Source organism: Harmonia axyridis, chromosome 1, assembly GCF_914767665.1.
Source record: "Harmonia axyridis chromosome 1, icHarAxyr1.1, whole genome shotgun sequence".
NCBI lineage: Eukaryota > Metazoa > Arthropoda > Insecta > Coleoptera > Coccinellidae > Harmonia > Harmonia axyridis.
In genome coordinates this window covers 51,028,425-51,150,320 of record NC_059501.1, presented here as the reverse complement: position 1 = coordinate 51,150,320, position 121,896 = coordinate 51,028,425, and the positions used below count along the sequence as shown (strand labels likewise).

The following is a 121,896-nucleotide window of genomic DNA, read 5'->3' as shown; positions in this document are numbered from 1 at the left end:
GTTTCTCTTTATATCATTTCTCCTCCAAGTATATATAAACAAGGTCCATGTATATCATTCTCTGAACCAAGTTTCTGGATCTCTTCAGTGAATCTCTTATTACATCTCTTTGGACTTATCTTCAGTCCATATAGGGCTTTCCGGAGTTTATATACATAAGATCATTTGATCTCATTGTCAATGTCTACTCCATCAAGAATCTCCATATAGATCTCCTCTATAGTGCCATTTAAAAAGGCAGGTTTTTACTTCTGATTGACAAGTATGTAAATCATACTTATTGATTATTGCAAATGTAGCTCTAATTACTGGAAGTCTGGTACATATGTCTCCTTTCAATGTCATAGATATTTTCGACCTTAAAGCCTTGTATGACTAATCTTACTTTGTATCGTATAAGACCATTTGCCTCTAATTTTCTCTCGAATACCATTTTGGGTCTATAATATTTGCCCGTTTTCCAGATATTTTAGGATACTTTTTATCTACCAATATCCAAACCTTATTTTGTATCATGGAATCAATTTCTTCTTTTATAGCTTTCCTCCATAAGTGGCCTTCTCTAGAATTTATAGCTTCCTCGAATTTTATCGGTTTTCTCATATTCACCTAAAATAATAATATTAATAGTTGATCTTTATTGATAACTAGTTATCCAAAGGCAATCGACCGAGGTCGTTCAGCATACTTTCTAAAATACTATTCTCTGAATAATTAAAAAACCTTGCATAGCTTACGTCCTCTACAGTTTTCTCTAAGTGTAGCAGGGTACTGGCCTTTTTATCGACAGTTCCCTTATTTTGGCTCTTTCGAGTTTTTCATCCAATCCCAGTCAATTTTATTTTCCTGGGTCTCTAATTTTTTCTAGTGTCATCAAGTTGTTTATTTCTATAAACATCTTTGTAGGCAAGTTTCTTGTTAAATCTCACATGTTGAGATTCAAGGGACTTTTTCCGAGCTTGAATGCTACGTCAAGTATCCACGGTATAACCCACTGGGACATCTTTCAGGGCACATTCTCCAAATTTCAAGCTGGATTTTGGAATCTTAATGTATGCGAACATCACAATACATAATAATACTTACAAGCTGGATTTTGGAATCTTAATGTATGCGAACATCACAATACATAATAATACTTACAAGCTGGATTTTGGAATCTTAATGTATGCGAACATCACAATACATAATAATACTTACAACAATACATTCAATACATCCACATCTCTCAATTTGATCAAAGTGGCATTTTGCATTTGGTGCAAACTTTGTCAATGGTGTTTGATATCTGATAGACTTGTGTGTTCTGTTGTACACATCTATGAATGCATCAACATCAATCTCCCACATACTCTTAGGTAGTCTGGAATCAAACATGTATGTACAAACCTTCTTTTGGATCGTTGAGTCAATCCTCTCCGCTCTCTCGTTCTCTATATTTTCTCTACTCAGTACTTCTGGGAATTTCCTTTCGGTAAATCTGTACCTTGATCTGACCTGATATAATATACCTTCTCATTTTTCTCCAACAAGTTTCTTGTTGATACTAAGAATTTCTTTAATGCTTCAGCCAACTCATCTTCTGTTTTAATGAATATGCTTTAGCAAGTCTCCAATAGTCTTCTATGTAGACATTAATTAATCTTTACTGACCTGGATGAGATGGTGGTTTAATAAGTCCCATCGTGTCAGTGTGTGTCAATTCGTTGTTTCTCAGCTCTCATTCTGTCTCTTTAAAGTGTAATTTTTCCATTGTCGATATGATACATACTTTACGTTCTAAGTTTTGGATTGATTCCAAGTTATCGATCTAAATTACCTCTCTATTGATATGACTGCAATCCCAATATTTTCTTGTTGCTCAGATTGTGTTTCATCTGTTTTGTCAGTTGAAACTTGTGAACTTTCTCTTTAGGTGAAAAGATGAGATCATACTCTTTCTCCCTCCCAATCGCAGATTCCGGTTCTCCCTCCGAACCTAATAACTCGTTATTGGACTGTGTCTGCGATTGCAAGCTCATCTCATCTTCTTCGCTTATCGTTGCTTGACTCTCTAACACAATCTCATTATTAACCTTATTGTAAACTCTTAGGATTTGGAATTGTCCTCATCGATTACAATGACTGCTATCTCGTTTTATTTGCTCTCTATCCTCATATTTTGACATCTCTCAAAGTTTCTCAAAATCGGACAACCATTTACGATATGGTCTGTTGCTCCAGAATCTGCAAAGAAGTTAATGATTGCATCAAGTTTACCTGTTTTAGTTTTTCTATGCTCTATACTTCCAACCCTTCTTGCCTTGGAGCGACCCTCTTTTTTGAATCTCTTACTCTCTCTCATTCTCCTCTGGTTTACATGGCTTCGTCTCTTAGTGTTGAAACTTGGCTTGTTCAACCTACCTCTACTCGATCCTTTAAATTTAACGTTTCGTTCGTGCCACCATTGTTAATGCAATCCTCTTACTTGATTGTCCCACAACCGAAGCAGAATCACTTACTTACTCTGTTGCCTCAAATTTCAATCAGTTGACCAGTGTCTTTCTTTGTTACAATGGAAGCATTTTAATTTATGTACCCGTTGAACTTTTGGAATCTCCTCTTCAATTTCAGACCTCTTCTCAACCTCCAATCTCTCTGGTCTCTCTCTCTCTCTGATGAAGGTCTTGATCTCGTCTAAATTACCTTCTTGGTTTGGGGTCTGTCTCCTGGTCAGATCTGCATCTCGTAACTTGGATATGACTGGTAATACAGCCTGATAAAGTGCAGATCTTATCTTTTGAGCAGTTAGCTCAATCACACCTCACATGCTCTTACCTGAAGTGTGTGTCGCATTTGACTTGCACTTCCTGGAGAACCTCAAACCTCTACTTACTTCGACAGGGTCTCGGATATTCAAAATTTTTCTTTCAATAGTTCTTCTCAATTCTGTTTATGATAATGTCTCATACTTAATTACTTCTCTTGGATTTGTTGGCCTCCGAAAAAGTTTGGTTACTCGTACTTGGCTCTATGACGTCCAACAAATCATTTGTCAAAAAGCTCTGATCATAGACTGTCCATCCAGATCTTAAATTTGAATTCTGTTCTGTAACATGGATTAATTTTAAATACCTGGGTTTTCTAAGCTCTAGAATTTAACCCCAGAAATTATTCTCTTAACTATAATCACCTCTGTAAAATGAATTAATTTTTGAATACCTGGGTTTTCTCAGCTCTAGAATTTAACCCCAGAAATTATTCTCATATCTCTAATGACCTCTGTGACATGAATAAATTTTAAATATAGCTGGGTTTTTCTCGTACTCCAAAATCTCTAAAATTCAACCTCAAAAATATTTTCATAACTCTAATTACCTAACATGGATTAATTTATATATACCTGGGTTTTCTCATACTCTAAAATTCTCTTCTCTACTCTCTCTATTGTACTCTCTCCATTGTCGACAATTTCTCCTCTCTCAGATCTCTAATTTCCCAAAAGGGGGTTTTGTGTAATGACTCTAAAATTTCTCTAGCATCTCTCATCTACGTATCACTCGTTGATACTTTTCTAGTCAGCTAAGATCAAGGAAATGGGCAATTATTAATTGCATGAAAAACTTACATTTGTTTTGACAATTCTCTCTTTCCTCGTAATGCATGAAACCTATATCTTCTGCACTTACGGAAATGGTGGAATCGCTATGATAATCCACCAACGGTTTTCCTTGATTTCCTTTGGCTGCCATCTATTTCAGGATTTATGAAACAAAATATTTATATTATGTATTTTAAGATTTTTGTGCATTATATGCTCTCTTAGTACATTTACTACCAGGTATAAGATATAAAATTTTGTTTCGTGCTTCTGAATTGCCTCAGATGCACAGCAATCTGATACAATTCGAAACATGGCTATTAAAGTTTTCGAGCATCACCACCACGTATATATACACCTTACTACAAAGCGGTATCACGCACTGCAATGAAAACCTGTTGAGTTAGGTATGGCCATTTGTACATTATACGGGATGAATACTTGAATCCTATAATATCCCTAGCTTACAAACGAACAACACAGCACAGCAAGCATTGTACGAAAGAAGCCCTGAAATATTGATTATCACTAATCTTACCATACTGCAGTTTTTGTAGTTTAGTGAAATAAATAATTCCCCAAATTTTTCATCAATATATATACTCTCAAAATATCTCAATCTCTGGATTATGTTTATGGAATATGAAACATCCAATTTTACATGCTCCAAGCAATGTATGTAGAATCTTTAAATCTACATGCTCCAATTCTCTAGGTGTGGTATGTAAATTCTCTAAAATTATCCAATCTAAAACAGAAAGTATGTTAGCAAAGTCTCTGAAATTTTCTCATCGATACCTCTCGAATGATGTATGTACATCTCTCAAATTATGACTCTGAAAAACTCTAAATTCACATAATATAATTTTCTCAAATGATGAATGAGAAATCTCTGAATTCATGAACATCTAAGTCAATTTGATACAACGAGTATGCAGAATCTCTACATCTGCATAATCAAAATCTATATGACATGTGTATAGTAAAATATGTCATTTCTCTTAACATCAACGTTCAATAACCGTTAAGAATCAGATTTGCAAGGTCTCTACACTTGAAATCAACTTCCTAGGTTGTGAACATGATTTAACTCTATCAAAACCTGTGTATAGTAAAATATCTCATTTCTTTAAACATCAACGTTCAATAACCGTTAAGAATCAGATTTGCAAGATCTCTACACTTGAAATCAACTTCCTAGGTTGTGAACATGATTTAACTCTAATAGATAGGTAAACACATTATTTCCAAATAGAATATACATATACTGTATAACAGGAATTCTCTATTTCAGCAATGAATATGAAATAAATCATTTCCATTCACTGAACTCAATAAAATATCTCCTCTAACCTCGTTAATTAAGTTGAAATTTCAACTTACCTCAATATTTTTCTCGTGTGAGATTTTCAGAATAATTGTTTACCTCGTCGCGCAGTTTGAAGCTTGCTGGTTCCATAACCTTTTGGATTTTTGGGGTTTTGAAATACAGAGTATTCACTAATACACAGATAATGGTTTTAATCATTTATTCTCAAAACACTCTCGTAAGTCTCACTTTTTCTCTAAGCAAGTTCTAGAAGGCTAAACGAAAGGGAACCCTAACTCAGAAGTGAGCTCGACCCAGTTCAGCTGTCTGAACGCAAGGGAGCCCAACCCAGAAGGGGGCTCGACCCAGTTCAGCTGTCTGAACGCAAGGGAGTTCAACTCAGAAGGGGCTCAACCCAGTTCAGCTGTCTGAACAGAAGACGTGACAGAAGAACTAAAACACACAGGTTATGTCACTGACGTTTGCTCTCGATCATCGAAGATCTATATTTGTTTTCTCTCTCGATGGCCCTCGATGGCCGCGCCACGTGCAGACTCGCAGCGCCACCTACGACGTTGAAGTAAAACTTCAAGTGTATGGTTGGTTGTCTCTCTCGAAACAAGTTCGGATGAAGTAATATTCTAACAAAAACCGCAAGGATAAGTGTTACCCTTTTAACTACAACAGCAATCATCACCAGAATTCTTTGTGTCCGTGATAGTTTGTCGAGCTCGATCACTCTGTTCATGGTCATCGGAGTCACCATCCAAGATCCAGCTCAACTTAACTTGCTGATAAAGGTAACATTAATATTCTTATCGTTGATTGGGTACATTTATCTATTCATTTGTGCTGGGAAATCATTCAAAATTTACAAAAATACAGTCCACTGTCTTTTTTATAATTTCAATTTTTTTTACTTTTTTCTATCAACCAAAATGTAATCTCTACCAAATTGAACCACATTTCAGAATTGAAATAACTGAATTCTACATTTCTACCTAACACAGGGTGCTGAAAATCGATTTTTTTGAAGTTTAGTTTCTCATTTTCTCATTGAACCTTTCCTTCACAAGATATATAACTTAAATTCGGCTCAGATATATATATATATATATATAGATATATATATATATATATATATATATATATATATATATATATATATATATATATATATACCAATTCAAAGATTTCATTACGTGATATGCTAATTTTCTTCAGTATTTTATTAGTCGATACATCGATGCTCATCGATGTAGCAATGCTAAATGACAATATTAGAGATCAATTCATATCTAAGAAAATATGGAAAAGAGATAGAATGCTACAGGAATAGCAGTTAGACATCGACGAATTCGAGCATCGAATTTCTTTAGCGTCGGCATATAGACCTAATAGATTCATTGGGATCTATTGGGATATTCATTTATAAAAGTTCAACTTACATTTTGAGAGTTGGGTTTACCTATTTTTATGAAATATAATGGTTATAACAAAGAAATTAGAAGATGAGGATGGCTTTTTGTGTTCAAAGAAGAATCATAACATCAAGGAAAAGCTTTTCTCCAAAAATCATTTTCTTCAATAGAAAACCATTTACAAGATATAGCCGAAAATTCATAATTTTTTTATCGATCGAAAAAATGATGAAGGAAAAAAGTGTTTCTTTTGACCTCAAGAATCTTCGATTGAAATATATGTTCAATCAAAGACTCACCCTGTATAGATATATTGATCAGAAAATACTTTCCTAAGATGCAGAAATGAAAGTACAATGGGCCTGCTTTCGAACGAATTTGCTAAGATGTCTGGTTCGGCAGCTATGGAAGCGCAATGCACTATACCCTGTATATGAATTCATTCAAAATAATATTTCTAATAATACATGTTATGTGCTTGAATCTGGAATAATCTCATAACTCATGATGTGGACTGAGGATATTTAAGTTGGATGGAATTAATTGTCCAAGGTGTATTCTTGAAAATAATATAAAAAAATATTGGAATCAGTTTAGATTGTTTATCCAATGCAAGATACATTCCTTTTTTAATTGTTGAAATTTCATTCAAAAACACTCTTGACATATATATTTATTTTTAGCAAGAAGCAGCTCCCTGTTCTCTGCAGTAGCATTCAAATTCATCCAAAACTTCTCTGAAGGGATGTTTAGAACCACCCTCGATTTTTTCCTGTACCATCTTATTCACTATGTCGAGATACCTCTGTTCTTCTTGTTCACTCATTTTCTGTTCTCTTTCAAGTTCTTTACCTTCCCTCTCCTGAAAATAATTACATAATATAACAATGAGTAAAAAAGTAAAAATTCTTGATTTTAGAATAATATAGTTTTGTATAAAAACTTTGATCTCAAAATGGTAATTACCTTCAGTATTCTATTGTATTCTATCTGTTTACATAAGTCATCCCGATATTGTAACACTTCTTCTTTTCTCATCTTTTCTGCTTCATGGTCTAAGTTGTGATTCATTTCTATCACTTTATTCATGAACTCAGCAACGCACCTTTCTTCTGCTTTCTCTTTTTCTTTGTTCTCCCTCTTTTCTTCGAGTTGTCTAGCTCTTATGGCGTAGACTTCCTGCAAAAAAATTAAAATACTGATTGACCCAAAACCTGCTCATGAAAAAAACTATTTTAAAAAAGTTAGTTCTTTTCATCGATAATGAATAAATGGCGAATAGGTAATTTTTTTGTTGTACTGGATTCAAATATACTTTTTTTATAGTATAACATTTTTTAATTTATAATTGAAAAGCTATTCATCTTTATCTATGTGACTGTAGATATCTATAAGATAATTACGGAATCTACAGCATAATCGTATAACATAGTTATTATTGTATTATATTTTATTCATTTTTCTTTCAGTGAAATTGTAAATCTATTTCTGAATTTCTGATTATATTAAATGGAATGTTTTCTGACTCCTACAATTACTGTGGATGAATGCTCTGTTATGCAAATGTAGCTTTGATAAATCAGAGATCTACAATTTTTTCGAGGTCGATTTTCTGATGTATACCTACTTTTAGAATAAAAAGAGCCCGGAAGCAGATAACTCATAATACATTAATGTTCTTCTCGATTTATCAATTGGATTCTTCATCCGAAATATAAAAGTCATCTGAAACATCAGATATAAAATGTCCAGAAGTTTTTCAGTTTGTTTGAAAATTAATTTGATTTTTAATGAAGTGATGTTGTCAGTCACACCAATGAAAATTCGAGTTCGATTGTATATCTGATTTCTCTAGAAATTTCCTGAATCAACTCTTCTGGGTTCCGAAAAAATTCACAATAGTGAAAAGTCATTCATTATGCTCGAGTTGGAAATTTAAGGTACTCGAAAAATAAACTGATAATTTCAGTGGGTACTATGAATGAATTGAATATACTCACTTTGCGAAGATTCTCTTTGGCAGCCTTAATCTTACATTTTGCTTCGTCCTGTTTTCCCAATATTTCATTTTGATCGGCAATCAATATTTCCTGAATTTGTCGCTCTTCTTCTTTTCTTGCTTGTTTGAGTTCTTCCAGGTATTTTTTGTATGTAAACATCTCTCGTCTAGCTTTTACTCTAGACTCAGTATCAGTTTGTTGTTCCTTTGCCAATTCGAGGTCATTCAGATGAGCGAAAGCCCTATTTAGTGCATCTAGTTCCTTCTGCCGTTGATCCAAAAATTTCGCCCTTAGTGCAATCTGCCGCGTCAGGTCCTTTTTACGAGTTTCTTTTTCATTATGTATTCGAATTTTTTCTGAAAAAAAATTGGAAGTTTATTAAACATTGTATTCAGAGGATCTGTCGGTCAATACTATCTGTGAACAACATCAAATTTGGTTGGGCCTACCAGATCATGTAGTCTGTAGGATGCTTCAGGAAACAGAAATACAGCGCGTCAACATAAATCGTAATCTGGATTTTCTTAAGGGCGCAAAATTCAGTAATGAATAAAGTATGTTATAGTATATTACATAACAAGAGTTGTAAGAAGCACGACTACAAAAATTCGTAATTGTTTTACAGCTCAAATAGTGTAGTATACTTTTTCTACTACATCATCATTTCCATAAAAGCTTAGGATTCCATTAAGAGAAAATGTTTTTGATCAATCATTTGAATACATATAAAAATATAATAAGTTACTTCAGTTGAATTTACTTTTGATTGCAATAATTATCATTTGTAACAGTGCAGTTATTAAAAATTGGTTTTTTGTATTTTCAAAAATGATACCCGTAAGGTTTTCTCTTATTGAAGCATTATTTTTAATGGTACATGTAATTTTCGATGAGTTGGCAGTCATGTTTTTCATAGAATTATCTGCATAAGTCTCGGCCAAAGCTGATGACCGCCAACCACCGCTAGTATATCGCCACCAGCATTGTGGCAGTAGAACACCTAAGTGTTCTCCTGCCAGAACAAAGGCCTGTGTATTGTTTCGGATTCGCTAAGCCCAGATATTCTGCCACTCGTTTTGTCAATCAGCTGATTCTGTTCATACCAACATATTGTTTGAAAATATGACAAATGAATTTCTCGGTTTTTCGATAATAATTCGAGAAAAAAAATTTCTATCAATTTTGAAATAATCAAGAAAACCCAAATTATTGAAAAGATCCAGTTAGTAAGCTGTGATGAATAAATTAATTATAATTTTCGGACGTTATTATAAGAAGTGACTACAAGAAACACCCCGTATTTCGAAAACAAAGCGTTTGCAGTTATAGAACTTTTTTTCTTAAAACTAACCAAGAATTCTCTCAATTTCTTCTGTAATTCCAACTAAGGAACAACCCGTATCGAAATTTTATTAAATATGGCCGCATTCTCTCTGATCCTAAGGAAGTTGCGGAGGCATTTGGAGAATATTTCACATCTGTATGTGCTCTAAGTTTAAAACAACTTTGATGATATATCACATCTAATTCCTGTATGAATCATCGATTATCTGAGAATACATTTTTTCTATCCTGTCTTATACAGAGAGGTTCTTAAAGTCATAAATGGTTTAAAGAACAACACTAGTCCGGGTCCTGGCTTCCTCTGTGTGAAAACTATGAAAGAAATTGCACCATTGATTTCAGTTCAGCACATCTACCCTATTTGATCAATTCATTTATGACATCATGAAAATTTCCCTCCGCATTGAAAATACCTACCCAAAGTAATTTCGGTATTCAAGAATAACGAGTCCACATCGAGGTCCACATGCATGTCAAATTATCGCGCTATTTCTTAGCTTAGCATCATCTCTAAAGTCTTGGAATAATAGTCTACGGCAGAATGGTGAATTATCTAGAAAGGTTCTTCATAATATGAAGCTCCCAGCATGGCTTCCGTAGGGGTAAATCTACGCAAACTGCCGTCTGTCACTTCTTGGATGGTGGTCTCTATGTTGTTGGTTTAGTTTTTATCTTTCACGAGCATTTGACTGTTTACAGTTCTCTTCCATTGAGGACAAGATGTTCAGTTAAGGAATGCGTGCAGTTGATTAAATTAATTTCCAATTAAGGGAATCTACCTATACCTGATGAGCCTTTTGTTATCAAATACAAAGACAGCCAACTTGAGTCAGTTGATAGCATTAAATTTCTGGATTTGCACGTTGCCAGCAGTTTAAGATGGCACTGCCATATTGATCATCTCAGCAAAAAATTGAATTGGTCTTTTTTTGTTTAAGTCACTTCAACAACTCGCTACCTCTGGAGGGTTTGCTTGCCGCTATTTACGCCCTAGTTTTGTCCCCTTGAAGTATAATGTTGTTCTATAGGGTAATTCAGGAGCGAATACCAAAATTTTATGACGCAAAAAAGGTGTATTCGACTAATATTTAACCTAATACCATGAGAATTATGCAGGCCGTGATTCTTACGGCATAGAATCCTTCTATTGCCTTGTATTCATATTCTGAACTGTCTGCTGTTTGTTCACAGTAAGTTGCCAGAGCTGGATACAACTTCTGGTTTTCATGACTACAACACACGGCATAATTTCACAATCTGCATTCCGATCCATAAGACATCTAGATTTGAATCTACAACATATGTGAGGATAAAGCTGTTCAACCATCTCCCCAACCGGATCCTTGAATACATCGAAATTTAAGAAAAAACGAAGTTACTCAAATAATGTTTCTTAATTGTTGTTAATATTTTTCAACTGAAATCAGTTAATTTTGTATCACATTGCATTTAGTATTGACATATCCTATACATTGATGTAATATCATGTATATGTACGATCATGCAAAGTCGTGAAACAAAACACGAAACATTTACTAGAATTAATTCCAATATTTGAAAAAGAGAGAGAGAGAGTTTATTGGTTCATTTCGAGAATTGTGGACACAGGTCATAACTATAATGAAAGAATAATAATGAAAGCCGGCACTATTGTAAAAGTTCACAGATGAGATGAAATGTCTTCAATTTATGTACTGTCAATTCAATTTAAACGATATTGCGATGAGAAATCTTCACTGAACTTTCAAAACATGTCGCAGCAAATTGGAAGACGAAATCAAATGACCCACAGTCAAAGAAATTGTTTGATTGAATTCACAAAAAAAAAACTCAGATCTTCAAACGGGTGAATCAATTCTGATACAAAGATGCACAAAAAAAAAAGGGAAGAAATTGATAAGATACTTACGGAGGGCCTCCTTTGGAAAGTGAATTATCAAAAATAGAAGAGGATGTAGTAAATATTGTTAAAATGATTTCCATTGAGGGACATAAAGAGACTTGTGAATCTGAAGTGAACTTCGATTTTGATAATTCACAGGGGGAACAAGAAATCGAAAATGAAGTTTCGAAAGATCCACCACGATATCACGACAGAAATTCAGAGCAAGTTTCAAAGGAAAAAACAATAAAACGGACTCTATATGCCGTTTCTTGTTTTAAAGACGGAATGGATGCTAAAATAGCATAAAAAAAGTATTATGATGAAAAAATAAAATTATTAAAAAGAATTGCTAGTGTCCAGGAAAAAAAGCAGAAGCGGCGGAAAGAGCTGCTTCAGCAAAAAAAAGAATTGCTAATGCGTTGGCAGCAATAGCTGAAGGCATATTATAATGATTTATAAATTTATATTTCTTTTGTTTTTTTTTTGAAGATTTCTATATTAATTTCACAACTAGGTATAATGTTATTAATGTTGGTGTTGTGATTTATTTCCTTTTCTTTGTTTAATATTGTTTTTATCAGCAGATATGTTTCATATTCTGCATTTCGAATAAATTTTTCATAAAAATATAATCATGTTAATCAACTCCAACTAAGCTGGTCCAAAACCAATTGAATTCATTAGTGACATGGACAAGGAAGTGGAAAATTAAGATAAACGAAGAGAAATCTAAACAAGTTGATTTCACTTTGAGAAGGGAATCCTGCCCATCAATCCACATCAATTATAAAATAATACCTAAGGAAAAATCAGTCAAATACCTAGGGTTTCATTCAGACACCCGTCTGACTTGGAGAGAGCATATCAAGAAGAAAATAAAACAAATCAATCTCAAAATTAGAGAAATACATTGGCTGTTGGGAAGAAGATCAAAACTTTCATTGAAAAATTAGATTTTGCTGTACAAAACTATTATCATACCAATATGGTCCTATGGAATAGAAATTTGGGGATGTGCTAGCAAATCGAACGTAGCTATTATACAAAGATCTCAATCAAAAGCTCTCCAAATGATGGCCAATGCACCTTGGTACGTAACAAATCAAACGTCCATACGTCCATGAAGTCATAAAAAACAAAAGCACAAAACATCACACAAGGTTGGAAGGGCACTCAAACATGCTTCTGCAATCACTTCTATCAGACAACCAGCCAAGAAGATTGAGAAGAGTATGGCCAGCTGACTTAATGAAGAACTAGAAGATCCTCTTAATGGAGTGGACTTGCCACGCTATTTTTTAATGTTAATAAATTAGCTCATAGAATGTATGTTCTGATTGCTGATGAAAATTAAATGAAAAAAAATGTTAATTGGGACAAACGAAATCGTAATAATTTATTCAGAAGATTCATGAGTAACATTTTACACCAAAAAATCCATAAATCATTAAATCATAGATTGATAAATTGCTTAAGAAATTTACAAATTACTCGCTTTGAAGATTGCGAATTATATAATCAATCTCCGACCTGCTGCCAATTCTGGATTTATCCTTTGTGTATTTTATTCTTCTCGATCCCTACTTTCGATGAGGTCATATATTTCCATATCAGCTTGTGATGTGTCATCGTTTTCTGGTTCAGGTACATTGTGTTCAATACAATGATTATGGAGCACTACACAAGCATTGACAATTATACGCCTCCGGAGTATAATGAAGTACCCTATGTTTGAGTAGACAGCGGAATTTCATCTTCAGAACCCCATTGCATCTTTCAATCAGGCTTCTGGTTTCTCTATGTTTCTTATTGTAAAAATATTCAGGAGTTCCTTCCAGTGGTTCATTTTCCAGAGGTATCATCATCTATGTTCTCTGAGGATATCCAGAATCTCCTGAAATAGAATAGAATTAAATCAATGTGAGGAAAAAAAAATAAACATAACCAATATCTTTGAGTACATAGGTAATAAATACCAGAATTTGGAGCATGATTGGTCATAATTGAATTTTAAAATAGAGTATGATGTATTGCCTACCTAATAAATAATAATAGTTTGTATTTCCTGCTTCATGTAATGTCCTCAGCATTGTTTGAACTTTTGAATTATTCCATATGAAAGAGTCATTTGTACTACCAGGAAACAAAGCATTCACATTCAATATTTTTTAATTGTAATCACAAATTAGTTGTACATTGATGGGGTGGTAGATTTTCCTATTTACAGAAATATTTTCCGGGTGTTTTTCATCGTGAACTTTAGGAGGAAAAATAGCTATATGGGTGCTGTCAATGCTACCAATTACCCCTGGAAAATTGTACCTTCTGTGAAATCTGCAATGCACAAGTGCAAGTACAAGAAATTAATCACTTAAATAAATTCATTTTAATATAATTTATCTTGCTCTTGTCTGATTCAATTGGTCAATATTGACAGGAAATTGAAAATGTTGAAAATTACATCTCAGTTCAGTAGTTCTACGATTTAATGCACACATCTTGAAACAGAGGACTGTGATACACAAAAATTTGGATCCTATGTCCATTTAGTAGCTTCCACTCGCAAAAAAATCGTAAAGATACCATCCATTATATGCATCAAATGATTGGTATTATTTTGGAAAACATAATGAATAGATACTTACCTTTGTTTAAATACCAAATCTTGACTCCTTTTTGCAGCTTTGATGTAATTGTTATTAATGGTATTAATATTGTATATTGTGCAACAAGTGGGGAAAGTCCAACTTTTCTCGCGAGTGTGGAAGTTTGTGGCAAGAGCCTGAAAGGCGAGAAAAGGACATTCTCCACATGTTGCACACTATACTATTCCTGCAACTGCACAAATTTCAATAATTCAAGTAAAAGACTTGGTTCAAATCAAAATGGTCTGCGTTGAGAGTATGCGCTAATTTATTGCGTTTCCATAGAAACCACTCAAAAGCCCAATTTCATTGGTCTACCAAGCGAGGTGTGGGCAAAGTGCCGTGAGAAATAATATTTCCCACAGTATGAGAAATACATAGTTTTGAAATTGAGTAAACTATGAAGAATACTGTACTTTTCATAGCAGTTGTAGGAAAAGGTATTTAACTGAGTTTTTAGACAGGCTAAATATTGGAACAAATTGTTTTCCAGTCGAATCATTGAATGGGTCTCCGCGCTGTCTATATCCGCCGATCTATTTGTTCAACATTATCCAAAAGATCAATCAATAATAATTGTTCTATTTCGTCTTCCATCATATCGAAGAATAAATATGACTTATGAATATATCTCTATGTCATTCAGATTGTCCAAGAATCAAAACGAATACCAAAAAGCGCTCGCTGTAAGCATTCGCAGTTCGCACCGAGAACGTGTACGTTATCAAGTTCACAAGTCAAGAATACCAAACGTGTGGCATTCGAAAAGTACGTATACGTTTTGGAAGATCACTTGTCGGGAATGGGGTCCCTGGATACCTTCGCATTCTTAATGAGTGCAAGGAGCTCCTGAATATGGTCACAGATAACCCACCACTAAAACTTTAGTTTCAGATAAATTTCAATACGACATTTCCTAGTCGTGAGCAACGGGCCTTGCGGTATTCACTACCGTTGGCTCAAAACCTGAAAATGGACGAGTAGAAGCCGCTATGCACGATCTTTTAAGCCAATTAGCCATACCAATGGGTTTCTGCCCTCGGTGTGTCAGGCAGAAACCCTTACCATAAGATATTGTGTTGCACTTTGTATAGAACGCAACTATCGAAGAACAAAAAGGTGTATATTATCCGAAGCAGAGCAGCCCTGCTAGCGCTTGACTCCCCGCTAGTTAAGTCAAAGTTAGTATGGGAATTTAAAAGGTCCTTCAACGTGCTTAGAGAAAGAAATCAGGTCAACCTTATTTGGGTGTCTGGCCACTCTACGATACCCGGCAATAAAACGGCAGACCGACTGGCCACGGAAAGGAGGTCAACCCTCTTCGAGGAGCCAGAGCCATTTTGTGTCTTTCCAGACAGTCATTAAACGATGACAGTTAAGGAATGGGAACAAAAGAGTAAGGTTGCGTTCTGGCGGACGATCCATGGTCAAAGACAGGCCAAGTCACTTCTCTCCTACTCGATGAGCTGGACTAAAAAAGTTCTCTCGCTTAGTAAACAGGAACTGAGGAAACTGACCGGCGTACACACGGGACAATATCCCGTGAGGTATCATCTGAAAAACACCTGAAGACTTATGTCGCTTCTGTCAAGAAGACACTCAGACAGCAAAACACTTGCTATGTGAATGTGAAGCTGTTCACCGGAAAAGGCTGCAACACCTTGGCTCTTGGTTTCTAAAATGTGATAAAGTTCATTGAGACTCTATTGCCTGACTGGTTAACAAGCAGGGGATGCACAATACATCTTGGGGTCAAGGTGCATGCGAGGTCGGATGATCTTTCGCCCCTCCTCTAATCTAATCAAATCATAATAATATAAGTAATAAACTTACCCTCTTGTATTTCTTCCTTCAATTGTTGCATATTTCTTTGTATTTCCTGGAAATCTTCCCGTTTGACATGCTCTATTTCTTCCATGAGCAGTTCCTGCAAATCAATTATTACATAATTCATTTCTTCTATTTTTCAGAAATTAAATTTTTATAATGTAAAAGCTTCAATGAATTTGACCTTTTTTCTCGTACCTAACCCAAACCCCAATCTTCTTTTTTCCTATTCTAATGAAGAAGGTTGAGTTTCACTCAACATGCTTAAGCAAAAAATTACATTTTCTTTTGATAACCTAAGAACTTTTCCTATGAGTGCTCTCATTTTGATATTGAAAGAAACGAGTATATTCTAAAAAGGAAGGAATGCCATTAACGACGGAAAACGATATCAGCAAAATGACCGTCACGGCTACGGTTGTAGAACCATATCCTTTTCATAAAATTTACATGACCAATTCACACAAATCCGGCTGTATGTCCTCTTATAACTTCACTTCCATAAGGTTTCCGATTTGGAGCATTGGCATAGACCTTATCTTTCACGTGACCCTAAAGGATAAAGTCTGAAGTTGTTAAATCACAAGATCTCGGTAAGTAATTGTGATACCCTCTTTCGATATATAACACGTCCAGGCAACTTTAAATGCATCATTGCTATTGTTTCGTTGCTTGTGTGACACGTAACGTCGTCCACATCAATATCTTCTAATTACAACCATAAGAAAATCATTAAACATAGCATTTTCCACCAATCCTGCACCAAACGGTGATACGTTGAGAATGGAGAGGCTTTTCAACGATCATTCTCGGATTTTCCGAGCTCTAAATGCAAAAATTCTGTTTTTTAACGCAGCCTCCGAAGAAAACATAGGTATCATCATTGGAGATGATTTTTCGATGTAAATCCGAATCATTTTGATACATTTCAAGGACCCCAACCAGCAAAAATACGACTTTGCTGGTGATAGACCGGCTTGAGTTCTTATGTCAGCTGAACTTCGAAAGCCTTCAGAAGTGAGAGCTGTCCAGATAGCGGGCTATTCAAAATTAAATCAGTTGTTGGAAAAAACCCTTTTTTCGACTAGTTATTCCTCTTTCGATACGAAACTTGCAATTAGTTATCAGTATTTAATTTTTACTTCAAGCATTATGTCATCATGGTATATCCTAGTCTATGATATATAATTCCTCAACCTTAATCAACCAATTTCGGATCATCGTATCGTCGGATATCGTGACTATGAACAGTAAGGTCAACTCATTTCATTCATTCATTTTTCAAAGGATCACAAAACGAAATCAATGAACTAAATATTAAACGGAGTTAAGAATTCAAAAACAATTTTGAAAGCACTTCTGAATTATGAACACATATAAATCAATTTACATTGGACTAGTTGGGTAGTTATTTAAAAATTCATTTACTCTTTAAAACTGACCACGACTAAAAACTGACAGCACAAGAGCTAAACGCCGATCAGATATTAATGTACAGGGTGGGCAAATAAGCGAGGTAAGCGGCTATATCTCAGGAACCACTCATCGTAGAGGCTTGCGGTAAAAAATTTTACCACTAAAGTAAACAAAAGAAAACACTGGAAATTTTTCTAAAGTTTAAACCTCCACCGCTAGGGGGCGTAATAGCTATCGTCGAGTAGAAAAATGCATTTTACTCGAAAAATTTTCATATTAAGTTGGAAAAAAAATATCATCACTATAAACCTTGGAAAATTCTCTATCTGTTTGAATTGTCACTTTCGACTTTGCGACATCAAATAAGGGTGGGGGAAAGATAGAAATCTGACTGATAGAAATGTCTGTAACTTCAGTTTGGCTCAACATTTTTGAGCAAATTAAATCTCATTTGAGAGACAACATCTTGTTGATTAAGGAAAAAATATACTCATGATGAATTTGATTCAGCTGCTTCCGATAGGGAGCGCTAAGTCAGAAGTTCATTGTTTTGTTCATTTTTCTCTGAAATTTCAAATGTAATGATAGGATTTTCTCAACAGAAACAAAAATTTCATCGAATTTGCATGAAAAAACCTGAAGGTGGCAAAGCGATAATTTCAGGCGTTCTGAAGTTATGGCCGAAAGAAGATATTCTTCTACTGATGCACTGCGAAAAACCAAATTGAGTCTTCAAGTTCTAACAGAAACAGAAATCCCATCAAATTTGTATGAAAAAACCAAAAGGTCGCAAAGCGATAGCTTCAGGCGTTCTGGAGTTATGGCCGAAAGAAGACACAATTTAGGTTTTCAGTGCATCAGTTAAAGAATATCTTTTTTCGTCCATAACTACAGAACCCCTGAAGCTATCGCTTTGCGACCTTCAGGATTTTTCATGCAAATTCAATTATATTTTTGTTTCTGTTAAGAAAATCCTATCATTACATTTGAAATTTCAGAGGAAAATGAACGAAACAATGAACTTCTGACTTAGCGCTCCCTATCGGAAGCAGCTGAATCAAATTCATCATGAGTATATTTTTTCCTTAATCAACAAGATGTTGTCTCTCAAATAAGATCTAATTTGCTCAAAAATGTTGAGCCGAACTGAAGTTACAGACATTTCAATCAGTCAGATTTCTATCTTTCCCCCACCCTTATTTGATGTCGCAAAATCGAAAGTGACAATTCAAACAGATAGAGAATTTTCCAAGGTTTACAGTGATGATATTTTTTTTTCCAACTTATTATGAAAATTTTTCGAGTAAAATGCATTTTTCTACTCGACGATAGCTATTACGCCCCCTAGCGGTGGAGGTATAAACTTCAAAACAATTTCCAGTGTTTCCTTTTGTTTACTTTAGTGGTAAAATTTTTTACCGCAAGTCTCTACGATGAGTGGATCCTGAGATATAGCCGCTTACCTCGCTTATTTGCCCACCCTGTACATACAGGGTAGGAAAATTTAGAGGTTTTAGCTCTAAAACATTTGAATCACAAGGGATAGACAAAATTTGATACCGTATTTCTGTTCTCTTTTTTTGAGAAAATAACAAGGGTAAAAGTCATTTTGGTCAACATCTTTTGTTTTCGAGTGAAAATTGGAAAAATGGCAATATCGAAAAAAAATTTATATCTCCGCTAATACTGATGATGGAGCATGCTCTTCGTTTGAGCAGGATGTTTAATTACGAATCTATGAACCAAAGTTATGTTTATGTAAATGGGAACACTAGACTTCTGTACCATTTTTGGAAAGCTAAATTTTTACTGATTTCAAAAATATACAACTTCGCGTGGTTTGCATCAATAAAAAAAATGTTAATGGTCAGGAAACTGCTCTTGTTATAGGAAGGTCTATTTTCCTGTGCTCATCGACTGTTGAAACCATAGCAATGTTGAGACTCTTAGATAAAAAAAGGTTTTTGACAATTTTCTTTTATTTATATTGATACAAAGCATACGATGTAGTATATTTTTGAAATCAGTGAACATTAAGCTGTTTAAAAATGGCATAGAAATTTAGTGTTCCCATTCAAAAATACATTAATTTGGGTTATAGCTTTGTAATAAAAAATCGTGCCAAAGACACGAATACGCGTCTACGTAAAAAAAGCCTGTATAATGTTTGAATTTCAGAGCTCTATCATCAGTATTAGTGAAGATATAAATGTTTTGATATCGCCATTATTCCAATTTCCGCTTATAAATCGAAAACAAAGAAGGTGGCCGAAAATGAATACTATTCTTGTTAGTTTCTCAGAAAAAAAAAACAAGAATGGGGTATCACTGGTATCAGATTTTGTTTGTCTTCTCTGGATTGAATGATGTAGTGCTAAAACATCGAAATTTGCCCACCCTGTACATAGGTTCATATGGGAAATATTATATATTTTCGGAATTATTTTCATTATGAAATTTTGTTGATAAAGGCAATTATTCCTTGGGTCTTCATTGTTATAAACAAAGATCGAGGGATAGATGGTTTGTCAGCAACGTACGAATACAAAAAGACCTGAAAATACCAATTCTAGACGATTATTAAAAAGACCTAAGTGTGAAGGCCTTCAACAAAGCGCAAATAAGGAAGGCTTGCTACTACAATGAAAAAGCCCAGAGAGAACATAAGAGACCGAAGATGGCACTTCCTTAGGAAGTGCGTGTTGAGCCAAATATCGACTGGCACAGAAACTGTGTAATTATTAGTTATACAAACATTTTATATTGACATATTGTCACCGGCTAAAGCAGAACTCATTACTTCACCAGAATACAAAAAAGGTGGGTCTGCTGTAAAAAATTCCGAACTTAATGAAACTTCTACAGGTTGTTTGGGGGTGTTGTGGAATGACTCTGTGAAGTTACCCTGTGGTAACATGAGGAGGGTCGAAGAACCCCACCATTTTCGGACTTTTTTCTGTTATATACAATCATTATTTTCAATTAATTGTTGGCTATTATTTATTGATTTTACCCAGTTGATCTTATTATTGAGGTTGAAAATAATTATTGGTTGATGGGAATTTACAGAAAGGTCATAACATGCCACGATAACATTGAAATATCTACTCTTCACATAAACATAGGTTTTTAGTCAAAGCTACCTTCCTCCTCCTTCCTATGTTTCATTATATCGATATTGATGAGTAATTACCATAAAACTGCTGGTAATTGTTAGTTACAGGGTCAATACCTTTGTTTCTTGGCAACTCTTGACATTTTGAGAAAATTCCTCTATTTTGATTGGCTGTATCTCAGTTGATATAAGGTTTAGAAAATAGTTTCTAAGAACAAAATCATGACGAATTCAATTATCTACAACTTTGTAAATGTTAGCACAGGGTCCTCGTGTTGGATAACTTGACAGAATCATCCCACAGCACCCCCAAACAACCTGTGGAAGTTTCATTGAGTTCGGAATTTTTTCCTGGAGACCCCACTTTTTTTTCTTTGTCTACTGGACTATTATTTTGATTGACTGTATCTCAATTGATATTGGGTTTAAGAAAAAGTCTGCGAATACAAAGTTGTAGAGAATTTAATGGTTACAACATTAAAAATTAACGTACTCTTAGAAAACTCATTTGGTTAGAAGTTATGAGCAAAAAACCAAAAAAATCTGAAAATGTTGAGGTTCTTCAGCCCTCCTCAAGTTAACACAGGCTCCTCGTGTTGGATAACTTGACAGAATCATCTCACAGCACCCCCAAACAACCTGTGGAAGTTTCATTGAGTTCGGAATTTTTTCCTGGAGACCCCACTTTTTTTGCTTTGTCTACTGGACTATTATTTTGATTGACTGTATCACAATTGATATTGGGTTTAAGAAAAAGTCTGTGATAGATAGATAGATAGATATATATTCATCTCAAGTATTTACAGATGCTGTCAAAATAAATGTATATAATAAATATAAATACATGTTCACACGTTACAAATTTCACAGTACGATATAATCAACGGTAAAATACACAATTTTTCATAGGAATGACTAGAATTTATGGGACAGAAACTCATCCATCGAGTAGAATACATTTTCTTTAAGCAAGCTCTTTATTTTTTTCTTGAAGGCATTATAATGTAGTGATGTCAGGCTATCCGGTAGTTTGTTATAGAGTTTTAGGCTGTTATATATGTGCATGTTTCTCGTTTTCTCCAGTCTATGTAAAGAAGGTACATATTTGTCCTTGAAACGCGTGTTGTGACCGTGAACGCTCAAGTGTTTCTGGAACCTGTTTCCGCTCCCATGCACATATAAGAGGCACTCCATGATGTAACAGCACGGAACAGTAAGTATACCATATTTATTAAAAAATGGTCTACAGCTTGTCATCTGACCTTCCCCTGCTACTATTCTGATAGCCTTTTTCTGTTTCAGGAATATCCTTCCCGCTTCCGAGGACGCCCCGCAAAGAATGATGCCATAGGTCATCCGTCCGTGGAATTGAGCATGGTACACAATCAGGGCTTCTTTTTCTGTGAGAAAGTTCTTTATATTTCTAATTGCGAAGAGTGCTGTCGAAAGTTTACCAGACAATTCGTTCACATGCTGATCCCAACCTAGGTTTCCGTTGATTGATAATCCAAGAAGGGATATACTATCTTTGTTCCATCGTTTGGTTGTAATTACGAGCTCCTTCGTTTTATCAGCCTTCACACTCATACTGTTTTTTATGAACCACCCAACAGCATCATCTATGGACTTTTTAGATTTCGCCTGAAGTGAACTTTCCACTTTATCTCTATTTAGAAAGGAGACATCATCCGCAAAGAGCACTACGTCATCCACCACAACATTATGCACCAAGTCATCGATGTAAAGGGCAAATAAAATTGGTCCAAGCACCGATCCCTGGGGAACTCCTTGGGTGACTCTGCATTTTGAAGATGTTTTTCCATCAAGGTCCACTATTTGGTAACGATCGTGCAAGTAGGATTTTATCAGACCAAGAGCTGGCCCTCGGACCCCAACATACTCCAACTTGGATAAGAGTTTTTGGTGTTCCACGAAATCGAATGCCTTACTCAAATCCATGCAGGTTAACATCACTTCATCTGTGCTGTCTAGTGCGTCCATAATGAACTCTGTCATCTGGATCATGGCCGTTATCGTAGATCTTCCCTTCCTAAAGCCATGTTGCTGACCTGAAAGCAACATGCTCCCCTCCAAGAACGAGAGCAATCTTGTTTTGATTAGGGACTCGAGAACCTTAGAAATGGCTGGCAGTATAGATATGGGCCTATAATTTTCATGTAGATTTTTTTCTCCCTTCTTATGCACAGGTAATACCCTTGCCAGTTTCCATTCATCCGGGAAATATCCTTGCTCAAGACAAGCATTCATCAGATGTGTGAGTGGGTCCACCAGATAGTCAATCGTCTCCTTGAGTAATCTCACCGAAAAGCCATAAATATCTTTTGAGGGTTTGTTCTTAAACTCCGAAACCGTTCTCATAACTTCATCTTTCGTTGTTGGCAACAGGAAACAGGATTTCATACTATTCACCTTTCTGTTCTTCAAAAGGGTTTCACAACTTCCTGGATCGGTTTTCTGTGTATTTAGTCTCTCTGCAATAGTGGCAAAATAGCAGTTAAATTTTTCCTCAGACAGACCAATGGTGTTTGGTAACCTGGTAGTGTTTTTTATTCTATTATTTATGACTTTCCATATAGCCCGACTCTTGTTTTCTGATTGGTTTAGGAATTCCATATCCCTGTTCTTGATGGTATCCGTTACTAGTTGCTTCAGCTTCAATTTCATTTCCTTGTAGAGTTTAAACGAATCTTCATCCCTTCTGACCTGAAATATCGTGTGGGTAGCATCTACCTTATTTTTCAGATCAATAATTTCATTATTTTCCCAAATTTTATTGCTGCGATCATTCTTCTTCTTTATAATTTTTTTTTCAGGAAAACACCGGTGGAATAAATTCAAAACAGTGTCGTGAAAACTCTTACACTGCCTACGAACACAGTTCCCATTCATAAAACTCCAATCAACATCTTTCAATCCTTCTCGAAACAGGTGAGTATTATCTGTATTTATAATGCGGATTGTCTTATATTCTCTTTTTTCAGAAGGATTTTCCGTGGGAATCTCCAACTTCTGTCCCTTATGGTCCGAAATGTGGTAGTCAATTGTTTGCGCTACATAACTCGCACTGTCCATATTAGTAAATATGTTGTCTATGCAATTCGCAGATGTAAGCGTTACACGGGATGGCTCGCTGAATATTATATGCAGACCATATGACAGTAGTATTTCTTGAATTTTTATTTTATCGCCTGTTTCCTCACAGAATCGCACATTAAAATCTCCCGCTATAATAATATTTCGATGAAACAGGCTTGAAATGTAACTGAGAGCTTCATCTAATTTTTGTAGAAATAAATCGAAATCGCCCCTTGGAGGTCTATACACTGAACACATTTCAACATGCTCTTCTATCGTCATTTGGTTTATTTCAGATATTTGGGTTGTCTCAGCATCATCTCTAGTTAGTATAAGAGTGCCACCATGTTGGACATTTTTTCGAGAGTAAGCACTCGCTACCTTATAATTTTTTATATTCAGAAATTTCAATTCATCGTCTGACATCCAGTGCTCAGTTATGCAAACTAGTTTGTAGTCCACAGAACATAGTACAAAATCCAATAAATCTAATTTGTTCCTAAGGCACTGAATGTTTAAGTTCAATATCGCGTCAGTTTTAAGCTTATTCTTCTTTTCTGTCTTCAGTACAACGTCGTCAGCAACTTCCACCATTTGTTTCCCGAAAAAACCTGAATCTCCTAATGACCACCCCTAGTGGCCAGTTTTCGGGCTTATAAATATCGTCCAGCAATGACAGATCCGCACCAATCTTGAAAGACACAGTATTAGCGGTAACACGCTTTGGGAGTTTCTCTATAACGAAACTTTTACTCGGAAACTTTTCTTTGAGGTGGTTTTCAATATGGGATTCTTCTACATTCACGCCTACATGCCCCACGTAAAGCCAGACTCGTTTCGGCACTGCAGAAAAAACTGATGAGTCCACGCACGTTCCAGTCACTCCTATATTTTTCTTTATCTGCCTATTTCTTTCTTTTCTCTCATTTGCACTTTGTGCTTTCATATTAGCTTTTACAGCTTCATGAACTATTTTAGTATTTTCTTCAACAGGGCAGGTTTCCGTCATTGTTGTAGTTTTCTCCTTGGTATGTTTGATTTCTTTATATTTTATGGCCGGTAATTTAGATTTCTTAGTAGATATATTTTCGCTCTCTGTAATACTTTCATGATCTGTTTCAGAGAAATGTTTGTTTTCCTTTACGATTAGAGATGGCGCCATCCGTTTGTTTTCATTCACATTTTCAATTAGAGTTATGTACTTTTTCAAAACAACTATTTTGTCATGCAGCTCCAAAATCATATTGGATTTTTCCTCAATTATGCGATTTAGATACTTCACCTCTTTTCTGTGATCATCTCTAACTGATGGAATCTCAGGATCTATCACAGGAATATCTTCGTTAGAGCACTCAGAAATATTTTCTGTTGTCTTCATTTCACTCATTGACTGTTCGAATAACACTCCATTCAAATCAGCAAGGCGTATTTTCAGTTTTTGTATTTCCAAATCTTTATCTTGGCATTGACATTTTTTTGAGGTAAGGTCTTCACAACAAACAATTTGTCCTTCCAGCCTCACATAAAGTCCACCAATTTTAAGTATACAGCTAGGGTGGTAAGATTTGCTGCATTTTGAGCAAGTGACAAATTTTTTTACCTCTTTATTACATTTATAACAAGTCGTTTCAGCAATGTTACCATTTATACGCGGTGCCATGTTTACTCATCCAATGGAAACGAGAAAACAAAACTCGAGTTAAAACTACACTGTTATTCTGGCAAATACTACTCAAACAAAAAACTAAAAAGCAAGTTCAAATTTGCGTAGCTAGCTTCGATATTTTTGTCGAGTGTGATAAAATGTTGAATTTGTGAATACAAAGTTGTAGAGAATTTAATGGTTACAACATTAAAAATTACCGTTCTCTTAGAAAACTCATTTGGTTAGAAGTTATGAGCAAAAAACCAAAAAAATCTGAAAATGTTGAGGTTCTTCAGCCCTCCTCAAATTAGCACAGGGTCCTCGTGTTGGATAACTCGATAGTGTCATCCCACAGCACCCCTAAAAATCCTGTAGAAGTTTCATTGAGTTCGGAATTTTTTCCAGGTAAAATGTACGTATCTAATGGAATATGAGATGAAACAGTAAAAGGCTAATGGCATAGTTGCAAAAGAGATAGAAGTTCAAAATTCAGGAATTCCGTCAGTCAAGTCAGTTCAATACCTCCAAATATCGACAGTATCTCACTTCAAGCTTTCAACGACATGTTGTACCTACATAGCTATATCCGACAACGAGAAGATCGAACCTTTCAACAACTGTACCTACCGAACCCAAGTACGGTCGAAAGAAATGACCAAATCTGGTAAACCCGTCGTTAAAAGAAAAGAAAAATTACAGCGACATACTCTCTGAGTTCAAATAAATTGTTTATTTGTATAGTTGTGTGTATCTATTTCTTTTATTTGGTTTGGCTGCGTACTACTCGTTAGGAACAGTTCAAGGAACCTAAGATGTTTTCGGTTTTTAATTTAAGTCCACGAGATAGATCCTTCACATAAGTGGACTATTGCTGATTAATTGCTAAACATCTTGTATATTTACTGATTGATTCATAAATACACCTGCAGCTCAGCTTGTAAGAACTAGGTACCCACGAAGAAGGTGATATACTGTGTAAAGGGGTGTTATTAAAATATATTATTCGATTAGAATGTGGTGCTATTATAGATATTATTATGCAATAAAGAGACCTGTCAAAAAAAAATGTCGCGACGAGACGATTGATATATTTTTTTCTGATAAGACTACATAGTGGTATTTTTGTTTGTATTGTGATTTCTTCTTCATTTTTGGCTTATATATTTAATTATAGACGATAATTTGAGCTTAAACTAAACAAAATAGCTTTGTAGTTATGTGTGAATATCATCATGGCAAAGAAGCAGGTTTTAGGTTCAACCAGGTTAACCCCCCCTTTTTATGAGGTACAAAACAAACAGAAAAATTCAAAATTCAGTTATGAACTTCCAAACTGCAATAACAGAAATGACAAATGACGATTAAAATCTATTATGTCAACCAATGTCAATATTCAATTATATGTACACAGACCCTGAATTTATCCTTCATGTAACCCTCTAGTCTAGGTAGCTTCAAGGATAACGGTTACAAAAACCAAACTTCCTGATAATTTTTGTTGCCAACTGTTCACTACCTTGCTATTTATTCATTCATAACATTTTGCGTTGAGTTTGCAGTAATTATTGAACATTTAATACCATACCTTTCCTCGAATCTGTTGGTCCCATGTGTTAACCATATTTCTTATATCGTTACCACGTTTTATGGAATCCTGTTCTTCTCTGGCTACCTAAAAGAAAGACACAAGTCAATAAATATTAGTTAAATTTTTATTGTGTTAATACATCACTCAATAAGTACCGGGCCCAAACGCACAGATGGCACCGCCAGTGATTTTCAAGAAAAAATGTTTGTTTACCGGTTAGGCCCATGATTTATTGAGTGGAGTGTTAATGTGTATTGCATTTTTTGCAACATACATCTATGAAGTAAAGGCGAATTGACACGTGTGAAGTAGCTAAAGCAGAGGTTACTCATCAAGTAATTAATTGGTGCGTCTATCTACACATATTTTTTAGTATTCTCGTTTAAAATTCATTGTAAAAATGGCAGCAATTTTGAGTTTCCCAAATTCGTTGTCTAGTGAGGGGATCTCAGAATCCGTTTCAGCTATAAAAAATGGCACATTTTCGGGCTAGGTTTTGGAGAGAATTAATTTGGTGATTGGAAAATGACGTGAATTGGGAAGTTCTCATAACTTCTTTATTGATAGTGCTACAAACATGAAAAGAAAACATCCCACAGACACTTTTTTCAGTAGAATGCATTGGTTTAATCATTTATTTTTTATTGCCATTAGTTTCGAAGTTATAATACAAATATCTGTTTTTTTTTCAATTTAAAGAAGATAATAATTTCATCACAAATAAAATCGCTATTTTTTCCTTTTCCCTTCTCAAAAATATATAACATTATATATAAATTTCTTATCGCATTATAAAAATCATCAAAAGTTTCACACTGTTACAGTTTTATATTCGTTCAATAGTTAGTGGGCTCTCAATAGTTCAAATATTTTTTCATTTTAGAGTTTCCATAGTTACAGTAAAATTGATCATTCTAAGTAAAACAGTTTTGTAAAAGTCAGAGCAGTAAAAGAGTTATTATTAGCCAAAAAAGAGTACTTATTAGCCGATTTATAGCGTACAATAACATTTGGTCCTTCGAGAAAAAGAAAAACTGCCTAGTCCGTAGAAAAATAGTCGATAAAGGATTCGGGAAATAATCATGTCTGTCAGAAGAAGCAATAGGAAAAATTTAGGAGTACCTCCAGTAAGATATGGGGATGATACCCAGCCCAAAGCAATATCCGAACCACATATTATTCATCGACGTTCAAATGAACCCGAAGAAATTCCAAAAGATCAAGAGGTTTTGAGTGAGAGAAATCAGTATCATCGAAAGCCTTATCGAAGATGACGAGAACCAGCACAATCGGAAGACGCCCAACGCCGGATCGTGCAATTGGAGAAGTCACTCATTCAGAAAAAAATCGAACTGAACAGAAAAATCTTGTTTTAAGTTCTAGGTCTGACAAAGATCCTGAACATATTCGTAGACAGATTGCAGTCAAGAAATCTTGGGATAAATTTCATTTCTATCCGAACTCATTTCCAATTTTATCCTATTTCCCAGATTCTAGAACTGCTAGATTGAAATCACGCAAACCTTTATGGACTAACACCTTCCTTGAATCCAATGAAAGCGACAAGGAAATTTGGCGTTCGGGATGGACTTCTTCTAACGTTTTCAACAAAAGTCTTATTATTGATCCCTCAGAAAAAGTTCTAGGTTTCAATCTTCCTAGGAAAATTTGGTGTATTTTAAATCGACTTAGAACTGGCCATGGTCGTTGTAATAGTACCCTCTTCAAATGGCATTCCATTGATAGCCCACTATGTGAGTGTGGTGTAGAAGAGACCATTGACCACTTGGTGAATGATTGTCCGATTTATAAATTTCATGATGGTTTCCAAGCTATCCATTTAGTTTCAGATTCTTTTTTAGAATGGGTAGTTAACTTCAAATCGATATAATGAAAACTAATAATTAGTACTCCTTTCTGCTTCTTTTTTTTTTTTTTGTTTTAGGATCCAATTGGAAATTATAGAGTCGTCAACCGAAGAGAGAGGATAAAGTAAATTTTGTTTTGGTTGAAGAGGAAGTCCTTCAATATAAATTATGTCAGCTTATTCTGTAAACGTTTACACAAACCAGTCACTACACCGATACGGGGAGACAGAGTTTTTGCTGAGGTTTTTATCTGTTCTCTTGTATCATACGTTGAAATGTATGATGCCCCGTTACATTTCCTCTGCTAATACTGAGATTCATCGACACATATGCTTGATTATTTGAAATTAATATTTTGTATTGCTCTTTCTCAAAAGAATATATATATATATATATCTTTTGGGTAGTGAGACAGGGACAGAAGACAGCGATGGAAAGAAGAAACTACATCAGAAGAATGAGGAGAAGAAGCAGAAGGTGAATTATGAAGAAAAAATTTAAGTAAAACAAGAAGCTCATAACATATGCAAGTTTTTATCGAGACAGTCCATTCCCAAAGAACTACCAATATTTACCGGAGATCCAACTGAATGGTTGCAGTTAGTAACAGCCTTCAGGGAAACCACTGAAATATGCGGCTTCAGTGATAGGGAAAATATTGCTAGGCTCCAGAAATGTTTAAGAGGAAAAGCTAAGATAAGTGTTCAAGCATTATTGAATTTCACCTGTGAAGTGGATAAAATAATAGAAACACTCGAAAAGAGGTATGGAAAGTCGGAGTTCATTATTAACGATTTGATAGCTTCTATCAGAAAGTTTCCGCAATTGCGCGATGATAAATTAGAACCTTTATTAGATCTCTCCACAGCAGTTCAGAATCTGTCAGTTACAGTGACAAGTCTCAACTGTCAACGAAATTTTTGCAATCCACACCTACTAACTGAACTAGTTTCAAAGTTGTCAACCCTTTGAAATTGGAATGGGGCAAAAAAGTGAATTGTCTAAATGTCAAAACTGAAAACATCAATATTTCAGATTTTTCTAATTGGTTCGCTGAGATAGCAAATGCTGCATGTGTGTTCTAAGTTATCCGGAAACTGAAAATGAAAGGAAGAAAAAATACGTATGTGCTGCCAGTGAGGAGAACTCTACCCGCAAATTCAATTGCCTGTTCTGCAAAATGAACAATCATTGGACATATATATATATACTTGCAGTAACTTCAAGCAACTGGATCCAGACAGAAGATGGGAATGGGTAAAGAAAAATAAAATTTGTTTCTGTTGTTTGCGTAACAATCATCAGATTAAGTTTTGCAGAAAGAAAAAAGTGTGCAACAAAGATGGTTGTGATAAATTCCATCACAGCTTACTCCATCCAAATTCTCCGAGAGAATATAATGCCACATCACCAATTTCTGAGACTGAAAATGTGTTATCATACAAAAGAAACAGAAAGGAAAGTTTTATTGCGCATAGCTCCTATAATTTTGAAAGGACCTGAAAACGAGGTTGATTCATATGCGTTATTCGATGAAGGGTCCACTATTACCATGACAGACAAAGAGTAAGCCTCATTTTTGGGAGAAACAGGTCCAACTGATCCTCTGAGAATGCGGTGGACAAATTCAACTGTTAATGAAGAGAACTATTCTCAGAGGATCAACTTAACTATCAAAGGCAAAAATGAAAATAAAGAATTTTTTATGACGAATGTAAGAACTGTCACCGATCTGAATTTACCAACTCAGACAATTAGTTACGAGATATTCATGAAAAAATGGAATTATTTGCCACCAATTAACATTCCAGACTTAATAGATGCGCAACCAAAAATATCAATCGGGCAAGACAATATTCATTTAATAATTACACGTGAGGTTATAGAGGCTGGAAAAAATTCACCAATATTGTCTCGTACTGAGCTTGGTTGGGTTGTTCATGGCAATAAAATGATCGTGGCCGTGTTGACAATGCATTCATTTAACATGTCGATAGGGATGAAGAATTGCATGAATTAGTTAAAATGTCTTTTAGAATTGATAGCCTTGGAGTGAAGATGGAAGAGAAAATATCAGTAGAAGAAGCTAAAACTATGAAAATAATGGAAGAAACAGCTAAGAGAGTCGGAAACAGATGGGAGATAGGCCTTCTATGGAATGAAGATGATGTTAAAATGCCCCAGTCGAGGTCAGCAGCAGAAAATCGTCTCAAAATGATGGAAAAGAAATAAGCTCGAAATCCAGTATTTTCCAAGGATTATTTAAACAAATTCAATGAATATGAAGGCAATGGGTTTGCAAGAACATCGATATGGAAATACAGGATGAAAAATCATGGTATTTACCTCATTTTGGAGTTGTGAATCCCAAAAAGCCTGGAAAGGTGAGATTAGTTCTTGATGCTGCCTCTAAGGTAAATGGTGTCAGTTTAAACGCAAAATTATTAAAAGGTCCTGATTTTTTAAATTCCTTACTGGGTGTACTCTTCAAGTTTAGTCAAAAGAAAATTACATTCACAGGAGGCATCAAAGACATGTTCCACAGAGTATATATCAGAGAAGAAGATAGAAAATTTCAAAGATTTTTGTGGTGGGGAGAAAATGGACAAACGACGGAATATGAAATGACAGTGATGATTTTCGGAGCAGCTTCTTCTCTAGCTTCTGCACAGTTCATAATAAGAAAAACGCGAAAGAGTTTGAAGAAGAATTTCCTGAAGCAGCAAGGGTAATTTTGGAACAGCATTATATGGATGATTATTTAGATGTTGATTCTGTAGAAGAAGCATTAGATTCAATAACCGGTGTCGAAGAGGTTCATAAGAGAGGTGGTTTCCAAATAAGAAATTGGACAAGTAACTCCAAAGAAGTTTTAAAGCTGATTCCGACAGAAAAAAGAACAAGGGAATTGAAAGATATAGAAATAGAGAAAGAACTTCCAACAGAACGTGTTCTAGGACTTCACTGGAATCCGAATGAAGATTGTTTTTTGTTCAAAGTCGAACCCAAGGAAATGATGGAAATTTTAGAAGATAAAGCAACAACTACCAAAAGAAAAATGTTGAAAATTGTAATGTCAGTTTTTGACCCTCTTGGGTTTCTATGTCACTTCACTTTCAAAGCAAGAATTTTGTTACAAGAAATTTTGAAAATGGGTTCTGGATGGCACGACAAATTAGAACATTCGGTAAATGAAAAATGGCTCAAATGGTTGCAAGATTCAAGAAAAATTGAAGGTGTGAAAGTTCCTAGATGCTATTTGGATGATAATTCGCAACGTAAAATACAATTGCATATGTTTTGTGATTCCAGTTCGAAAGACCATGCCGCAGTTTCGTTTCGAATTTTATCAAATCAAAAAATTTATTCCAAGATCGTTATGGCTAAATTAAGAGTAAGTCCTCTGAAAACCTTATCTATCCCTAGATCAGAACTTCAAGTGGCAGTACTGGGACCTCGTTTGGATAGAAAAATAAGAAAAAAACACAGTATTCCTATAAGTCGTCAGTATTTTTGGACGGATTCCCGGGCAGTAATCAGTTGGTTGAAATCAGACCCTCACAAACTTAAGCCATTTGTGGGTCATAGAGTTAATGAAATATTGGATATATCTGAAGAGAATTAATGGAATTGGATTTCAACAAAAGAGAATGTAGCAGATAAAGGAACCAGGGATAATATAAATTGTGAATGGTCGGAATTGAGTAGGTGGAACATTGGTCCATTCTTTCTTAGATGCGATGAAGACACGTAGTTCAGAGAAAACGAAATAGGGATAGACAAAGGAGAAAATGAAGAAATGAACGAATATTTCATGGAAATGAAAAAAGAATACGTTGCTCTGACAACGGAAGGAGACAATTTAATTGAGTCTATTCCAAAAATTGAAAGGTTTTCATCTTATCTTCGACTCATAAGGTCAACTGCCTGGTTGTTGAGAGCAATTCAAGTTTTCAGAGATACCATAAAATCGTTCTCTGAGTTATTACCAGATGAAGTAGACAAAGCTGAAAAATTATGGTTTAAACTTGTACAGGAAGCATGTTACAGGGAAGAAATTCAAAGTTTGAAGAATAAGAATCCTGTCGATAAAACGAGTAGACTTTATAAATTATCCCCCATGTTGGATAGTGAAGGAATTGTAAGGATAAACGGAAGAATAGGAGAATCAGAAGATATCTGTTATGAAACAAAATTTCCAATAATTCTTGATAGAAAGCATTATTTTACATCTTTTGATCCTTCCTTATCATAAGAGAGCCAGACATTAGGGACAAGAGTTGATTTTGAATGAGTTACGACAGAAGTTTTGAATTTTACAAGCTCGAGCTGCTGTCAGAAGTGCATGGAACTCTTGCTATAGGTGCAGGAATTTCAGAGCGAAACCCATAGTCCCAAAAATGTCTCCACTCCCAAAATGCAGGGTAAAAGTGTCTTTGTAAGACCTTTTACTTTTACAGGTATGGACTACTTTGGTCCAATTGGCCGTCGACACGAAAAACGTTACGGGGTTTTATTTACCTGTATTTGAGCCATCCACTTGGAGATTGCAAATTCTCTAACTACCGACTCCACCATTATGGCCATCAGAAGAATGATCGGATGAAGAGATTGTCCTAAGAAAATATTTGCTGATAATGGTACGAATCTGAAGGGAGCCGAGAGAGAAATGAAGAAGGCGTTGCAGGAAATGAACGAAAATCAGATTTTAGCCAAAATGACCACTAGGGGAATCGAGTGGGTAAGGATACCACCGCTTACACCACACATGGGAGGTTGCTGGGAGAGGACTGGCCCTACCAGTCACTCCCAAAGAGAGATCGCCAAAAGATGAAGTTTTATCCACCCTTCTCATCGAAGCTATAGTAATATGGTAAATAGTAGACCCTTAGTCCACGTTCCAATAGATGCCGCAGATGGAGAAGCTATGACGCCGAACCATTTTCTTATAGGGACTTGAAGTGCTTCTCCACTTCATTGCCTCTTTTGTGGGAAAGAGATCTAGTTACGAGAAAGCAGTGGAAGATATCCCAATATTTTTCAGACTCTTTCTGGAAACGTTGGATCAGGGAATCTCTTCCAACTCTCACAAGAAGGACGAAATGGCACAAGAAGACGAAAAAATTAGCCGTAGGAGACGTAGTAATGATAATCGATGGTGACTTGCCCAGGAAGTCACGAAAGGGGTGATCGAAGCTGTTTTTGTTGGAAAGGATGGACAAGTCAGAAGCGCCTACGTCAAAACAAGACTGAGAACATACCGAAGACCAGCTGTTAAATTATGTCCCCTAGATATTCAATGAAGTTGTTGTTTTATTTATTTTGGGGGGGGGGGGAGAATGTTACAGTTTTATATTCGTTCAATAGTTAGTGGGCTTTCAATCGTTCAAATATTTTTTTATGTTAAAGTTTCCATAGTTGAAGTAAAATTGGTCATTCTAAGTAAAGTCAGAGCAGGAAAAGAGTTATTATTAGCCAAAAAAGAATACTTATTAGCCGATTTATAGCGTACAATAACAGACACTGCATATCAGCCTAGTGCCTATCAACAATAATCGATAAAACTATGATAATCAAAATATTCGGTGACCACCAAGGTCTCCGGATTCAACATCGTAGAGAGGGTGACAAACATTTTAGTAGCTAATATGATTGGAAATCAAAAATAATTGTGTCGCCAAATAGAATTTTGAGCTGACTGATAAACCATATATCATTATCATATCACAAAGTTTGTTCTAGGACAAAAGAAGAAAAACACCTTTTAAAACTTCCAAGTAATTCGTAGCTATGAAAAAGAAATGAAGGATCATTCCTCCATTTGAAGAACGCCAATTCTACATTGAAGAACGTAAATCTGAATTTATACTTCAATTCAAGAAAGAATTGGAAATCTGGTTGAAAATCTCATCCAAAACAATGACAGCGCCACTCATTCGTATTTTATCAATTGGAACATTCTATCGAATGTTGTATTCGACACGTAAAACCCTTGTTTCCGTTATCTCATAATATCCATAGTTTTCGAATTGAAATTAGATAAAGCTACTGACAGGGGCGGATCCAGGCGATGTTTGAGGGGGTGGGGAGCATAGAAAGTCACGGTTCATATAGGTTTAGCAAAATAGCAGAAATTTTTGTTGGTACCTACTGGGTCAAGTGTTTTTTTATAAAAAGATGAATTTCAGTAAATCACTTTCCAAAATTTTTGTAGGACAAGAACAAGTTCAAGAAATTTCACATAATTCATAAATGTATGTAAATTGATTTCATAATAAAACTCAGGCGCAAGAAAGTATAAGGTGTAGTAAAAAGAAAACCATTATTTTCGCATGAAGAACAAGGCTTCAATAACCATAGTTAGAATGATCCAATTTGGGTCAAATATGCGCTGTTTCGTTTGATAACTACAGTTCCAAGTTAACAGTTGTGCCTTAGGGGAACTGCTCTTCGTAGATTATTCCTTGCCAATCTCACTAAACACACAGCGAATGCTCACCGCGTTTCGACCACGACCGTTTTCGCTTGAAGTTGTCATAAATGACCTACTTTTCATCACCAGTTACCAAGTGTTTCAAAAATGGGGCATTTTGTTGCGATTCTGCAGTGATTCGCAGTGGAAATTCGGTCCATGCGGTTTTTTGCGTTAACTCGTGTGGTATCCATATATCTACCATCTCCTTGAGATCAGCCTTATGCAAATAGTGCTCCAAACGGTTTATTGTGCACTCTTAAGCTCTTGAGCAATCGAAACAGAACTCGAAAATGTTCATGATTTTATCGATATTTTCGACAATTGGTGCATCTTTGACATCGAAATTACCGGAACGGAATCGACGAAACCAAAATTGCACGTGATTGGCTATTATAGTATCAGGTCCATAAACACTATTTACATTTTTAGCCGCCAGGCTTGTATTTTCGCCTTTATCTAAGAAAAACTATAAAATATAGCGTATTTTCTTTTTGCTAGTGTCCATCTTTGTGGCGCGCTCAAACTTAACTGAGTCAACTCATCACAAAACTGTCAGAATGTTTTTGTAGTGTGAAATCTCATCTTTCTAAAGCCATATAGTGAAACCCGATCGGACTTGTACAACGCGAGATACAGATAACTAAAGCCATCTTATGAAAAAATAATGGGTTCTTTTTTACTAAACCTATTGAATATTATCAAATAATAAAAAAAAATTCTAGTCTCCAATTTTTTTGACTAGCGTATCTTTCGATTATATTTTCAACATTCAAACTGTTGCAAATGGTCCTGTGTATATGAATTAATGCCAATACATTCAACCTGTCTTCAACCATTCTAGATTATATCCAATCTTTCACCCTCCTGAGTACCAAGCATATTTTTCGATTTTTCAGGATACATTTTTATATTTATAAGGAGGGGAGGAGAGGGTGGTGGTGGCATGGCCCCTATGCCCCCCCTGGATCCGCCCTTGGCTACTGATAAAATATAAATTTGTATAACACTCCCAAAATCAATTATTTGGTTAAAAAGTGGTAACATTGAGGATTTTTCGTCACACTCTACTCGGTCTATTTATTTGATTTTGCTGAAAACAAGTGTCTCCGATATATGTTCAAACTTTTTGAATAATTCTCTAAAGGAGAGTAAGAATCAGTAAAATATTTCTGATATGATGTAATATTTCCCTCTATCCCAAAGTATGATTTTGGATTTATCAATGCTGCTACTTCAGGGAGTTGTTGACTAAGTATTCAAGGCATATAAAAAATTTGTGTTACATTTTTCTATTGCTAAAAATGCCAAGGTGTAAAATATTTCACGTTAATGCAATATATACTTATTTTCAAATATCATTAATTTGTAGTATTTAACCCATCCGTAATGAAATTAAGTATTAGCAAAGTAACTCTGATGGTACCCTCAATTTTAAATCCTTTCTCTCCTCTTTCCAGACACAACTGTGAAATTCCACGATTATTTTCCGTAAGCGCCTTTCATTTTTCATTGATGACATCAGAATACCTAAATATTTTATCAGTTCATCCAATATAAATATTGATGTCGAATTGCCCAGCTATATTGATTCTAGATATTATATTTACCTTCCCTTCCACATCCCTCATCATCACTCTATGGAAGAACATATCGATTTCTCGTTCTGATTCGCGTTTAGCCTCGTTCTCTCTCATCTGTTGAAGATTCACCATTTTTGATTCGATGTTGTGCAGTTTTTCCAGAGCTGGTCGCAGCAACTCGTTCTGGTCTCTGTTGATATTGTAGTCAAAAATACAATCGACAGGATATAAATACCTAATTTACCTATACTGAAGGAAGCGTTTTTCTTCCACAACTTTCAACCGCTCAGCTTCCCGCTTAGCTTTTATTTTCTCCGCTCGTTCTTTCATCTCAGCGAGCTTGCTTTCTTTTCCTCTTTGGGCATTATCGACTGTTTCATAATAAAATTGCTTCTCCTCTATACTTAGCATCTCCAACAATCTGAACAGTTATAATAATGATTCAATTTAATTTTGAAATATTTGAGTGATTCCTTCTTCCTTATTAAAATTCATTCAACAATATAATGATTAACTTCAATTTCCATAATAATAAAAAAAAATTATTAGTTCGGCGAACTGCGCTTGCATTTCACATTCATTTGATAATCATTTGAAATGAATAATCTGATGAATGAAAATGTTTTTTTCGCTAAAATTATTGTGGAAATTGCAGATAATTATACTGGATGATTTTTTGGAGTTGAATCGGTTTAAAATCTCCAGAAGGGATCATCTTGAATGTTTCGAATAAAAAGGTTACAGTTTTGAGGTGGGTCCACTTGTTACAACCTCTTCCGTTTCCTTCAGGGTTCTTCGTCCCTCCTCAAGTTAGCACAGGGTCCTCGTGTTGGATAACTCGACAGAGTCATCCCACAACCTCCCGAACAATCTGTAGAAAGGACCCCGCACGTTTAGTACGGAAAATGGCTTTCCGTGAATTTGGCTGAATTTTTGATATGTTGTAGTTCTTGATGAACTGATCAGAAAAGTCCTTAGCCACAAAGCTCAAAAATGGACAGTTTTCGAGATATGGAGCTTTGAAAATGGATTTTTTGCAATTTTTGGGGTTTTTGCTCATCAATCGGGGAGCTCTCATTTCTGGTTCTGATGGAATTTGGATGTTCGGCGGCCAGAGCCCGACTGAGAAATGATCTACCTTGGTTATATTAGGCACCGCCATCGATAATTTTTTATACACTGCTCCACATTGGCTATGAAATGAGATATAAAATCCAAGATCTTCCATACATCTTTTCAAGCCACAAGATGACGCCAGAATAATTCACATGACCGAGAAACGACATATTGTGAGATTTTTTTTAAGACAGGCCATAATATCTGAATCCTCATATATCTAATGTCCAATAATATCAAATATGTTAGCCGAAATGTTCATAACCAGGCATCGCGAGCTGTAATGGGGGAAAATGGGAAAATCATAATCATATATCCTCAGGGATAACAATTGTGATCACTATTGATCTCATTTACATATGATATGTGATTTGTTTCTCACAAATCTCGATAATCTGACAATGGGGTGCCAAGACATTTTCCTTGGAATGTCTCGAAATTGATGATAGCATCTCACAGACAAACGAATCCGTGAAAATGTCTGCAGTTTTGATGCAATATAGTACTATACGGGTAGAATATAGAAGTCCAAGTGTTGGAAGCTAACTATGAATGGAACATCCGATATTAACCCACGAATTCTTGAAAATAATTTTTTTTTCTATGAACTTTTTGAACTTCACACATACGAATGAATACTATCTAATAATATGATCGTTGGCTAAATGAATGAGTAGATCAATCAAAAACAATATAATAATGAGAGTGACATTCATAATAATAATAACAATAATGATAATAAACAAAAAACAATTTGAAATTATATTAGCAATCGCAAGAAATCATTTAGAATATTATGAATCGAATCGAGGGCAAAATTATCATTATTGTTATTATTATTTTGAATGTTATTCTCATTATTATATTGTTTTTGATTGATCTACTCGTTCATTTAGCCAACGATCATATTATTAGATAATATTCATTCGTATGTGTGAAGTTCAAAAAGTTCATAGAAAAAAAAAATTATTTTCAAGAATTCGTGGGTTAATATCGGAAGTTCCATTCATAGTTAGCTTCCAACACTTGGACTTCTATATTCTACCCAGATAGTACTGTATTGTATCAAAACTGCAGACATTTTCACGGATTCGTTTGTCTGTGAGATGCTATCATCAATTTCGAGACATTCTGAGGAAAATGTCTTGGCACCCCATTGTCAGATTATCGAGATTTGTGAGAAACAAATCGCATATCATATGTAAATGAGATCAATAGTGATCACAATTGTTATCCCTGAGGATATATGATTATGATTTTCCCATTTTCCCCCATTACAGATAGCGGTGCCTGGTTATGAACATTTTGGCTAACATATTTGATATTATTGGACATCAGATATGTGAGGATTCAGTTATTATGGCCTGTCTTAAAAAAATCTCACAATATGTCGTTTCTCGGTCATGTGAATTATTCTGTGTGGCATGAAAAGATGTATGGAAGATCTTGGATTTTGTATCTCATTTCATAGCCAATGTGGAGCAGTGTATGAAAAATTATCGATGGCGGTGCCTAATATAACCAAGGTAGATCATTTCTCAGTCGGGTTCTGGCCGCCGAACATCCAAATTCCATCAAAACCAGAAATGAGAGCTTCCCAATTGATGAGCAAAAACCCCAAAAATTGCAAAAAATCCATTTTCAAAGCTCCATATCTCGAAAACTGTCCATTTTTGAGCTTTGTGGCTAAGGACTTTTCTGATCAGTTCATCAAGAACTACAACATATCAAAAATTCAGCCAAATTCACGGAAAGCCATTTTCCGTACTAAACGTGCGGGGTCCTTTCATTGAGTTCGGAATTTTTTCCAGCAGACCCCACTTTTTTTGCTTTGTCTACTGGACTATAATTTTCATCAACTGTATCTCAATTGATATCAGGTTTACGAAACAGTTTGTGAATACAAAATTGTAGAGAATTTAATGCTTTTCAACTTTAGAAATGAACGTTTTGCTCTAAAACTACTTGGTTCAGAGGTTATGAGCAAAAAACTAAAAAATGTCAGGAAATGTTGAGGTTCTTCGGCCCTCCTCAAGTAAGCACAGGGTCCTCGTGTTGGATAACTCGACAGTGTCATCCCACAAGACCACCTAACAATCTGTAGAAGTTTCATTGAGTTCGGACTTTTTTCCAGCAAACCCCACTTTTTTTGCTTTGTCTACTGGACTATAATTTTCATCGACTGTATCTCAGTTGATATCAGATTTACGAAAAAGTTTGTGGATAAAAAATTGTAGAGAATTTAATGCTCTACAACTTTCAAAATGAACGTTTTGGCCGAAAACCATTTAGTTCAGATATTATGAGCAAAAAACTAAAAAATGCCAGGAAATGTTGAGGTTCTTCGGCCCTCCTCAAGTTAGCACAGGGTCCTCGTGTTGGATAACTTGACAGTCATCTCACAACACCACTGAACAACCTGTACAAGTTTCATTAAGTTCGGTGGTTCTTTTTCCAGCAGACCCACCTTTTTTGTATTTGTCTACTGGGCAATTTGTATTCTACGGCAAAAATATATCCGTTCCATTAATCATTTACATAAAATTTGAGTTGTGAATTGTCCAACTACTCATTTGATCGATGGAAAACGTTTTGCTCATAATGATAGACGGATTGACGGGGATTTCTATTAGACTCCAAAAAAATTGATAAACGCTTTTCAATTAATCGTTATTTCGAACCAAAAATATCAATTACGAATAATTTCGCCCTTTTTAAATGATCAATGGCCGTATATAAACACCAGGACGTTAAGGACATTCTGATGGAAATATTAAATTTTATTACAGAGTGATCTGTGTCGAATGGTTAAAAATTCTTCGTACAAAACTTTTGTGTTTTTTGCCGTAGAATACCAATTTTCACTTGAAAATCCGGAGTTGACCCCCTTCCCCAAGGGTGAAAGAAATAAAAGAGGTTGTAGTATAAGTGGACCCAAAAACTATAAACGTTTCATTCGAAACATTTTTCCATAATGTTTTTTTTAGAGATTTTCAACTATTTCAGTTGAAAAAATCACCCAGTAATATCCCTGAATCGGGTGACCCAAATTCGTTGTTTAGTGTCTCACAATTCCTTCGTGCTAGAAAAAATGAATGGCACATTTGGGGCCCGATTTTTGTGAGAATTAATTTGGTGGAAACCGTAACCTTATAAATTCAATTGTTTTCAAGCGATAAGAGAAAATTGGAAAATGGGGGAAACTGAAACATTCGATAATTTCTATATGATTTGATAAGAAATTTATATATAATATATCTCTCATTTTATAAATATTTAGAAACAGAAAAATTTAGCATTTAATTTGTTATAGAAATTTTTTTTGCTCACATATCAGAGTAGGAAATATACACTGCGCAAAAGAATTAACGCACATTATGGAAATCTCGAATTTATTCTACAACCGAAGGTGTTCTCAATGATGATTATTTTTATCTGAATTATGCATGCATATGTTATCCACTTTCAACTTTTTTCTTCAATACAGATGTTTTTTCCCAGCAGGAATAAAAAAAGATGAGATTATCAGATTTTGATTGTATTGGCTCCATTCTGAAATCAGTTGTTCTCGATCAATTCTAGTGATCAAAGGTTTTTCTTTCCTTTGATCTTCTACACTCGATCGCTATGCAACGCGAAACAAGCAATTTGACCCAAGAGGAATGTGCCCAAGCGGTAGTTTTGCGAGAAGAAGGGTGGACATACACAAGAATTGCAGAAAGGTTTGGAGTTTCCCATACAAGTGTGTCTAGAATGTTGCAGCGATTCAGGGAGACAGGTATGAATGTCCGAAGACCAGGACAGGGTAGACCACGGGTAACAACTGCCATTCAAGAACGTTACTTGAGAGTTTCTCCGTTGAGACAACGGTTTGCAACCGCTCGCCTCCTTCAAAATCAGCTTGAGCAAACTCATGGGGTGCAAATTAGCACTCAGACAATAAGAAATCGCCTCAGAGAATATGATTTGAGGCCTTGTGTCGCGGCAAGAGGCCCAGCTCTTACCCCAGCCCATCGAAGGGCGCGTTTGGATTTTGCATAGAGAGAGAGCATATCCATTGGGAAGAGGCTGATTGGAAAAGAGTTCTCTTCACAGATGAGTCTAGATTCTGCCTCTACCATTGTGATCGACGTTCCCTTGTACAGACGTACACATGAAAGATATGCTCAGTGCACTCTTTCCCAATCAGCCTCTTCCCAATGGACATGCTCTCTCGCAAAATCCAAATGCGCCCTTCGATGGGCTGGGGTAAAAGCTGGGCCTCTTGCCGCGACACGAGGCCTCAAATCATATTCTCTGAGGCGATTTCTTATTGTCTGAGTGCTAATTGCTTGCGTGTTTCGCGTTGCATAGCGATCGAGTGCAGAAAATCAAAAGCAATAAAAACTATTGATCACTAGAATTTATCGAGAACAACTGATTTCAGAATGGAGCCAATACATTCAAAATCTGATAATCTCATCTTTTTTTATTTCTGCTGGGAAAAAACATCTGTATTGAAGAAAAACGTTGAAAGTGGATAACATAGCATGCATAATTTTGATAAAAATAATTATCATTGAGAACACCTTCAGTTGTAGAATAAATTAGAGATTTCCATAATGGGCGTCAATTCCTTTGCGCAGTGTAGATATGTCATTTTCAGTAAGAAAATTTTTTCCCCAATATAAACTATCAAATTTGACATGAAGCGCACGGAAATGAAAACATATTCGTAATACGATATTTCACTCAATTCGCACTTTTTTTATCCCATAGTGAATCAACGTTTCATATTAACTCAAAATATATTGAAATAAATACCTAAATATATCAGAAATTCAGAAAACAAATTTCAAGCTCGCCAAAAAACGTGAAACAACCGATGACATTAGGAGAGCAAAAGTTGCCAAACTTTGGATTTCAGCAGGTAGATACAGAAAACAATTTTCTGCTCATTATAAATTCGACAATTAGGAAAGATATCGGATTCCAAATATTCAAATTTGCATATTTAATCAAATAAATATATTTCATTCAATATACATTCATAACGATATTATCGTATTGAAATTATCGAATGTTAGTTTCCCTAATTTTCTAATTTTCTCTTATAGCTTGAAAACGGTTGAACTTATAAGGTTTTGATTTTCACCAAATTAATTCTCTCAAAAATGAAGCCAGAAAATGTACCATTCATTTCTTTCTAGCTTAAAGGCGGGACACCTGATACATCGAGTTTTCAAAACTTCAAAATTGTGAATTTGAACAAATCAAACATACTTCTGACGTCTCAATTCTAATGCGTCGTCTGCAGCTTTTAATTTAGCTTCCATCCTTAGTTTTATATCTCTCTGTAAGTCTTTCTTATTATAATGATTGAAATACTGAATGAAAATTTTATCAGCCATTGCCTGAGATTTGTACATCTTCGTCATTTTGTCTAGGGTTTCCTTCAACCGCTGTTTATAGTGTAGAAATCTAACACTATAATTCGAATTTGGTGGCCTTGCATTCTGTTGAAAAACATCTAATTAGAATTGGTTGTAAATATATTTTCAAGTCCCATGAAAACCATTTTTTTATAGTATATGCGGGCATAAATTTCTTGAATTCATATCAAGGTATACAGGGTGTTTCGAGAGTAACTGTACATACTCTCACCAGAGGTAGAGTAGGACTAGATGTGTACGGATTAACTGCAAAAAATTAGTTTCTGCCTTTCTCAAGAAATAATGAAACCAAACTTATCGGCGGAATTTATTGGAACTTGGGATGTAATTGACACATGCCGAAGTTGAGTCAGAATCATATTATTTTTTCAATACTCTAGGACCGGACTCATTATTCCATTTGAAGTTTTCAGGTTGAAAATATCACTTTGTATTTTAAATTTAAAATCATTGTTCATATTTTCAAAAAGTACATAAATTCAGCTTCAATACGCGGTATCACCCAAAGTTGTAACTTTTTTTTATTCTTTATTTCGAATTAACGTGTCTCGACATCGAGGTCATTGACACGGGGTACAGTACACATTAACTTATTCTAAATATAAATCTAAGTATTCGAAGCTTAAAGAACTCAAATTTGAGAATATACAAAAAAAAAAAATTCGTTTTTTATGAATTTTTCAAATTGGACAAAGTTCGAAAAATTTGATTTATTCAGGATCAGGAGTGAGAAATCTCGTGAAAGTCGTGAATGAATATAGAGAGTAAAAAGCTGAACGTTTAGTATATGCTAATAAATGAAATAATTCATCAGTGAAACAACATTAAGAAACAGAAAAAAATTATGCTCGAAGACAAAATATGAATTTTTCGAAACATTTCTTGTTGCCATTTTCTTTTCTGAAAACATGCTGACAACCGTGATTTGAGATGGTAATTACTTATTGGTTGTGTTCCATATTGTTATAAATTTTTGGAATTATCAAAGGATCAATTTGACAAATAGAGAATATGCTGATATTATGTTCTTGTATTTGTAATGCGTAAGGAAAATACACGAGGCTCAGTTCACCAAAGATTGTGTGTTTGATACTTAGATATCTGACAGTCGCTTGGCAAGTTCGGTTCATCTTGACTTCTTACAAATATTAAACCCGGCATGCTGCAAGACATTATTACAGGAATATATTTCCAACATGATAGGGTCGATCTTTTCGGTTTAGAATACCTTGATAATACTTATCCAAATAGATAGATATGTCAAAGAAGTCCCGTTTCATGGTCTTCTCAATCTCCACATCTCAACCAATTTGATTATTTCTTATGGGGAGAATTGAAGAATGTGGCTAATGCTGAACACTTTCAGTCAAGAGACTAGTTGAATAAAATAATTAACTGTTATGATATATTAAGAAATGAGTAAATGCATTACAATTCGAACAACTCTGCAAATAACTTTTTTCGAATTCCAATATGAAGATTCATTCGAAGAAATTCGATGTTTTTTATTTGTTGTTGTTGTTTCATCATCAAATGAGTTTTATGAAGCTCCTGACCTTCGAATTGATTTTTCAGGAAGAATTTCAAGTTTCATGTTCAATCACGAGATATCTCATTCCTCTTTATGAGAATAAATCAAATTTTCTGATCTTTGTCCAATTTCAAATCTGAACACTTCAAATGAGAAATAATGAGTCCGGTCCTGGAATATTGAAAAAATTTATATGTCTCCGACTCGACCTCGGCATATTCACATTTCAAGTTTCAATAAAATCCGCGGATAAGTTTGGTTCTGATGATGGTTTCATTATTTCCATGAATATACAAACTCACCCTGTAGCTTCCTTTGGAAGGGCAGAAATTAAATTTTTGCAGTCAATCTGTAAGTAATCACCTAATTCTACTCTACCTCTGTTGAGAGTATGTACAGTTACTCCCGGGACACCCTGTATACTTCATCTCAAACATAATGCCTATGTCATAGAACGCAGTTCTTCATCTTATTTTAGTGAACTGTCAACAAATTTCTGTTTTCAATTCAAAGCTGGGAATATGACAGTCAGGTATATTTTGAATTACATAGTTTTATGCTGGAAATTTCACCGGCAATGTATTCTCCATTTCATTTTCTGAATTTGAATCCTTTGCCGAACATGGGTTGAGAAAATTTTGGTTTATTGAAAAATTTTCTTCAAACAATACCAATACAATAAGTTATTATTTGGAATAATACATCGAAATGAGAATATTTTTAGGGAGAGAAATAAAGATTGAAGACAGGATTTGTGATTCATGACGTTCTGAAGGTGCATATATTGAGTTTTGATATGACTTACATGTCCAAATTTGTAAGGCTGCTGACAAGGCATATTGATATCGTGCAGTTTTTTCGGCCATGGTGGTGCTTTGGTTTTTTTCGGTAAGTCTAATGGGCCGCCAAACATTGTAACTCAAAGAATTCACTCAGATTATTTAGTGTTCATTCACTACAATTAAACGAAGAATATCAAACGTTTCCAAGGATACATAATATATATTTATGTTATGTCGATAAGAGACAGACATAGGAAGAACATCGAATCATGAAGTATTTATTGATTGATAGGTCATCCAATAACGATTCAGATATTCAGGAGTTTAAAAAATAAAGGTAATGACCATTTATCTATTCAGACGTAATTTGAGAAATATAACACCATATATTATACTCTTATATCCATTCAATGAGATGAAAGTCATATTTGGAATTATTTTGACAAAACGAAATACATCATTGTTTGTAACGTATTCTATGCATCTTATTTGTAACTAACTGGAAATATTTGCGTGTCACGGTCTGTCTTGAGCTTCTGATTAAAGCCAACAATAAAATGATTTTTATTGGTACATAATAAAATGTAGCACCCACGTTTATTGTCCAAATGGGATCACATAACATTATTGTGAATGAAAACAATTTTACCTTCTACTTACCTCTACATGTGGAATATTTGATCTTATGAATGCATGTTATTCATTCAGCAGCGACAATGCCACTCTTATCATATTAACAATGATTATCCTATTCTTTCCTTCATTTTATAACTAAATGATTATTCTGGTGTTTTATTATAAAATATAATAATTCTAGAAGACATGATTACTGGACGGAAAATAAAATGACAAATCTGGTTATCATATACAGTAGGTGTTCTATTCGATGAGAATTCATTCGTTAAAATAAAAGTTGGAGATTTGATATGTTCAATATTCGAAAGTATTACCGTGCCATCAGAATTTTAATTTTGTGACAATTTTTTTTCAATTATTGTTATTTCTTCAATTATCACCTTATAACATTTATACGATTCTACTCGATCCATGACCTTGATGGTGAAATGATAGTGTTGGTTGATAGGATGGATGTGTTCGACCACTCGGGAGAAAGAAGGAATGAAGATGCCAACATTGCCAACACACTTGCCAGAAAAAGAGCACAAATTCCTTTCATCGGCCCGGAACCTTTCTGTGGTGTACCTACAAGAAATAGTTTCAGGAAAAGGAGATAACCGAAAGAGAAAAACCCTGGCGTAATTTTCGTGGTTTGGATCACTCCAAAAGTTTCCTCGAAACTTTGACTCTACAAGATCCAAGAAGTATCTAGATCTTAGTAAGAATATGCTACACCTCCTCACTGGATTCCTCACAAGGCATTGTCGCCTCAGAAAACACCTCATGAGAAAGGGTCTAGTAGAAAATGATGAGTGCAGATTTTGAGGAGAGGAGGAACAAACTCCGGATCACCTGGTGACGTAATGCCTCGCCATCACTATCCAAAGATTCAATAAAAATCAGAAATTTTCAATATAGTAGGTACATACTTTTAAGTGCTTGAATGCAAAATAAGTGAAAGAATTTCTGATAACACAAGAAAATGCACCACAACCCTATGCTTGCACTTACTCTCGATATTAGATGTTCTCTGCTTGGGGATTCCCTCTTATCTGGAATTTCAACACTGACACCAATAGTCTTGTTGAATGAAACTTATTGTTTATATCATGAACACTGGAATTAATAGCGAAAAGGAAGAAAGATAAAAGCGATTCATACACACCGATAATAATCATTAATTGTAATATATTCAAAAGTACCACACCTCGCATGCGCACAGTGCCCTTCCAGAACAGTAGTGCATATGTGCCAAAAATATGAATAATATATGAAATGTTGCACTAACAGTATTTTTTACTTTGCTCATAAAATACTTCTGGATATTTCATGAGCCTCTCAATTAAGAATACCTAGATAATTGAACGGAATGATTTTGAAAAAATGCGTAAATTCTTTCGATATGAGTTTTGATGTCAACGTATATCAATGATTGCTTACACGCAAAATATCAAATAAGCAGTTCTCTGAAAAAAAACTTTTATAGCAATATATTAAAACAGAGATCTCATATCTACACAACAACGGCTTGCACTCAAATGAAAATTGAACTTTCGTTAACAATACATCAACGTCATTTCCCGGGAGAAACTAAAGTAATATTCATTCCACTTCAAATGGGACGAATTTTCTACGAAAAGCCACGTAGTTTTTATAATTATACCTCATGGTTCGTGACCTATATTCATCGAACGATTTCAGTGCCTTTCGTTATTCGCATAACATCAGACCTGCCACCCTTGTAAATTCACTCTAACGGAATTCTTGATAATAAACCTATTTTTGCAGCCAAATTCGTATTTAATTATTTTGCGCATGTTATTCGAGGACTAATGGAAATTCGTAGAAGTGTTGGGAAAATAATAATACAGTGTACAACTTACTTCTAGAATGAACTGTTCGTAGGAATATCGATCATGTCAAGTCTGATAGCAACCAAAGTAGTTGTAGCGGTATTGTTTGGGATCATCAGATTCATCTCCGGTATATTACCAATAAAAATTCATTGTTTTTTGAAAAAATGGGAGGGAGGTGAAGATGGTGTCAACTTCATAAACGACAGGCGACATGCTCAAGTTACTTGTGTAATGGCTTGCTGCCAATCTTTTGGTGGAGGCGTTTTATTCGCAACTTGCTTCTTACACATGATGCCAGAAGTGTACTATTCGGTAGAGCAATTGAAAAAATATGGACATTTGAATACACGGTATCCTATGAGTCAATTAACTATATCCTGTGGTTTCTTCCTGATATACTTTCTGGAGGAATTGTCTCACTGGTTTATCAGTAAAGTTCCAGCAGATTCCATAAAAAAATCAGAACTTTCCACGAATAGAGTGTCTCCAGTTGAGAATGGAATTACTAAAACAGCCTTTACGACTCTAGCAAAAGAAAACTATATCAATCAAAATCAAGCAGTTATTCCTTACAACGGCTCTAGTTTCATAGATCCAGACATTTCAAATAGAAATACAAGGGCATCATCCCCATCAATATCAGAAAAAAGTGTGCATTCAAGAATAAATCAGGATATAGATGATCTTAAGGAGGCGAAAGAACTGGAGACAATGTTGAATAATGTAGGACCTAAATCGCAGCAGCAAATCATTAGATGTATTCTCGTCGAACTGGCTCTTTCCCTTCATGCAATTTTTGAAGGTCTAGCTATTGGCTTACAAAGTTCTGTGGGAAATATATGGTATCTCTTCACAGCAGTTTCAATCCATTCAGCTACTATCCTTTTTTGTATCGGTGTTGAATTAGTCCTAGCTAAAACTAAGAAGAGTGTGATGATATTTCATTTCTTTATATTAGCCATTGCTAGTCCGTTTGGTGTGTTTGTTGGTCTACTGATTACTTTGAGATCTAATATGGATACAGAAATCAGATCTGCTGCTGTTATTCTACTGGAGGGATTATCAGCAGGTACAATTTTATATATAACTTTCTTTGAAGTTTTGAATAGAGAAAAAGAAAGACGAGTTTATAGATTTAGAAGAGCACTTTTTATTGTGGGAGGATTTATTTTAATGGCTTTATTGAAATGTGGGGAAACATATCTGTGATCGAAAAACTTTTTTCAACTGCATATCGGCTTATTAGTTCAATATCAAAGAGCTTTGAATATATAGTCTAGGAAAACTGATATGTTTCAGATAATTCAATATTTTCATTGAATATTATTTTTGGGATTGACCTATAGAAACGCCTTCTCATTATTATATTTTCATTTATCAGTACTATGGAAGGTCGTAGACGAAATTGTTGAACAATTATTTTTCTTCGATCTCAAAAAAAATATGGTTTTATCAATTTTCAATTATTAACATTATAGTAGTTTTTAAAAGTCAACCTTTGAAGACGATTTCAAAGAATGTCACTACAAATAGTGTATACCTACTTCAATTTATTTTCTTTTGTTATTTTACAATTAGAAAAATAATTATTTCATCAATATTTTGTAAATAATTAGGCATAGGTACAAGGCTCGCGCCATGAAGTGAGAATTTTATACCCGCATATGGGTGTAATATGCATTATTATGAAATGGCAATTGAACAATAAAATCACAGTAACAAACCATGAGATATTCGATTTAATGTTAATAATTTAATATACACATAGAATTGAATTATTAATAGATTTAATTTAGGATAGTTGGGGATATTGCTGACCCAGAATATACAGGGTGTCCACTTGGAAAAGTCAAAAACTTCAAGGCGAGATTCTACATGTGATTTTCAACAAAAAAGTAAAAGAACACATAGACGAAATATTGACGGTAATTTTTCAATTCAACATTTTGTGTTTTTACGAAATATATCAATTGTTTATATGAAATCAATCACAATTCAGCTGTCCTTGTAACCTCATCAAATTTGATTACATATCTCAAAAGAGCATGAAATTGGCTATACCACAAGAATTTTTTTGTGCCAAAAAATTCCTTACTGCGGGCGTGATAAGCAGATGAACGTAACTATCCTTAGGTGAACAATATCAATCATATTTTTCCAATATGTTTATCGATGATAAATGAGTTTTTGGACTAGATGCTTATTTTTGGCCTCAATATCATAGCTAACAAGATAGGTTACAATGAGTTATTCAAACCTGATTTTCTTTCATTTTTGAGCTTTAATGATTGAATCAGTTGTTTTCCTTTTCTCCGATCGAATGTTGGAGCTACTCTCACTAGAAGTGATAATTTATTTGTAGAGTGAAACGAATCGATTGAATTTTATTAAAACTAATGAAAAAAGTAATGAAAGAGTACAAAACACCCTTTGTAGTTCAGAACGTTTCTGACGTTTCTGACATTTTTTGTTGAAAATCACATTTAGAATCTCTCCTTGAAGTTTTGGACTTTTTAAAGTAGACACTTTTTATATTCGGGTTATATTAACAGTTTATAAGGATTCGCAAGTATGTATATATGGAATACCTAACTAGCCTTGAATATTAGCTTTTTCAATATCAATATCTCCATATATCCATTCATACAAAAATGTAATTTCTAGTAGCCAGAATACTACAAAACTTTATATTTACTGTAAGTTTTTTTATACCTAAGTCAAGATTATATTTATATGTGGTTACTCTGCATTTCATTGTCATTGGACAGAGGAGATCTAATCTCACCTAATTCATTCAAATCAGACGACTCGATACAATTCTTTATTAATACACTTCCATTTTCTGCGAGAACATAATACAGAATATAAAAAAATATTGCTCTATTCAAATATCTGCAGCTTGGAAACTAGGCTGCATCCAGATGTATCCTGTGCCAGTCATTGAACAAAATGCATTGTAATACCTTCCTGGTGCCCTACAAAAGAAGAACTCTGGACATTTACATTTGAAATGAATCTGAAATTCTTCCTTGCATACTTCGTTCCAAACACAAATTCTCTGAAAAAAAAATTAAGGTGATCAAAAGCGAATAAAAGATGTATAAATAATAATATATTAGATAATTGAAATGAGTTTACATAGATATAAGATTGCCAAATTCGTCTCAGTTAGTTGGTACTTTGAATGCAAAAATCGGAATTATTTCTACTGAATGGAAGTAGTTCATTAGTTTATTTTATTTAGCAATGCAGCTTAGGTTATTAGCGAAGGTTACGCAGGTAGTTACTACGTGGTGACGTTGGTTGTTGCCCGAAAACCCATTGGGTCTTCTTGACGAAACCACAAATGAGCGGCCGGCTTCTGTTGTTGACTCAGTTTGTTTGTTGTTTTTCATCAAGTCTTGTTCATTCAGACACTTTTTCACCGTACTAATAAGGGCCGGAAGCCAGAAATACGTGTCTACGGTTAGCACTTCTCCTTGAGATATGGGTATGTTCTTACTTATTACCAATACTTTTTTCGGTTAACCTTAGCCTCTTGATTATTTTTGGATTGACATCCTTGTCAATATCTCTAAAGTTCTTAGAGTTATTGATTGATCCTCTTTTGTGTTGTGAAAAACATAGCTTCAATTAAACATTCACTTCAGAACGCCTGAAGCTATCGCTTTGCGACCTCTTGGGTTTTTCATACAAATTTGATGAGATTTCTGTTTCTGTCAGAATTTAAAGACACAATTTGGTTTTTCGCCGTGCATCAGTTGAAGAATATCTTTTTTCGGCCATAACTTCAGAACGCCTGAAACTATCGCTTTGCGACCTGCAGGTTTTTTCATGCAAATTTGATGGAAGTTCTGTTTCTGTTGAAAGAATCCTATCATTACATTCAAAATAGTAAAATGAACAAAACCATGAACTTATGACTTAGCGCCCCCTATCGAAAGCTGCAAAAACAAATTTATCATGAGTATATTTTGTCCTCAATCAACAAGATATTCTTCAACTAATGCACTGAAAAACTAAATCGTGTCTTCTTTCGGCCATAACATCAGAACGCCTGAAACTACCGCTTTACGACCTTTTTTCATGCAAGTTTGATGGAACTTATGACTTAGCGCCTCCTATCGAAAGCAGCAAAAACAAATTTATCATGAGTATATTTTGCCCTCAATGAACCAGATATTATCTCTTAGAAAAGATCTAATTTGCTCAAAAATGTTGAGCCAAACTGAAGTTACAGGCATTTCAATTAGTCAGATTTCTCCCTTTCCCCTGCCCTTATTTGATGTCGTAAAATCGAAAGTGACAATTCAAAAAGATAGAGAATTTTCCAAGGATTACAGTGATGATTTTAGTTCTTCAACTTTATATAAAACATTTTCGAGTGAAATTCATTTTTCTATTCGACGATAGCTATTATGCCCCCGAGCGGTAGAGGTATGAACTCCAAAACAATTTCCAGTGTGTTTTCTTGTATACTTTAGTGGTAAAAAATTTTACCGCAAGTCTTTACGATGAGTGGATCCTGAGATATAGCCGCTTACCTCGCTTATTTGCCCACCCTGTACACAAATACATTGTTATATCACCATGATAAATGATTTAATAGTAGGCTGGAGCTAGAATTTTTAAATAACTCGGTTGGAGATCATCACTTGAGTTTTTTAAATTAGGTAGAACAATTTCTACAGACATTGCCAGTTGTGTGCTATGTAGAATGTTGGTATCAGCATGATTATGTAATTAATAGGACGTTACTTATCAAACAGGATTAGGGTTTTTACAAAAATTAAGTGATGGTTTCACATAACAAATATACGAAGTAACAAATTATCTGACAATTCTGACACCAGCCTACTTAAATAAAAAAATTAAAAGGAAGTTCAAATTTGCATAGCTTTAGACTCGACATTTTTGTAAAGTGTGATACATTATTGCATTCGTATTTCATAAGGAAAACCACTATGGCGTACATAACAGTGACAACTCCATTAGAATATTCATATTGAATAATGTCTACAAACCAAATTTCTTGGAGTTATCTCCAAAAACAAGTGACTTATACAGAAAAAAAAAATCTCGATTTTCAGTTTTTTCGAGATATCTCGAGAACCATTGGAGATATTTTGGATCTATTAACACCAACACACTGAATAAGGCAACTTTTTTCTAATTCAAGCCACCCTGTATCTCTAACGGTTTTCGATATCCCTGTAGTGCCCCTCTAAATAGTTCTAACCCTGCATAACAAATAGTTCATTGGGACAAATTTCATCACATATAAATGATACACGAGATATTGGTAATCCACAACCAAAATTTCAGCTTTCTAGGAATCAAAATACCGAATTGATGATGCGTAATTGAAGCTGCATAAAAAAGAAGTAAATCTATCAATTACTCGAAAAACCCTATAGATAGGGGTGAGGTAGTCAATCGATAAATAATCAAGAGGCTACGACAAACCGAATGAAGTAATAATATATAAGGTGTTCTATTTGAACTATTGAAGTTATAAGGACTTTTTTATTTAAGCGTTGAAAATATTTAAGATCGATAAAGTAATGATTCTCACCCAAGAAACAAAATTTCAATATAATCAAAATTGTACCTTCTATTCTCCGTAGAAGTTCACCCCGTGTAATCGAATAATATTATGTCGACGAGTTGGCCTAGTCACGAAAGCCGTAAGTATTATTTTCTTACAAGTGTTGAGGTCGAGACTATCGAACAGGGAAATATATTTTCTGGTTCCACCATTTGGCTTAAACAGTTAACATAAGGGGGAGTCTGGGAGACTTGCTCAGGTAGGAGATTCAATTCAAAATTCGTACTACCGGCAGCATAGATGCAACATACTCGTATAACTCGAAATTTCGCGTTCGAGAAGTGAGAAATTGAATAATTTTAATTTTTTACACTGTTCGAAAAGTTTAATAGGTGAATTCACTTAATTGCTTTTATTGGCTTGATATAGTTTTGCTGAAGCTTTTTGAACAATAGTTGAAAGAGTTTCAAGAAAATATCTAATGAATAAACTAAAACGAGGTGCGGAAGACTTGACCAACGTCAGGGTAGGGAGAAATGATCAGTGGTTCAACTCTTCTGCACTGTGCTCAGATAATAGTTTGGCTTCAATTAAGAATACGTTTTATTGTATTTTTGTATTTTTAAAGAATATCATACCATTTCAATAGAAGTCAAGTCAAGGGAGGGTTCTACCCGCAAAAACCGGATTTTATACAAGAAATGAAGGACATTGCATATATTTGGAAGAAAGCTAACAAATATGAAATTGATAGAAGCATATAATAATGATGAAATAAATGAACAAAAGTAGGTACAGGCTACATAATATATGAAAAAGGTAGACATTATAAAACTTCTCAGATTTTTATGAGAGATTTTTACGGAAGAGAAACTGTTAGTCCAATACCTCCGATAATGTCAAGTGATATAGAAAAACTTCAGTACTTCAATTTCTTCTTTAAATGAGCTTACAATGTTCGGTGGCACGTATAGCTGAGCTGAAAATAATTGATAATTTTAACAGTTATGTTCCCGAAGAATCAAGCTCCAATTCGAAAATATTATTGCTAAAATCGGACGATATTATACGTTGCCCTGATTCCACGGCAGATGCTGATAGCTTAGGGTTATGCCAGACCAGAATATCTAAATTTGAATTTTATAAGAGTGTCTTAGTCATTGTTCTGAGTGCCACAGTTACAAATGTTGGTGTTTTTTAGTGTTTTTCTGATTAAAAATTAGTGGCGGATAAGCATACCCAACATGAACCAAGATTTTCTCAAGGTGCGTATGGTATGCTCAGAAAAAAATAATGGTTTCAACTATTTAATTTTTTCAAATTTCGCCATCCAACTTTGAGCGTTTCTGCTATGAAATAATTATTTCAGACTCGGCACATTACACCAAAAGTTAGTCTTTTAACTAAAATTTTCGACAAAAAATACTTTTTGGCTTGACACGATGAGAACAAACAGATATTGATATTTTAATTTCTATATTTTCATTCGGAGAATTCATTGTAAATGTGTTATTATTGTTGAATTAAATGTTAGAATTGCTTGTCACTGGCTCGAACATCTATTCAAAATTGATCGCATCATTAGTCTTGCGCATTCGGTGGCATTTAGTTCTAGAAGAAATACCTTTGGCTTCAAGTGGTTTAATGTAGCTGCAAAATGATGACTCTCCAGCACACTATACACGCCAAGAAGTTATTTGAACGAAGATTATCCACAAGGATGGATTGGACGCCTTGGTTCCATTTTGTGGTCTCCTAGGTCACCAGATTTGAATCCATTAGATTTTTTTTCTGGGGTTTCACTGAGAAGAAGGTGTATTACAAACCGATTGATACTGAAATAGAACTCTGAGAAAGAATTAATGCTAGTTGAAAGATGCGGAAGACCAACATTTATGAAAATATGTTGTGCTTCCTTCCATTTAAGACATTTAATACTTCAATTCAACAATATCACCACATTGCTAATAATTTCTCTGGATGAAAATCCCAGAAATCTCTTTTCGTTAAAGTGTCATCTTTTTTCCTCATTGTATCAAGCAGAAAATGATATTTTATTGAAAATTTTACTTAAAAAGCTAACTTTAGGCGTAATCTGCCGAGTTAGTCAGATATAATTTTTTTCATAGCAGAAACGATCAAAGTTGGATGGCGAAATAGAAAAAAACAAAAAGGTGGATTCATTCATTTTTTCTGAGCATACTATACGCACCTTGGGAAAATCTTTGGTCATGTTGGGTAGGCTTATCCGCCTGTTATTTTAATCTGAAAAAGGATAACAAAATACCAATATTTGTTGCTGCAGCACTCAGAACAATGGCAAAGGTGTAGATTTTGACGATTTACATAAAATTGTCGAAATCTCTAAAAATAATACATTTAAAAAAAAACAAACTTGGATATTCTGTTCGGGCATGACCTCAGCTATCAACATGCGCCTGGTTGAGGTCGGTTCACGGAATAGCCTGTAAATAAAATGAACAAATACCATTTGACGTCAGTCTGGAGAATAACACTCCCAAATATCCTAGGGGCCGGTTTTTTCACATGCAAATAAATGGATTCATCTCTACAGCGTAGGTATTATATACGGATAAAACCTGCGTAAGTGAAAACATTTCATTATTCACATGTGAATAAACCGGCCGTAATAGACATTAAAGACTCCCACAAACCAACGCGCCAAATGTGAATATTCGTACCGCATCTGGACCTTGATCCTACTAATTTATTATCAATTGATAGTTTGATAATTGGTAGCATCGATAATCAAACTATCATTATATCATCTTTATACAGCCGACCAAAAAAAAAAAATTCAGTCAGTATTAAAAATAACAAATTGAAATGTCCTTTCGTAATTCATGAGGACCATTTAAATATCAATTCTACTGAGTATTCATGGTATATTCTCAAGAGATAGTGGAATTATTCATAAATTTTTTCATTTGCTAATTCATCCCTATTTCTGATGTCGGTTCAATTTGGCAAAAATTTGAATACTTATGAATCTACACTAATAAAGAAGTGGTTCTATTACATTTGAAAAATGAAAAATCATCGAATGAAAACACTCACCTCGGTCAAGTATCTAGTCACAGATTCGTCAGAAATGCTTCTCCTTGTTAACACTCTAGGACGACCCAATCTCAAACCAATTAACAGAATCAACAACAGGCCAAACTAAAATATAATACAGTAGATTTACACACAAATCTTACATTTACTTACCTTAATTTGATTGCCGAACATCCTATTTGGAGTGTTAACATGGAGACGATTATCGATTGCAATTCTGAAAAGCTAGTGACATCTAGTTGGGAGTGGTTCACCTCAGTTAGATTCCTGCCACAAAAAATTAGTAGAGCAGAATAATAATTGACCAGGTAACACACCGTTTATCCTTCGATTTAAATGTTTCACATTCATGGATTATTTCAAATCATAAAAAATTTTTAGAGTATTGATCGAAAATACACAATACAATGATGTGCATCTCACAGAGGCAATCGAGTTGCCTGCGTAATGTATGATAATGAATACAATATTTTCATCCGAAGATCATCTATTTCAATTACTTATCACTTACATTTATAACTTTCTCATTTGTGATAGGTACAAATTTCACAACTAGACATTTTTACCTTTGAAAAATTGAAGAGTGAAAACGAGACACTTCTAACGTATTTAAAAACGCCTATCTAACTCATAATCACTGCTGAACAAAAGCCTCTTTTAACTCTCTTTTTCGGTTTTGTGCCCTCTGAATTCAGTTTCCAGCTACTCTTTTTATATCGTCTGTCCAACGACTAGGATGCCGTCTTCTCTTTCTATATGCCTCATGTCTAGGTCTCCACTCCACAAGTAAGAAAATCCGTGGACCAAAATAATGGAAAACAGAAAAAGTATGGATGCCAAAAATGAAGAAGCTGAAAATGATATAGCTAAAGAGGATGGAAAAAAATTCGCAGAAAGCAAAGAGGAAAAGCAACCTAAAGAAGGGAAAAAATCAATTAAAAACGATGACAATCTAGCTGCCATTCTAGGAAGAAAGACTCTACAATTTTGCGCTACTAATGCGACAATGAAGCAAAAGATCGCCCTCTTAGAAGAGCAGGAAAAACTGATTAAGCTTTTCGAGAAGAAATGAAATACACAAATAATAAAAGTCTTACATTTGCGTTCTGGAACGCAAACTCAGTCTTCCAAAAAAGACAGGAATTACCTTTTCTTGGAAGAAAATAAAATTGATATTCTCTGGGGTGGAACCTATTTGAAGCCAACCAAACAATTCAAAATAAGAAATTATGAAGTATATAGAAAAGACAGAGAACAAGGTAGAGGGGGAGGTACAGCCGTCTTAGTGAAAAGAGGAATTGTACACCACGAACTACCAGAAGTTCAAACTGCAAATATCGAAGAAACAGGAATGAGTGTTAAAACGAAGGCAGGTGAAATAAACATTTACTCTGTGTACCGTTCCCCAAACAATGGATTAGAAGAAGCCGATATAAAGAACTTCTTCCGAACTAAAAAACCTACGATAATTGCGGGAGATTTAAATGCGAAACATCCTGATTGGAATAGCAGGAAGACAAATCCCCAAGGAACCAAACTGAGAGCCATAGCAGACAAATGCAATCTGTTAGTACTAGGGCCAGAAGATCCCACTCATATCCACGAAACCACAGGTACGATGGACGTACTTGATATACCACTAATGAAAAATGTATCAGCGAATTACGAAATAGAAACTAAGATGGATCTCTCATCGGATCACAGCCCAGTGATCTTGACATTAGAAATCGGACAGACAGATTACCCACAGACCGAAAATCAATCAATTGGGCAAAATTCAAAGAAATAATTCAAACAAAACGTGTTAATATAGAAAGCAAAGAACAGCTAGACGAAGCAATCGAGGATCTAGAAAAAAGAATAATCTTAGCTGAAGTACAGTCCACCAAGATTAAAAAAATACCGAAGAAGAGACCGCTACCTCTAGACGTGAGAATTTTGTTAGAGGAGAAGAAAAAGGCGAAGAAACAGTATAGACGCACATTAAACCCCAGTGACAAAACTATACTCAATAAACTAACGAACGTGTGAAAAACAGAGTCGGACAAATGTTCAACGAAGACTGGGATAAGAAGTTAGAAGAACTAGATACAGAAGACCAATCACTTTGGAAAATGACGACAGCACTAACTCGAAGGAAAACGAAAGCGAAGATTCCAGCACTCAAGAAGGGAAATCAAGTAGCTGTCACAAATAAAGAAAAGGCAGAAATGTTAGCGGAATCTCTGGAACATCAATTCAATCCGAATCCAAAAATCAACGATGACCAATTCAACCAATCAGTCGAATTACATGGAAATATAACAGATGAAGATCACAATGAATTAGAAGAAGATTCAACAGAAGTGACTAAAGAAGAAATTGAAGAAGTTATCAATACTTTGAAAAACAGAAAAGCACCCGGAATAGACGGAATACTCAATCAAGCAATTAAAAACTTACCAGGAGAAGCTCGGGATGAAATCGTTGAAATAGCCAGATTCATACTAAAAACAGGAAATTATCCAAACAAATGGAAAACAGCGGATTCAATATTAATTTGGAAGAAAGGTGTTGGATTTATGGGTTTTAAATTCAGAGTATTCACTAATACACAGATGATGATTTTAATCGTTTATTATAAAACTCTCTAGTAAGTCTCTCTCTAAGCAAGCTCAACGCAGAAGGAAGGAATCTCTAAGGTAATATCTCTGTCGTTTGCTCTCGATCATTGAAGATCTATATTCTTGTTCTTTCGCTCGATAGCCCTCGATGGCCTCGCCACGCGCAGACTCGCAGCGCCGCCGTGACGACATGAAGTAACAACGAGTGAAGGGTAATGTTGGTCGTCTCTATCGTAATTTGTTCGGATGAAGTAATATTCTAACAAAAGGAAAAGACAGGAAAAATCCAACGAATTATCGATCCATAAGTCTATTATCGGCAATCAGTAAAGTGGTAGAGAAATTAATACACAGAAGACTGACAGATTTCGTAGAAGAAAAGACAATAATTCCTGATCACCAGTTTGGATTTCGTAAAAATCATTCAACGATTCATCAACTGGTAAGAATAACGGAAAATATCAAGGAGCAAATGAACCTCTCAACAGATACCGGTGCCTTTTTCTTGGATATAGAAAAGGCATTTGATAAAATGTGGCATCAGGGTCTGATTTACAAAATGAAGTTAATGAAATTTCCAATCAAACTTACGAATTTGATGCAATCCTACCTGGCAAATAGAAAATTTAGGGTGAATATCGACAGTACCAGGTCAACGATTTGAGAAATAGAAGCCGGAGTTCCCCAAGGATCGGTGATAGGACCGCTGCTGTTTAACATATATATGGCAGACATGCCGAAAATGAATAGATGCAAGATAGCCCAGTTTGCAGATGACACTGCCATATGCTATCACAGTAGAATGCGGAAAACAATCACTAGGCAGCTACAGATAGACCTAGATACACTGATGGAATACTTCAAGAAATGGAGATTCAAAGTGAACACATCGAAAACAGTTGCAATCTACTTCGGAGGAACAACAGTAAAGAAAGAAAGAGCGGGAAACGTCAAAATAGATAACCAGACGATAGAATGGAAAAAGGAAGCAAAATATCTGGGAGTAATACTGGATGAAAGAATGAATTTCAACAAACAGATAGAAGGAAACAGAAAAAACACAAGGCAATTGCACGGCAGATTGTACCCATTGCTCAACCCTAGAAGTAAACTTTCTTTAGAAAACAAGCTGAAGATAATAAAAATAGTGCTAATACCAAGCATTACGTATGCAGGAGTCACCTGGTACAATACGAAGGACAATAATAATGATCAGTTGCAAGGTACACTACTTTCAGTAATAAGAACAGCGGTTGGCGCCCCATGGTATATAACTAAACAGCAAATCAGAGAAGAACTAAAAATTCAAACTATTGAAGAAATAGTCAATAAACAGAGAAAGAAGACAATAGAGACGCTGAAAGAGCACGAGAATAAGGAATTAAGACAAATTAAAGTGAGAAAGACTGATAAGAGGAAATACCTCTTTCAAAGAACTAGATAGAAGAAAAAAGTGACATGAAGTAGGGAGGAAAGCCTCGCGATTGGACAACAGCAGAAAATAGGAGAAATGAAATTAGAGGCGAAGGGAATGTAAATTCCGGACCTTAAACAAAAAGAAGATCTGAGCACTCCACAAGTTTCTTCGTCCACCTTTCATCACTCACTCTTGCCACATGTCCAGCCCATTTGAGCAGTAAGAGCCTCAACTGCGTCCCTTACTCTTACTAGGTATCCTATCTCTGAGGGTAACTCCCAACATTGACCTTTCCAATCTCCGTTGTAATGTGATAGCTTGTCCAAAAATATGAAGAAGAGTTTCTAAAAATTCACCCCCCAAAATGCACCATTTTCGAGAGGGTGTAGAAATAAAAAATCATAATAAGCTATGTTTTGTGCGGATTTTTTTCAAGTCTTAATTGGTGAAGGTTTTGAAGGGGTAGTAGGAGTTTTTCTCCCCAACTTCTACGCTAATGAAGAAAGTACGGTCCATTTAAACGGGCAATATCTTCTACACAAAAAAGGGCTCTTGATCATACCCTCTAAAGTCGACCGGTTTCGAGAAAAATCAACTTTTATGATGGAAAACATGATATTTACTAGACGGTGTGGAGAATTTTAAAAGCCAGGTTGACAGTAGAGACCATGTTTTTCAACATTTTTTTTTGGATTTAATTTCTTTGAAAACATTTGACCAATAGTACCTTTTTTGTGTAGAAAACATTGAAATGGGCGTCTCAAAAACCGTACTTTTTCCATTAGCGTAGAAGTTGGGGAGATAAAACTTCTCCAATTAAGGCTACTTTAAAAAAATTCCGCACAAAACATAGCTTATTTTGATTAGAAAATGCTCACGAAAGCCGTTTTCTGTACGATAAAAGATTCCGAAGATATTCGCAAAAAACTATTTTTTTTTCCAATTCAACATCAATTTCGAAAATGATGCACTTTCTATAGTGCATTATAGTTAATCTATAGAAACTTTTTTCCATATTTTTGGATGAGCTGTCATATTCTGAAGTCCTGCGAATCTATTATCAAACACCTTGTATATGCAGTAGAAAATACCTGGAAAATAAAGTTATAAAAATTGAAAACATGCTGATGAGGATTTCAATCATAACTTTGATCGGACTATCATAAAAAAATCTATTTTACAAATGAATAATTTCAAAAATAAAATAACGTCAGTTTCAAAACAGCTTGACAAAGCTAAGGTCCATAAATGCTTGAAAAATAGGCAAATCTTGTCATCTATAATAAAGGTAGATAGTATTTTTTTGTGGAACACAAGGAACGCTTTTGAAAGGTCAGAGAGATTTTGGTCCATTCGATATCAACTGGAAATGAGGGAAATTTCTTGGCGTTATTACCCAAGAGTTCTCTGGCGTAATAACGCATCTACCGGCATCTACCTATTCAGGTAGATGCCGGAGATGAGATTTTACGAAGGCACTTTACCAATTTAAAAAAAATTTGATACACTCATTAGTTGGACTATTCAAAATCTAATAGTTATTGAATGATCGAATTATTTACAAGAAATGTTGATGGAAAAAGTGAAACTAGCCATGTGTTATTTACGATAAAGGCGTCTAAGTAAAGGCGGTATGGAAATTTTTATAGCAGGGAATGTTGACAAACGCAGCAGTGCGGAACAACCCCAAATTATTTCCAAAAATCAAGGATGAAATATGAGAAGGCAGCCAGCAAACTGGGCCGAATTGCCGCCCCCTAAAATAGAGGTGCTGTTGCTTCTCTCTTTCACGCCTAACGCCGGCCCTGAGTCTAAGAATCATTGGTTTTCTTAACAAGACCGCTCTATCCGTTCGTCACATGTCTGTTACTTTCGAATAAGGAATGGCCTCGAACGATAAGGTCCTATATCCTCAAATTCAATTTAATCCGACAGTCCGTGAACCACGAATTGAAATCTAGAAACTTTTCAGGGTTGGTTCGGATCGCGTATGCCATGGATAACTTCTTTCAAAGAATCAAATCGGACTAATGATTCCTGATTCAACACTAAAGATTCGATCGCAATAATAATGATAAAGTTTATTCGCTTTCAACACAACATAATATAATATTCTATTAAATATTGCAAATAAACATGATGAACAGAGGCTCACTAGAGGTTCGCCTGTTAGTTCTAAAAAAAACAAAAATTCTCTTCCTTGAACGTCGTGACCAGAGTATGCGAAAAAAAAATAAAAATTTTTTCGTTTGGTATGAACAATAACACAAATGGAATCATATAAAATTTAGAAGTCTATTATCGTGTTGAAACTGTCAAAATCTGGTTCTTAATTTCTGTCCAATTCGGGGTAAAAATGTCTTAATCATGAGAAAATATTTATCACTATTCTTGAGGGCACTTAATAACTCTCTGTTTAGGCATGATAGATATGAATAATAAGGTAAGTAAATCCACACCAACACTCACTGAATTCCCAAATCATTGAATACCTTCGCATCTCCATTCAGTAGCCACAATTGTACTGATCTTTTATTGTTTAGTGTTCTATATTCCATAGGAAGAAAAGCGAACATTTTGGGTGCCACCAGCATCTCTGACCAACTTTTTGGGTACGTCTCGTCTTGAAATTCATGAGTTTATGTCTAGTAGGGTACTCGTGATCGATCGATTGTAGTCTTATCTTTCCCTTCTGAACAAGACTCGTCAATTTTAAAAAGTAAAGTTGTTGTATGTTCAGAACTCTTGATATTTTGTAAATTCCTACAAAGGGGAACAAATATGGTTTTCCAAACATCGTTTTGAGAATCATCAATCATCCTCTGAATGACGTGTAGTCTCTCCAAATGAACAGCGTGAGCAGTTCTCCAACCAACATTCCCATATGTTAAATGTGACTGCACTTAACCGTAATAAATAGTTGTGAGTTGTTCACCATTCATCTGCTTTCTCAGGTACCTAAATATGTGTAGCAGTCCACGAAGTTTCTTTGCCAAATATTCACAGTGATAGTCCCATTTCATATGTCTATCAATATATATACCAAGGTGCTTAATATGGCCTTCTGTACTTTCATGGATATATTCCTGGTCATCAATCTTCAAAGGTCCTAAATCCGGCTGACTGGATTCGTAAGATGTGAAAGGTAAGTTTTCTTTGCATTTAGGGTCAATCCGTTCTGTCTGAACCATCTTGAAAGAACACGAAGATCAAATTCTATGTTCTCCTTTAGTTCCTCCCATGTTCTCTCTTCAGCCATTATAACCACAGCATCTGCAAAGGCTATGATTTTTCCAAAGATTTTCATACTCAAAAAAGCGTTCACATAGATAAGAAAAAGTATCGGTCCCAATACTGTGCCTTGGGGGACCCCACATGTTATCAAATCCTTGATTGCATCTTTTGTCGACATTCCCTCTCTAAATCCATATTGACGGTCTGATATCACATTATTTTTCTTCAGGAATATTATTATTCTCGTCTTGATAAGCTTTTCAAATATTTTTTCCAAGTTGGAAATAATCGATATAGGTCAATAATTGGACATCTCTAGTCTGTTTCCTCCTTTGTAAACTAGATTAATAATTCCTTTTTTCAAACAATTCGGAAATATTCCATGGATGAAACATTCATTAAAGATGTGGGCTAGAGGTAGTGAGATTTTAGATTTGATTTCTTTCAATAATCTTGACTGCAACCTGTCAATACCTGGGGTCTTTCTCACTTTCAGATCTTCTATTTTATTTTCGACCTCTTTTTCATCAGTTGGAACAAAAGAAACTGTCTCTTACGGATAATTCACCCTCGTGTAGTGGTCTTTCAGGTTCTATAATTCTGTCGGAGTATTTTCTTCCCAGATTACTGAAAAACCGATTGAATTCACTAGCAATTTTAGATTTTTCACTTATAATATATCCTATATGGTCTTTGATCTTTTCGATACCTTTTTCAACTGTATTTTTTTTATTGTAGATTTTTTTTTATATCTTTCCATAAAACTTTTGTTTCTCCTTTACTGCGATTGATGCATTCATTCAAATATTGTTTTTTTGATATTAGTATAAGTTTGATCAGTTTAGTTTTATATTGAGTGTATTTATTTTTCAGGTTGCTGTCAAGTGGACTCTTTCGAAGTAATGCGTATAGTTTATTTTTCTCATTTATTGATTTCAGCAGAGCCCTTGTGATCCAAGGAATTTTTGACATGTTCTGCCGACTACTCACAACTAATTCAATATTATTTTATATATGTTTCTGTAATATTTTAATAAAGTTCTCCATCTTATGATTTACTTCATTTTCCCCATATACCTCTTTCCATTCCTCTTGTTCTAAGTCTATACTCAGTTCCTGACGTTCCCAGATCAAAATAATATCCGTCTTGCACAATACTTCCAGCTCTCTATTCAGCTTTTCTGTCCTTGTAACGGAATTTGGAGTATCTGGTGCACTCGAAGGATTCTTATTTGTACCTCTTATAGTGGTGTTTAATTCTCCAGCTGATCCTTCCCCCTGCTGATCTATGTCAATTCCATCACTCTGTACCTTAAGATCTTCATAAGTGAATCTTTCTCCATTTATAAACAGTAATTGGTTTTTTATGTAAGCATTGAAGTTCTTTCTTTTAGCTTCTCGCAAATGCTCTCTCAAGACTTTCTGTTTAGCTCTGTCCTCAGGACATAGATCGTCGTTTATGAATATTTCTTTTCCCCTCAACTTACTCCTATTTTCTATAACCTTTTTTTTGATAATATATGATACGAACTCGCAATGAATTATTGTATTATTATGTGAAAAATAAATTTCCAGCTCCATGCAAAATTTCATTTCAATCGCGTTATCAGAACGAGGAATATTCAAGAAAGACATTTAAAAAAATGTCTCACTCATTCCGTTACTTAATACACAACCAACGGAGTTCATATTCAAGCTGATATCAGGCATATCGCAGAACCATAAATATTCAAGGAGAATATTGCAAAAAAAAACATATTCAGATTCTGCGTATTTGAAAAAACAATTTCAAACTTCTTGCAAAATTTTTTTGTTAGCGTTTTCAGAACCATCGAAAATTCAAGCCAAATATCGTGGAAAACACTCTACCCTTGGATATACCTATATACAGATCTGTGGTCTCCAAAGGTTTTATTTCATTAAAATTCAAATCAAGAGTGCACCATAAAATAGGTAAGAACCTATATAACTACAAACATTAATTCGATTTGTGTGGTATAAACCTGGCTTTGATTACGAATTCCATTAGTGGAAATTCGTATACGGAAAACCCAACGACTGAGGAGGGGACCAACATGCCATCTAACTGCGATTCATGTAAGAACTGTATTGATCGTCCACAGAATGGGAGGAACTGAATGGATTTTCCATGCCGATAACAGAATCGCAGTTTTGAAGTTTGGATGGGAATCATGTCCAGTTTCTTCCATTTTCTAGTCTTTTTAGTGAGTTATGGGTTTTTCTCTGGAGCATGGTCGTCCAGACTCAATGTGGGAGAGCAGGAGCTTTACGATGAAGTGAAACAACTCTTGGCTTTGACAGTAAGTAACCACTGATTACTCATAAATGACGGCTTGATAGCATAAGTCAATTCAGTTGTAGTGTTGAATAAATATTAGTTTTCCTATCAATCTGGGATCTATACGGACAGGATTATACATTTGCTATGCACGCAACCAATGATACTTCCTCTCGTTTAGATGTTCAAGATTTCAAAATAAGCATAGCATTTGAGCTAAGATGAAAAGATTAGGTACTATTTACTGAAGATGTGTTATTTCAACATCAATTGAACTGAACGAATTTTCGTAGAATAATTATCTATTCAATACCATAATTGGCTTCTGTATGAGTTAATTCAACTCAAGAAAAAAGATTGAGTAATTCAAAATAAATCTTGTGATATGTAGTCCATCAAATAAATGAAATTTTTTGTCATGATGAAAAATAGTCATGAATTTGTTGATTTTCGTACCAAGCTTTAGATAATTCGGTAATCCTTTTGTGTATTCTGAGCTAGAACAAAAATAATAGTAATCATTAGTTATATTATCATATACTGTGCAGCAACAATAGCTGAAACAGTTTTGTGGGAAACTAAAAACTAGACGTCAGAAACCAACTCCGAAACAACAAAAAGGCTAGAAGACAAAAAGACAACAGAGCTTTAGTGAAAAAAGAGGTCTTTTACATTTTTACATAAAATGTACCATTTTGGAGATAATCGAGTACAAAGCAAAGACTATCCCTGAAATTCTACAAAATTAATTTTTTGAATTTTTCCATTATAATGATCAATGAGAGTACCAAAACTGCCGTTGTGTAAAATCACGCTTTCAAAAATCAGATGGCATTCAATTGAATTCAAAAAGAACATTTGTTGAACGCTCAAACAATAAAAAATATTCACAAAAATTTCTTATTGTCTGAGTGTCTGACAAATATCCGATTTTTAATTTTTTTTCCCAAACTTTAACACCCTGCCACCGCTGTCCCCCCCCAGAGGAGTCGTAGCTGACGTTCACGAGGCTATTACTATTATCTGATGCATTCTACTTATTACCGTTGGAAAGGAACTTGGTCGTGTAAATCTGTTACTGGCTCCCGGACTACGAGGATTATCCTTAATTATTATTTATACAAGAATTATGAACTTGTTGCGTTACTTGTTTGGCACGCTGTAGATACAAGACATACTTATATTTCAGTGACATAATACATCTTGTAATACCCACAATAGTTTTGAAATTCTCAGGGACTAAGTATTGCAAATTAAAAATGATAATGAACCAAAAAATAAAAAGAGAAAGTAAAACACAGATGCGATATATAAAAAAGTTTTAAGAGTTACTTGAACAACGGTTCGACAACAAAAAAAAATATTTTTTTTTCCAATCCACTGTTAAGTAGTTTATTAGTTGAAAAACTTAAAAGGGATTATCATCACGTGACTTTTCGCGTATCAGTCAAACATTAGGTACCCATTCTTTCGATTCTTTCGTCCTCTAGGGTTCCTGCGATGAGCAAACTTTGTACGGTGCAAGAAGTTGTACATCCACTTTATCTTCTTTCTCTTTACGAAGCAAACCTATGAGTAGAATGCAGCACTGTACGACGGTCGATTATTTCTTCACGAAATAGTAGTTTTACATCTTTTGTAATGCTTTTTGTAGGTTTTTTCTCACTTTTATATCAAAAATATAAGTGCTTTGTACATAGAGCATATAATCAATTCTTTTGCGGAAAACGATAAGTCACCAAATTTTTTTTTATTCGCTATTTAAAATTATTGTCATTCTACAATTTAGATTATTGCCTGAAGGAATTATGTGAAACCCCATTAAAATCTATAATTTCGTTTAGAAGTCACGTGGTGATATTCCCTTTCAAGTGTTTTTCGTCTAGAACAAGACATTTCTTGTTATTGTGAAAAATTAATACCTTAGCCCTCTTCATATAGGAGCTTCCCGTGCCTTTTGGAATAGTTGTATTTCATCTTTTCGCAGCACATCAGAAATAAAAAATTTAGATAGTTCAGTCGACTTTAATTGAAGAAGATTTCATCACTCCGCCACTGAGGAACAAATTTCCAAATAATGGCTTCTATTTGTTATCGTTTTTTCCCAAACGATAACGAGTGAATATTTCGGTTCGTTAGATATTTCAATTCATATTGTTGAAATTTTTCAACTCCTTTGTCACATCTACAGAATTATTATTCCCTAACATTCCTAACCAAAAGCTTTTAACTGTTATTGTTAGTGTATGGAAAGTTATTAAAGTTCTGTTCACTTTTCTGCAAATCGTAATCCATCATCTCATGTTGAAGTTACAATAAGTAAAAAATAGGTTTAATTAAAATGACTACATGTTTCGATCTCCTACAGATCATCTTCAGGCTCTACTAATTGAAAAGAACAATTTATTTGAGATTTTAAATCACTTTTGAATATTTCGTATTTCTTATAAGTAGGTATGTTGGTATGTATTTTAAAAGTAAGCGGAGCAGCGTTTCTACTACGAACGAAATATACCTACAATATGGCGAACCAAAAAATATATTCATATTAAATATACTTCCAAAATAAATTGCGACATTCACAAAAAAGTTTATAAGTACCACATGCGGTAGGCACATCTAAGAGAAAATCAGCTTATAGTAGAGAATTCATGAGAATTTTGATGATACTTCATAGATAATGATAAGTTTTTTGTATGACGGTTGACAGATGAATACAATAGTATTCCAACAGATGGTTTAATGAAGCGTTGCTTGAAATTTATCTGACGTAGTTACATTTTCTCAGTGGTCCCTGCCATACACACCTCAACAGCGATTCGTAGTGACTTGGTCGAAGGCCGGTTGGATTTAAGTCCCAAGCAACGATGTTTTGCCGATACTTTCGTAACGTAGGAGCCATTTTTCGAGTTAGCAAAGAGTCGCCACAGAAACAACGAATTGTTGCAGAATGAATTTCCTTACACTTTTTACCGAGAATTACAGTTCAGCAATATGATGCAACACTATCAAGAAATACATGGAGTACAGTCTAATAGAAGCTCTAGACAGTCTAGACTGATTTAGTTTCAATGTTTAACCTTGAAATCTTTCTAGGTGATATGTTTCTGCCAATCTTCCTCTACTGAAAATTTCATACGGTTTATAACTAGCGGAATCCAACATTTGAAAAAGAAAAATGCATTTGTCCGTCGACCGTCATACACTTTGAAAAAATTTGGATAAACATGTAGAATAGGTATTGACCTTGAGACCCTCGAATCAGCTACGCCAAAATGGCAGCTACGTTGCCAGATCGAAAAATTAATCACGTTATTGAAGTAGAGTAAAAATATTTCACTAATTCTCAGTTATAATAATATCTTTATGTCCAAATATTTATTCTGAGTCTGAATACGACTGTTAATGCTTCAAAAAATTCATCCTGCAGTCAAGATGTTCATGGAAATGCATTGGCCACGGACAGAATTCCAAATGGAGTGGTTAAAAACATATATCAACATGATTTTTGATTCACGTATATAATTTTCTAAGTCAAATGTAATTATGGATCTTTTTTTGTGAATTAGACGGATCACTTGTTGGCAGAGGTAAAGGTTTTCTTTGCTCAGTTCTTTTCTTCGTAAGCTCTACAAACAAAGTGATTGGTAGTACTTTATCATCATTACACAAGTCCTCTGCTGAGCTTACCCTAATAATAACGAATAAATAAATGCTTTTTTCAATCTGGCAACGTAGCTACCAATTTGATGTAGAAAATTGGACGTCTTTCGAGGGTCTCAAGGTCATATACGTATTCTACATGTTCACCAAAATTTGGGAAAATTGAAATAGGTTTATTATAATGGAAATTACAAAGTAAGGGGAAAACCAACATCGCAGTTAGATCACGGAAATGGATCATCTGTTGGAATCATATTATGTAACGAGATAGTAGTTATTGAATTTGGTCACCTCAAGATGAAAACAATTAATACCTATCTGTTATCATAAATCTTATTGATATTAGTTCCAAGGATGTAGGTACGAGAGTGTGTCTACGCCGCTGGTGTAGGTACTCATCAAAAACCGGACTGACGATTTCTAGTGTGGTCGTTAACCTCACCTGAAATTTGGCTTTTATAGTCCCTTTGTCTAATAATACAGAAGGAAATAGATCCACATAAAACACTGAGCTTTTCAAATATCTATTTATTCTGATTTTAAATCTATCAAAGCCACATTGAGCAAAAACACATTGCATTCGACGTTCATCCAATTTTTCAACCTGACAGCCTACGTTTATCCGACTATTGTTTGTCTCGTGTTTACCGGTATTTTCTCATCCGGTTACCAGTTCATTGGAAAGTGTTTTGAGCAACTCTCGGTTGATGCAGGCAGTGTAGTTTTGTTTAGGTTTTCTCGGTAACAACAAAATTGGTGAAATGTGCTATGGAAATGAAACATCCATTCGTGTTAGCGGCTATAGTCATATCGTTCGTAGTTATTGTTATCATTTTTTTGACCAGTTCCAACAATGAAAAGGTGAGTTTTCATTTTTTGGATTCTTGACATCAGCAATAGTAAATGTTGAATAGCATTCGCTGAATTTGAAAATTATTCATTAATTTATATAGTTTTCATTCCTGGATTAGTGTTTTAATTGTTTTCATATGTACGCTGAAATCAAGTTGTCAAGATGAGAAATTTGTCAAATGGATGAAGGAAAAATTGCACTCAATGATAAAATTGAATATGTATTTGAGTAGGATTTTTTCGTGTACTTGAAAGGTATTAAAATTTGCGTTCAATTATATTACACAATTCGAGGGAGGTTTATTGACTTGATGAACTACAAAAAGTAGAGAATTCCACAGAACGGCTTGTTCGATCAAAAGGTTGATTTTTTGTTTTTTTTCTGAAAAATGGTTTGAAAAATAATAATTATCCTTCTGTATAGGGTCTTCCTGTTCGATCTATGTATAGGGTGAAAAGTGACTTAAAATCCAAAAGTTTGTTCTAGTAGAATATCGCTATACTGATTCAAAGCAGAAAAATGTTTTTTCGACCTTTCGTTTTAGAGATATAATGTACCTATATTTGTTGAAATCGTAAAATTGCTACAACTTTCGCTGGGGCTCATGTGTTGGTTTTTGAGTAATAATAAAAAAAAAAGTAAAAACGCCAATTTCTATCAGTTTAATATTCCAGACATAAGCCTTTGGGGAAAAAAAAAATTGATTATTCGTTTTCAATATATTTTGAATTTACAGACACTTTTTGAGATTTATATTCACCTGTCGAAGTGCCAGCTGTTGTATTCAAACACGAATAATTCGAAGATTCGCCTGAATCAATTTTCTTTCGTTAGAAGTTTTCCAAAGAGGTTTGCTTACTCCTGAAAATTTTTGATTAGTTTTGAGATTATGCAATACACATCAAGAGTTAAAAACGAACTTTAATAGAGAATATAATAGAAAAATTTTATGTCTTCAAACTAATCAACGAATATACTAAACCTACTGACCTATCATTGTGAGTGAAAATGTTAAGGCAGTAACTAAACTTCAGTACTCCCGGTTTAATCAAAGGTTTTCGATTAAGCACTCAGGGAACGTCTTGTGAAATTTTTGGAGAGAAAATCACTACTGCATACAGACCAATACGGCTTCAGGCAGCATAAATCAACAATTACTGCAATGATAGACGTTCTCGAAACTGAGGAGGTAGAAATAGTGTCTGTGGCCTTAAGCAGGGCTTTTGATAATGTCTGTCTTGGAAAAACTTGACTTTTATTGAGGAATGACAAATCGGCTGTTTCACTCTTATCTAATGGAAATATATCAATCAGTAAACTGGAATAACTCTAGATCTGATCTAAAAAAAAAGAATGTAGGGTTCCTCAAGGATATATACTGGGCCCAATCCTCTACTCATTATATACTAATGACCTTTTCTATAATATAATATCTAGGAAGAATTGCAGCTATGCCGATGATACGATTATTCTCAATAAATCATAATCAAGAAGCAAACTCCATGAATTCATATATATATATATATATATATATATATATATATATATATATATATATATATATATATATATATATATATATCGTGAATCTATTAAGGGAAATTCGAAGGATTTCGGTTTTACTCTTTATTCATAAAGAGTAAAACCGAAATCCTTCTTATCAGTCGAATTCCCTTAATAGATTCACGATATTTATAGTACGACTGTTATCTGGAGACAATATATATAACGAAGCTGTAGTCGTTTCCCCAATGGTAGATGTGAAGAAGAAATCTGAATCTGAGTGGAATGTTGTCACCCGAAGGAAGATGAATAAAAAACCTAATAAAATACAGATCATTGGATGTAGTTCAATGGATTCTCTCGTTGAAGGAATTGAAAAATTCAGGCCATTCCATGTTTCTAATCTTAAACCCGAAATTACGGCCGATGATCTCCAAAGTTTTCTAAGTAAAAATTTCTCTAATGTCAAATGTGAGAAACTTGTTTCAAGATATCCTGAGAGTTACTCGTCGTTTAAAGTTCTTTTGCCTAGCTCAGATTATGAAAAAGCTATGAACGCATCCAATTGGCTAAAAAGGGCTAGTGTCCACCGTTTTTTTTCAGCCGAAACCTATGAAGAACCCTGTTTCATAAATAACACAACATCTGGTCTGCCTGCTGTTACTAAGGAAAAATTGAAAATCACACAACTGAATGTACAGTGCGTCTCAAATAAATTGGATGCACTTGAATTATTTTTAACTGATGAAAAACCTGATGTCTTAAGTCTTGCTGAGCACTGGTGTAATCCCTATAGTGTAAAAACTATGACTCTTCCTGGTTACATCCTAGCAGATTACTACTGCCGCCCCTCGAGAGCTCACGGAGGATCCATGGTCTACATTAGAGCTGGTTTATCTGTGAGGAATCTAAGTGTATCGCGTTTTTCCGAAGAAATGGAGTGTGAAATTAGTGGAATTCTAGTGGTTGCATGTGATGTTAAAATAGCCATCATAAGTGTTTATCGTCCTGGTTCTGGAGATTTCGAGATTTTTCTGGACAGGATTTCGGTTGCTCTCAATTATTGCATCACTTCAGCTGATGTAATTTTTGTGTGTGGAGATTTGAATGTCGATTTTTTGAAAATTGATTCCGCAAATCGTAAGTTGTTCGTTGATTTAATGAATTGTTTCAATATGAATGTTTCCTCAAATGATCCAACCAGGGTCTTTACGGATGTCACTGGCCACACATCAATCTCCAAAGTTGACTATGTTTTAACAAATGCAAATTTAGTTGATTGTAATGTTAAAGTTTACGAACCTCATATTAGTGATCATCGGGCTATTACACTCGAGTTTCAAATAAATTTGCCCCTAAAAAATCATGATGTATCGAAGTTAGTTAGAGACCTTTGTCCCCAAAATCTGAAGGATTTTGAATATTGTATTTCAAATTGTGATTTCCAGGAAATGTATAAATATCCACATGTTGATGAATGCTTTGAAGTGTTTGTTAATTTGATTCAAAGTTCTTTTGAAACTTGTTGTCCTATCAAAAGATATGTCAACAATGCCAATGTTCTCAAAAAATTCACTTCTCCAGAAATTATCTCGGCGAAACGAGACCTGAAAAATCTTCACTGGTTACATATCAATATCAGGAGTGAATCTACCTATTATTTGTATAAAACAGCCAAACATTCTTATAATAATCTGTTAAGAAATGCTAAATTAGATTTCCACCGTAATCTTATTGATAAATCTACTAATAAAAATAGAACAGTGTGGAATCTGGTCAATACTGTGACCGGACGAAAAAGCAATGATCAAAGAACCATAGAGCTTGTTGTTGAAGGTGTCTTGTTCGATGAGGCCAAAACTGTAGCTGAGATGTTTGCCAACCATTTTACAACGGTTGCGGAGATAAGCCTCAACCGTTACTATAATAATTCATTGTCCACTTCATGTACTACTTCATGTATGCTGAATAATAACTTTTTCTTTCATCCAGTTATGGATCATGAGGTAGCTGACGTATTGAAATCTCTTAAGAATGACTCAGGTGTTGATTTTGTTTCTGCGCGAATCTTGAAGTTGATAGGTCTTGATATCAGTCGACATTTTGCCTATTTGGTTAACATGTCGGTTACCACAGGAGTTTTTCCTGATCTCCTCAAAAAGGCCACTATTATTCCAGTTCATAAAAAAGGTGATGTATATGATATTAGTAATTATAGACCTATTTCTGTTCTCAGTTGTCTTTCCAAACTATTTGAACGATTAGTGTTCAATAGAATGATGAAATTCCTTGATAAGTTTCAACTTCTTACCTCTGCGCAGCACGGTTTCAGATCAGGTCGCTCAACTCAAACTGGAGTTTTGGAATTTGTTGAATTTGTATACGACTGCCTCGATAATGGCTCATATGTTGCCGGATTATTTTTTGATCTTTCTAAAGCATTTGATAGTATCTCCTTTCAATTCATATTAGACAAATGTTACAATCTTGGATTTAGGGGAGTATTTCATGACTGGATTCGAAGTTATCTTGAGGGCAGAGTTGCATCCGTCAGAGTTCAAGATTCTTCATCCAGTAAACATAATTTGAAGTTAGGTGTGCCTCAGGGCTCTGTCTTGGGACCGCTCTTGTTTTTGATATTTATCAACGATCTGCCTGAGAATTTGTTGAGATTGTTTATTAATAAGTCTAAAACTTGTCCAGATCTGATTAAGATACTAAGAGCAATCTTGTTTGCTGATGATTTTTCATTAGCCGTTACTGCGGATACTTTGGAGGAGCTACAGGGGTTGTGCGATTTATTGGTTCATTGCTTCGTTGAATGGTGCTATGTTAATGCTATCATGATAAATGTGAACAAGACTGAATGCGTTTACTTCTCGATTTCGAATAATGATAGTACCCTTGTAATTCTACATTCAGATTCTATTATTGCATCAAAGAACTGCACGAAGTTCCTAGGTATCTACATCGATAGGCACTTAAAGTGGAATTCACACGTTGATGAAGTATGTAAAAAGCTGTACAGTTCTTATTATGCTTTAAGTCGAGTCAGGTATCTACTTCCCTTGTGCTCACTTATGAATGTATATTATAGTTTAGTATTTAGTCACCTATCGTATAATATCATGGTATGGGGTAATTCAACAGAAACTGATAGAGTATTTATTATACAAAAAAGAATTTTACGTATGATATTCAACGTATCTCCACGATCCTCTTGTAGACCAGTTTTCTTAGAAAATAGGATATTGACACTGGCTTCCATTTTCATATTGAGATGTTTGGTTTTTGCGAAGGAAAATGAGGAAAGTTTTGTAAAATTGTCAAGCTTTCATTCCCATAACACTAGGAATAAGAAAATATTGTCAATTCCCAAACATAAGACATCAAAATTTGAAATGTCACCTAAGTACCAGTGTATTAAGTTATTTAACCATCTACCTAGTAACATTAAGTCGCTCAATTTGTTTAAATTTAAGAAAGTTGTTAAGTCTTTACTTCTCAAGAAGTGTTTTCATAGTGTTAATGAGTACTATAATGATAGCTTAGAAAATGTCTGAATTGTTATTATTTTTGCATTTGTGACTTGTCCTATACATACCTTGTTTGTCTAAAAGGATCAATAAACTATTATTATTATTATATATATATATATATATATATATATATATATATATATATATATATATGATTATTATTATCGGATGTATACAACCTATCCATATGTACAAAATGTCTTGGAACTCAACGTTAGTCATATATATATATATATATATATATATATATATATATATATATATATATATATATATATATATATATATATATATATATATATATATCATTTTGAAGGGAAAAGATAACAAATTCAACGAAGTAATGATATATAGGGTGTTCCATTGAAAAAAATATAGGTTTGTGTTGAATCTTCAAAACCATACCCCGAAAAAAAAAATTGAGTTCGCCACTGGATTCTATGCAGAATTCTGATTCAGACGCAGTTTTTACCTCAGCATCATTTCTAATAACTTCGGAGATAAAGGAGGGGTCCGAAAAGTATCAATTTCCAAAATCGCCCTGTATCTCTTGAACGGAAACAGTTATGCAAAATCTGATTAGACCAACTTGAGTTTCACGAAAAAGTAGGACAGGAACGTGAAAACCGCAAGGCTCTATCTTAAATAACAAGCGAGAAACCTGGCAGTCTCACCCAAAATGGGATGCACTGTACTTTTTGAGCGCTCGTTTCCTGAACAGATCGTAGCATCGTAGTTCGATTCATTGGTGACGAATTCGTGGTCAAATTCAATTTGAAAGTCTTCCTCCGACTCCCGAACGAAATGAATAAGAAACTTGAAATTTGCAGGGTTGTTTGGTTCTCAAATGCTGTTGTTAATTCATTACTGGGCATATGTCGACAAGGGAGATGAACATTTGGTTGTGAAATGTAAATGGACTGTTCAAAACCTTGGAAAATTCAAAAATAGTATAGAAAAATATCGATAATGTGGTGACTATAGAACCGATGTAGTTGAGCTTTTGGTTGTCGATATGAAATATTAGTTTTAATGACTGTAGAATTTCGAGCCGATCTTATAATCTGAAGCAATGAAAATTCAAGATGTATATTGAAAAATTAATAAATAATATTTCCGTCCAAAAATATCTGATCTGGGTGCAAAATTTTGTGTTGATAGGCTGATAGCCTGTTCAGAACTTTTGAATTCTCAAGCAGAATATCAAAAAAACCTCATATTTCTGTTACAGCAGATTCCACTGACTTGAAAATATGCAAGTAAATATAAAATAAGAATAACTAGTTTTATTGAAATTTCGTGTTGATAGGGTCAACAGAAAATTTAAGCAAAATATCAACAAAAAATGCAGAAAGCAAAAGAATTCTGCAGCTTTTGAGCGTTTGTCATTCAAGTGCTAATTTTGCCCTTAGAAACCATATACCTACCTATATACAGTTCTATGGTCTCCAAGAGTGCAATTGACGCATGAACCAACAAACGTTTAAAATCTCCTCGCTTCAACTCATTCCAAATGCTTTTTGTGATATGGATTCTAAGATAATTGTTTTTCATGAATAAGTCTTCAGAATCTTCATAAATCTCCATACAAAAATATAAGTCTCTTTTCCTACTGCTTGAACAACAATTTTTTCTGTAGATTTTGTGTTATTATGTAAGTAGGAGGCTATGATACATTGCTGCTAAAATTAAATATTGTTCGATATTCGTTTAGGAGTGTAAGACACTACCTTTTTCACCGGGTTCTTCAGGGCAGATTCATTTTGATTCTGTGCGAAAATGGCTCGATCGATTATTCCAATTTTTGGAAGAAACCTTGATATTGCACTTTAGAATAAACTCACTGTTTTATATCACTTTGAAATTTGAAAGGTTTAACAATCGTATCTCAATTATTCCAATGAAGAATTAAAAAATTCTTGAAATTCTTACATTCTGATGATGAAATAAAAAACAAGTCATTTAGAGTTCTTTAAAAGAAATATACATACTCGTGTTTTTCTATTTGAAAATTCAAAATATCAATGAACGGGAATATTATCACATAAGAAAGCGATAATTGACAATTAGATCAAAGGAGTGTTTCACAAAATTGATAATTCCATGATAGTGATAAAACGTTGAAATTCGTCGGTGAAATAAGTAATTGAGATACGATTGAAAAATTTCTCAATTTTCGAAATGATATAAAACAAATTCTATGAATTTTTTGAGAAAAAAACAGTGAGTCAACTATTTTACTGGTAACTGGTACCTACATGATAAGTATATTTTATGTTTTTCATTTCAGACTAGAGTTATAGATAATCGTCCAGATGTCCCGAGAGCAGTTAAAGGATGGCCACAAGAAGATTTGAAATTGGGTCAAGTGTCAGGAGTATCAGTTAATTCAGCGAATCAACCAGTTATTTTTCATAGGGTCGATAGGGTATTCGATCAATAGTGAGTAAAAGAGTTGAAATTATTTCCTAAATATATAGTATATAAACCATGGTTTTCAAACGACTTTTCGCACACAAGTTACATAATAAATAATAATATATCAATGAGCAAAATTGCTGTGAAAGTCATTCAACTTTGCAAACTTTTGACTTTCTTAGAAGAGAATGAAAAAAATCGCAGTGAATTACGAATCCAGCGTTCGTTCTCCAGGATGGCCTCTATTTGGTACTAGTAGTATGACACTTTTTCAAAATATAGATATTAGTTCTAATAGGACTGCCAATTCCTAATGAAGTACAAAGCCTATTACATCGTATCCCAAATTGATAGCTCGTTGAAAGCATCTAATATCTTTTTATATCGAAAAAATCGATATAATAAGATATCAGGTTGATCAAGTTGATCGTGAATATCTTGCTTCATTCTAGAGTTACGGAGCATTTCTGAAAAATGTTTCGAATATTTCGCTATAGGTACCTATATGTTCAAAATTTTCGGTTTCTATTGAAAATATTTGTTTTTTATGGCTCGATTTCATATCTGCTGTGTGCTAAATTCTATGATCTCAAATGTCAGCGCCTAACTGCTATATTATATGAATAAGTAGCTACTTATTGTATAACTTCAAAAAGATTGAATACAGTGAAAGAATGTAAAATGACTATTTTTCAGAAAATAATAATATTAGAAATAGAACTATGCAACGGAAAGCTCTCTCAGAAATTCATTGAAGTACCTAGTAGGAACCTGCTGTGAAATTCGGGATTAGAGGTAAAAGGTGGTAGCCAAAATGGCAACTTTGTTCGATCCAATTTGAAATTTCATTGGTGCATTCTGATTCTAATCCGTTAAATTTTTTAAGAAATAAAATGATTTTTCACGAATATTAATTTTCGAGTTTTTTTAATATACCTATATATTCTTCAGCACATTCAACTCCACATCTCATTTCCAACATATAAATGAAGGACCCATTCGAGAAGCCACAGTTCTTACACTGGACCCAAAATCTGGAAAAGTATTAGGACGATGGGGAGATAATCTGTTTTACATGCCACATGGTATAACTATAGATAAATATGATAATCTGTGGATCACTGATGTTGCCATGCATCAGGGATTTAAGGTTAGTTCAAAGCTAAACTAACGAAAAAGAAAGGTAGTTGAGGTCCAGTCAGATATCACAGTGTTCAGAATAAGTTAAATTGAAAAAATCTATCGATTGTGTAATACCCTTTCAAAAATAATGAAAAAGATAATTGATAAACTGGTAGAACTGACATGAGATATCCAACTGCAGGATAGACCAATTCAGCATTTTTAAAGAAATAAAAGTGTATATTAGAAGTGAATATTTCCCTCCTGTCGAAAATTCTATGCAAATGTAATGCAATTATCGAAAATTACAGCGAATATTTCCCTCCTGTCGAAAATTCTATGTAAATGGAATGCAATTATCGAAAATTACAGCGATAATTGCATTGTAGGAAGCGAAATAGCACTGCGATAATTGTTCTGTTCATAGATGCATAGTTTCTATGCATCTTACACAGTTCGAATCTATGGAATCTATGTCACTTTGACAAGTTAACAGTTTATTCGGGAAATATTCCCCCGATTTACACTCGTGCATCAAAATGACCGGATAATTTCGCATTTCAGCTTGTTTTCTTTGAAAAACTGCATTCGGTCATTTTCATTTTTGGAGAAAGAGCTTTCTCTAAAAATGAAAATGAACTCATGCAGTTTTCATGAAAACACGCTATCATGCAAATTATCGGTAATTTTGATGCACTTGGGCAATTACTTACGAAAATAGTCTAAGATGCAAAATTCATTCGAACTTGAGCACAGTTGGCACTATGGCCTCAGTATTGGATACTGGAGCTCTACAGAAATTAGAATATTATGGATTTCTAACATGGCCATACTGGTTATGGTACAACCTCGTTCAATTTGTCAAGTGGATAATAGCATTTTTTTGAATAACGTTATTACAATCGAATAAAGATAATGTAAGCATTCGATTTTCTGTGAAGCATGGCTATGTTTGAAGCGCCAGCTCATTCCTGCGGTGTATAGTCGATACTCGATGAAAAAAAGGGCAATACAAAAAAAAACCATCACCTCTTCATGCTTGCAGATTACTAAAACAAGGCACTTAAAATTTTCCACAATTGAATATCATTGTGGCAACAACTAAAACCTAAGCTAAACTGAACTAAAACTGAGATTTTGCTCATAGATAAGCCACACTATGGATTACCGTCTCGGTTTTACATGTCAATCTCTCATCGATAACTGACAAATTCATAATTCGTAACAATGCTCAGAGGTAAGCCTCACTATAGGGCTCCCGTCCGAGTCTTACGTGTCATTGTTAAGTTATCAATAAGTTATCATAAAATTGCTCAGAGGTATAGTATATCCAAAGTCACTTGGAGGAAGCTGAATATTTCGATTACACAAGGGTTGTCCAAGTTTCCAGAAATTCCTTTGGGGCCAGTGAATTTATTGCCTAACAATACTTTCAAATAAACCCCGGTATTTAGCGGATCGCGGTTTCCACATCAAAGGCACATCTAAGGCCAAGCGTTGTTATGGACAAGTTCAAGTGACTTTGGATATATTATACCTAAGCCTAACTATATTTCTAGTAATTTCTAGTAAAACTGATTATAGACTTTTAAGTGCCTTGGCAACATATCGATTGGAATGAACATAACATTACAATTATAACATAAAAAATAACAACCTCAATGAAACAAGGATAGAACGTAAAATCCAATAAACATGGGAAGCTTATTGTGGTACAATTTCATCATTTTCAATTGCTATTGATAAACAATACAATAGTAACTTGCTGGTTCAGTTCTTCTAGCCTGCCAGTGAACCATATCATCTTGAACTGAGAGCCGTTCCTCCTGAAGTTGTATATTCAATATCTCCCCACAGAACAGATCGCTCTTCTGTCAATCTTTTATTGACTGTAAGATACCTGGAAAATTACACAGAAACAGTATTTTGGTCTACTCAGATAATAAACAGCTCGTCAAATCCTGATCATATTATTTCTGGATCGGTGTTGATTGAGAAATTTTTCTGAAGGATTTCTCAGTGACGATTCGAAATCAAGGCAAAAGAACTGAATTTTGAACTATTAATGGCCATATGAGCTTTGAATCTAGTCGCTGCTTTTCCTTTTCAGAAAATTCAATCTCTAAATCTTCAGAAAATCCTGACCAAATTTTTGCTAAAGGTAAAATTTTATTGTACACCCTTTCAATGCATGACCGGCTTTTAAAACAACTACTTTTTCGGACATACCTGTTTCGATTATATTCGAATTATTTCGTCGTTCGTCTTGTTGCCAAGATTGGTCAAACTTCCATCATTTTGAGTTGTAATTAGTTGAGCCTGATTCTCCATCATCTGCAACATGGTGTATTATGTTGTTTGGACGGCGTCGCCTTCATCATTCTCCATTTTTTATCACTACAATTCACAATTTCGAAAAACAATTTCAAAGTTTATAACGTTATTGATAGAAAAATCTCGTTCCAAGTAATAATTAAAGTTGTGAAATATCGGTCTCAAGAACACAAAAAATGAACAAGTTTCACCCCATTCTTTCACAACGTTTCGGCCTTTAGTTGGCCTTCTTTATGTTTTAGAATAATTAAAATCTTGAATATTTTCATCTACAGAAAATAGACATTCAAAAATCAAAGAAAACGAGTTCCACTAAACCTAAGCATTGATGTTTGATTTTTCCGGGGCCACGACACATCGCACATAAAATAAGAAATATTCTTGTTTTATGTGCGATGTGTCATGATCCCGACAAAACCAACAAACATCAATGCTTATGTTCAGTGGGACTCGTTTTCTTTGATTTTTGAATGACTGTTTTCTGTAGATGAAAATATTCAAGTTTTTATTACTTATTTTATGTGCGATGTGTCATGACCCCGGAAAAAACAAAAATCAATGCTTAGGTTCAGTGGAACTCGTTTTCTTCGATGTTTGAATGAATATTTTCTGTAGATGAAAATATTCAAGTTTTTATTATTCTGACACCTGAAGAAGGCATACTAAAGGCCGAAACATTGTGAAAGAATGGAGTGAAACTTGTTCATTTTTTGTGTTCCTGAGACCGATATTTGAACTTTAATTCATAACGTTAGTTATCGGCTTCTTTAGTAATTGAAACGAAAAAATTCTCTTCTGAAGTAAGAATTAAAAATCGTTTAGGATGCGAGATTTATTTCAACTTGAACACATTTGAACTAATTTTTATTGCCATACAGTACCTACGCTGGTTATTACCGAATAGTAGTGAGAGAGGAGAAGAGAGCCCTCGTGCTCTAGTTCGAGCACAGATTCTTATGCGTATAGAATGTACTGCGCCTGGTTGATTCAGACAGCTCAAAATTGAAAAGAGAGGAAGAATATCAGCAGATATATAAAATCACTTTGAAATATATTTCTATTTCGAAGATTCAAACAAGAAAAGAATTATCTCCACCGAACCAGCAGCTCGCAAAGAAGATTGTATTTCGTGATAATATAATAAATTAGCCTTAGTATATTATAGAATTACTATGAAAATGAATTTATTCTGAGGAGTTTCTCAATGGTTGGGCTCTACTATCTCAACGGTAAAGCTAACTTCTGTTAGCTAGGATTTTTTTTAAAACGTAAATCAAGAAAGTTGGCAGTGTTTTCAAAAGTGTGCCTAAAATGTTATGGTGCAATCAGATTTTACATGTAAATTAGATCTGCATTAAGTACTGCTAGTTCGTGAAAAATCTAGTAGAAATCATGATATCTCGTTAAATTGAAGAGCAAACTATTTCGTAATAGAGTAATGAATTAGCCTGAATAGAGCCTAAAATTACTATGTACGTGAATTTATTGAGAGGAGTTTCTTTAGGGTTGAGTCGAGGGCATATATCTTTTTTTTTCTTGGAGGGGGGGTTAGGTTAGGTTAGGCTCCTGGGGAAAGTGGAGTGATTGAAAAACTTTTTATTTAAGACAACGTTTACAATTTTTTTTTGCAATATGAGAAAGGTTTTGATAACGAAGTTTAAACCAGAAATTACTCGAAATGATGGCATTTTTTGATTCGATTGTTCCGAAAATTCGGTTGTTTCTAAATTGGAGGTACGAAGAAAAATGAAAAATTCCTTGAATAATTTTAAGAATAAAATGTCCTATACTCCTATTCATGACATCAAACAAAAACACGAAGAAAATCTGAAAATTGATGAAGATAGATAGACCATAAACTTTAAATAAATCATATCCTAAATTTCATCATGCATTGTCTAAATGAAAAATATTGAAACACTTTTTTGTCCAATCAGTGAGTGGACCATATCCAATAATTGAAAAAAATATCTAAAAACAAATTTTTTCGTTCGTAACTTTAAATACGATTATATGTGAGAAACTATTGGAATTTTAATTACATAACTCAGGTTTCTATTGTAATAATCAGGCATAAATAAATAATTACAAAACATTTTTATACTTAATTTTTTTCAGTTTAAACCAGGAGAACTTCAACCTACGCTAGTATTTGGAGAAAAATTCACACCAGGTTCCGACGAAAATCACTTATGCATGCCAACATCATTTGCTATAGCCACCACAGGGGAAATTTTTTTGGCAGATGGATACTGCAATAGTAGAGTACTGAAATATAATGCTCTTGGAAAGTTATTGAAGATAATACCTAGTAGAGATGGTAAGATATATTTTATAATTTGGTAGTGTGAACTAATTATCAATTTTGAGTAAATTAGGAAAACGCTGTTGAATGAACGAGCTGTAGTAAAAGCTTCTTCGTGCTCTATATTCCACTGAAAATTGAAAATGTATGTTGCATAAATTCTATAATGGGGTCAAATTCATCGAATTGATAAAAGATTAATCGAGAGATTTTCTTTTCATATACTTAAGTAAACGAAGTAAAAAATTCAAAGCTACGGAACGTTGGAATTGTTCTACTAGCTTGAAAACATCACATACCTAGTTTGAATGATGATTATACATCCAGATGGTGAAAGCATTAGACAATATATATCAGAGAGACAGAGCATCTGATGGTACAGGCCTTCGAATTCTTCATCTTACAATGGTTGGGATCCAGTATCACTACGATCAATTTTGGCGCTTAAAGCTAACTTCACACCTAACTTCATTACAAATTTTTAATTGAAAAAAACATGACCAAGAAATTTACAAATCTCACAAAATTTTCCCAACTCCAACGCAAATCCTCAAAGTCTGCCAAAATTAAAACTTACAATTCAAAACTGAATTTCATCGGGCACCTACTATTGTTTGGCCAAAAAGTAAAGTCTCAACGTTCTCTTAAATACTCATATGCTATCCGTGTCCAAACTATTATAAAGAACAACCGCGTTTTATGAAGAACCCCGATTGAACAAGAAACTTTTTTCTCTTTACGAAACATATAAGTAGAGGGCAACACACTGTACGACGGTCTATTAGTTTTTTCACAATATTATAATTTTAGTAATGATTTTTGGTGGGTTTTTTTGACGAATATTTTGAAAACGTGTCAGAGCTTTGTAAATCGAACATCACTTATTTTGTATCAATTCTGCAATGTTAGATTCTAGTTTGAAGAAATTATGAAAACATCATAAAAGCAAGAGCTGTAAGAGGAAAAATCTATAACTTCGTTTTGAACTGAGCAGTCACGTGGTGGTAGGTATTCCCTCTTAAGTTAATGATTCAATTCTTCATTTGCGTTAGGCTGCCAAAGGATCTTTATCTTTTGTAGATCGCATTGATAGCTTATCTCACATTCATCTAGATAATTGTTCTCTTGATATCGATGATGGATTGTATGTTAGATAGTTTATTGGGCTGTTTCCATCATCTGTGCGGTTGGTTGTTTCCGACGTTTCGGCAAGCATTCGTCTGCGGTCTTCAGGGTGTTGGTCCTGAGAAGGACTGATTGTTTAGTTCTGAAAAGAACCTTTTGCCAAACTTGGTCTGTCTGGACTTGTAAGCACCATACTTTTTCAGAGTTTGTATGAATGTATCAGAGTTTGAACTTTAATCGTCTCGGTTGCAATCCCTTCACTCTCACCACTAGTCTACAGAAGTAGGTAGTAATACTTACGCATTAAGCTCAATATAAGTTACACCTTACTTCCGGAAACGCTTATATTGATTATGACCAGAAGTGAATTATTCTTCTTCGTGTGCTTTCTTCGTTTCGGAGGTTAGAAATCATCATGGTTATTGTGATGCTCCAAAGAATGAACATGGTTGTTCAGCTAGTGGGTCCAAAGATTAATCTTTCCAAAACAAAGATAAAAGCTTTAAAATTTTTAAACCTTGTAATCAGTCGTGGTGTATTTCTGGATGATACAGAAATTGAAGAGACGATGTGTGCAAATACCTAGGACATAAAGTACCGGGTTTTTCGCCATAATTTGACCTCCCCTTTAACTTTGTTACAAAACGAGATACAAAAAAATGTTTTCATCAAAAGTTTCACGAAATCGACTAGTGTTTTCTAAAACGATTTCAAAAAATGAAATATATATAGAGTGGGCAACATACTGATTGCAACTTCATTTTTTCAAATGGAATACTTTGTATATTTTTCTCAATTTGACTAGCTCTTGTTCCTCTGACTTCCAATATACATATAACATATGTTTGGTCTATCTTTCTTATTCTGAGTACCACAGAGTTTCAAATTTTAAGAACTACCTAGCATTCTTAGTAATAAGTTTTCAAGTGGTAGGCTGCGATAACACGAAATGGCCTTTTTGGAGTTCCAATTTATAGTGAAAAACTTATGTCATATATCGTTAAGAACGAGATAACTCAAAAAGGGGCATTTTGAATTATCGCAGCTTTCCACTTGAAAACTGATTGCTTGTCAGCTTGCCAGGTGGTTCTTAAAATTTGAAACTCTGTGGTACTCAGAATAAGAGAGATAGGCCAAACATATTTATATATTCGAAATCAGGGGGAAAAGAGCTAGTCAAATATAGAAAAATATACAGGGTGTTTCATTTGAAAAAATGAAGTTGCAATCAATATGTTGCTCACTCTGTATATATTTCATTTTTTGAAATCATTTTGAAAAATACTAGTCGATTTCGTGCAACTTTTGTAGGAAACATTTTTTTGTACCTCTTTCAGTAACAAAGTTAAAAGGGGGGTCAAATTATGGTGAAAAACCCGGTACATATTTCTCGAGATAAGATTTGGGAAAGTGAATTATATCTTCGAGTCAATACTATCAATATGTTTTGAAGGCTCCTCACCAGTTTAAACCTATGACACAGAAACTTCAACTCTAAAAAAGGCAAGCAAAAGAGGAATAACACATTAGGCCATGGAGAGATCGATGTTGAGACTATCATTGGAAAACAAGATACCGAACAAGGACATACGCAGCAGAACAAAGCTAGCAAACGCAGGCGATATATAACAGCTACACTCCAGTAAAACTGGTCAGGCCAAGTTGTCAGAATAACAAATGGACAAGCAAAATTCTCGAATGGAGACCACAACAGGATGCAAGATGAAATAGAGGCTGCTCTCTAACTACATCTTTTTCGATTGAAGTTCCGAAAATCAATGTTCAATTTCAGAAAGGGGAACGTGTATTACAGAATTGGAAAGTATAATTCAGAAAAGAAAAATTGGATTTGAGGATAGGTGATATAATTTAAGAAAAACGAAATTGAAATTCAGATTAGGAAGTAGGAATTCAGAAACATAAAGTTGTTATTCAGAAACAGCCTTATATTACAGAAAAGGAAAATTGTATTTCAGAAGTTATCAATTCAATTTCCAGTACCAGTACAATATACAACATTGGTATAACATAGATAAGGCTATTCTGAAGTATATGTAACCAATTCTGAATTACAATTTCGTATTCCAGAATACCTAATTAGCAAATCCGAATTCCAATGTAATTTTTCTTTCTGAATATAAAGTTTTTTTTTCCGAATTTCAAATTCACTATTCTGAATAATAACTTCCAATTCTGAATAACAATTTCTACCTTCTGAAATTCAATTCGGGTCTCTCAATCACACTTTACGCTTTCTGAAGTTGAATTGGAAAAGATGTAGATGACATGATGATGCACAAGGCAGCAAGGGCGGATCCAGGCGATGTTTGGGGGGGGGATAGCTGCATAGAAAGTCACGGCTCATATAGATTAGCAAAATAGCGGAATAATTTTGTTGATACCTACTGAGTCAAGTTTTTTTTCTTATAGAAAGATGGATTTTAGTGAATTATATCAAATTCAGTTTCCAAAATGTTTGTAGGACAAAAACAAGTTCACAAAATTTCACCTATTTCATAAATATATGTAGATTTACATAGTTAGAATGATTCAGTTTAGTTCAAATATGCGCTGTTTTGTGCGATAACTACAGTCCCGAGTTAACAGGGGTGCCTTAGGGAAGCAGCTCTTTCGTAGATAATTGCCTGCCAATACCACTAAACACACAGCAAAATTTTCCTGGCCGTTTCCGACGGCCCTCCGCGTTTCGACCACGACCGTTTTTACTTGACGTTGTCGTAAATGATTCTCATCAGTCACCAAGCGTTTCGAAAATGAGGCAATTTTGTTGCGATTCAGCAGTGATTCGCAGTGAAAATTTGGTGCATGTGGTTGTTCGCGTTAACTCGTGTGGTGCCCATACATCTAGCATATTCTTAAGATCAGCCTCATTCCAATAGTGTTCCCAACGATTTATTATGCACTCTTAAGCTCTTGAGCAATCGAAACAGAACTCGAAAATGTTCATGATTTTATCGATATTTTCGACAATTGGTCTGCCAGTGCGTGGTGCATCTTTGATATCGAAATTACCGGAACGGAATCGACGAAACCACAATTATGTGAGATTGGATATATTATAGTATCAAAACCATAAACACTATTTACATTTTCAGTCGCCTGGCTTGTATTTTTGCCTTTATTGAAAAAAGAACTGTGAATGATATTTCGTATTTTCTTTTTGCTAGTGTCCATATTTGAGTCAACTTATCACGAAACGGTCAGAGAGTTTTTGTAGTACCAAATCTCATCTTTCTAACGCTTTCTTTTGGTATTAGAGGTATTTTCCAGTGCAGACAAGATTAATGGAAAATAAAACATTATAAAGCTTATCTTCTTTAACCTAATTTGAAGTTCTTAGATCAAAAGGCAAATCAAAAAATTCACTTCGCACATTGAAAAATATTATTATTTAATGCAATGAGGTATGAACTAAAAAGCTTCTTATATTTCTTAAGAAGGATAAGTTGGAAATGGTGAAATAGAATCGTTTCTCGTATATTTTGCATTCTATTCTGAGGAATCATCATTCCTATCAGAAAATTAAAAAATAGTCCATAAGCCGTCCATAAGGCAATAAAATTCGGCAATGTTTAGCAAACCGAAAACCAAAATTGTAAACAGCACTATGAGGGGATTACGCGACATCTGGATATTTATGAGTAAATTGCATAATGCGATAGCTTTGTTGGTTTTTTATGTTAATCAAAATAGTTGGTATTCTTTCCTGTTGTAGCTGACCGAATTGAACTTCATTCGGTACTTTGAATTTCTGCACATGTGATTTTTGTTGTTCAAGCTTGAAATGACGCCATAGACTTTTGGCGCCCTAGGCGATCGCCTACCCTGCCTACCCCCTAGCGACGGCCCTGAGACACAGTACTATTAATGGAATATACTCGACAACAGCCTAGTTGCATATGGATATATTATCAACTTATTAGTCGTATCAAATAGGATGTCTCATTTTATTTTCCTGTTATTCGAACATTCATGAATTATGAAGGAACTGCTTGAATCGAAATTTGTGTTGTTCCAGAATTCTTACCCCTCCAAATTCCTCATGGGATAACACTCATAGAATCCCTTGATAGGATATGTATTGCTGACCGAGAGAATATGAGAGTTGTATGTCCTAGAGCAGGCCTGTATAACTTACAAGGAAAAAAATATCCTCCCCTTATAATACAAAAACCAGACATGGGAAAGGTCTATGATGTGTCAGCAAAAGGTGAGTTAATTTCGTGTATAATTCCTAGTGTTCCTATATAAATTGAAAAGGAATACCCAATATTTCAAATTCATCTTCAGATGAATAGTTCTGCGCAAATAATACTACATTTTTATGTATTTAAAAATAAGCGAACAGCTGTTTATTGTATTTTTATTCATTTATACCTATTCAGTACTCGGGCATGAACAAATTTCAGATTAATGCTTTTACAGATTACATAAATAGGGAAACAAGGTTTAAAAAACAGTAATCATATTGTAGAATTCTGTTGTGACAATTTTTTTTTCCTACAACTGCTATGGATAGTACCGTATTCTTCATAGCTTATTCAATTGCAAAATTATGTATTGCTCACTTTGCCCACACCTCGCTTGGTGGACCAATGAAATTGGGATTTTGAGTCGTTTCTATCGAAACGCAAGAAAGGAACAGATACTATCAACGAAGGCAATTTCGAATTGAATTAGGTACATTACTTGAAATATTTAAATTTGTGTAGTTGTATTGTGCAACAAGTAGGGAAAGTACAACTTTTCTCACGAGTGTGGAAGCACGCAAACGTACGAGTGAGAAAAGGACTTTCTCCGCATGCTGCACACTATACATTTTTACAACTGCACAAATTTAAATAATTCAAGTAATGTATCTGATTCAATTCAGAATGACCTTCGTTGACAGAATCTATGCGTTTCCATAGAAACGACATATCGAAAGCCATACATTGGTCTACCAAGTGAGGTGTGGGCAAAGTGCCGAGGGGAATAATATTTCTCACAATATGAACAATACATAGTTTTAAAATTGTGTAAGCTATGAAAAATAAGCTACTTTCCATAGCAGTTGCAGGAAAAGTCTTTCTCACTCGTGTATTTGCGGCTCGTATTTGCCACTCGAGCTGCGCTCTCGTGATGTTTCGCGAACTACGACTCGTGAATCGGTGTATAATCGCATATTGTCTATGCTCTTGTGATATTATAACTGATTATTCGAATGTATTCTTTCTGAATTGATGATACTTTTAAGGGATTCATTCTAGGTTATATTCATTTTCATTACGGCAAACCGAACAAACTAATAGATATAGGAATATTTTTTGTTCCGGTAGTGAATTAAATTCGTTCAGTCTAATTTTAAAGATCATATAATATGTCGAATAATAATTGTAGTAAGTTGTTGCTTGATATTATCGACCTCTGTTATTTCCACAATTGCATTCTAAAATAATAAAATAGGTACAGCATTATCTCAATTGCAACATCTTGAGAAGATCGTATATAATAAAAATTAATTTTATTTTGAAATTAAGGTAATTGGATATATGCTATCAATGGACCGACTTCATCATTGATAAATATTGAGGGACTCACAATTGATCCAGAAACTGAGGAAATTATTGACAGATGGTCTCCACCAGAGGTGAGTTATAAGATATGAAGGCAATACAAATGAAAACTCCATACCGCTTCACAAGTTTTGTTTGTAGAACATTTAATTTGGTAAAATTTGTCAGATGGAAAAAATTTTTGACTTAATACTTATGGAGATATAGACAATCAAAGTTAGACAAGTTCTTTAGAAAAAGTAAGAAAAATTGCCGGAACATGAAGATCTTGTACCATCATCTATGCATTACCATTATTTGCAATATTCGAATGCTGATAATGTTGACCACTCATCGATCTGAAAACCTTGGAATACATAGTGACCCTTTCACTTCCTCGTTTCCTTTCAGATGTGAAGATGTTTAATGTAAGAAATGCATTTGGAGAATCCCTTTTCAGCTTCCATCAAGTTAGGACCGAATACATTAAATGTTTTTAAATGAGGTTTAATTCGATATTTTATGACCTTCTATCGATACAAACAACATTCAAGAAATTATGTGACTTAATCATTCGTTCACGGTAACTTCCTCCATTTCATCCAGACTTGTAGCTTGTAGGTATTTAATTTCTTACCAGAAAAAATGTTGCCTTCACATTCATAACTTTATTCCATTCTGTTGAAAAAAATCCGTATTATTTCAGGGTTTTGGACTACCTCATGCTATAGCAGTTTGCCCTAATGGTTCGAGCTTGTATGTTGCTGAAATACATCCGAATAAGATTTGGAAATTTGAATTGGTTGCACCAAATTAGGAACGAGTAGAGAACTTAGATTAGGTCAGATCATATGTGTATTGCAATATCGATAATGATTTTGTATGAAATGTGATATGTTATTGTTGATTATCATTCTGTTGGAACTTCTGATATATTAGCTTTATGTTTCAATAAGTTATTTTCATACAACATATTGTAATCACAACATCTGCGATACAAAAGATTTTTCGACTGGCAATGTGATGCTGGTCAGAGAGCCATACATGCGATGGTCGATCAACACAATATAAATTTGATTGAAGGAAAGTTACAATAATTAATTATGTCATCCCTACCTTAATTGAATCAAAATACTACGAAATTTCTAAAACTACATTTCTTCAATTTACTAATCATTATAACATGAGTGGTTGATCTAAGCCTAATGGTGAATGCATATAATCAAGAAAAGTAGGTTGTTGTGTATCAAAGGCAAACGTCAATTGAAAGTAGTTTTGCTTCGGTTCTGCTTGACAATGTGAAGTACTACTTACTTCTCAAGGTTCAGTGAAAGAAACCAATTACTCGGCCAGTTTGAGAAAATATTCAGGTCCACCTGGAGCAGTTCATAATCATAGAGTAGTGAAAAAGTTTCGTGTCGTTAGCAAATTGTAAGCAAGGTTACCTCAAACTTCGGAGTAAATCGTCAGTGTAGACCAAGAAGAGTAGAGGATTCATAACTGTTCCTGAGTCACACCGCTAGTTACAGGTCTAGAAAGAGAAAAACTGTAGTTATTAGGTCGCAGTTTGTCACAAACTCAGCTAGTAATGGCCAAAATTTAAAACAACGTCTTTTTGATCAAAGTCTTAATTTTGTTCACCAGAAGATTCTTTCAGTGCCACCTCTTGCTACGCGTACCGCACATTTCATCAGCCACCAATCACATAAGACGAATAACTCACAAATTACCTATCTGAGAAATTCATCTATGCCTATGATATTGCTCTTTTGTTTCTTCATACTGAATTCGGAATTATTGAAAATACTTTAAATGAAGATCTAAAAGTTATGGAAAACTATTTTCTTCAGTGGCGGTTATGCCCTAATCCATATAAAACAGAATTTCTTGTTTTCATTTGAATATTCAAGAAAAATTTAAAGTAACTTTCAATAATTCCGTCTTGACTCATAATTATACTACCAAATATCTTAGAGTTAAAATTGATTCTTCTTTGAATTTCGAGGTTCACTTGAAAAATTCACGTTTTTCACGTCATTGAATTCGAGGATAATATCCTTCAAAAATTAGCTAGTTCTTCATGGGTTGCTGATGCCAGCACTCTTCAGCAGCTGAGGCCTTGTTTTTTTCTGCTGCTGAATACTGTTGTTCTATTCGGTTCTATAGGGCTGATGTTCATAAAATCGATGCACAGCTATGAGAAATATCAGTGGAATTATTAGATCTACACCTTCACATTGGACCAGTACTATCACATATACTTCCGCTCCATATTCGTAGTCACGTCCAGCAAAGAAATCTTGAGAAAAATGTCATTTCTACTCGAACTTATTTCCAATTGTATATTACCTCTCAGATACTAGAACTGCCAGATAAAGTCACGCAAACGAAGGATTAATACCTTCCTTCAATCTAATGAAAGTGACAAGGAAATTTGGCGTTCGGAATGTATTCAACAAAAGTCTAATCGTTGATCTTTCCGAGAAATCTTCATGGAAAAATTTGGTGTATTTTAAATCGACTTAGGACTGGTCATGGTCATGATCATTGCAATATAATGCTCTTCAAACGACATTCTATTGAAAGCCCACTATGTGAGTGTGGTCTAGAAAAAACTATTGACCACATGGCCAATACTTGTCAAATTTATAAATTTCTTGGTGGTTTCCAAGCTATCCATTCAGTTACAGATTCATTTTTAGAATGGGTCTTCAAATCAATATAATGGAAACTAACATTTATTCTTCCTTTCTGGTTCTGTTCTTTTTTGTTTTCAGTTTAATTATAAAGTCATCAACCGATGGTGAAGAGGAAGGATGGAGAAAGGTTTTTTTAGAAGAATAGAAAGCCCTTCAATATAAATATGTCAGCTTATTCTGTGAACAAATACACTAAACAATCATTGCACCTATACGGGGAGACAGAGTTTTTGCTGAGATTGTGATCTGTGCTCTTGTATCATACATTGAAATTTATGATGCCCTGTTCACATTGCCTCTGCTAACACTGATATTACATCTATCCATCTGAAGTTGATGATATTTTGTATTGTTCCATCTCGGAAGAATGTATATAGACAGACAAGTGAATTTCAGACCTAGTGCCTTCATGACTTTATGGAAGGCTCATCCCTAGAAGTGCGTTTCATTCGATCAATATTAGACGATAATTTTCTTCTGCAGTTCCTACTGAATTTCAAAAATGTTTCTCATACAATGCGGTAATGTTTTCAAACAATGTGGACAGTCTTAACTACCAGCAATTCAATCGACCTATGAAATGCTCTCTCTTAGAGGAACGAATTTCTTGTTTCTATTATTTTTCTGTTTCTCATCTGCGCTGTATTTTTATTGTGTGAATTCTTACGAAAAGACAGACGAACGAGTGTAAGAGTAGTCTAAGACTAAACACTGCCTCAGCTTGGTTTGTCTAATAACTCATTTTGTTTATGTGTCTGTATACACTTTTTTCCAAATGAAAATAATAGTAGACCAACCACAACCCGATTTTGAAACATCTTGTCGGTATCTCTCTTGTATACCTACAACAGGTATGGATATGTTCAGGGCATAGTGTAGATAACAAATCTGCTTGTTGTAATGTTTCAAAATAGTATGGAGGGGATAGTAGTGACGTCATAAGCATGGCCGGCGACGGTTTTGATTTTTTTTATTACATCGCCACTATTTCCTTGTATATACCTAGTGTCGTTTGAAAGCGTATTGAATGTTCTTCAATTTATTCCCAGACACCTAAATCCTATATATCATATTCAAAATTATATTCGACAAAATATGATTTTTTTATAGAGATTTCAAAACTATTCTTGTTTTACTAAGAAACCGATGAGTTAACGTTAATTGTGTTCGATATAAAAATTATGCAATATTCTATACTTATTTATACAGGGTGACCACTATTTCAATGGGATTGTATTGGTAACTTTTAAACCATAAGAGTTAGAAGGTCGGTCAAATGGAGAAAAAGTGGCATTCATAGGAGCATTATCAAGCAGTTCAAACAAATCGAGGTTATCAGGGCCGGTTATTGAGATATCATAAGAAAAGTAAATCCTGTCATTTTGATTTTTCTTTTTTTTCCACTTTATTTCAAATATTATCAAAAAATGTTTCAGAAATTTTTTATTCGACAGTAAATTATTATCAATTCGAAGTAATCAGATTTCGTATCCAACGTTTCGTACTCCCTTGGCCACCCTCAACCTCATTATTTTCAATACGGACCTGCATATTCTATGACACTTTTCGAAATAACTTTTAACGCTGAATTCAACGATATATCATACGATGTCATTCAAAGTTGATTTCCAGGTGATTTTGACCCTTATCCATATTTCTTTGGATCGCATCTGTATTACATTTAGGTACTTTTAGTTGAATTAACAACATGAAATACATTTCGATAAAAAAATCAACTAACTCATCTTGACCTAAATGTAACATATTAGAATCAAAGCAAGAAACAAGTAAAAATTATTTACATATTTCAGTTCATAGATAATCTTCCAACTTTTCGATACCATTTTTGTAGTACGATTTGTCTTTCTCTTCAAAATAGGCCTCAGTTTCGGCGATTACTTCTTGATTGGCTCTTCTTTTCAGAGAACATTCTTTTGAGGTCAAAATTCGCTGGGGGGCAGATCTGGCGAATACGGTGGATGCAGAAGCAATTCGAAGCCCAATTCATGCAATTTTGCCATTGTTTTCATTTATTTGTGACACGGCGTATTGTCTTGATGAAAGAGCACCTTTTTTTCTTCAAATGGGGCCGTTTTTTAACGATTTCATCCTTCAAACGATCCAATAACGCTTTATAATAATCGCCTTTGATGGTCTGGCCCTTTTGAAGGTAATGAATATTATACCTTGCGCATCCCAGAATACTGATGCCATAACCTTGCCAGCTGACTGTTGTGTTTTTCCTCACTTTGGATTCGGTTCATCGTGTGCAGTCCACTCAGCTGACTGTCGATTGGACTCCGGAGTGAAATGGTGGGGGTCATGTTTCATCCATTCTCACATAACTACGCAAAAATTCAGGTTTATTCCACTTAAAAAGCTCCAAACACTGCTCAGAATCATTAACACGTTGTTGCTTTTGATCGATTGTGAGCTTGCGAGGCACCCATTTTGCACACAGCTTTTTACTGAACTCTACGCAAAATATGATTATGTATTATGTTGTGGTGACTTTAATTTCAATTCGTTGAACATAGATAACACCTATTGCGCTAAGTTTGTTGAAATGCTCTCATCATTGAATCTCAGACAGATCATTTCTGAACCAACTCATTTTTCCTCAGCTAGTTGTTCTTTACTTGACTTGATTAATACGAATATTGAACATGAAAAATGCAGTACACAAGTCATCTCAACCAGTTTCTCGGATCATTATTCGGTGGAGGCATCTTTTGATATCGCGAATCCATATACATCCTCTAAGGTAACATTTTCTTATCGAGCTTTAGCAGAAATAAATTTAACCTATTTTGAGGAGGACCTCCGTAAATTATCGTGGACTAGAATTTATGAGGTAGAAAATATTGATGAAAAGATTGATATACTGACCAAAAACATGATCGAACTAATTGATCTGCATGCACCGACAAAAATTTGCATTTTCTCGAGTAAGAGACGGAGATCTCCCTGGATATAACTGACAAAATTAAATATTTACAGAAATTGCGGGATAATGCTCTTCATAAATGTAAATATAGGGACACGCCAGAAAAATGGGCATATTACAGGCAATTACGAAACTATACGAACTCAGCTATTAAATCTGAAAAAAGAGCCTATTTGAGAAGCAAATTCGGAAATTGTTCAATCAGGGAGAAGTGGAGTGAGTTGAAAAAACTAAATATAAAAAAGTCAAAAGCTTCCGCATTACCTTCAGGTCTGACAGATGTTGATGAGATCAATAGATTTTTCACGGGTCCTTCTGATGTTCAGGTTCGTCCTGATGATGATCTGATCGATTTCTACCGAAATAATGCTTATAAGAATTTCAATCATCCTTTTTCATTTTCTATTGTAACAGAAGAAGCTGTCTCGAACATCATTCTCAAAATAAAATCCCGCGCAACTGGATCTGACGGTGTAAATTTAAATATGATTAATCTTTTTTGTCCTTTCATAATACCGTTTCTAACGCATATAATTAATGAGTGTATTGGTAGATCTTATTTTCCGAGATCATGGAAATTTGCTGACATTATTCCAGTTCCTAAATGCAGTCGTCCTACTGAACTGAGTCATTTGAGGTCTATAAGTATCTTGCCTACTCTTTCTAAAGTACTCGAAAAAAAAATGGAAGCACAGATAAGAGAACACTTGTCTGAATACAGTATATTCCCACCTAAGCAATCAGGATTTCGTCAGGGCTATAGTTGCACATCAGCTCTTTCAGATATTGTTGATGATTTGTTAAGAGCACGTGAAAAGGGTAAGATTGCTGTCTTGATTTTGCTGGATTATACTAAAGCATTTGACATGATCAATCATGAGATACTTGTGGCAATTTCTCATTTTATAGGTTTTGGGGAGGAAGCGTCGTCATTTCTGAGATCCTATCTTTCAGATAGGTTTCAGCGTGTTCAGCTGGATGGAAATGTTTCATCGGAGAGACGGATACATTCTGGTGTTCCTCAGGGGAGTATCCTGGGCCCACTTCTATATATAATTTATACCTTTAGATTTAGGTATTCCCTCAGATTTTGTGACTATCACTTTTACGCCGATGATACACAGTTATACTGCACTTTTGAATTTGAAGAATTGGTACAAGTAAAAAATTTAATTAACAATGATCTATTTCACTTGGTAGCCACCTCTTGCAACCACCTCCTAAAAATAAACCCTGGTAAATCCAAAGCTTTGTTATTTTGTGAAGATTCGCTCCGCCAGACTTGCTTGGATTCGATCATGTTGAAAATAGGTGATGATGTTATACCTTTTGTAGTTGAAGGCAAAAGTCTTGGGTTGACTATAGATAATAAATTGAGGTTCAAGAGTCATGTCACAAATAAAATGGAACTTGCCTACTCCGCCATAAAATTGATTTATGCACAAAGACATTTTTTAGATATAAAAACTAAAATAATGTTATGCGATTCCCTCGTTCTATCACATTTTGATCATTGTGATGGTGTATATGGTCCCTGTTTGGATTATTCGGATAAAGGGCGAATACAGAAGGTGCAGAACTCTTGCCTTCGAATGATTTTTGGTATTAGAAGAGGTCAGAGAGTATCCTACAAGCTTAAAGATTGTAACTGGCTTAATATGTACAATCGCCGACAATTACATATGTCATGTTTCTTTTTTAAAGTAATCAAGTTTAAATCTCCCACTTACTTACATGATAGGTTGAGGTATCGAACTGACATACATAATTTGAATATACGCCAGAGGGTCTTACTTACCATCCCCGCTCATAGAAGAGAAGTCTACAAGAGATCTTTCTCTTATAATATTGCTGTCATTATGAATGGGTTGTTAAGGCTAAGATGTTGGTTCAAGCCCGAGTGTGTTCAAGAGAATATTAAAAAGTCATTTATTGCAAACACAGAATTGATATTTGTAGGTGCAAACAGACTCATGTCATATTCCTCTTATCCCTCCCTTCTCCCTCGTTCTCTTTTTTTTTTTCTCTTCTTTTTCGTTTTCTCATTTTTTTTTTCACAAATTATATATATATATATATATATATATATATATATGTATATTAACACTATATGCCATTTCGCTCAATTTGTTCAAATAATGTGTGGCATTGGTGGTAGAGCAGACCCTTGTTCCAAGGTGTCTGAACCAAGTGCCAATTGTTCATCTGAGAGTTTTCAAAATTTGTAACACAGGTGAATTTGTGATGAACAATAAACTGATTTATTATTATTATTATTACCGATATACGGACACAAATGTTGGAAAAAGTCATCGAAAATTGGAATGACTACATCCGAGCCAGCCATGGCGGTCATATGCCAGAAATCATATTTAAAATGTAATGCCACACGATTATCTTGCGGATAAACAAAATTCATGTCAATCGAATAATCCATCGTTGTTTTATTGCAATTTAAAATTCTATAGCTCTAAAAAAATACCCTTAATATTTATTACTTTCAAAATCTCAATGTTTAAATTATGAATATTTTTTAAATCATTTAACATATATTTCTTCATATAATTTTTCAATAATAATTAGTTCTTGAATTCCTTACTACCTCCTGTAATATAACCTATTTCACATTCATGAATGAATCATAGAAAATTGTGTAAAAAGTGTGTTTGGTAATCGCGCACTTAAATTTCAGTGTATTCCAATCTCAACAGTCTAGACGTCAGAAACCGAAAAAAACGTGGCCAAGAAAGTGTGGATAACCTCATACTAACTCGATAACATAGGTAATTTATCAGGATTAAGGACCTTACAGTTATGGACTTTGTGGGCGATTTTTTATTAGGTACCTATCTATAGACTGAGTGAAGCAATGATACTATAAACTTACGACTACGAAGAGAAAGTTGATATACCTACTGTGATAAATTATTTAATTTTTTTCACTTAATCCGATTATGTATATTTGATCGGAACATAAGTATAAATAAAAATCAAAGAATATTTACTAATATTTATTCAAATGAGTACCATTATAGCCAAGCAAAGTGACTAGATCTGAATTTTCGAATCAAAAATTGTATCCGTCCTCTTCTGTGTATGTATTCACGGGAAATAAAAAACCTACTGCTGATTTTTATACGAAAGTAAATATTAGCAATCCCAAGATTTTTTCAATGGAAGACGGATTGTCAAAATGATATTCAAACCTTCGAGACTATATCAACACAACGCACTACCCACTAGGCCAAAGAAATGTTATATGTTTTGACCCAGGCACTGATAACACCTGTGACACTGTACAATTTAATGATCATATTAGTAACAGTGTTTTTAACTATTGCTCTTCGGACAAAATTTCATAGGACCTCACGCAACAGTGACGCCAACTGATGAGCAGAAAACCGGTAGGTCCTATTCCGAGCTTCGTGCAAAGTTTCGTGTTGATAGGATCACAGAAAATTGATGCAGAATATCGAAGATCGAAGTTACAATAGATTCAGATTCCACTGAGTTAAGATTTTCCAAGCAGTTTCAAGCTTCATGCAAAATTTAGTATGGATTGCGTCATCCTAATCATAAAAAAATCAAGAGAAATATCAAAAGAAATGAAGAAATCACTAACGTGTTGCCACGAGTTTTCGAGCGTTCCTTCATTCATTTATTATTTTTTTATTTATTTGAGAAAACAGAAATACAAACAGGATATACCCACAGTAGTATTCACAAATTTCAATAAAAAAATGTATCGTACCATAACGAGATTAAAGAAAAAAGAAGAAAATTCCAAGTGCTTCATTCAAACACAAAGAACTATGCAGCAACAGAATCCGCAGAAAATAACATTTGAGCCTATGTCTTGAAGAAGACAAGAAAGTATTGAACAGATCGATTTCATTGGAATCAAATTCATTTGCTGAGGACATCATTCTACACAATCCAATATTTTTACATATTCATTTATAATTCATGCGCCAATTGCGCCCTCGGAGACCTCATATACCCTCAAAAAGTTCTGTAGTCTTTTTTCTTGAATTCAAAGATCGTTTAAATTTTTTGATAATCTACTACAAATCACTCTTTGCTGTTTTTCGTTGTACAAAGTGAACTGGGCTACTGCTGAACATCACAAATTATTTCAATTCTATGGTCATTTTAAACCGGTTTAGCGCAAATGATATTCTCTATCTCATATTCATTTATTTCTGAGTATTCTTTCTCCAAATAGGGCACTATATCATCTCTTTTCGATGATGTCGATTTTTAGAATTTCGAACCGGGAATGGTCTCAAACGATAAGGTTCGACTAGGAGTTGCTCAGTTCGAAGTTCTTCAAAATTTCAAGATCTTATCTTGAACTTTTCTTGAAATTAGGATGAAAATCCGCGATTGAATTTTCAAAACTATCGTTCTCAAGAAATGAAAACGATGATGATTTACTATTAAAATCAAATAGACCAAGAAACAATTCTTTGAGAGTTCCTACCTTAATGTTTCCAATGTCTTCGATGTTGAAGATGATATTTCAGAAGTAATACCTATAAGGAATGAAGGGTAGAAAGATTAAGAATATTACTTCCGATCCAACAGTTTAGTATATACCATACACCTAATATCAAATGGACAGGCCTTTAGAGAGAAATTCTGGCATGCCGCATATGAAAGAGAGAGATGGAGCTAGATGGGTCAACGTCAAAATCATTTGATCAAAACATTGAACTCACATTCAGAAATTCGCTAATTTTTCTCTCATTTTGAATTGAACACATAGTTAATCTGATTGATTCGATTTGTAAAAGTGTTGAACATTCTAATAAAAGCAATTAACGGTAAGTATTCCATGAAATCTTTATCGGATTTCAATAAGTTCATGAAACTTATTGAAAGGCCGATTTCATCTTGAAAATTAATCGAAAGCTCATGATTTTCTAGAATCCATCTGCTATTGCGAAATTCAAAGCACCAAAAGAACTAATTTTTAAATAAAATGCCTCACATTCGTGCAGTCTTCAATTGTACAGCGAGATTAGAAAAAAGCCAAAAGTTGAAATTTCATTCGTAAGTATTTATATCTTTTAATACCCTCTGACATTCATACGTAAAGGAAAAATCAGTTCACAGTTTTCCAAAGGATGAATAATTAAGGGAACAGTGGATGAAAGCTGAGGAAGAATTGATTTCAACCCTTTTTCCTTGTCGAAAATATGCAGCAACCGTTTTCATCAACATGATTACTTTATTAATATTCATGGTACAAAAACTCTGAAAAAAGATGTTATTCCTTCAGTTTTCAGTTTCTTCAATTATATGCCTGAGAGATTAATTTATGGAAATAAATGTCTTGAAGATAATATTGAAGGTACATTGATATTTTATTTTTTATGGATGTGAAATATCTACTTATTTTCCGTCCCTTATTTTATTCATTCATATAAATAATTATTGCAAAAGTAATTGAACAGGACCAGCCAGAGACAAAACAGCAAGAGATGGGGCAACCATAGCCGTAACAACCAGATACGGTTTATAATATCAAAATCCTCTGCTGCTGCCATGGAAGATTTTCCCCCAGATTGAATACTTATATTAGAAATACTAGAAATTAGAAACCTGGGAATGAGGATTTCCAAGAATGGAACACTAGACGAAGTAATATCTGAGAGAAACATTCAAAGAAAACCAATAATCTCAATGTTAAATAGGATATTATCGATTAAAAACATAAATGTGAATAATAAGAAAATAATTTACTCAATAGTTAAGAGCATAATAACATACAGCTCTGAAGTGGGCAGCAGCTGGAAAATCTGAAAGAGACATGATACCAAATGAAACAATAAGACATAGAATGGAAATAAGACATGATATAATTGATCTTAAGAACACAACAGTTGGTTTGGTACAGACAAGTTCATAAATTCTTGTGATACTAGGTGTGATTTAAACAAAAATAAAGTAAGTTTGAATTCAAGAAAAACCAAATTTAAAGCTCAAATAGTTTGAAATTTTCAGTTTTTTAGATTGCCATACTAAATGAGGAACATATTCTGTTCCGTGGCTTAAAAATTCATCTTTAGAGAAGCTCATTCACTGAAAGGCTGAAAATGGGTATCTTGAATTGTTATTTAGTTGAAAATTACTTTTAACCTATGAGAACAACAACTTATAACGTTATGATATGTATTTTTTAGGAAAAATGAATGTATCATAACTGATCCTTGGAGAAATAAGGAGAAGATCAGAAGAAGGTCCATAAATTTCAAGATTTGGAGGAGTTTGGAACTAAGAAGAGGTAGAGCTCAATCTGATATTTTTCAATATCCTGGATTAGAAGAGTGAATATCCTCCTTGGTGGAGAGTGGGAAATCCGACTGCGAAGATGTTCTTCCTCATGCGCTGATAGGCTAGAGTCGGACCATTTTTTAAATCATTTATTGTAATAATGTATTTTGAACAGCAATAAAAACTTAATGAATACAATTCTTCATAGACTCTCTTTTTTTTAATTGCCTGTATTATCTGGAAACAAATTTTTGAAAGATTTTACTATTATCAAATTGGTAAGTGACTTGAATTAAACTAGTTGGAAGTAATACAAAATTGAAGAATGAAATGTAATAGACCTAACTGATTCTATTCAAACGATAAAATTGTTTGTAAAAATGATTTTTCATTATACCATCAATAATATTTGTACTTAGAATTTTGGTTGTCAAGAGTCAAAGTAATAAAATAGAACAACACAAATAGGTGATTACTAAGCAGTATACTTTTATTTTGAATCTTTAATTTAAGAATTAGTCTATATTGAATTGAATATTCCAACCAAGCATTTGAAAGAATGACCATCTTCACTCAATAATAACATAATATAACGATTTTCACTTGATAAAAATATATGAAAATTATTCTCATTTTAAGTTGCGATATAATAAAAATAGTTATTTATTATACAAGAGAAAAAAGTATTAGATTTTAGCTCGAGAGCTAAAATCTAATATTTTTCCCGTGTATAATACACTATTTTTTCTGTGTCAGGAAAAACGACAATTAAATAGTGAAAGAACATATTATTACAATATATTAAAGTCAGAATGTTATCGATATGAAATTCGAATTTTTAAACTAGTAAGCTGCAAATAGACCTGCGTTGCTAAGGGAAACTTCAAAGCAATCAAATATCTGTCAATTTAATTTTGTGATTTGTTTCAAAAATTGCGAACTCAGTAATAATTGTTTAGTAGTTACTTTGTAGAATAATATGAAGTTAAAAAATGTCTGATTCCGAGTTTTCTCTGACTCCACTGGAGTTGATAGAAGCAGCGCAAGTAGCATCACGAAAATTATTGCCAGCTAAAACGCGGAAAAAAAGTACTCACTTTTTTCCCGGGCAAAAAAGTAATTTCGTGAAAAGTCATATTTTGTTACCTGTCAACAGAGATAAAATGTCAAATTTTTTTCCCGTCACAGAAAAAACATATTATTAGAATATATTAAAGTCAGAATGTTATCGATATGAATTTTGAATTTTTAAACTAGTAAGCTGCAATAAATAGACCGGCGTTGCTAAGGGAAACTTCAAAGTAATCAAAAATCTGTCAATTTAATTTTGTGATTTGTTTCAAAAATTGCGAACTCAGTAATAATTGTTTAGTAGTTAGTTAGTTTTGTTGAATAATATAAAGTTAAAAAATGTCTGATTCCGAGTTTTCTCTGACTCCACTGGAGTTGATAGAAGCAGCGCGAGTAGCATCACGAAAATTATTGCCAGCTAAATCGCGGAAAATTTACGAAACCGCGTATTCAAGATTTATGGAATGGAAAATGAAAAAGACATGCAGTTCTTTCTCGGAGACAGTGTTATTGGCTTATTTTTCGGAATCGGCACAACAACAAATATATTTATTATAGCTTTTTCCATAAATTCTCAAACAAAAATTAAACTTTTGATAGTCGAAAATAGATTAATATAATAAAGATTTCAAGCAATTCTAACCCTCGTTTACATTCCTAGAATTCCAATTAATCAAAATAACAATGAGTTTTATTCAGAATAAAAGAAAAATTCAAGATTTTCCAAAAGTAAGTCCAATGTTTTGGTCATATGATTTTGACATTGACCCATCTAGCTGCATCTCTCTCTTTCATATTCAGCCTGCCGCCAACTCTTCGTGAAAGTCTCGTTAGGGCCTGTCCATGTGATATTAGGTCTATGGTATATACCAAACACTTAAGAGTCCGTTCACGCGGCGCAAATTCAGGCGTTTTCTTAACTAATTCGGTCCTGATTTTCTCAGGAACGGTAAACGCTATCGAGATGATTCAAAACAATATTGGAAGGTCTTTATCCCTTGTATGTTCGTTAGGTAATAATTTCACTTTAAGTTGCGAATTAATTGTTTTATTGAAGTAGAAAGTACGATTTTCAATACCAATTTTGAATAATTTATTGTCGCTTCAGTTGACCTAAATTCGAAAATCTAATACAATATGGTCATAGCCTATTTCTTCTTCTTTCCAATGATACCAATTAGAAATATATTACATCATAGTTACTCAAAATTCTATGTGACGTTGTAAATCTGTTTCAAGTGCCAGAATTGTGAACTAAAAATCGTTGCTCCTCCCTGAGGGGCGTGGTTTGTAGCTATCAGGACCGTCTTTCAGGAAATTTATTCTTGTAAACCTGAATTATTTGTCACAAACAAAAAAAATATTTTGCCGCTTATACCTGCATGTTTCTATTGCAGCATTAATTATCTTTAGAGCCATACGACCGATTTTCATGTAACTTTCTCGAATGAAAAAATGGATTCCTCATGGAAGGTTTTGGATTGGATCCAATAGTCAATTAATTACTTCGGACCGAAGGTTTCGTAAGTTTGGGAAAAAGTAAATGTCTGTTATTATGAAGGAAAGCGATTCGGATGTAATGATGGCTGACAAATTACCTTGTTTTTACCATATTTCATATAATACAAAATTTGGGAAGTTCAGAAGCTCTCTTAGATTCGGTATTGTGCTTAAGTGCATATCTTCGATATGAAAACATCGATAGAAGTTTCCATCTCTGGCAATCATCTTCGATTTGGCTAAAGCATTCGATACTGTGAACCGAGCTGTGAACCATCAAAGATTATTGAAGAAACTTTCAGATTATGGCTTTAGAGCAAAATAAATACACTACTTCACAGCTTCTTTTCAAAGAGAAAGCAAAATTCACTGAATGGTGAAGTCAGTAGGACAAAGGTGATTACTTATGAGGTTCCACAGGGAACTGTGCTCGGTCCCATTCTTTCTTATTTATGTGAATAGTATATTTGATTTGAAAGGCTGTGGTGGAATTGTCGGTTATGCTGATGATATGTTGATTACAGTGGGGACGCTAGGTGAGGGGGGACAGGGGGTACCGCCCCCCCCCCCCTAAAATTTGACAAACTAAGGCTACAAGATTAGCAGAACTCTAATTTCGCTTTACTTTGGCCCCCCCAAAAAAAATCCGGCCTCCTCTTGGCCACCCCTGTTTTTGAAAGTTGGCGTCACCACTGGTTGATTATGTACAGGGATGCATCCTGGGAAGACCTAAAACAAAAGGTTATACAAGATTTGAGAATTAAAAAAAATAGTTTCAATTAAATAAACTTACCTCGAATCAACAAAAAACTAAATACTTGACTTCCTCATTCAATAAAGCTGGACTTCCAGAATTAGGGATTCTTCGAGTGGACGGTGTTTTCATAGACCAACATTTAAAATGGGATGAACCTTACCTGATTGAAAAACTGACAGGTATTGCGTATTGACTGCGATTAATAAGAAAGAACATGAAATCTTTCAAACATCTTTGAATACTTTATGACGCATTGGTACAATAGCAACTTTCATATGGCATTATTGGATGGGGTGGTGTCTTGGATTGTCATAAAAAAGGCCTAGATGTTATTCAGGAGTGCATCCTGACAATTATTTATGGAAAAAAAATACACATATTCTAGTAAAGAGATCTACAAAATATCCGAAGTAGATATGAGACAGATATATGCTCAGTTTTTCAGCAGTGCTTTCGAGTCATCTACGAACAACCACGATAGTCTGAATGAAGTACAGAATCTTTATAATAGTATGTACTTGTCTCAGTACCGTATCTAGGGCGTGGCAAAGGTGGCACTTGCCACGGGCGCAAGATCTGCAGGGGCGCCCAAAAAGATCAAGAGAAAAAAATATTGGCGCACCAGACATAATAATTAATAATTCGAAAGATCACAACTCGGTTTTCATGTATACGCCTCGCAACGAGCAATGCCGAGGAATCTGGAAACCAAGGACGGAGATCTTTCTTTTTTCTTGGAGGGGGGTTCTCGAAAAAAAAAATTATAACAACGTTTACTCATATCTGTAATGTGAGAAAAAGAGGTTTGATAACGAAGTTGAGACTTAATTACCCTTTTTTTTATTATCTATTCGATTGTTCTCCCCTTATACTGCGTTTTCTTGAAACAGAGTTACGAAGGAAAATATTCCTTGGATAATTCTAAGACAAAAAAGTCCCATAAACTTGAGCCCGCAAACGCTTTGTTTTCGAGATACAGGGTGTTTCTTGTATAGCCATACTTTTTAGTGATGCTTATATTTATTAGTTCATCGAATCTTTATTAATCTTCGCTACAGAATTTGTTGATATGTACCATTTGTTCTCACATTTGTTATAATTAATTTATTCAGCATAGCTTTCTAACTGGATTTTTATAATAATTTGGATCTTCCTGAGGATTACCAGAGAGCTGGTTGAATTTTTTTTTCGAAATCGATAGCTAATACGACAAAACTACAACAAACCAAAAAGTGTTGTACTAGACCAGAGTTTCTTTTCACATTTTTTTATAGAACCAGTGCTTCACCAAAAAATAGATCTGGTGGAAAGAAGCAGGTACCCTTCCAGAAAAAATATCACCCTGTTGATTTGCATACAAAATAAGCATATCACAAGATGATTACTTTAAATCGGAAGATCCATGCCAATTCAAGTTAAATATCTTGTGAAGGGAAGGTCCTATGAGAAAAAAAAAACTTTAACACCGGTATCTCAAAACCAAAGCGTTTGCAGATTCATGTTATACGACTTTTTCTCAAAATGATCCGAGAAATATGTCATTTTCATTTGTACACATTATAGGAACCCCGTTAAGATATAATCAATTCAAAACTGATATCTGCACAATTGAATTGCAATTTAAATGAATCAAAATAAATTGTATAACACGGCCCAGACAATTTTTCGATGCGAATTACTCAGTGCAGTACTTTGATAACTACAGTATTGAAATTTTGTGTCGAGAATGAAACAAAAAACCGAAAACAACGAGTAAGTGCATACCGATTACGAATGCGAAAGTTACAGATGGCAAATAAGGGGCGACACCGACAAAGCGGATAGATAAGGGAAAATAATAAACCTCGGACATAGATGTGCTCGTAGTGCAGTAAAAGTACTCATCTTGAAAGCGATAATAAACTCATAAACCGTAAAGTCCGATTTTGTACTCCGTGTCGATTTCAGAGGAAAGTAAAATGATTATTGGTTCTTTTTATGGAAAAAATTTCGTTTTTCGTCTTTGCGAGAATTCTGAAATTTCATATTTTGGAAATATTTGGGGGGGGGGGATAATTACCACCCATTTCTACGCCCTTGTTGGAAACATTTGAAAATATTGCTAGCCTTCCCTAGAATTTGCGTACTAAGCATAAAATAATCAGAAAATATATGACTTGAGTTATGATCACAAAAATACTATAAGAAAATATAATCGATGAAAAAAATCTTCGAAAATGGGGGGCGCTGTCTAAGATATTGCCACAGGCGCAATAGTACCTAGATACGGCTCTGACTTGTCTTTGAATGAGATAGCATGAGAGGCTTTAAATGCTCTGAATCCTGATAAGGGTCCCGGCCCAGATGATATTCCACCACTTTTTCTGATAAAATGTAGAATAAACATATCGAAACCGCTCATTATAATTTTTAAGTCATCTTTACATTCGGGGATTTTTCCCCATAGATGGAAACTCTCGAAGATAGTCCCTATTCACAAAGGTGGCGCAAAAATATATCATCAAGAACTATCGCCCCATATCCATATTCTCGGCTATTCCTAAACTCTACGAGTCATTGGTATATGATTTAGTTTCTAATCATGTAAAACACATCATAATAGAAAATCAACGTGGGTTTATCAAAGGTCGAAATCTTGAAACAAATTTATTGAATTTCCTAGAAAATCTTAATGAAGGCTTTGAAAGCCATTCTCAGGTTGATACTATTTATACAGATTTTAAAAAGGCTTTTGACAAAATAAATCATGCTGTTTTATTGCGAAGACTTGCGGAGGTGGGTATCTGTGGGAGCTTATTGAGGTGGATACAGTCCTATATTCTACATAGATCCCAATTTGTATGCGTGAATGGACAGTATTCAGGAATTTTCATAAAGGATCGGGTGTTCCTCAGGGATCTCATCTGGGGCCATTGTTCTTTATTATTCATTCAAACAATATATCCTGCTGCTTTCGTTATGCTAAGTTCTTGGTGTACGCTGATGATCTCAAAATATTTGTGAGGATAAGTAGTTTCGAAGACTGTATAAAACTTCAGGAGGATTTGGACTGGTTTTATGAATACTGCCTTGTAAATTTCCTCTTTCTGAATTTTGTCAAATGCCTCAAAATATCTTTCACTAGGAATGTCAACACATTTGCATTTGATTACACTATCAATCAGGTGATTATAAAGCAGGAAGATGCTGTGAGAGATCTGGGGGTATTTCTGGACTCGAAGTTAACATTTGACCTGCATATTAAGGAGTTATTGAGTCATCGAATAAGATGCTCGGGTTTTTTCAAGAAAAATGAAACATTGTTGACTCTTTACTATTTATTTGTATTCAGTAGGCTTAATTTTGCAACGTCAATATGGAATCCACAGTATAGATGTTATATTAGTAAATTAGAAAGTGTACAACATAAATTCTTGAGGTTCTTGTCTTTCAGAAATAAAATTCAGATTATTGATCATGAGTACTACCACTGTGTAGAATGCTGTCAACATTTAATTCTTTTTTATGTGATGTTGATATTTTCAATGTTCAACTCTATGAATTAAAGATAATTTTAAAATTAAAGTTGCCCTTTGTTTTTTCAGGATGCTGATCATTTTCAGATAATGTCATGTTTAATTTTTAGTTTATAGTTTATAGCATAGCTTGAATTTTGTTTTCATTATTTAAATATCTTGTATGATATATTAGTTAATTGTCAAACTGTGATTGCTATATTGGGGTTTACCTGTTTGTATTCCTATTTGTCTCAAATGAAAATAAAATAAAATAAATAGTAAACATTTACCAGAAAAAATACCTCTCGCACTGAAAGAACATAAATATTCGACTAGAGCAGAAAGGGACAATTATGAAAGACCAAGAACGGAAAAAAGGATAGGACAAAGATGCTGTACATACATAGCCTCAAGACTGTACAGGGTGGGCAAATTTCGATGTTTTAGCACTACAACTTTTAAACCAGAGGTGATAGACAAAATCTGATACCCACTTCTCGATCTCTTTTTCTGAGAAACTATCAAGGGTAGTATTCATTTTTGGCCACCTTCTTTTGTTTTCGAGTTATAAGCGAAAATTGGAAAAATGGCGATATCGAAAAACATTCATATCTCCGTTGATATTGATGATAGAGCTCTGAAATTTAAACATTATACAGGCACTTTTTTACGTAGAATCCAGTGGCGTACTCGTCTTTTCAAAGGGGTTTTTAATTACGAAGCTATGACCCAAAGTTATGTTTTTTTAAACGGGAACACTATATTTCTGTGACATTTTTTGAAAGCTTAATTTTTCCTGATTTCAAAAATATATAACATCGTATAGTTTGTATCAATATAAATAATGGAAAATGGTCAAAAACTTTTCTCACCTAAGTGTCTCAATATTTCTATGGTTTCAAATGTTGATGAGCACAGAAAAATTTAGCATTGTATCATTGCCACAGTCTCCTTCTATTAGTTTCTTCATTTCTATGCTTTTCACTCAATTTCTCACAGAATAATGGACTGCTATCATAGAGATTCGAGCTTTGACTATCAAATCATCAATTTATATCATTTGAAATCAAATCAGCGCTACGAGTATCATTGTTTCGAAATACTTGTATATTTTTCTATTTCAAAATGAATTATGGAAATAACGAAAAGTTCAATATGCTCGAATGTTACATTAGGTGCAATTATAATGAGGATGCAGCATCACAAGACTATTTGAATAGTTTTCCAGAAAGAAGTCAACCGCACAAGTCAATATTTGAACGTATTCATTCTAGAGACCTATAGAAATAATTTATCAATGCATTCATCTCATTACAACTATCTCGATTGAAACAGTCGATGATGTGGATCTTTTCATTATTTCCGAAACCATTTTGGAATGAAAAATTTATAAAATATATCTAACTCCGTATTTTGTCGAAATTAGTGAAAATTATATAAATAATCAGATTGACGGAAGGATACTGCTCTTGTTATAAGAAGCTATATTTTTCTGTGCTCATCAACATTTGAAACCATAGAAATATTGAGACACTTAGGTGAGAAAAGTTTTTGACCATTTTCCATTATTTATATTGATACAAACTATACGATGTTATATATTTTTGAAATCAGGAAAAATTAAGCTTTCAAAAAATGTCACAGAAATATAGTGTTCCCATTTAAAAAAACATAACTTTGGGTCATAGCTTCGTAATTAAGAACCCTTTTGAAAAGACGAGTACGCCACTGGATTCTACGTAAAAAAGTGCCTGTATAATGTTTAAATTTCAGAGCTCTATCATCAATATCAATGGAGATATGAATGTTTTTCGATATCGCCATTTTTCCAATTTTCGCTTATAACTCGAAAACAAAAGAAGGTGGCCAAAAATGAATACTACCCTTGATAGTTTCTCAGAAAAAGAGATCGAGAAGTGGGTATCAGATTTTGTCTATCACCCCTGGTTTAAAAGTTGTAGTGCTAAAACATCGAAATTTGCCCACCCTGTACACAAAAATACCAATACATATAAGAGAAATAAGAAATTTAAAAAAGTTCAAGAAAGAAATGAAAAACTGGTTAATTAGAGAAGATAGCACATTTATACACAGTCTAATCAACTCTTTATGAATTGAGTTGATGGTATTTTTGAAAGATGAGATGAAATTTCCAAGATGGTCAAATTCCCGATTACGAAAGAAAAAAAATCCCGATCATGAAAAGAAAATTTCCCAAATGAGACCAATTAAACAAATTTGATTGTAGAATAATGTTGGAAAGAACTGTATTTTATATTTTTGCTAAACTCATTTATTATTATATTCACAATAGATTGGGATTTCGAATACCACGGTTGATTTTGTTATTGGGCAAAATACGTCTAGGAGTAGGTATCGTAGATGTCAGTTTGAAATTCTGTTCACTTGAGAATTTAAAAATTACGAATTCGATCAAGATGTAGTTGGATGAAACATAACAATTTCCAACATCGGTCGTGCAATATTTCATCGCTCCGAATTAAATTCCAATTAAAAAGGGGGAATTTTCCAGGGTGAGTCCCTTATGGTTCTGCTTGGCGCCTAACCCCCTTTGTAAACAACTGAATGCTAATGAAAAAGGTTTCATTGTCAAAGGCAATTGTAATACTATTGCACTCAATCATTTACTGTATATGGATGACCTTAAACTAATACCTAACAGGCAACAAAAACCACTTGCAAATAAAGGTCACACTGGTAGAGTTTTTTCCTTTTCGTAACCAAGAAGAAATAATACATGATAAAAATTCTGAATCTCTGCTTGACACCATCATAGAGGATGATCAATATACATTCCCTGCTGAGTGAAAGTTTTTTAGTTCAATAACTCTTCAACTGATCTATCGAATAATTTCAAATCTTGAAGTTTTGTCACCCTTTACCTTCGCCTTCCTTCAATATTTCTGAAATCGAATAAATCAGATCCGGACAAGGAAAATTTCAGACTTTTTTTTGTGAATAAAGGAATACCCAGTACTCAAATATAATGATTTTTGTTTGTTTTAGTAACCGCAAAGAATCAATCCATAATAATAATTATAAATCTCTGCTAGGTACCGTCATACAGGGTGATTAATAAACATTCCCTGGTGAAAGAAATTTCATACTTCAATAAAATTTATGGGTGGAATTATTTATTTATCGGCCTTTACAAGTTTTGTTTTGTTTTGTTCGTGTTTTTGTTAGTCATTTTATATTATTTGACTATTCATAATATGCCTTTTTGACCGTTGTATTTTGATCTTTATTTTTCACCTTGTGATTTGTTTACTTTAATTGATGTTTTACCATCTTTCTATGGAACCTTAAAAATCGAAAAATTCAGTGAGCAATTAACCGAACTGTAGAATTATGTTATCCAACTTTTTTCGCCTTTTCTTCAAATTTTTCGCTCAACTTGATATATTGTACTTAAGAGTATAAACTTTTTCAGAATCTTTGGTTTGATAATGGCGAATACGCCGATACATGTGACCATCTGATGATTCAATATACAAGGTTCCACCAACGGAAGTGTTTTATAGACTTTTCCTTCAACTTCATACTCAACACTTCAAAATGAGATTTTATGAGATTAGTCCGGATCTGATTTATTCGATTTCAGAAAAATTTAAGGCAGGCGATAGTAAAGGGTGACAAAACTTCAAAATTTTAAATTATTCGGTCGATTAGATAAGAGTTTTTGAACTTTGAAATTTCACTCATAAGATGAACATCGCCCTGTAGTTCCCAAACGAAGGCGATTTATACCAGTCGTCCATGACGACCTTCATTCATGGTATCCGTTTGTCTCATTCTTCTCTGACACCCTGTATACGTTATTGCTTCAATTTAATATAAAAAAAATTATATTGATGTTAATATTGTTCCATAACTATATGCCTTCGAATAGTATCTATGATCTCTTAGTATCACGAAATTAAAATTGGTTGAAAAAATATTCTTTCATAGGGAAATTTCTCTCCTGCGTAAAAAATAATATTTATTGGTAAACAATGTAATGAATTTCAAATTATATTCGAAAATAAAAAATGGTGAATTGGCAACACTTATATTTAAATCGCGACAGTTTCGAAGAAGAGATAAATTCCATCTCGAAACTGTCGCGATTTAAATAGTTTTGCAAATATAAGTGTTGCCAATTCACCATTTTTTATTCTCTATGAGATTTCCTGGCAATCCGAGTATTAGAGTAATTATATTGTCCTTAGATACTTACTATTAAAATTTCATATGGAGAAAAAGATTACTAAACTCAACAATTGAGCGGAATTTATTTAATTTCTATGAAATTAATTACGATGATAGATAGGAATTTCACTGTAAAATAAACGCAACATTGGAAGTTCAAGATAAACCTTCGTCCCTAAGAACTAAGAAGTGTTGAAGCCGTTACTCACGGTCAATTCCAAGTCACGTTTTCTTTCTTCTGGCGAGAGAATTCATGTTCGACCTGCGGTATATATTTAAATAAGATAAAACGAAAAAATGGAAACACCTCACGTCTCGCCGTAACCGCCACTTAAGCCAGAGATAATGTCTTATTTATAAGAGCGGCCATGTTGAGAAACAATATAAAGCTGCGTACACATTACCGTTCTGCTAGCGAGCTCCTTCCATAAGTGTCTTCCGATGGTATTTTTCAGATAAGGCAATTTTAATTATGGGAGTTGTAATTTGTTTCAATTAATGAAATATTCAAGATTTTAATGAACATTTATTTTCTAGGATTGAGGGGAAGAGCATTAATATCCCGTTTAGTAATGTGTCATTGGAGACCACATAACTGTATATACAGGGTGTCCCGGGAAGAATGCGACAAACGGATACCATGAATGAAGGTCATCATGGAGGACTCGTACCAAGAGATTTCAATCGCCCGAGTGAAATTTCACAGTTCAATAACTATTTAACTAATGATCAAATAGACCCTATAATTTCAAATTTTGAATTTTCGCCACCCTTCACTATCGCCTTCTTTTAATATTTCTGAAATCGAATAAATCAGATCCGGACTAGTAAAATTTTAGACTTTTTCTATTTTCGCGAATATTGGATCACTCGTACCTTAACATCATGATTTGTTTTTCGTTTTAGTAATCACAAAAAATCAATTCATAATAAAAATTTTAAATCTCTGCTTGTCACTTTTGTCATCCTTTTGTCTTCCTTCAATATTTCTGAAATCGAATAAATCAGATCCGGACTAGAAAAATTTTCGACGAGTTATTGAACTGTGAAATTTTATTTTTCTAGTGCCCTGAAAGTTCGAGAAGTAAAAATTCGAAACAAATATTCTTGTGTCAAATCTTCTCTGGTGAATTTAATCATATACTCTTTAAAACTTCTATACACGTGTAAAGTTGTCATTCATCTTTAAAGAAAAAAGTTTATCATAAATTCAATACCAGCCTGCCCCCAGTTTATGTGATGCACCTACGTTGAAGGTGAAGGAATAATGACATTGAATTCATTTCTGGAATGCATGACCAAATTTTAATTCGATCTCGAGAGAAAATTGATTTCGATTTTGTTAGAATTTCACTGAACGAAAATTTTATTGAATTTTTTCAGTTCAACTGAATGGATTCTTATGAAAAAAGTGGCATAAAATGTTTCGTTTCATGTTGATATCATGAGTAATAAAGAAGTTATGAGAACTTTTATTTCACGCCATTATACAATGTCTCTTATAACTTGAAAACAGTTGAATTTATAAGGTTGAGATTCTCACCAAATTGATTCTTTCAAAAATCGAGCCCGAAAATGTGCCATTCATGGGATTCTGAGATTCCCTCACTAAACAACGAATTTGGGACATCCGATATATAGATGATGTCTTCTTTTTTACTATAAATTAGGAACTAAAGGGAACACGGGCACTACATGATTCTTTTACAGGTGTGAATGAAGTATATAAGGACGAATCAGAAATGTTTTTTTTTCCTACGACTTCCCTTTTGCGAAGATATGTGCCTATAAATGGTACCTATCCCTATAATTCAGATGTTTTTTGTGATAACTTCCGAACGACCCAACCGATTCTGGTAAATTTTTGAATTTAAGCAAATACAAATACCAGTGATGATTTGTTTTAAAATTTCCCTATAAGTCTTCAAGACAGCCAAGGACAAAGGATCACATCCCATATTGGTCCGAAACTTTTTTTATTGGAGATATCGGCGAAATGCCTGAATGCCTCCATTTATGCATTTTACCATTAATTTATAATTGAGGATATGTCGGTTCAAAATAGGAGAAGTTTTACAAGCATTTTTATGATTGGATGGCAAAATTTTTCTCCATGAATGAATTTTTCATTGAAAGAACCAATTTTCATTGCGAGGCGATGAAAAATAAACAGGAAGTCATATTTTAAGTGCAAAGAAAATATCTTCCAGCAAAAAAAAAGTTTCTATATCCATTAAGTGCTAGTCTCCGTCTTTGGCGGTCTTGAAAGCTTAGAGTATGGGGAAAGTATAAGAAAATAAATCATTATTGATATTTGTATTTACTCTTCTCACAAAATCCCAAGAATCAGTTGACTCGTTCGGAATTTATCACAAAAAACTGAATTATAGGAATACCATTTGGTGGCATATATTTTTTCAAGGAGGGCTTTCTAGAAAGAAAAAGGAAAGCATTCCTGACTCTTTATATACTTTATTACAAGAATCACGTAATCGTGATTCTTATGTGTGATAAATATACAGATATAGAAGAAATACATGGTGTCCCAGGCCCAGCACTAGTATGCGACAAAATCCTTAATAATAATAATAATAAACTTTATTTGCAGATAATATACAAAAAATAACCAATCAATCAAAAAACATACTTATATATATCCTATAATTTTATCGGCAAAAAGGAGACTTACGACAGTAAGACTGTTTACATGTAAGCTTCCAAAAGTTCACCCATAACAAAAAAAAAGATTTCAGCACTGAGCATATAGTTGCATACATTGAGAAAAAAAATTTCCCTTTGTACATTTAGTGAACTTGAATAAAGAATTTGAAGAGAAAAAAAATCATCGGAGATCAAGCCTGCGTCCACATATCTCAGGACCCAAGCCTAAAGTGAACCTGTGTATGACTTTTGTGTGTATAACTTTTTGAATTTATATAAACTAAAGGATTTCAGAGGACGAGGTAAACCATTATAGAGAGAACTACTTGTTGAATTGAAAGTTGCCTATAGTACCCAAACAAACTCGTCAACCTAAAAAATTCCTTGTATGTATCTTTTTGCATCTTGTCACTTTGTCTCGACAAATAATTGAAAACATTAGAAACAAACTAGTCAGTAATATATTTCTGACTTTCAAAAGTACTCTGTAGTTCAGAGGATTAGGATAGATCAGAATAGTTTTTATCGTGTAGAAATTACATGCTATTTTTTTTAACGAACACTTTATCTGCTCAAAAAATTTCAGTGAAATCTGACACATACCTAGATTCCGCTATATCGGAATAAAAAATGCATCTCTCAATGATAATTCCGCATATAAACATTCGTTTTGCTATTTTCCTACTGTTTCTGAATTTTAGTTGAATCACATGAATACTTTTTCAATTATCTCAGAATCAAAATTTCATTATAATCACAGACATTTGAGCGAAATAATAGCCCGCTTTCATCCGGGAACATGCACGCAAAAACCCCACTACGGGTTTTTGTTCCATAAATTTAATATGGTTTTCTGAAATTATTAAGAGTAACTATGCTGAATGAACTACTGTCTTCTATATACTTATAATGTACAGGGTCTTTCAAAAAAAGGCGACCCCGTCTTTAGGTTAGGTATAAAACTGAAAAATAATTGGGCTTTGGTTAATATACTTATTTTCCTAAAAGTGCCGAAAGTGGTACTTTCCCGGACGAAACTTTCCGCAACAGTTAGGAACAAAAATTTTTTTTCTACAAGCGCTTGAAATAAATTGAAACTCAAAAGTTTCGATTAATTATTCACGCACACACCCACATGAATGACAGACATAATTCTCCATGTCGTTACCATAGTTATCTCATCCTTGATCTTAATTGGGCTTTCGATGCATAGAGACATGACAGAATTTAATTTATTTTTTAATACTTGCGTGCGGAAACATCCAATGCTATTTCTTTCCCGCGCGCATATGCGTAAATTTTATACCAGTTTTGAAAGCTGATCTGATACGTCCCATGAATTTGTTTTTATATCTCACTCTCATAAAAGGCGCAAGTTACTCGCTTCATACAAAGCAGTACTGAACAGAACTTCTTTAATGATTAGATTTATTAACTTAAACATCATTCAATTTTACACCAAAAAGGTACTCTTGGTAAAACCCGATACAACATGCTGTTTTCGGAATATTTTGATTTGATTTATATTAAGTTTTTGTTGCAATTTTCTTCATGTGATTCCTTGTTCAATTAATAACTTCATTATTACTTTATACCAGCATCGGTCACTTCATAATTTTCAAATTAATATATTCCGAATACGGTACATTGTATCGGGTTTCACCAGAGTACCATTGTGTAAAATTGAATGGTGTTAAATTTAAATTTTAATAATTTTTTATATTGATAAATCTGAACAGATTTTTTAGAATCCAAAGTCGGAAATACTTACTATTACGATAGAAAATATAATCGATAAAGTACCATCAGATGGTTCCAATATAATGAATTTTCCGACAGAATTCTCATCAAGACGTTTCTCAGAATTGGTAATGCAAAAACTTCATGGTGATTAAATGTTTCCCTCAGAATATTCCAGAGGGGTTCTTATTAGAAATAATAAATAAGAACCGGTAAAAGCATTTACAACCTGTCAGCTTCACATTAGAATTTCATTGGAAGCCATAAAACTCCAGGAATCCCAGCATCATTGTCAAAACTAGAGAGGGTAATAGAATCCGAAAAAAACCTTGAAATTTGGTCAGGTACACTAGCAAAGAATGAAAGTTACCAGATTTTTGACGAATTTATTATGAACTTCGTTAATAGAAATGAGGTAGCAGGTGGTCCAACTATTTCGTAGAAATGTGGAAGTCTTCTGGAAGTGGTTAAATAACTGTTTAGAAGAGGAATTTGTGCGGTTGATCAGAAATCAGAATGATTGAGGATTTGTCACTGAATACCTTATGGAATGAGAAAAATATTTCACATTCTATCACTTATCCACCCACAATGAACATAAGTCACAAATAAATGATAAAAATCGAAGTGTTTTTTAATATTTCATTCCATATAAACTATCACGAACTATAGGATTACTCCATTCAATAAACGACTATTTTGTTTGAATTTGTCATATACCTTTTTTTAATTACAAAAGGAATTCAGGTTGATTGATTCAGATTTACAGCTAGAAATGGTCTCGAATGATTAGATTCGACTCACAGATGTTGAAACCGTCCTCAAATTCGATTGTGTCCACCCGGACGTTAACATGATCACTTTCGAAGGAAAATAGCTAGAAACTTCGAATTTTCAGGCTAGAGGTTCCGTAAAATTCGATATTTGTTCATATGGAGTTTGTAGTTTCAAAATGAGCCTTTGGACGTCTTTAAAGAACATAAAAGTTTTAGGTTTGATTTGTTAGCTTAGGTCTTAGGATTGTGTTATGGAGAATTCAATTTTTTGTTATGAACAATAATTTTTATCATCAAACAAATGTTATTTCAAAGAAGTTACAAAATTGAGCATATTTTTGAAAAATTCGAAATTTCATATGAAATTTTAGTGAGATTACAAAGGTTTCATATGAAATTTCTATAAATTTTAATGTTGAAGTATTTATTTTATATTCAAGTAATTTTGGTCATAATCCTCCTGTATCGACCTCTTTTTCAAAACTATTAGAGTAGTGCACTAAAATGAGCAAATATACCCATAGAATCTACTACCTAAATAATTCAGTCCACAAGGATAAATATCAAGAATTCTCAACTTAAAAATACTTCATATCTGAAAACAGGGTATCCAAAATTAGATGCTCAATGAAAGCATCTCTAGAACTATAAGACTTAAACATAAAATCTTCAAGGTCCCCGATCTCTTTTTTCGAAATAATAAAATATCGGAAAGCATATAGATTCTCTGATATTCTAATGGCCATTGATCACTTTCTGATTTTCCTTAGGAAATCAGAAAGTAATCAATGATTATATGAATCGTTAATCAAAAAATACTAACATTTCGAGTAATTTTTGATTCAAACTCCGTTATCAAACCTTTCCTTCTCACATTACAGATATGAGGGAACATTGTCGTCAAAAATATTTTTTTCGGTAACTCCCCAAGAAGAATAAAGATCTACGCCCTTGACCCTGTACAATTTGAAATTATTCGATTGTGTAGTGGTTTGGTAATTCACAATAGTATAATTTTCAAGCAAAATCCCACAAATCCTTTGTATTAAGTTATTTAGAAATTTTGAATAATCAAATGATGCATAAGTGAAACTTGTACTTCTAGATTTATTCAATTGAGTCTTCCGTGAGATGAAGGAAATATCTTCTACATCTGTGTAATTATGGGGTTCGAATGTTGGTACTTCTAATGTTGTGGAATCTGTTCATATTTGCACTATTTTCATAGATTTCCTACAACTCTATTTGCGTTAGAGTCAAATCATATCACCCAATTTTCTCAGGCGCCATATGGTAAAAACATATAGAAGCACACTGAATATAATACACAGTGTTAATTTCAGTATTCGAATAGCTTCCATGGGTTCAAGATTACATCAACTTTCTTGAGCCTGCGGCCGGAGCCAGCGAGGGGTAAGGGGCAGGTCTGAAATGTTCCTTCTCAATAGAGACGTATCTGTCAGTTCTTTATGGGCGGCATTGGATCTTATCCGGTCTACAATCTGGGGCTCTTTCACAGGCAGCGGCATCTCAACTAATTTCATACCTCTACGAGAATGAATTTATCTTGTGTTTCTTCTAATTTACGTGACAGAATATCGGAGAGCTCCAACTAATTTGGTTCCTCCGTGATGTGGAAAGATGAAATATCACCGATTTTCTTCACTGATTACTTCTCCGACGCTCGGTTTCCATTATTATGGGAGATATTTAGTCAATTACCATAGGTCAATTTTTTTTTTATTCTATTTTTATTCGATTCAATAATTGAGACAAATTAGAATAAGTTTTATACTTTTTATGTTTGACTACCGAAAGTATGATATGGACAATTTGGGGACAGTTTCGAACTTATTTCATCATCCGTTACATAATCGGTGTCTGATGATGAACTTGAAAAAAGTTCAAAACTGTAATCCCTAAATTATGAATAGCATAACTCAATTTATATCGAACTTATTTCGAGTTAATCTTCCGATAAATCATCGGTTTATGATGAAGTAAATTCTAAACTGTAATCCCCGTATCATATTTTTGGTAGTAAAAACAGAGAAAGTATAAAACTGGTGTCAATTGTGATCTCTAATTAGGTAGTAACGGCTGAAGGGGTTAAATATTTGGGGAAAAAAAATTATTTCTGGGAATAAGTAACTTCAAATACGTAACAATTGATGTCAACATATTATGATACACAATCTCAGTGGATCCATCATATTTTATCAATGTTTTCAATTGATAACTGTTCTTATTCTCATCCTTATTCAGTCGGTTATTTCTGCATTCGGGTGATTCCAGTGTATGTAGATCTGCCCAGTTGAATCTCAACTAGAATTGATCGCTCTATTGAACATATTATATCGATCCTCTGCTATAAGCCATGTTATGATTTATCTTTTGAATCTGTCCACACTTCTCAGTTCCCTGATTTTCTACGGTACAATTGGGTAAATTCTTGAAGCTACATAAGTAGGAACAACAAAGTTTGCCAATCCTTTTTTCTGCTTTTTTTCTTTCATAATTATTATGTTTTACTCTAGTATTAAGTTTGTGTTCTTTCAATCTGATGGGTATTTTGTTCTGGTTGACATTTAAAATAATTTTTTGGACATCAGTTTTTGTCTCATATCAAGTTTCTGTTACTGAACAAGAAGTTTTGAATGTTACAAAATCCCTCAAAGACAAGAAGAGCAAAGATGTATATGGCCTTTCATTAGTATCAATATTGAAAAAGATTATTCCGCACAATGTGCAAGATCATAAACGACTGCTTTGAACAGGAAATGCTTCCAGAAAATTTGAAAATGGTGGTGATAACACCAATACTGAAGAGAGGAAATCCAGATTGTTACGAGAACTATAGACCAATATCCATCCTACCAGCTCTGTCTAAGGTTTTCGAGTCAATTTTGAAAAAACCGTTTGATTGAATTCCTGGAGAAAAATTGTTTCATTCATCCCTCCCAACATGGTTTCAGACGCTGTAAGTCAACTATAACGGCAATGATCGATGTACTCCAGAAGATTATTGAGGG

The 121,896-nt window shown here is 34.1% G+C and overlaps 4 protein-coding genes across 5 annotated transcripts; 2 read left to right on the top strand and 2 right to left on the bottom strand.

The window, feature by feature from the left end:
* Positions 1–6,903: 6,903 nt before the first annotated feature.
* LOC123688896 (trichoplein keratin filament-binding protein-like) lies at positions 6,904–45,872 on the bottom strand. The gene is made up of 9 exons (XM_045627636.1): positions 45,679–45,872; positions 43,173–43,405; positions 37,039–37,215; positions 36,822–36,984; positions 26,869–26,955; positions 16,018–16,111; positions 8,311–8,666; positions 7,277–7,489; positions 6,904–7,172 (listed from the first exon to the last, which is right to left on the bottom strand). The coding sequence occupies exons 1-9, from the start codon at positions 45,784–45,786 to the stop codon at positions 6,990–6,992; spliced, it is 1,614 nt and encodes a 537-aa protein (XP_045483592.1). The 5' UTR covers positions 45,787–45,872; the 3' UTR covers positions 6,904–6,989.
* A 2,291-nt stretch (positions 45,873–48,163) lies between these two features.
* On the top strand, positions 48,164–50,003 carry LOC123670563 (zinc transporter ZIP3-like). The gene has a single exon (XM_045604056.1). It carries the CDS (start codon positions 48,190–48,192, stop codon positions 49,336–49,338), a length of 1,149 nt encoding a protein of 382 aa, XP_045460012.1. The 5' UTR covers positions 48,164–48,189; the 3' UTR covers positions 49,339–50,003.
* A 934-nt stretch (positions 50,004–50,937) lies between these two features.
* Positions 50,938–57,214, bottom strand: LOC123670564. The gene is made up of 3 exons (XM_045604057.1): positions 56,909–57,214; positions 56,756–56,860; positions 50,938–51,187 (listed from the first exon to the last, which is right to left on the bottom strand). Exons 1-3 carry the CDS (start codon positions 56,927–56,929, stop codon positions 51,014–51,016), a joined length of 300 nt encoding a protein of 99 aa, XP_045460013.1. The 5' UTR covers positions 56,930–57,214; the 3' UTR covers positions 50,938–51,013.
* An 8,891-nt stretch (positions 57,215–66,105) lies between these two features.
* On the top strand, positions 66,106–91,812 carry LOC123682711 (peptidyl-alpha-hydroxyglycine alpha-amidating lyase 2-like). 2 transcript variants are annotated; one of them, XM_045621473.1, is made up of 7 exons: positions 66,106–66,330; positions 78,157–78,308; positions 79,236–79,434; positions 83,859–84,060; positions 89,210–89,401; positions 90,711–90,820; positions 91,432–91,812. In XM_045621473.1, exons 1-7 carry the CDS (start codon positions 66,193–66,195, stop codon positions 91,540–91,542), a joined length of 1,104 nt encoding a protein of 367 aa, XP_045477429.1. In that variant the 5' UTR covers positions 66,106–66,192; the 3' UTR covers positions 91,543–91,812. The 2 variants fall into 2 exon arrangements, with proteins under 2 accessions (XP_045477429.1, XP_045477435.1); XM_045621479.1 differs by lacking the exon at positions 66,106–66,330 and adding an exon at positions 70,386–70,832.
* Positions 91,813–121,896: the final 30,084 nt, after the last annotated feature.

What these genes read in the sequence shown, in the direction of transcription:
- LOC123688896 (XM_045627636.1), bottom strand. Translation starts at nt 45,786, where the DNA reads ATGTTTGGCGGCCCATTAGACTTACCGAAAAAAACCAAAGCACCACCA. An exon ending in AGCCTTACAAATTTGGACAT is followed by an intron (nt 43,406 to 45,678) that starts GTAAGTCATATC and finishes GTTTTTCAACAG; the next exon opens with AATGCAAGGCCACCAAATTC. An exon ending in AAACGCTTCCTTCAGTATAG is followed by an intron (nt 36,985 to 37,038) that starts GTAAATTAGGTA and finishes CAATATCAACAG; the next exon opens with AGACCAGAACGAGTTGCTGC.
- LOC123670563 (XM_045604056.1), top strand. Translation starts at nt 48,190, where the DNA reads ATGTCAAGTCTGATAGCAACCAAAGTAGTTGTAGCGGTATTGTTTGGG.
- LOC123670564 (XM_045604057.1), bottom strand. Translation starts at nt 56,929, where the DNA reads ATGTTCGGCAATCAAATTAAG. An exon ending in TGTTCGGCAATCAAATTAAG is followed by an intron (nt 56,861 to 56,908) that starts GTAAGTAAATGT and finishes ATTATATTTTAG; the next exon opens with TTTGGCCTGTTGTTGATTCT. An exon ending in TGACTAGATACTTGACCGAG is followed by an intron (nt 51,188 to 56,755) that starts GTGAGTGTTTTC and finishes TTTTTTTTTCAG; the next exon opens with AGAATTTGTGTTTGGAACGA.
- LOC123682711 (XM_045621473.1), top strand. Translation starts at nt 66,193, where the DNA reads ATGGGAATCATGTCCAGTTTCTTCCATTTTCTAGTCTTTTTAGTGAGT. An exon ending in AACAACTCTTGGCTTTGACA is followed by an intron (nt 66,331 to 78,156) that starts GTAAGTAACCAC and finishes TTTTCATTTCAG; the next exon opens with ACTAGAGTTATAGATAATCG. An exon ending in GATAATACCTAGTAGAGATG is followed by an intron (nt 84,061 to 89,209) that starts GTAAGATATATT and finishes GTGTTGTTCCAG; the next exon opens with AATTCTTACCCCTCCAAATT.